Source organism: Carcharhinus amblyrhynchos, chromosome 18 (genome assembly GCF_965287045.1).
Source record: "Carcharhinus amblyrhynchos chromosome 18, sCarAmb.v2.hapA, whole genome shotgun sequence".
Classification (NCBI taxonomy): Eukaryota; Metazoa; Chordata; class Chondrichthyes; order Carcharhiniformes; family Carcharhinidae; genus Carcharhinus; species Carcharhinus amblyrhynchos.
The window spans coordinates 8,627,487-8,746,585 of NC_137341.1; the positions used below are offsets into that span (position 1 = coordinate 8,627,487).

General features: G+C 45.8%; 2 protein-coding genes across 5 annotated transcripts; one reads left to right on the forward strand and one right to left on the reverse strand.

The window, feature by feature from the left end:
• Positions 1-3,868: 3,868 nt before the first annotated feature.
• LOC145354817 (uncharacterized) lies at positions 3,869-34,759 on the forward strand. Of its 3 annotated transcripts, XM_080206318.1 has the most exons (11): positions 3,869-4,000; positions 8,134-8,251; positions 9,285-9,326; positions 11,735-11,856; positions 14,103-14,186; positions 16,662-16,780; positions 19,729-19,933; positions 24,540-24,615; positions 28,017-28,083; positions 30,660-30,820; positions 32,658-34,759. In XM_080206318.1, exons 1-11 carry the CDS (start codon positions 3,892-3,894, stop codon positions 32,770-32,772), a joined length of 1,218 nt encoding a protein of 405 aa, XP_080062444.1. In that variant the 5' UTR covers positions 3,869-3,891; the 3' UTR covers positions 32,773-34,759. The 3 variants fall into 3 exon arrangements, with proteins under 3 accessions (XP_080062444.1, XP_080062445.1, XP_080062446.1); XM_080206319.1 differs by lacking the exon at positions 30,660-30,820; XM_080206320.1 differs by lacking the exon at positions 30,660-30,820 and having other exon boundaries at positions 28,022-28,083.
• A 25,418-nt stretch (positions 34,760-60,177) lies between these two features.
• Positions 60,178-96,588, reverse strand: znf598 (zinc finger protein 598). 2 transcript variants are annotated; one of them, XM_080206321.1, is made up of 12 exons: positions 96,327-96,588; positions 93,743-93,855; positions 90,691-90,820; positions 88,569-88,780; positions 87,109-87,326; positions 84,537-84,636; positions 83,079-83,263; positions 80,551-80,629; positions 78,941-79,677; positions 74,633-74,783; positions 63,977-64,118; positions 60,178-62,730 (listed from the first exon to the last, which is right to left on the reverse strand). In XM_080206321.1, exons 1-12 carry the CDS (start codon positions 96,555-96,557, stop codon positions 62,389-62,391), a joined length of 2,640 nt encoding a protein of 879 aa, XP_080062447.1. In that variant the 5' UTR covers positions 96,558-96,588; the 3' UTR covers positions 60,178-62,388. The 2 variants fall into 2 exon arrangements, 1 of the variants encoding a protein (XP_080062447.1); XR_013888907.1 differs by lacking the exon at positions 74,633-74,783 and having other exon boundaries at positions 62,617-62,730.
• Between the last annotated feature and the right edge of the window lie 22,511 nt (positions 96,589-119,099).

Sequence of the window (119,099 nt, forward strand, 5' to 3'; positions counted from 1 at the left end):
AGCAGTGTACCATGGTGCTGGGTCCTCTGCTTTTTGTGATTTTTATCAATGACTTGGAAGAGGGGGCTGAAGGGTGGGTCAGTAAATTTGTTGATGACACCAAGATTGGTGGAGTAGTGGATGAGGTGGAGGTTTCTTGTAGGCTGCACCTCATGGGATGCAGAGCTGGACCGAAAAGCGGCAGATGGAGTTTAACCCTGATAAGTGCGAGGTGATTCATTTTGGTAGGACAAACTTGAATGCGGATTGTAGGGTTCTGAGGAATGTGGAGGAACAGAGAGATCTTGGGGTTCATATCCACAGATCTCTGTGAGCACCTTTGCAAACAAAGGAGTGGAATGGCAGTGGTGTTCTTGCACTAGCTATTATTTAAAGAGCATTCGTTGAAGGATTTAAACTCAAGAAGCCAAGTGGATAGAACCGTGAAGAAGGCTTATAGTGTGTTAGCGTTTATTCACAGGGGGTTTGAGTTTACGAGTCGTGGGGTTATGCTGCAACTATACAGGACGTTGGTGAGACCACATTTGCAACATTGTGTGCAGTTCTGGTCACCTCACTATAAGAAGGATGTGGAAGCATTGGAGAGAGCGCAGAGAATATTTATCAGGATGCTGCCTGGTTTGGAGGGTAGGTCTAATGAGGAAAGGTTAAGGGAGCTGGGGCTTTTCTCTTTAGAGTGGAGGAGGATGAGAGGCGACTTAATAGAAGTTTATAAGATGACGAGGGGGATCGATAGAGTGGACGTGCAGAAACTATTTCCTCGGGTGGATGTAGCTGTTATTAGGGGGCATAACTTTAAGGTTCATGGTGGGTGATATAGGAGGGATGTCCGAGGTAGATTCTTTACACAGAGTGGTTGGGGTGTGGAATGCACTGCCTGCTGTGACAGTGGAGTCAGACACTTTAGGAACTTTCAAGTAGTTTTTGGATAGGCACATGGAACACACCAGAATGATAGGGAGTGGAATAGCTTGATCTTGGCTTCAGACATAACTCAGCACAACATCGAGTGCCGAAGGGCTGTACTGTGCTGTACTGTTCTACATTCTATGTATTAGCATACAGTGAAAAGTATTGCTTCTTACTCGTTATACAGACAAAGCATACGTTCATAGAGAAAGAAAAGAGAGAGTGCAGAATATAGTGTTACAGTCATAGCTAGCGTGTAGAGAAAGATCAACTTAGCGTAAAATAGGTCCATTCGAAAGTCTGATGACAGCAGGGAAGAAACTGTTCTTGAGTCAGTTGGTACGGGATCTCAGACTTTCTTTTTCCCGATGGCAGAAGTCGGAAGAGTGTGTGTCTGGAGTGCGTGTGGTCCTTGATTATGCTGGCTGCTTTTCCAAAGCAGCGGGAAGTATAGACAGAATCAGTGGATGGAAGGCCGGTTTGAGTGGGCTTCATTCACGACCCTTTGTGGTTTCTTGCGGTCTTGGGCAGAGCAGGAGCCATACCAAGCTGTGATACAACCAGAAAGAATGCTTTCTATGGTGCATCTGTAAAAGCTTACAAGAAGTATTTTTGCAATTGTGCAGGGTGTTGATGAGACCACATCTGGAGTATTGTGTCCAGTTTTGGTCTCCTTGTTTGAGGAAGGACGTGGTGGCTTCGGAGGCAGTTCAGAGGAGGTTCATCAGACTGATTCCAGGGATGAAAGGGTTGACGTACGAGGAGAGATTAAACAGTTTGGGTGTTTGCTGCTCATCTCAATGGGCCCAATGGCCTATCTAATTTGAGTCCCACATTCAGTAAAATTCCCTGAGAGATTAAACAGTTTGGGCTTGTATTCACTGGAGTTTAGAGGGATGAGAGGGGATGTGGCAGAGGTGCATAAAATAATAAAAGGGATTGATTAAGTAATGTTTCCGGCAGAGGAGAGGAGGGAGAACAAGAGGTCACAGGTATAGGTTGAGAGACAGTAGATTTAAAATTGAAATGGGAAGGAACTCCTTTGCGCAGAGGTTGGTGAATATCACTGCCCCATAGCGCGGTGGAGTTTGAATTGTTGAAAGGTTACAAGAAGAAGATTGATATATTTCTGATTTTTAAAAATGGGTTAAAGGGATATGGATAACAGGGAGGAAGGTGAATTTGAGACCAGGGAGAGATCAGCCATGATCTGATTGAATGGCGGAACAGGCTCAAAGGGCTGAATTGCCGACTTCTGATCCTAATTCCCATGTTCCTATGTAAACCGGACATCTGGGACCTGAGGGTAGAGAGTAGAGAATCTTCTGAACCAGTAAAGTATCTCCAGATTTAAGGATTAGGAAATAAACACAGGAAGAATTAAGAAGGCAGGTGAATTAAAGGAGCTGAATTCAACGTGAAGGCAGGTAAAGAGATGAAAAAAATGTCTGGATCAAGAATCCGAGAAGAAAGAGAAAGTAAGAAGAAAAAGTTAATTTAAAAGTTCAACAATTTTAAAAACTGCCTGAAAATTCAAAATCTGAAGGCATGGGAATCCACACTTGTTAATTTTCAGTATCAGTGAGGGTGACTACAAGTTTTTAGCACTTGCCTTGCCCTTTAAGAGGGACCTATTCTTGTAAAGACATGACTTATCTTTCTGTGTGAGCTTAGTGGGCAGATATTGGAGAAGTGCTCAGGTTCCGAAAAAGTAAACAGGCAAGAAGATGTCTACTTCATGAAACTAATGTGAGAGCAGCATAACTAGGACTGACAAATATAGATGGATAGTTGTACTGCATTTAACCACAGAACTGTTCTTCATTGGTCCGTCATGTATGGTAAAAGCTGAAAGAAATTGGGTGAATTTTCTCTGTTCCATTTTTTGACGTTCCTTTCCTTTAATTTTTAAATCATGTGACCTACCACCCCACTACCCATTTTCTCACCATTGGTTATCCAACATGCTCATTCTAGAACATAAGAGCATAAGACCTTTTCGTGGACTCAGCTCCACTTCCTGCCTGTTCGCCATAACCCTTAATTCCTTTACTGTTCAAAAATGTATCTATCCTTGCCTTAAAAACATTCAATGAGGTAGCCTCCACTGCTTCACTGAAACGGAAATTGCACAGATTCACAACCCTTTGGGTGATGAAGTTTTTCCTGAACTCAGTCCTAAATCTACTCCCCCTTATTTTGGGCCCATGTCCCCTACTTCTATTTTCACCTGCCATTGGAAACGACCTCCCTGCTTCTATCTTATCTATTCCCTTCATAATCTTATACGTTTCTCTAAGACCACTCCTCATTCATCTGAATTCCAATGAGTATAACCCCGGACTACTCAGTGTCTCCTCGTAAACCAACCCTCTCAACTCCGGAATCAACCGAGTGAATCTCCTCTGCGCCCCCTCCAGTGCCAGTATAACCTTTCACAAGTAAGGAGACGAAAACTGTTCACAGTACCCCAGGTGTGGCCTCACCAGCACCTTATACAGCTGCAACATAACCTCCCTCAGTGTACAGTCTTATGCACCAACTGGAAAATGAATAGACTCCCAAGTGGATGATTCCGGATTGTCACCGAACCGTCTTTTCCCCCATATCTCCAATACTTTTATAACTATGAAGCAAATATCTCCAACGAAGATGGCAAAAGAAAACACAGCATTTTTGTTTGATAAAATACCGCTGTGTCTTTTCTCCTGTTTCCATACACCAGGTCTGGGAACTGACTCTTTGATTCCAGGATAATTTCTGTAAACTTGGTAACTTTATCCACTAGCAATCTGCCCCTTGCCTCACAGTTCACCTGATATTCCGGAACAAGGCCTAAAGCATCAAAATGATTTGAAGGCCTCACGTTTTCCCCAGCCTCCTTTGCTCTCCAATCGATTGAGGTGAGAAAGTACCCCATTATTTACTTTGAATTCGACCCTATTTCTTTTTGGCTATTTTCATAGACTTGAGTTTGCCAGGATGCTTGGCTACAGGAACTTTGCAGAACTCTCCATCAGTAAAGCCATGGCCAAAAGTGTGGACAGAGTGTGGAATTTTATCAATACTCTACGTGACAGGAGTTACCCAGGTGAGACAGGGAACTGGGACGTATGAATGAGTGAGTGAATGAAGTTTAGGTTTATTTATTAGTGTCACAAGTAGGCTTCCATCAACCGTATACATCAACAGGGCGGCACGGTAGCACAGTGGTTAGCACTGCTGCTTCACAGCTCCAGGGTCCTGGGTTCAATTCTGTGCTCAGGTCATTGTCTGTGTGGAGTTTGCACATTCTCCTCGTGTCTGCGTGGGTTTCCTCCAGTTTCCTCCCACAGTCCAAAGATGTGTGCATTAGGTTGATTGGCCATGCTAAGAAATTGCCCCTTAGTGTCCAGGGTTGCATAGGTTAGAGGGATTAGTGGGTATAATATGTAGGGATATGGGTGTAGGGCCTGGGTGGGATTGTGTTCGGTGCAGACTCGATGGGCCGAAGGGCCTCTTTCTGCACTGTATGATTCTATGAACACTGCAATGAAGTTACTGTGGAAAAATCCCCTTGTTGCCAGACTCTGGCACCTGTTCAGATACACTGAGGGAGAATTTAGTATGGTCAATGCACCTAACCAGTACCTGTTTCAGCGTGTGGGAGGAAATCCACACAGACCTGGGGAGAATGTGCAGACTCCACACAGACAGTGACCTAAGCTGGGAATCAAACCTGGGCCCCTGGCACTGTAAGGCAGCAGAGCTAACCACTGTTCCACCTCTTGTTTCCCCACAGCAGTGTCTGGGAGATTAATCTTTGATAATTCTGTCAGCTTGGCAAGTTTATCTGTCAACAAACTGCCCCTTCATGCCTCACAGTTCAACAGACATTCAGGAACAAGGCCTAAACATCAAAATGATTTGAAGGCCACACACTTTTCCTGAAGTGAGTGAGTGAATGTGTGTGAGAGAGAGAGAGAGTGGGAGTGATTTGGGATTAAATGTTCATTTTCAAATCTACAAAAACAAACCCTGATTGTTCCTAACTGAAACATCTCCACTGCTGAGAGTCGAACCTTCACTTGACTGAGCTCTGGAATTCCCTCCCTAAATCTCTCCACCTCCCTATAGCTCTCTCTTCTCATGAACGATGTTTGAAACATTTAGTTACCTGTCTCAGTGTCAAAGTTCATGTGATAATGCTGCATTGAGGCACCTTGAGATGTTATTGAGATGTTGGTCCACTCTAAAGACACACGGTAAATGCTACTCATTTTAAGCGGCATCCTTTTATATTTGGGATTTTTTTAGACAAAGTGGACTTGATTGACAAAATAGCCTGAAGCATTTTGTCAGGAAACTTAATTCCTCTGTGACACTGTGATGCTGGCCTTCAGCAGTGTAGCAAAAGCTTTAGGGTGATCGGAACTGTCAGGAGGTTAGGCAGTGTATGTGTTTGTTTGATTTGATTTTGATTTGATTTATTATTGTCACATGTATTGGTATTGTTTCTTGCATGCAATATAGCCATAGCATACCCTTCATAGAGTACATGGGGAGAAGAAAAGGAGAGGGTGCAAAATGTAGTGTGACAGTGACAGCTGAGGTGTAGCGAAAGATCAACTCGATGTAAGGTAAGGCCATTCAAAAGTCTGATGGCAGCAGGAAAGAAGCTGTTCTTGACCCAGTTGATACGTGACTTCAGATTTTTGTATCTTTTTTCCTGATGGAAGAAAGTGAAAGAGAGTATGTCTGGGGTATGTGGGGTCCTGAATTACGCTGGCTGCTTTTTCGAGGCAGCAAGAAGTGTAAACGGAGTCAGTGGATGCGAGGCTGGTTTGCGTGATAGATTGGGCTTCATTCATGACCTTTTGTAGTTCCTTGTGGTCTTGGTCAGAGCAGAAGCCATACCAAGCTGTGATACATCCAGAAAGGATGCTTTTTATGGTGCATCTGTACAAATTATTGAGATTTGTAGCAGAAATGCCAAATTTCCTTAGCCTCCTGAGAAAGTAGAAGCGTTTGTGGGCTTTCTTAACTATAGCATCAGAGATGAGGGACCAGGACAAGTTGTTGGTGATCTGGACATCTAGAAACTTGTACGTGTGTGTGGACTGGCTGTCCAAAACACTCGGTGGGAGGCCACGCCCGTTTGAGGCTGGTGCACTTAGTAACATATCTCCAGCGAGGTGGCATCGCACAGCAGATCACTTGCTCTGGGCCAACCCAACGTCGAATATCTTGGGGGCCAGCCCAGCAAGCAGGGAGCCAATTGTGGAAGCTCGGCAGGAGGGCAAGGGGAATCCACATGATTCTTGTGAAGTTACACTCCTAAAATAATTCACAAAAATAATTCTAGCCATTACATATTCAGGGCCTTGTTCTTCTTGTCCATTTTACTGAGCAGAGTATGTATTGGCCTCCACTAATAGACCCTCAAAATTGCATTGGAGTCCTCTCTTTGTCATAGGACGTAGATATTGACATAGGTTCAGAAGGCTCCTGCAAGATCTACTTAGACTTTTGGAATATACAGTGGGAATAATGGAAACCAAAAAGTAATCGGACAGCAATTCAACCAACTTGATTTTCGCTCTATTCCTGGATGGACAGAGCGTTCAAATTCTTTAGCCCGATTGAACTCACTCGAAAATTGGGCCCAATGAATTGAGTCTAAGTTTGAATAAACTTACATTGTACGTCATTCTTATTTTGAATTGTTACTCACGGGGGGATATTATTATCGTGGCAGCTTCCTTTAAAAAGAAAATAAAAGCAAAAGTGTCGGTGTAGGAAAACTGTCTTACATTGAAGTGAAGGTATATGCCACATGACATTAGACAACAGATGCTGCAAAGAAACAGAGATACCATAGGGAGCAGATGGCTGGTTGTAATTTATATACAATTCTCAATATTGTGTGTGGTTGGTGGCTAAAAGTGGAAAGTTTATCAGCGTGTTGGGTGTGATTCCTCATCAGAATTCTGTGATAAAAGATGTAAAATTCCCATTTATGTCGGGCTTTTCAAGTCCTCAGATCACTACAAGATAAGTAAGGAAGGCGATGGCCTAGTGGCATTATTGCTAGATTATTAATCCAGAAACTCAGCTAATGTTCCAGGGACCCGGGTTCAAATCCCACCACGGCAGGTTCAATAAAAAATGTCTGGAATTAAGGATCGACTGATGCCCTTGAAACTATTGTCAATTGTTGGAAAAACCTATCTGATTCACTAATGTCCTTTAGGGAAGGAAATCTGTTGTCCTTACCTGGTCTGGTCTACATGTGACTCCAGATCCACAGCAATGTGGTTGACTCTCAACAGCCCTTGGGTAACTAGGGATGGGCAATAAATGCTGGCCAGCCAGCGACACCCATGTCCCACAAATGGAAATAAATCACAGCTAACGGATTCATTCTGAAATGTTGTTATTGTGGTTTTGTAATCCAAAGCGACAGCCAGAACATGCTTCCTGTAACTCTCGGTTTTAACGTCATCGTGAACGTTGCTCCATTAGGTTAGCAAGCTGAGGGTGGATTTTAATGTTCTCCCCAGTGGTGAGTTTGAAGGTGTTGGGACATCTAATCTGGAATGATGTGACAGATGTGAACCCTGCCGTCTCCCAATCTCTATCCTATTTAATCTCTATCCTATTTAATCTCTATCCAGGATGGGAAAGCTTGCTGCCCTTGTTGTCATTTGAAGGTATTGGGAGGGCAATTAATGTCCATTTAAGGGCCTCATTCTAACATTCCTGGTATGTTGAGGGGTGGGGAGCAGGGAGTTTCACCATACAAAAAGCAGAAAACAGTCCATGTCCTGTTCACTTGTCAATCTCTCCTCAGCCTTGACCTATCAGTGACTTTCCATTCTGTCCCAATCCCCTCTCCAAATATATGATTCATCACATTTCTGTCCCTCTTCAGTTCTGTCGAAGGGTCAACGGATGTGAAATGTCAGCTGTGTCACTCTCTCCACAGATGCTATCAGACCTGATGAGTTTATCCGGCATTTCCTATCTCTAGCTAAGACATACTATCTGGGCGTTGTCACTCTGCTGGTTGTGGGAGTTTGCTCTGTGCAAGTTGGCTGCAGCCCTTTCTCCGAAGGTGACGACAATCTCAAAAGGTCTTTGATTAACCATTAAGCACTTGGCAGCCTTGGGGCCTTGAGGTCGTGAAAGGTGCAATACTTTGAGAATACTTTGTTTGCTGCAAAATTCTCTTTTGTCTGACAGTGGCAGAACGTGAACTGGAGACGCTACAGCAATTTGCAGAAAGTCACGGCCACCAAGGCAAGCTACAACAGTGGGACAGAGATTATTGGGATGAGTTGCAGAGTTTGGAGCTGTTCAGGTATGGGGAAGTGTGTTACAGTGTGGTGCGCCAGGTCTAATAACTAAACTCTTCCATCAGGGAAGGCAACAAAAGAGGGAGTACGGCGAAGGTTTACCAAACTGATTCCTGGGATGGCACATCTGTCATATGAGGAGAGACTAAGTCAGCTAGGATTATATTTGCTGGTGTTTAGAAGAGTGAGAGGGGATCTCATAGAAATTTTAAAAATCCTAACAGGGTCAGACAGGGTAGATTCAGAAAGAACGTTACCGATTTTGGGGGAGCCCAGAACGAGAGGGTTATAATTTGATAGGAGGTAAATCTTTCAGAAATGAGGTGAGGAGAAGTGTCTTTACCCAGAGGGCGGTGAATGTATGGAATTCACTGCCACAGAATGTAGTTGAATGTCCTCCATCCCCAGTCTATTCATGGCCAATCAGGCTGCAGTGAAGTTGTTCTCCCTCGGGGTGGTCTCTCCTTGATCTTTTACTTGGACGGACTACAATTAATTCTTTAACTTGTTACTTCACTGAGTTCACCCCTTGAACTCCCTCACCATCGGGAACATCCTTTCTGAATCTACCATGTCTAACTCTGTTAGAATTTAATAAATTTCTATGCGATCCCCTCTCACTCTTCTAAACTCCAGTGAGTATAATCCAAACCAATTTAATCTCTCCTCATATGAAAGTGCTGCCGCCCCAGGAATCAGAAACCTTTCCTACACTCACTCTTCTGACAGAAGTGTGATTTCAACAAGAAGTTAGATCTAGCTCTTGAAGCTAAAGATTCTAGTTCCTGTGTTTCTATGAAAGCCATTTCTCAATCAAGTTTATTTTTAAATTATTTTCCCCCAACTTTGTCATAAAGCTGTTGGCAGCTAATTAGCGTCAAGGCAATATATATTTAACTCATTTAAAAATAATACGCGCACGCAATTCTAACTGAAAGTTGTATTGTCCATTCTCTTTTATAGTAACACTAATGCATTGTGTTATTGTTTGAAATTAGTAATGGTGTTTTGCTGTGCTCATTTATCCTCTTGCTGTAGAATGACAGAGGAACAACTGAGACCATACTTCCCATTGCAACGGTGAGTCAGTGCCCCTTTTATTATGAGGTCTGCAAGGGATCTACTTCCATCTGTTTATTAATCTATGTCTGCACTGTCTGTATCTGAACTCTCATCAGAAGCAGAAACAAATGGATATAGCCCCGGCAACGGGCAAGTAACAAACTTTAGCCCGTCCAGCTAAAAGGTTAAGGAGGGACCACCCAGGGAAGGACAACTTCACTGTCGGCCGATTGGCCATCAATGGACTGGGAGTCGGGGACATTCAGTGACTTATGGAGGGGAAGCTCTGCCTCTTGAGACCTGCTGACCAATCCGAGGCTGGTGGCTCTCCTGTGCAGGTCGCGCCACCAGAAACAATGGCCACTGCTGGTACTGCACTCAGTTTGAGGAGGTACCCATGTGATGTTTGTGGATTGACAGAGGGGGGAATGCAGTGGGACGTGTGAGGTGGCTGGGGTTTTGGAGGCCACGACTCCTGTTGGGGGGGTGGGGCCTCTGACGAGTCCAAGGGAACTATTAAATAGCCCACCTCCCCTCCACCACCCACCCCATTCCCCCTTGCCAACTGGCCCAGGTTGGCAACTTGGTATGGGCATCTCCTGCTGCTGGCTAAATCCTGGTGGTGGGAGGAAAAGGCCCCCATATGGGCATTAGCTGCTCACTTAAGGGCCTCAATTTGGCCCCTGGTGGGGAGACCACCCAACGCCACTGCCGCTGCTGGTAAAATTGTGGTGCGAACAGGGACTCGTGGATAGGCAGCAGGGTGGTCCCGTTCAACCTCTACCCCACCTCCCCTTCCTCCTACCGTCCACCCGCCCCTATATGATGCAGCCCATTAGGATATACAACTTCAAGTTTGGTCAACAGACTAGGTCTTAAGGAATGTCTTGAGAGAGTAAGAGAGACAAAAAGATACCGGGAGAGAATTCCAGAGTTTAGGGCCTTAGCAGCTGTCAGCATGGGTATCAAAGGCGAAGAAATTAAAATTGGGAATACTCAAGAGGCTAGAATTGGAGGAGGGCAGATAGCTTGGGGAGTTGTGGAGCTGAAAAAGATTACTCGGATAAGGAGGGATAAAAATAGAATAAGAACTTTATAAAAACCAAGACATTGCTCGACACGGCCCAGTGGACATGCGTGAGCGCGAGGGTTGATGGGTCTTGATGTGAATTAAAAGTTTATTTATTAGTGTCATAAGTAGGCTTATGTTAACACTGCAATGAAGTTACTGTAAAAATCCCCTAGTCGTCACAGTCTGGCGCCTGCTTGGGTACATTGAGGGAGAATTTAGCACGGCCAGTGCACCTAATCAGCGCATCTTTCAGACTGTGGGGGGGACCTGGAGCGCCCAGAGAAAACCTGCGCAGACACGGGGAGAATGTACAAACTCCACACAGACACGGAGAGAATGTGGGATGGCACAGTGGCTGGCACTGCTGCCTCACAGCACCAGGGATCCAGGTTCAATTCCCAGCTTGGGTCACTTGCTTCACTAGCTTCTGTGGAATTTTCACATTCTCCCTGTGCCCATGGGGGTTTCCTCTGGGTGCTCCAGTTTTTTTTCCCACAGTCCGAAAGACATGCTGATTAGGTGTATTCTGCATGCTAATTTCTCCCTCAGTGTACTCAAACAGCTGCCAAGGTGTGGCGACGAAGAGATTTTCACAGTAATTTCATTACTTGTGACTAATAAATAAATTAGCTAATTAAAACTACTACCACCCAGACAGTGACCCAAGCTGGGATATGAACCCAGGTCCCTGGTGCTGTGAGTTACCAGTGCTAACAACTATGCCACCGTGTTGCCCTAGTGGGAAGCAGAGTTTTAGATGACTCGAATTTCTTGGAGGTTAGAAGGTTAGGGTGGGCTCAGGGATCAACTCTGGGAGTAACACCGGTGTGGAGGAGCATTTCAAAAGCCTGAGCTGAGGCACGGTGTGGAGTTGGGTGATCTTTTGGACATGAAAATAAGTGGTTTGTGTGACAATGTGGACGTGTAGCTACCTAAATGCTAGTCCATCTGTGATGATTTGTGGTGATTGTTCCTTTAAGGGCAACACAGCAGAAGAGGGTCACGTGGCTTGGGGAACTAATTAGGACTGAGAGTGGGTAGTCACCCCAGAGGGTGGAATCCTCTCTTTGGCAGCAGACATCTTGGAAACATGTAGGGCCCGGGGCAGTCGGGTGGGCTGTTTGGGGGCAGCATTGTGGCTCTCGGGAGCAGTCGAATGGGCTGCTGGCCTTTATACAGATTTTCCTATGAATCAATACCTTTTGTGTCTCAGTGGAAGTCTGTGGATGTCCATCCTGACACCATTCCTCCCTGAGTTTTTTAAAGATACCAAATGCAATTCCTCAATATCTGATGGATGTACTCGCTGTAACCTGTTGGTTTTAAAATCAGAAATATCTTTTATTTCTACCAGTGTTCTCTCCGGCCTCTTTCAGCTGAGCTCAATATTATTTGGGATCACGATCAAACCTGCAGATCCGAAGGTTGAAGTCTGGCACCCAGATGTCGAAGTCTTTGACATCAATGATGGAAAAGGTAGAAAGTACGTTTATAATTAAATCAAGGAATAAATAACTCAATAACTTATCTGGACAATATTTCAATAACTTTCCTCAGAGTGCATAATCAACTGACCTTCAGGATCCAATGACACATAGAATCATAAAATCCATACACTGCATAAGGAGGCCATTCAGCCCATTGAGTCTGTACTGATTCTCCAACAGAACATCTTATCAGGCCCTATCCCTAAACCCCATGTATTTACCCCACTAATCCCCCCAATCTTCACCTCCTGGGACAAAATATTGGAATTAAGAATCTATTGATGACTATGAAAACATTGTTGATTTTCAGAAAAACCCATCAGGGAAGGAAATCTGCCAACCTTACTTGGTCTGGCCTACATGTAACTCCAGAGCCACAGCAATGTGGTTGATCTCAGCTTCCCTCTGAAATGACCGAGCAAGCCATTTAGTTGTTCAAGAAGGCAGCTCACCATCACCTTCTCAAGAGCACCTACAGATGGGCAATAAATGCTGGCTAGCCAGCAACGCTCATGTTCCATGAATGAATAAAAATAAAACTCCTGCCAGGCAGTTAATGGTAAGGTGTTGGGGAGAGTTACAGAACAAAGAGATTCAGGGGTACACGTTCACAGCTCCTTAAAAGTGGAGTCACAGGTGGACAGAGTGGTGAAGAAAGCATTCAGCATACTTGGTTTCATTGGTCAGAACATTGAATACAGGAGTTGAGATATCTTGTTGGAGTTATACAAGACATTGGTAAGGCCACACTTGGAATACTGTGTACAGTTCTGGTCATCCTATTACAGAAAGGATATTATTAAACTAGAAAGAATGTAGATAAGATTTACTCGGATGCTACCAGGGCTTGATAGTTTGAGTTATAAGGAGAGGCTGGATAGACTGGGACTGTTCTGCCTGGAACATAGGAGGCTTAGGGGTGATCTTATAGAGGTCTATAAACTAATGAGGGGCATAGATGAGGTAGATATTCAATATCTTTTTCCAAAGGTAGGGGAATCTAAAACCAGAGGGCATGGATTCAAGATGAGAGGGGAGAGATACAAAAGGGTCCAGAGGGGCAGTTTTTTCACACAGAGGGTGGTGAGTGGAACAAGCTGCTGGAGGTAGTAGTAGAGCGGGTACAATTTTGTCTTTTAATAAGTATTTAGACCGTTACATGGGTAAGATGGGTATAGAGGGATATGGGCCAAATGTGGGCAATTGGGACAAGCCGAGCAGTTCAAACAAAAGGGTAGCACGGACGAGTTGGGCCAAAAGGCCTGTTTCCATGCGGTAAACCTCTTTGACTCTATGCTCAGAGTTGTCAGTTGAGATTGGGAGAGGGTTTGGTGATGATGTCCCTCAGGTAATTCAGCATACGCTGTGATTTTTCAAAACAATGATGGTTGTGATTTATCCACTCAGAAATGGATGAAGAGAAATAGCACCCGGACAAAGAATTCTATCTAAAAATAATCAAGGCTGAAACTCCAGTGCAGTACTGAAGGAGTGCTGCAGTGTCAGAGATGTTGTCTTTTAGCTGAGCCATTTAACTAAGACCCCACCTTTTCTGCACGGGTGGATGTAAAAGCTCCCACGGCACTATTTGGAATAAGTGCGGGGAAATTATCCTCTGGATTGTGGCCAATATTTATCGCTCAATTAGCATCACAAGAGCAGACTGTCTGGTCATTATCACATTGCTATGTGTGGAAGTTTGCTATGTGCATTTGAGCTGCTGGGTTTCCAACATTATACCGGCGAACAGTGGGTGGCACAATGGCACAGTGGTTAGCACTGCTGCCTCACAGCTTCAGGGATCCAAATTCAATTCCGGCCTTGGGTCACTGTCTGTGCGAATTATGCACATTCTCCCCGTGTCTGCGTGGGTTTCCTCCGGGTGCTCCAGTTTCCTCCCACAGTCCTAAAATGCTCAGATCAGGTGGATTGGCCACGCTAAATTGCTCCTTTGTATCAGGGGGATTAGCAAGGTAAATAGGTGGGGTTTACAGGGATAGGACCTGGGTGGGGTTGTTGTTGATGAGGGCTTGATGGGCCAAGTGACCTCCTTCTGCACTGTTGGGGATTCTCCCGTCCCGCTGCAGTGGCTGGAGATTTGGCTGAGCGCCAAATTCTCCATCCTCACTGGCGGCGGCAATGGGGTGTGAACAGCCAGGGAATTCTGACCAACACCAGGACTTTGCAATGACAGGTACACGAGTAAAATTCTCTAAACCAAGCTGTTTTTTGCAGGTGCCCACATTGCTTCGTTTTTTCTGGATCTTTATTCACGCCCAAGTGAGAAGGAAAGAGGATCTTGGACAACATCCTTTATTTGTGAGTTAAGGAAACCTTGGGGAAAGGAACGTGACAAAATGTTTTAAGAAACGCTGGCAAAAAAACATTGGTTTGTGGGATGCAGAAATCTCCATGCTCTTCCCAACGCTTTCCTCTATGAGAGAAAGCAGGGTGGCACGGTAGCACAGAGGTTAGCGCTGCTGCTTCACAGCTCCAGGGTCCTGGGTTTGATTCCTGACTCGGGTCACCGTCTGTGTGGAGTTTGCACATTCTCCTCATGTTTGCCTGGGTTTCCTCCGGGTACTCCAGTTTCCTCCCACAGTCCAAAGATGTGCCGGTTAGGTTGATTGGCCACGCTAAGAAATTGCCCCTTAGTGTCCAGGGATGCGTAGGTAAGAGGAATTAGTGGGTATAATATGTAGGGATATGGGGGTAGGGCCTGGGTGGGATTGTGTTTGGTGCAGACTCGATGAGCTGAAGGGTCCCTTTCTGCACTGTAGGGTTCTATGATCTATGAGTTGTTAGCATTGAGCCAGTAGTTTGCTCTAGCATTGAGTAGTTGCACCACGCACACTAATTTGTCAGGTTTTTGGACTTTTTTGATAATTACTGGTTCTGTTTTTATTCTAGATATTTGTATCTTTTTCCTGCTCTAATACACTCCCTGTAATACTTCATTAGTGATAAAGCAGTAGTCAAAACAGGAACTTGAGTTAATTTTGTCTATTCTTTAATTCTGTCGCATCTTAAACTAAAAGCTATTATCCATTCGTACTGTCAACGATTTTGTAGAAAGAACAGAGATAAATCCATAGGGATCCGGGTTCAATTCCTGGCTTGGGTTACTGTCTGTGCAGGGTCTGCATGTTCTCCCCATGTCTGCATGAGTTTCTTCTGGGGGCTTCGATTTCTTCCCACAGTCCAAAGTCCAAAGATGTGCAGGTTAGGTTGATTGGCCATGCTAAACTGACCCTACTGTTGGGGGGATTAGCAGGGTAAATATGTGGGTGATGGAGGTAGGGCCTGGGTGAGATAATGGTTGGTACTGTCTTGATGGGCTGAATGGTCTCTTTCTGCACTGTACGATTCTATGAAATACACCAGTTCTAGCAGATTAATACACAGATTAATGTACTCGCTGCATAATAATTTCATAATCGTGTTCGGGAATATGAATGATTAATAAGTTTTAAATATATTTATGAATGTCGCAAGTAACACTGCAATGAAGTTACTGTGAAAATACCCCAGTCGTCACACTCTGGCACCTGTTCAGGTACACGGCGGGAGAATTTAGCATGGCCAATGCACCTAACCAGCATGTCTTTCGGACTGTGGGAGGAAATCGGAGCATCCGGAGGAAACCCACACAGACATGGGGAAAACGTGCAGGCTCCGCACAGACAGTGACCTAAGGCCAGAATCAAACCTGTGTCCCTGTGCTGTGAGGCAGCAGTGATAACCACTGTGCCACCGTGCTGCCCTGAAAAGACATAAACCGTTAAATAATTGCAGTTTTCGTTATTGTAGTTTTCATAAGAACATAAGAAATAGGAGCAGGAGTAGGCCATCCAACCCCTCGAGCCTGCCCCGCCATTCAGTAAGATCATGGCTGGTCTGAAGTGGATCAGTTCCACTTACCCGCCTGCTCCCCATAACCCTTAATTCCCTTATCGATCAGAAATCTATCTACCCGTGACTGAAACATATTCAACGAGGTAGCCTCCACCACTTCAATGGGCAGAGAATTCCAGAGATTCGCTACCCTCTGAGAGAAGAAGTTCCTCCTGAACTCTGTTCTAAACTGACCCCACCTTATTTTGAGGCTGTGTCCTCTAGTTCTGATTTCCTTTCTAAGTGGAAAGAATCTCTCTACCTCTACCCTATCTAGCCCCTTCATTATCTTGTAAGTCTCTATAAGACCCCCCCTCAGCCTTCTAAACTTCAACGAGTACAGACCCAATCTGCTCAATCTTTCCTCGTAAGCTAACCCCCTCATCTCCGGTATCAACCTGGTGAACCTTCTCGGTACTCCCTCCGAGGCCAATATATCCTTTTGCAAACAAGGGGACCAAAATTGTACACAGTACTCCAGTTGAGGCCTCACCAGTGCCTTTTACAGTTGCAGCAAGACCTCCCTCCTTTTATATTCTATCCCCCTCGCTATAAAGGCCAACATTTCATTCACCTTCTTGATCACCTGCTGCACCTGCAGACTGAGTTTTTGCAATTCATGCACAAGGACCCCTAGGCCCCTCTGCACAGTAACATGTTGTAATTTTTCACTATTTAAATAATATTCCATTTTACTATTATTTCTTACAAAGTGGATAACCCCACATTTGCCAATGTTATACTCCATCTGCCAGATCCTGACCTCTATCGCCCTCTGTGGCAGTGAGTTCCACAGAGTCAAACTAAAAGGAAAATTAACCCATATCAAAGTTTCTACAAGCTATATATTCTTGTTACTGTATTATTTTTATTAATATTGTATCATTCCCTCTCAAACAGCCAGGAGTAAGCTGTTAGGGACGAAGCCTGTTGCATTTCTGGTGTGCAATCAACTCCCACCAGTTGGCTCTCTACCATCACTCATGTCCTTTTCAGAAGTTAAGTCTCTCTTCCATGAGGTAAGGGCAGAGGTAACTCCCGAACAGAAGGTTTAATCAAATTTGGAAGTGTTATTCATGCGATATAATTGTACAACATTTCCCACTCCACAGCTAAAAGGCTTTTACCCTCCTAAGATTGGGCACCTAAGTGAGCACAGAACAGCGTACTTGCTGCACAACCCACCTGGTTTTCTTTGCCCATGAACCAAATGGAACTGAATGTTGGGTGGATGAAAGCAAATTACTGGGATGCTGGAATCTGAAACAAAAACAGAATATGGTGGAAAATCTCGCAGGTCTGTGGAGAGAGAATAGATAGTAGTCATGATGTGGAGATGCCGGCGTTGGACTGGGGTAAACATAGTAAGAAGTCTGACAACACCAGGGAGAACACTGGGGAAACAGTTAAGTATAGCCGGGGGAGCAGTCTTGCCATACGTGAGCAAGGAGGCGGAGGAGGGCAAAAATGGGTGGGTCAGGTGCCGTGAGATAATGGAGGCTCAGTACTATTCATCCTGGTGGTGAACAGGGGAAATATGCAGGCAAGTCGTTGTTGTGTCAGAGAGGATCTTGCGAGGGAGAGCAGATATTCACGCAATGAATGGTGAGCACCCGGGTGGGCGTCACAGAGGAATGGAGGGATGAGTGTCAAAGCTGTGTGTGGTTCAAAGCTCATTGTGATATTCTGACCCTTTCAGTGCATGATTCAGGAGAATCAAGGAGCCCGCGGGGTTGGCCTTTCCACTGGTCGGGATTGGCCACCAGCAGAGACAATGCCATGCTGCTGCACGTGCCCAGGACCAGAGGCCTGTAGCTGTCCAGGGACTAGAAGCATAGAATCAAACCCGGAGACAGTGCCGGCCTAGAATCCTCTGCCAAGGTGCTCGTACCTTCAGGAGTGTGTGCCTCAGTGCCAGAAAAGGCTGCGTCTGCCCCGGGGACAGTGGACCACCTCTGCCACACACTGTGTGAGCTGGTACCCCATGGAAGTGAAGGACACTCAATGCCCTTAAAGCCATAGTCACGCTGAACCTTTCCATCAGCTGTCCCTGGTGTCAGCACACGGGACTGCGGCATCTCTTAGTCTGCCGTTCACATATGTAGTAGGGAGGTCACAGATGCCCTGTGTGCCAGGGCAGAGATGTTTATGAACTTGGATTGGGATCAGGCAAGCCATGACTCCAGAGCCACAGGCTTCACCTTATAGCAGGAGTGCCCTACGTGTCATTGGCTGTACCAATGTGACTTTTAGAACACCGTGGCAGCATGCAGAACCATTCAGGACAAGGAGGTAGAGCTTTGGACATGGCCAGAACGGGCTGCCAAGCAAGCGAGGCCTTTATAAAATCTCGTTTTTGGGACAAGCAGGAGTAACCCATGTTAAGCCCCCCCCACCCTCCAATGGGTGTCAGGTAAGACCAAAAATATGGTGCCAGCTTCAACTTTGCACGTCTTTGTGGGCGGGGAGCCAAAGCTATTGGCCTGACTCTCCAGGATAGCAATGATGATTTGCAGCAAGAACAGAGCGACGCTCCTCTCATCCTCAACAATATGTCTGACAGAAAGCTGAGTGCACCATACCAATGAACAGGTACATAGTGGCCTTCCTAAATGGTTTGAGATGAGCATCAGGTACTGCAGGCCCCTTTGGGGTCAGGGGTCAACATCTCAGTCTCAGCTTTCAATCAAGATGGGCGCACTCTCAGCATTTCAATGGCCCCTTGTCCTCTGCCGCATGGGTGCGATATTGCACACTTGACCAGGGCTGCCACTGCATCCCAGGTGGGGCAGTGACCCTGCTGGGCAGCTTTCTCCTGGAGCAGAGGGGTAGACGGTGTCCCACTCCATCCAACATCCTGGTGAAGGTCCCCTTCTGAAAAGCACAGTGCTGCCTTCACGCCTGCCATTCCCAGTTGCTGTGGAACCATTTATACGGAGCTCCCCAGTGCAGCGATTAAGTTGTTGTGGGGCGGGTGAATCAGAGGGAACATGCTGCAAGCGCCGTGTGATTCTCATATGCGTAAAAATTTTCCTAATGAGACATAAGATTCAGTCAGAAATCTCACCAGCGGTGTGACAGGAATTGCTCCCACTGGAATTGCCAAATTCTTGTACGGTTCTGCCCACTGTCATCGACTCGACACTGTCGCACAGGTCAAAATTTACCCCAGGATTCAGATCAGGAATGTGTTTTATCCCCACAAAGTCCATCTGCAATGACTTTCAAAACAAGCTCCTTATGAAATGGCCAGATAAACAAATTTATTGAATGTTGCTTGCTTTTCATTAGCTTGTTTCTAGATACCGGAGATGAAAGCTTTGCATAAGTACTGAGCGAGACAAAATAGTATTCAAATTAATGTCCATTGTTCATAATATTGTTAAGATAAAGAGCTTTGTTTCATTAAGTATGTGAAGTAAATATAAATAGAGGACATTTCCATGACTTTGATTTGATTTATTATTGTCACATGTATTGGGTAAGTTTAAGTTATTTATTAGTGTCACAAGTAGGCTTACATTAACAATGAAGTTAGTGTGAAAATCCCCTAGTTGCCACACTCCGGCACCTGTGTTCGGGTACACTGAGTGAGAATTTAGCATGGCCAATGCACCTAACCAGCGTGTCTTTTGAGGGGAGGAAGCCCACGCAGACACGGGGAGAATGTGCAAACTCCACACAGATAGTGACCCAAACTGGGAACCGAACCCGGGTCCCTGTCGCTGTGGGGTAGCAGTGATAACCGCTCTGCCATCAAATATCACTGTTTCAGGTAATTTGTAAGATCCATACAGATGGCAGGATCTGTCAAGCGTCCTGAACGTATCTGATAATCCCCGAAAACGCCTGTGATTTTTTCCACAATGTTGTGGGCAGCGGGCAAACCCCATTGTACATTCACATGTTTCACGGCTCTATCGTGACGGACTATTCAGTTTGTGTTCATTGTGAATTCTGCTTACAGTTTGGACATGCATTGCAGCACATGCTGACCACAGTGCCATACAGCATGGCGTCCGGACTCAATAACATCGAATGGGACGCTGTTGAATTCCCCTCCCAGTTTATGGAGAACTGGATGTATGATAACAACACAATACCACTGATCAGTGGCCACTACCTGACAGGAAAACCGTTACCACAGAATATCTTTGCACGAGTACTGCAAGGTACAGAACAGCATTCAAATTAGTATCCATCCTTAATAATATTATTAAGGTACACAGGTAAAGAGCTTTGTTTCATCAAGTATGTTGAGTAAATATAAATGGAGGACACTTCCATGACTTTGATTTGATTTGATTTATTATTGTCACATGTATTGGGATACAGTGAAAAGTATTGTTTCTTGCGCGCTATACAGACAAAGCACACCGTTCATAGAGTACATAGCGTACAAGGAAAAGAGAGGGTGCAGGATGTCGTGTTACGATCATGGCTACGATGTAGAAAAAGATGAACTTAATACAAGGTTGGTCTATTCAAAAGCCTGATGCAGCAGAAAGAAGCTATTCTGAAGTCACGATTCAATACAATCATGGCTAATCTAGGACAGCCTCAACTTCTTTTCTTACCCGGAGCCCTCTATTCCTCAATCTGTCAAATATTTATCCACCTCCACTTTAAATACATTTAATGATCCAGCCTCTACTACCCTTTAGGGCAGAGAATTCCAGAGATTCACCACCCTCGGCAAGAAGGAATTTCTATGCACCTCCGTTTTAAGTGACCGGCCCTCTATCTTTTAGCTACGTCCCCTTGTTTAAGGGTCTTCCACTAGTGAAAACATCTCACCCGATCAAGTCCCCCTCGGGATGTTTGAATAAGTTCACCCCTCACTCTTGTAAACATCAAGGAATACAGACATAGACTATTTAGTCTCTCTTGATAGGACAACTCTCATCCCCGGAATTAGCCTGGGATTAAAAGAGCAAGACTGTATTGGAACGTACAACTGGGATATACTTCGAACGCCAATTTTTTTCCTTTTTATTTGCCCAACATCCTGTCCTCAACCAATCCCAGTGAAAACAAATCAATTTGCCATTTTCCGTGTGGGATTTGGCTACAAATATAGAAGCATAGAACAGCTTGGAACAAAGTCTGTCCTTGGCAGACTGTGGCTCTGAGTTGCTTCCCAAGTGAAAACTTGTTCAAATGGATGGTTAAGGCAAGTGAGCTGGAGACAAGGAGAGAGCTCAAATGGCGAGTCCCCTTTGGAAACAAAATCTGTGGTCAGTGGCCACGTTTGCCCACACAATGACAACTAGAATTGTAAAGTAAGTGATTGATTCTGAAGTACGCTAGGTCATCCTGACAAGCTGGTTATTACTTCAGAACAACGCCATTTGATTTCATTTCTGGAACTTAAGCTTTTGGCCCCAGTAGAATAAGATGGTCAATCACACAGACCAAAGGTCACCCCAAAGATGTGTAGGTTGGGTAGATTGGCCATGCTTAATTGCCCCTTAGTATCCCAAGATGTGTAGGTTGTCGAGATTAGCGGGGTAAACAAATGGGGTTACAGGGATTGGGTCTGGGTAAGATGCTCTATCGACAGTTGGTTCAGACTCAGTGGACTGATTGGCCTCCTTCTGTACTGTACAAATTCTCTAATTCTGGCAGCCAGTCAACCACTGAGTTTAAAGAACAATTATTCACTCTCAGGATATGGATGCTGTAATAAGTCTTCAGAGGCAGAAGTCCCTTCACCAAAATCCCTTTATTTACAAACTCTAACAGCAGTACACAGAGTACTAGCAGTCTACCTCCAGGAGCGTCAGAGAAACTGACACTCCCAGTTAAATACAAGGCAAAGATTCCCTGATTGGCACATCAATTGGATCCTGAATCAGGGAGTTCATATTCCAATAGGCCAACCTCAATGTCCTGATTGAAGTCCTTACAGATACCGCACCAAAACTAACATTTGTTGCTCATTTTTACTACCCTGAATATAACTGACCTGCCAAGCTACGTCAGAGGGCAGTTAAGAGTCAACCACTATGGTCTGAGACTGAAGTGACAAATCAGGCTGGATGAAGACAGCAGGTTTCCTTCCCTAAAGGTCATTAATGAACAACTTGAATCCTTTGTGGCAATCCACGTTTTTACAATTTACAATCTGATCATCAGATCTTAGAAAACTGAATTTAAATTCTCAAAAGGCCTCGGTGGGATAATGAATTCATATTTTTGTAACATATTTTGTGACACCTGCTATCCATTAATCTAACTGTTATCGTGTTGTACCCGCGAAGGCTCGGTAACAGTGGACACAATACAATTTATATTATCAGTAATTTGTTTTGAGAAAATACTGTTGATAACTCCATTAGCAACCATAGCTAAAGCAGACTTACCTGCTTTGAAATGAATAGTTAAATAATCTGCCAATGTTGAAGCTTCTTTTCTCTCCTTGAAACACTGTAATGGTGTAACAAGAAGCAATACATTCTTACTTTAATAACGATATATAGGAAGGTGCTGTCGAACGAAGCTTGGTGATTTGCTACAGTGCATTTTGTAGAGGTCACCCACTGTGCATCAGTGGCAGAGGGAGTGGTATGGAGGGTGAATTCCATCATTGACGTTGGATGAAAAGCTACCTCACTGCCGTCAATATTAAAATACTTAAATTAATAAAAAATTATTTATACATTCTTGCAATATGGGCATCAGGTTTAAGTTTAAAACTTTGTTTATTGGTGTCACAAGGCTTACATCAACACTGCAACAAAGTTACTGTAAAATCTCCTGGTTGCCACACTCCGGTGCTCGTTTGGGTACACTGAGGGAAAATTTAGCATGGTCTCTGCACCTAACCAGCTTCCGGACTGTGGGAGGAAATGGGAGCACCCAGAGAAACCCATGCAGACATGGGGAAAACATGCAGCCACCCATGCCAGGAATCGAACCCAGGTCCCTGATGCTGTGAGACAGCAGTGCTAACCATTGTGCCACCTCCTGCAAGACCCCTATTGCTCATTCCTAGCTTGAGAAGGTGATAGCAAGCCTTTTTCTTAAACCTCTGCAGTCTGTGAGGGTATTCCTACGTTACAGTGAGTTCATTTTTGTCGTAACAATGATGGAGTTTATCCTCTATACCACTTTAAACATTCACTCCCTCTGCCACTGATGCACCGTGGCAACAATGTGCACCTCTACAAGATGCACTGCAACAAAATGCCAATGTTCCTTTGACAGCGTCTTCCAAATCCATCACCTTCAACCCCGTAGGAGCAAAGGCAGCAGACGCTTGGGACCATCGCCACCCAAGAGTTCCTCTCCAAGCCACGCACCATCCTAACCTGGAAATACATATCGTTCCTTCACTATTGCTGTGTTAAAATCATGAAACTTATTTTCTAGTTGTACTGTAATATCCCAATATGGCAGGTAATGGAATTTAAATTCCATTAATAAAATCTGGAATTGAACGCTACTCTCAGTAATGATAACCATGAAACTATTGTCGATTGTTGTAAAAGCCCATCTGGTTCACTCATGTCCTTCAGGGAAAAGGAAATCTGCCGTCCTTATCTGGACTGACCGACATGTGACTACAGAGCCACAGCAATGTGGCGCAGTGATTAGCACTGCTGTCTCACAGTGCCAGAGGCCCCGGTTCGTTTCTGGCCTTGGGTGACCGTGGAGTTTGCATGTTCTTCCTTGTGTCTGCGTGGATTCCCTCTGGGTGCTCTGGCTTCTTCCCACAGTCCAAAAATGTGCAAGTTAGGTGGATTAGCCGAGATAAATTACCCCTGAATGTCCATGATAAAAGTGCAGGGTTGCAGAGTGGGTGGGCCTGGGAAAGATGCTCTTCTGGAGAGTCAGTGCTGACTCGAATGGACAGTGGCCTCCTTCTGCTTTGTAGGACTTGTATTCTATGGTTCATTGTGGTTGACCCTTAACTATCTTTAAACTGGGCTCGCAAGCCACACAGTTCAAGGGTAATAAGAGATGGGCAACAAATGCTGGCCATGCCAGCGATTCCCACAGCCCATGAAACAACAAAGAAAAAAATGTACCTTTACCATATGGTAGGCAGCTGACCACCACTTTCTGAAGGGCAAATAGGGAAGGACAATGAACACTGGCCTTGCAAATATTAAAAAAAGATACAAGTAAAATTACTGCAGTTGACCCTTGAACTGTGTGGCTTGCTAGCCCAGTTCTAAGGGTAGTTAAGAGTCAACCACACTGAATCATGGAATATAATCCCTACAGAGCAGAAGGAGGCCATTCAGCCATTTGAGTCTGCACCGATTCTCCGAAAGAGTATCTTTCCCAGACCGACCCGCCCGCAGCCCTGCACCCTTACCGTGGACAGTCAGGGACAATTTACCATGGCCAATCCACCTAACCTGCACATGTGGGAGGAAACTGGAGCACCCACAAGAAACCCAGACAGACACTGCAGATGCTGGAGATGTGAAATAAAACAGTAAGTGCAGGAAAACCTCAGCAGGTCTGATCTTTCTGTGAATACAAAAATGTCCTCGAGGACATTAGTGAGTGGGTTTTTAAGACAATTGTTTAATGGTCACCTTTAGACTTAAAATTCCAGATTTTTATTGAATTCAAATTTGACCATCCACTGTGGTGAGATGGGTCACAGAACAGTGCCCTGTGTTTCTGCATTAACAGCCCAGCGATAATACCGTCATACTATACCGCCTCTCCTTCTGTGTCACTTTCTATCCCAATTTTATTTTGAATCAATAATATCATAACCCTTTCATGATTTTGTTTTAAAAATGGTCTCTTTTGCAGCACATCATTACGGGGGAGGGTCCATCATGCTGAGGCAGATGTTTCTCGCGGCACTTGACCTCACGTTATACAGCAGGTAAGGCCTCTCCGATGCAGGTGAAGAAGATATTAAGAGATGAGTGGGGGAAAGCGATGGCGGGATTCGGGTTCCACAGTTGGGTGATGGACTTGTCAAATTCGAAAGTGGAGTGTCTTGCGGTTAGAGTAGAATAACACCTCCCAACGGAAAGTATTATCTCAACGGAAAGGAATGGCCTCTTCGTCATATTCAGTTGTTTCTTCAATGAATCTGAGGCTCCTTCCTGGCTGAAACTTGTTGTTAATTGAGGGGCATAGATCAGGTGAATACATATGGTCCGTTCCCCAGGTAGGGGATGTGAGGAATGGGTTCACAGACCTTCAAATTCAGTCCCAACTTGATGTCAATCATTGTCAATTATTCCGTAGAAGTCACTGATATATAAAGGGACCACAGGTGGCACTGTTGGTTGTTGGAAAATTGTGTGTGGGGTTGGATCAAAGAAATAAAGGTATTTTATGAAGAAGCAGAACTTACGTCTCCTTTACAGCAACTGAGAGGCTCAAAACGGTGGGGGGGGGTGTAAAACTAGAGGGCGTAGGGTTAAGGTGAGAGGGGAAAGGTTTAAAAGAGACCTGAGGGGCAACTGTTTTACACAGAGGGTGGTGCATGTATGGAATGAGCTGCTGGAGGAGTGGTAAAGGCCCATACAATTAGCATATTTAAAAAACATTTGCATTGGTACGTGGATGGGAAAGGTTTCGGGGACTGGATCAGTTTAGGAAACCTGGCCTGCGTGAACGAGTTGGGCCAAAGGGCCTGTCTCCCTGCTGTATATTGCTATGACACTGTGACATCAGTCTTAAATTTGAATCTTGTTGTGTGAATCTGTGACCAGAATCCTAGAGTCATATTTCATTTTAAAATCATCTGGATTTATCTTTTGTTTCCTCTTCACTATTTTAAATGGATCAGTGACGTCCACTTGAAGCCATCTGATTTCTGGGCTGAGCCCCCCCTGCAGATTTTCCGAATATTTCTGATACTATTGAGCGTGTTCTATAAATCTACTGGTTCACACAGCCCTTCTCTACCCGTCCAACTGGCCATCCTTCTGACTGTGAGCACCAATCGGTTACTTAATGGTGGCACAGTGGTTCGTACTGTTATCCCACTGTGCCCCGGACCCGGGTTCAATTCCCAGCTTAGGTCGCTGTCTGTACGGAGTCTGCACATTCTCCCTGTGTCTGCATGGGTTTCCTCCAGGCGCTCCGTTTTTCTCCCACAATCCAAACGACGTGCTGGTTAGGTGGATTGGCCATGCTAAATTCTCCCTCGGTGTACCAAAACAGGTGCCAGAGTGTGGCGAGTAGGGGATTTTCATTGCCGTGTTAATATAAGCCTACTTGTGACACGAATAAATTAACTTTAATAGCACACTGATCTGAAACCTATGCATGAGGTCTAATATGGACTAATAAAAGACCATGAGGAAAACGGGACTAATCCAACTGGAACAGTTTATTAGTACATCTTATCTCTCGCACAGTCAGCACAAGTCTGGCTTGGCAAGTTCTACGCAGTGTGGTCACCTGATCCATCCTCTAATAAATAAATAAATAAACTTTAATAACCTTTAAACTATATAACAGCAATCACAGGGACATCTGTAGCGTTACGAGGATGTCATATGTCAGAGATAAACAGCGGGAACCTTGGCTGATCCATTCCATCCCCCACCCCTCCCCCGGCATCCCCATTCCCAAACTTATTCTAGCTCTCCCAGCCCCGAGCCTGGATGTGAAAACCTGGGTTTATCCTGGGTTAATATTTCCACTGGAATCCCGTCTGATTCCTGCAGGGGCCTGAGCAGGAGTTGGGAGAAACTAGGGGCAGAATTCTCCAGCCGCGCTGGTCTAAAAGCCGGAAATTCCACTCCATATGTCAACGGGCCTTCACATTGTCTGCAACCCACCTGCTATAATTTCAATGGCGAGCGGGGAGGGAGAATTCCGGCTTTAGTTTCCTTCAGTCTTCCATTCAAGTTACTGGAGGGACATGTGTGCAACTGCCTCTAGTGTGCACTTCCCCACTGCCATGCTCCCTCGTTCCACCTCATCCTTGCTCTGGAGAGTAACCTTCAGAAAATGATATGCGTATGAGCCATATTGTGGGGAATTTTCTACGTAGCCGCCAGTGTTGGATATCTCGCGCACTGCCAGGGCACAGCAAGAAATCATTTCGGATTAATACACAAGGAATAGGAGCAGAAGGAGGCCATTGAATTTTATTTTATTTATTTATTAGTGTCACAAGTAGGCTTACATTAACACTGCAATGAAGGTACTGTGAAAATCCCCTTGTCGCCACACTCTGGTGCCTGTTCGGGTACACTGAGGGAGAATTTATCAAGGCCAATTTATCATGGTCTTTTGGACTGTGGGAGGAAACCCACACAGACACACGGAGACTGTGACCCCAGACAGTGACCCAAGCTGGGAATCGAACTCGGGTCCCCGGCGTTGTGAGGCAGCAATGCTAATCACTGTGTTACCATGCTGCTTGCAATCGGCGCCGCCATTCGATAAAATCACAGCTCAGTGGGCTCCCCGCTACAACTTCCACACGATTCTGCAGCCAGGGTTTCTAGTGTCATTAGCTCCACCCCAGGAGGTTGGGGGAAAGGAGGGAGCGCCCCATGCGCAGTGCCAGCCTGGCCCCAATGGGCAAGGTGGCAGTACCCAAGGTGCACCTTGGCACTGCCTGGGCATCAGGCAGTACCGAGGGAGCGGGTCCAGAAGGGGTGGGGCCTACTGGGGGGGGGGGGTGGGCCTACGAGGGAGAGATTTGTAGGCTCTTGTTGCCACTCAACACAGGGATCAGTGGTAGAATGAGGGAAGGGGGCAATCGGAGCTGGCCATGAGAGTGGGGTAGAGGGGTCAGGGTTGTTGGGAGGGAGACTCGGGGCTGCCAAAAGAGGGGGAGGACTGCCATGGGAGTGAAGGGGGGGGGAGGGTCTGCCCAGGGAGGGGGTGGGGCAGGGGGGTGGCCATCGGTGCTGGCCCGGAGAGGTCCAGGAGAGCAGCAATCAGGCCACAGAGGGAGGGCGTCATGGGACATACTAGCCACCACGAGACCAGTAGTGCGGGGCTTTTGCACATACGCCAATCTCCGCTCTGACAGACCGGCACAAGCGCAATGGCCCACTCAGCGCTACGCTGCCAGCTTCTCCAGCTGGGCAGAGGCCCACCCCTCCCAGATTTTTAGAGTGAATCTCCCTGAGGCACACTGCAATATACAGCGTGTGGGAGATCCATTTTGAAATTTCTGCTTAAAAAATGATCGGCAGGATTTTTACATGAATTCGGCGTTTAGAATTTTTTGGGGAGAATCGGCCTCTTGAATTGTTTCTCGAGGATAGGTGAACATGAGATCATAACGTACTCACCTTTCTCCAGTACAGATTCCTGGACGAGTGTTGTGAGGGAAATCGCCAAGAGGTTTTCAGTGATGAAGCAGCTTCCTGTGAGTAACTGTTGTGCAGTTTTCCCTTCGGTATGAGTTCAGAATATAATAGGATTCAAGAAAAGGAGAGACACGTTTAACTAATTTACTGGCCTAATCTGAAGCGATTACTCACATAGTGGGCCAGGCTAATACTTTTCATAGAATCCCTACAGTGCAAAAGGAGGCCATTCAGCCCATTGAGTCTACACTGACCCTCCAAAAGAGCACTCTAGCTAGGCCCACTCGCTCGCCCAACCCTTCATAACCCCACACATGGCCAATCCATCTAACCTGCACATCTTTGGACTGAGGGAGGAAACGAGATGATCCAGAGGAAACCCACGGAGACATGGGGAGAACCTACAGAAGGAGACCGTTCAGCCTGTCAAGTCTGCATCGACTCTCCACCAGAGCAATTTAACCCAGGCCACGTTCCCTTAACCCCACATATTTACCCCACTAATCGTCCTACCCTACACATCTTGGGACACTAAGGGGCAATCTAGCATGGCCAAACCACCCAACCTGCACATCTTTGGATGTGGGAGGAAACTGGAGCACCCGGAGGAAACCCACGCAGACACAGGGAGAATGTGCAGACTCAGCACAGAGTGTGACCCAAGGCCAGAATCGAACCCGGGTACCTGGCGCTGTGAGGCAGCGGTGCTCACCACTGTGCTGCCACTACCTATACACACGGAATGACTTAGTTCCACTTCAGTGATTAACAAGGCATGGTTTCGTTGAGAAAAGGAAACAGTTTTGAGGGGATCTAATTGAGATTTCCAGCATTTTGAAGGGGATTGACAGATGTTCACCAGGTGTTCACTGTTGTGAATTAGTCAGAGGACACAGATTAACATGAGGTTTGAAGTAAGAAAGGAAATCAAGTGGAAATTGTACGAGCAAAACATCAGAGTGGTGTAATACATTACCTGAGTCACTCAGAGAAGTGGACAAGATAATTAATTAAATGTATTGAATGCTTTTTCACTTGAGCTTTGCTTTTCTTCCCCCGGAGATAACGACTGCTTTTTGACTTCTTGCTCCACACACCCACTGGCCACACTGTCCAGGAGTTAGACTTGGGAGCATTGGAAAAATTGTTTTCTATTTAATTTGATTTGATTTATTATTGTCACATGCATTAGTATACTGTGAAAGGTATTGTTTCTTGTGCACTATACAGACAAAGCTTACCGTACATAGAGAAGGAAAGGAGAGGGTGCAGAATGTAGTGTTACAGTCATAGCTAGGGTGTAGAGAAAGATCAACTTAGCAAGGAAGGTCCATTCAAAAGTCTGACAGCAGCAGGGAAGAAGCTGTCCTTGAGTCGTTTGGTACGTGACCTCAGACTTTTTGTATCTTTTTCCCGACGGAAGAAGGTGGAAGAGAGAATATCTGTGACGCGTGGGGTCCTTGATTCCTGCTGCTTTTCTGAGGCAGTGGGAAGTGTAGACAGAGTCAATGGATGCTTGAGTATGTGGGGCATCACTGCCATACCTAATCTTAGCTGCACCACGTCACAGAAGCACAGAAACTAGAAGCAGGAGAAGGCCATTCGGTCCCTCGAGCCTGCTCCACCATTCATTTTAATCATGGCTGATCATCAAATTCAATATCCTGTTCCTCCCCTTCCCCCAAATCCCTTGATCCCTCGAGCCCAAGAGTTATGTCTAATTTCTTCTTCAGGGCCCCTGACTAGTTTTCTAGTCTCTAAACCAGGAGTTCCGAGAACAACGCTGGCTGCCTTGTTGCTACCGTAGCCAACGTTACAGATTTTAGTACAAACCAGAAATCGGAGACCTTTCCAATCGGTGTGACTCCAGATGGAATTTGCGGACAGACTGACAAATAGGGTGAAAAAGTGGTTAAGAAACGTAGATCAAACAAGCAGAGATGGACCTCATGATCTTTTGCTCTTATTGTTGATTAAAGTCATTGTTAAAGTGCATCTATTTGCATAGTTTTATGTGATGACAGCTTTTACAGGTTTCACAAAGCACATTATAACAATGTAGAACTAAAGACATGCGGGTTAGGTGGACTGTCCATGATAAATTGCACCTTAGTGCAATTTAGGGGGATCAGCAGGGTAAATATGTGGGGTTATGGGGATAAGGCCTGGGTGGGATTGTTGTTGGTGCAGGCTCGATGGGCTGAATGGCCTCATTTTTGCACTGTAGGGATTCTATTCTATTCTATCCCATTTGACTCTGTTCTGTTCTGTTCTACAAAGGCAAAAGCAAAACACTGCAGATGCTGGACTCTGAAACAAAAACAGGAAATGCTGGAAAATCTCAGCAGGTCTGACGGCATCTGTGGGGAGAGAATAGAGCCAATGTTTCGAGTCTGGATGACCCTTCGTCAGAGCTGAAGGGTCATCCTGACTCGAAACATCAGCTCTATTCTCTCTCCACAGATGCTGTCAGACCTGCTGAGATTTTCCAGTATTTTCTGTAAATATGGATTGGTGTTGCCCCAGGGGGTAAATTGTTTGGTTGTACATTTAGATTTACAGTAGTGGAAGGGTGAAGGCTGATAAATGAATAGATTGTCATTCTTTCTCCACCACACGCGGTTCTCACTCTCAGGAAGATTGTGTCCTTTGCACCTTTCTGCATATCTTCTCCGGAGGTTACTCAGCTGGCTACTATGCTTACGAATGGGCAGAGGTGCTCGCCGTGGATGCGTTCTCAGCCTTTGAGGATGTCGGCTTGCAAAATAGAAATGCGATATCCAAAATTGGACACAGGTAAGATGGTTTGATATCTCAGCGGCTTCAGGGGGGCACGAGAGTAACAAAACAAAGTGAGGACACGGTGCCACTGTGGTTAGCACTGCTGCCTCTCAGCACCAGGGACCCAGGTTCAATTCGACCTTGGCTCACTGTCTGTGTGGTGTTTGCACATTCTCCCCATGTCTGCGTGGGTTTCCTCCCACAGTCCAAAGATGTGCAGGTTAGGTGGATTGGCCAGACTAAATTGCCCCTTAGTGTCCAAAGATGTGCAAGTTAGGTGGTTTGGCCATGGGGATATGAGGGAGGAGAGGACCTGGTTCGAGTGCTTTCAGAGAGCAGTATAGACTTGATGGACTGAATGGCCTTGTTACATACTGTAGGGATTCTATGTGTTGTATGTAGGGAGTTGCAGCTGAAGAAACATCAGTGTCAGGAATTTCAGTGAGAGATTGGTGGAATGACCAGAGTAATGGTTAAAAAAGTCCGGTTACGCTCTCCTGTGGGACCTGCACTGATCTCCAACCACAGTCGAGGGAGAGATTTGAAATCAGCAGCTCGAGGCTGGAGTGTTGTTGGACGAGGGAACGGTTTCATGGCACATTTACCCACTTCTACCAGACTCAGATGGTTAAATTCCAGCTTTCTCCCTCCCAGCTCCTTATCACAGACCAGGCCTTTGGAGCTGGTGTCAAATTGGAAGCAACAGTATAAAGAATAAAATTAATACAGTACAAAGAAAGAAGGAATAATATTTCCATTGTGTCTATTGTAACCTCAGGATATCCCAAAGCTCTTTATAGCTAAATAGGTGCTTTTGAAATGTAGTCAATGTTATGATGTACACAAGGACCTTTGACAAACAGCAATATAGTCATCTGTTTTAGTGATATTGGAAACATAGAAACTCGAAGCAGGAGTAGGCCATTTGGTTCTTTAAGCCTGCTCCACCATTCATTATGATCATGGCTGATCATCAAATTTAAGATCCCGATCCCCCCTCCCCCCAGATCCCTTTAGCTCCAGGAGCTATATCCAATTCCTTCTTGAAATCAGACAATGTTTTGGCCTCAACTACTTTGTGTGGTAGTGAATTCCACATGTTCACCATCCTCTGGATAAAGAAATTTCTCCTCCCCTCAGCCCGAGAAGGTTTTGCCCTCATCTTCAAATATGACCCCTAGTTTTGGCTAGGATAGTAAAATGCATGCAATTGTTACCAGCCTCTGTCACCTTGTCTGTGGGTGTGGGTGGGGGTGGGGGCTATGAAAACAGCTGATTTAAGGCCGGTTCTAGTTGCAACATAAAGTCTGAAGATGTACGGGTTTGTTTGATTGGCCATGTTCAATCAACCCTAGTTTCAGGGGGATCAGCAGGTTAAGTATGAGAGGTTATGGAGATAAGGTGGGATTGTTGGCGGTGCAGGCTCGATGGACTGAATGGCCTCTTACTGCACTGTAAGGTCTCTGTGATTCTATTCTATGATTCCATGTAGCATGACTGACCTACCACAGAAAATTACAGCTCAGAAACAGGCCTTTTGGCCCTTCGCCTCTGCAGTGTTTTTGCATTAGCGGTCAGCTATGGTGTGCTGGGCAGTGTCTTCAGTCGGCCTCAAGTCGGCAAGTTTGCTTGGACTTCCCACGTGAACAGAGGTTGGAAACATGGATGTCTGCATGAATTGTTGATGGTACCATTTACAATAGGGGCAACACCATAATGTAACCTAATAGAATGGGCCATCGAATCTAATGCAGGAGTATGTGCAGTGATCGTAACCGGATTGTGGTGAGGCTTATTTCTCGTTATCTTCTGAATCCACGGTTACCTTTGACCATCTTATCCTTGCCTGTAGGTTCAGAGACACTGTGCTGAGTCTTGGTGGCGGAACTGATCCAAGGCAAGTGTTTAGACTGTTCAGAGGCCGGGACCCTCACCTTGAATTTCTGCTCAAGGCTTACGGAATTTAACAAATCCTGTTCATAATGGCTTCTAAGATAGAGTCAAGCTCAACTTAGCGGCCTGCTGAGTCACGGATGATACCCGACTTAAATGAAATGCTGGAGTAAAACTGAGAGGCTTTGATTTTCCAGATCCATTAGTTTTCACCAAGTGGTCTGTGACTAATCCAAGGTTCAGATGCCCCTCAGATCAGCATTGTAGCACGTTGATGAATAATACTGTAGCCTTCAAACTCTTTCAGACTCTGTACAAAAGCATTTTCGTCCTCAGCTCGTGTCTAATACTTTGTTTTATCTAGTTAGAATTATAATTGTTTTCCTTTAATTTCAGTCACTGAGAGTATATATTGATTTTGTTAAGCTTTTTACATTTACCTGCGAACCTGGGCAGCACGGTACCACAGTGGTTAGCACTGCTGCTTCACAGCTCCAGGGACCTCGCTTCGATTCCTGGCTTTGGTCACTGTCTGTGTGGAGTTTGCACATTCTCCTCGTGTCTGTGTGGGTTTCCTCCGGGTGCTCCGGTTTCCCCTCTCAGTCCAAAGATGTGTGTGTTAGGTTGATTGGCCGTGCTAAAATTACCAATTAGTATCCTAAGATGCGTATGTTAGAGGGATTAGAGTGTGAATATTGAGGTAGGGGCTGAGTGGAATTGTGGTCGGTACAGACTTGATGGGCCAAATGGCCTCTTTCTGTACTGTAGAGTTGCTATGATATATTTCTATGATCTATTGATCCGTTCATTTCAAGTGACAATGGTCAATTTTCCCCACTTGACCCAATCAATAATTATTGAATTTGGCTCTTCTTACATTGTACGGTTGAAGTTTAACATGACTCCAGTGATATTAACTACCAGATCAGATTAAAGCAGGTTCATATGCTGCTAAACTTACTTCGATTATCAGAATAATTTGTACGTAAGTGTGCAAGAGCCATCGATTGTTTTACTAAATAAATCGAGTTGTTGATGTGAGCAAGTGTAGTCTTTTAATGTATAAAGCAACTTGCGCTTATTCAAAGCAAGTTTCTCCGAAAGGCTCACTTTTGTTTATTTTAGATCCAAGTCCAACTCCATTTCCATAGGGGTTCAGGTTCACATTCAAAGGGATGTTCAGAAGCCACCCACTTGGACAGTGTTGTGCAGCCTAATGTATCAGGCTGCTGGGTAACACAGCAGGGTGGACTTTCCTTGCTAACTCGGAGCATATAGCAAGAGGCTGTCACTCACGTAACGTGAACCAAGCTCCTTATTAACTGCAGCTTTGAACTCAGTGCCCCCAGCAAGATGGCTGACCTCATCACCCAGGCACTTAAACACCAGACTGGTCCAGCAGCCTGTCCAGAATGGGGCTTGACCTTTTAGTGAAATTGTAGGGTGGGATTTTACAGCCTCTCTTGAGCGAGACTGGAAACGCCCTCCTGAGGTCAACAGAGATTTCTGTCGTTGAACCCTCGCCCGCTCCGATTCTGTGGTAGGCACGACGGTGGAGTTTTTAAATCCAGAATTAAAAATTATTTGTACATAGCGATCATCATCCTGAAACCAGTCACTTCTTGGCCTTTTGGCTAAGACCAAGCTTCAGATCAAGCCCAAGATGGGACGCAGTGCCTCATCTCGTCAGCTTGGATCTTGTTTGTCTCTCTCGAGGGGACCGTGAATTGGATTCAGTTGGATTTTGAACTTGGTTTTTTGAGCAAGCAAGGAATGGATTCAGGTTTGCCTGATCCACTCTGAGCAGTGGCTTTGTAACTTTAAGAATAGAGTAAATTTTTTTATACAAACAATAAATTCTTATCTGTATCTAGGAGTACAGTTACTTGAGCCATTGGTTCATATATATGTGGTGGAATGGCAGTATAATGTACAATGGGGGATCACAATGGTGCTACATTCAATGGATTTTATACAGCTGGTCATAAAATGCTAGTCATTGTCCACACTGAATTGAAATGTTCACATTGGCGAAATAAAAATTGTATTTGGTCAAAGCTGTTCAGATGAAGTTGTCATTTTCTCCCACGATAGCTTTCAAAATGCTTCACGACAACCTGTCCTGGTCCCCCCCGTGCCGATACTATAGTAAAGAAAGCCCACTAATGCCTCTACTTTGTCAGTAGACTAAGGAAATTTGGCACGTCTGCTACAGCTCTCACCAGTTTTTACAGATGCACCATCGAAAGCATTCTTTCTGGTTGTATCACAGCTTGGTACGGCTCCTGCTCTGCCCAAGACTACACGGAACTACAAAGGACCATGGACGTCGCCCAATCTATTATGCAAACCAGCCTCCCATCCATTGACTGTCTACACTTCCCACTGCCCCGGCAAAGCAGCCACGCGCCCCAAACATTTTCTCTTCCACCTTCTTCCATTGGGAAGATACAAGGGTCTGAGGTCACGTACCAACCGACTCAAGAACAGCTTCTTCCCTGCTGTCCATCAGACTTTTGAATGGATCTATCTCGTTTTAAGTTAATCTTTCTCCACACCTTGGCTATGACTGCAACACCACATTCCGTACTATCCTTTCCTTCTCTATGAACAAGATGCTTTGTCTGTATAGCATGCAAGAAACAATACTTTTCACTGTACCCCAATACATGTGACAATAGTAAATCAAAATTTTTAAAAAACTGTATTTAGGGATAGGAATCGAGAGTTTGGTTACATAGAAATCCAGAAACTTTCTCGATGACCTTCTCTCCCTTCCGGAAAATACTATCAGGGGACGATTCCGCTAGGAAGCATTCTTATCTGTCCTGACATCCAGTAATGGCAGACTATTAGATCATGAAAATATTACTGCCAATCCTAGTTTTGTCTTCGCCTGATATCCATGCAGGTGTATTTCCGAATAGAGGTCATTGAAGAATGGCCAGGAGTGAGAATGTTGGGTATTTTCGAAGGGCAAAGAGTCCAGTCATAACATTACCAGCTGGAATCAGAGGCGAGGTCAAGAGTAACACCTCCGTGACTTGTTCGTAGAAACATGAGGACCAGATCTTTCAGTCAAAGGACGGGCACGAAGGTGAGTGAGTGAGTGAGCCACATGAGGAACCCTCTTTCATCTCAGTGAGCCACAAGACTGAAATCGGGCTGGTTCGCTAACTATGACTCCATGAATAAGATTAAATGTTGCTGAATAATTCACATTGAGTTATATAAAATGCTAAATCATTAATCTCTGTATCTATGCAACTGCCATTAACTTCACATTGTAAAAACAAAACAAATATTTACGCTTTGATTGGACACAGAGGGAGCGTGTGGCTCTCTCAGTTAATGTTGTGAGCAATCAGCAAGCATCTCACTTCACTCGCCCTTAGTGTACGTGCACATCATTTCAGTCACACTAGTAAAAAGACTACGCAGACGGAAACCAGCGGAATGTGGCAACCCAGCACATGGATAAATTCCAACAAAATGTCTTGTAGGCCGCACTCAGAACCTCAGTGGGCTGCACGTACCCTCTGGGCCACTATGCTAGTCTCTCGAGGTTGCCTCACTATTCATGTCAATCATGACTAACTTTTGCTTTAACTCCATGTGCCGTCCTTAGCGCCTCACCCCAGCCTAGCAAAGATCGAGGGTGAGATTCTCCGGCCTCCCAGCCGTGCGGCAGGAGGTGGCACTTTGTTTGCTTAAAATGAAAGGTTTTAATAGGAGTAAATAAGGAAAGAGTGTTCCCTCCAGCTCTGTGACCACAACACACAGAAATGAAGGAGTTGGCAGAGGAGAGATGTGGGGTATAATTCTCTGCAGCGAGTCATTATGATCGAAAAGGGGCAGAGAAAGCAAGCTCAAGAGCAACATTCACAAGAGAATTAAATATTTGAGAAGAAAATTGCAGGGCTAATGGAGATTGAGCAATGGAATGGGGCTAATTGGGTAGCTCTCTGGACGAGCTGGCACAGACAAACAACCTCCTTCTGTGCTGTGAGCTTCGACAGATCCACAAACTGGGAAAGCAGCTTTTCTAGCTCAATGCATGCACAACAATCTCTTGGTTCAGCTTAACATAGCACCGCCTGAGACACCATCTGCATCTCATTTCAATACAAGGTCACTTGGACTACATGTCATTCTATAGCAGCCATAAAATATTCTTCATGTTTCACTCACAGCTGACAACAAGATTGAGAACAGATGGGGCTGTAAGAAGAAATGATTTCGGTTCCACAGCTACCAGTCCATTCATCACGTTGAAAACTATTATTTATATCTAATTCTTGTAATTTCCCTTAATGACCGTGCAGAAGGAATAGGGGGGGACAATGAATAGCTCAGAAATGTAATTCACATGAAGGTCTAGGAAAGTAATTAATATCCCAGGGATACACAAACTGTAATTCACTTACCAGGTCAGGTCGTTGGCAGAGAATAAATCACATCCCATGACCTTTCACCATAGATCCTTGGTTATCAACCCAGTCTTTCAACTTCTCGCTTGATGGCATAGTGGTGAGTGTTGCTGCCTCATAGTACCAGAGACCTGGGTTCAATTCCTAGTTTGGATCACTGTCCGTGTGGAGTCTGTATGGTCTCCATATCTGCGTGGGTTTCTTCCGGGTGTCCGCTTTCCTCCTACAGTCCAAAAGTCATGCTGGTTAGGTGCATTGGCCATGCTGTACCTGAACAGGCACCAGAGTGTGGCGACAAAGAGATGGTTACAGTAACTTCATTGCAGTGTTAATGTAAGCTGACCCTAATAAATGAACTTTAAACTTGTAACAGTGTTGGGTCATTACTGCTGCTTGTCAGTGGCAATGATTAGACCCCAGTCAACTGCAATTATCATCAAGAGTTGCAACCACTGAAAGATAAAGTCAGGATAATTGTGGGCACCAGTCATTTTAAATACAAACTCTGCTTTGGTGACAGCAGGAATATTCTGATGTTCTTTCCACATGGGTTCTTTTGACATTTCTAGAAACCACTTCAGGATTCAGCACTGTGAGACGTGCAGGGAATGTTACAGGGTGGTCACTGACACAGAGCAAAGCTGCAGATACTGGCAAAGGCAGTGTTGAGAAAGGAATATTTCGGCTGTCAGCAGTTGTTGTGACTGAGGACCCACGGCACAATGGCACAGGCGATCAGACAGTTGGCTTCACAAGTGACCCTTCCTCTCCCCCTCCCCCTTCCTCCCCCATTCCCCTCCTCGTCCTCCCTCCTCTCCTCGTCCTCCCCTCCCTCCCCTCCTCCCCCCCGCCCTGCCCTCCCCTCCTTCCCCTCCTCCCCCCCGCCCTCCCCCCCCTTCCCTCCTCCCCCCCGCCCTCCCCCCCTCCCCCCCTCCCTTCCCTCCTCCCCACCTCCCTTCCCTCCTCCCCCCCTGCCCCCCTCCCTTCCTCCTCCCTCCCCTCCCTTCCTCCTCCCTTCCTCCTCCCCCTCCCCTTCCCTTCCTCCCCTTCCCTTCCTCCTCCTCCTCCCCCCCCTCCCTTCCTCCTCCCCCCCTCTCCCCCCTCCCTTCCTCCTCCCCCCCTCTCCCCCCTCCCCTCCTCCTCCCCCCCTCTCCCCCCTCCCTTCCTCCTCCCCCCCTCTCCCCCCTCCCTTCCTCCTCCCCCCCTCTCCCTCCTCCCCCTCTCCCCCCCCTCTCCCCCCTCTCCCCCCCCTCTCCCCTCCTCCCCCTCTCCCCCCTCCCTTCCTCCCCCTCTCCCCCCTCTCCCCCTCCTCCCCCTCGCCCCCTCTCCCCCTCCTCCCCCTCGCCCCCTCCTCCCCCTCTCCCCTCCTCCCCCTCTCCCCCTCCTCCCCCTCTCCCCCTCCTCCCCCTCTCCCCCTCCCTTCCTCCTCCCCCTCCCTTCCCTTCCTCCCACTCCCTTCCTCCTCCCCCCTCCGCTCCTCCTCCCCCCCCTCCCCTCCTCCTCCCCCTCTCCCCCTCCCTCTCTCCTCCCACTCCCTTCCTCCTCCCCCCCCCTCCCTCCTCCTCCCCCTCCCCTCCTCCTCCCCCCCTCCCCTCCTCCTCCCCCTCTCCCCTTCCCTCTCTCCTCCCCCTCCCTTCCCCCTCCCCTCCCCTCCCTTCCCCCTCCCCTCCCTTCCCCCTCCCCTCCCTTCCCTTCCCCCTCCCCTCCCTCCCTTCCCCCTCCCCTCCCTTCCCTTCCCCCTCCCCTCCCCTCCCTTCCCCCTCCCCTCCCTTCCCTTCCCCCTCCCCTCCCTTCCCCTCCCCTCCCCCTCCCTTCCCCCTCCCCTCCTCCCCCCTCCCCTCCCCCTCTCCTCCCCTCCCCCTCTCCTCACCCTCCCCCTCTCCTCACCCTCCCCCTCCCCTCCCTTCCCCCTCCCCTCCTCCTCCCCCTCCCCTCCTCCTCCCCTCCCTTCTTCCTCCCCCTCCCCCTCCCCTCCCTTCCTCCTCCACCTCCCTTCCTCCTCCCCTTCCCCTCCCCCTCCCCTCCCCCCCTCCCCTCCCCTCCCCTCCCCCTCCCTCTCCTCCTCCCCTCCCTTCCTCCTCCCCTCCCTTCCTCCTCCCCCTCCCCTCCCTCCTCCCCCTCCCCTCCCTTCCCCTCCCCTCCCTTCCCCTCCCCTCCCTTCCCTTCCTCCTCCCCCTCCCCTCCCTTCTTCCTCCTCCTCCACCTCCCTTCCTCCTCCCCCTCCCCTCCCTCCTCCCCCTCCCCTCCCTCCTTCCCTTCCTCCTTCCCCTCCCTTTCCTCCTCCCCCTCCCCTCCCTTCCTCCTCCCGCCGTCCTCCTCCCTTCCTCCTCCCTTCCTCCTCCCCCCCTCCCCCTCCCTTCCCCCTCCCCTCCCCCCTCCCTTCCCCCTCCCCTCCCTTCCCCCTCCCCCTCTCCTCCCCCTCCCCCTCCCTTCCCCCTCCCCTCCCCCCTCCCCTCCCTTCCCCCTCCCCCTCCCCCCCTCCTCCTCCCCTCCTCCTCCTCCTCCCCTCCTCCTCCTCCCCTCCTCCTCCTCCTCCTCCCCTCCTCCTCCTCCTCTCCTCCTCCTCCCTTCCTCCCCTCCTCCTCCCTTCCTCCCCTCCTCCTCCCTTCCTCCCCCTCTCCTCCTCCCCCTCTCCTCCTCCCCCTCCCCTCCTCCCCCCCCTCCCCTCCTCCTCCCCCTCCCCTCCTCCTCCCCCTCCCCTCCCTTCTTCCTCCCCCTCCCCTCCCCTCCCTTCCTCCTCCCCCTCCCTTCCTCCTCCCCTCCCCTCCCCTCCTCCCCTCCCCCCTCCCCTCCCTTCCTCCTCCCCCTCCCTCCTCCTCCCCCTCCCCTCCCTCCCCTCTCTTCCTCCTCCCCCTCCCTTCCTCCTCCCCTCCCCCCCTCCCCTCCCTCCTCCTCCCCCTCCCTTCCTCCTCCCCCTCCCTTCCTCCTCCCCTCCCCCCCTCCCCTCCCTTCCTCCCCTCCCCTCCCTTCCTCCTCCCCCTCCCCTCCCTCCTCCCCCTCCCCTCCCTTCCTCCTCCCCCTCCCCTCCCTCCTCCCCCTCCCCTCCCTTCCTCCCCCTCCCCTCCCTTCCTCCTCCCCCTCCCCTCCCTCCTCCCCCTCCCCTCCCTTCCTCCCCTCCCCTCCCTTCCTCCTCCCCTCCCCTCCCTCCTCCCCCTCCCTCCCTCCTCCCCCTCCCCTCCCTCCTCCCCTCCCCTCCCTTCCTCCTCCTCCCCTCCCCCTCCCCTCCCTTCCTCCTCCCCCTCCCCTCCCTCCTCCCCCTCCCCTCCCTTCCTCCCCCTCCCCTCCCTTCCTCCTCCCCCTCCCCTCCCTCCTCCCCCTCCCCTCCCTCCTCCCCCTCCCCTCCCTTCCTCCTCCCCCTCCTCCTCCCCCTCCTCCTCCCTTCCTCCTCCCCCTCCCCTCCTCCTCCCCCTCCTCCTCCCCCTCCCCTCCCTTCCTCCTCCCCCTCTCCCTCCCTTCCTCCTCCCCCTCCTCCTCCTCCTCCCCTTCCTCCTCCCCCTCCCCCTCCCTTCCTCCTCCCCTTCCTCCTCCCCCTCCCCCTCCCCTCCCCTCCTCCTCCCCTTCCTCCTCCCCCTCCCTCCTCCCCCTCCTCCTCCCTTCCTCCTCCCCCTCCCCCTCCCTTCCTCCTCCCCCTCCCCCTCCCTTCCTCCTCCCCCTCCCCCTCCCCCCTCCTCCCCCTCCTCCCCTCCCCTCCCCTCCTCCCCCTCCCCTCCCTTCGTCCTCCCCCTCCTCCCCCTCCCCTCCCTTCGTCCTCCCCCTCCCCCTCCCCTCCCTTCCTCCTCCCCCTCCCCTCCCTCCCTCCTCCCCCTCCCCCTCCCCTCCCTTCCTCCTCCCCCTCCCCTCCCTTCCTCCTCCCCTCCCCTCCCTTCCTCCTCCCCCTCCCCTCCCTTCCTCCTCCCCCTCCCCTCCCTTCCCTCCTCCCCCCCCTCCCCCCTTCCTCCTCCCCCCCTCCTCCCCCTTCCTCCTCCCCCTTCCTCCTCCCCCTCCTCCTCCCCCTCCCTTCCTCCTCCCCCCCTCCCTTCCTCCTCCCCCCCTCCCTTCCTCCTCCCCCCCTCCCTTCCTCCTCCCCCCTCCCTTCCTCCTCTCCCTCCCCCCCTCCTCCTCCCTCCCTCCCTTCCTCCTCCCCCTCCTCCTCCTCCCTCCCCCCCCCTCCTCCCTCCCTCCCTTCCTCCTCCCCCTCCCCCCCTCCCTTCCTCCTCCCCCCTCCCCCCTCCCTTCCTCCTCCCCCTCCCCCCCTCCCTTCCTCCTCCCCCTCCCTTCCTCCTCCCCTCCCTTCCTCCTCCCCTCCCTTCCTCCTCCCCTCCCTTCCCTCCTCCCCCTCTCCCCCTCCCCCCTCCCTTCCTACCTTCCTCCTCCCCCTCTCCCCCTCCTCCCCCTCTCCCCCTCCCTTCCTCCTCCCCCTCCCCCCCTCCCTTCCTCCTCCCCCTCCTCCTCCTCCCTCCCCCCCCTCCTCCCTCCCTCCCTTCCTCCTCCCCCTCCCTCCCTCCCTTCCTCCTCCCCCTCCCCCCCCTCCCTTCCTCCTCCCCCTCCCCCCCTCCCTTCCTCCTCCCCCTCCCCCCCTCCCTTCCTCCTCCCCCTCCCCCCCTCCCTTCCTCCTCCCCCTCCCCCCCTCCCTTCCTCCTCCCCCTCCCCCCCTCCCTTCCTCCTCCCCCTCCCTTCCTCCTCCCCTCCCTTCCTCCTCCCCTCCCTTCCTCCTCCCCCTCTCCCCCTCCTCCCCCTCTCCCCCTCCCTTCCTCTCCCCCCCTCCCCCCTCCCCCCCTCCCTTCCTCCTCCCCCTCCCTCCCTTCCTCCTCCCCCTCCCCTCCCTTCCTCCTCCCCCTCCCCTCCCTTCCTCCTCCCCCTCCCCTCCCTTCTTCCTCCCCCTCCCCCTCCCCTCCCTTCCTCCTCCACCTCCCTTCCTCCTCCCCCTCCCCTCCCTCCTCCCCCTCCCCTCCCTTCCCCTCCCCTCCCTTCCCTTCCCTCCTCCCCCTTCCTCCTCCCCCTCCCCTCCCTTCCTCCTCCCCCTCCCCTCCCTCCTCCCCCTCCCCTCCCTTCCCCTCCCCTCCCTTCCCTTCCTCCTCCCCCTTCCTCCTCCCCCCCTCCCCCTCCCTTCCTCCTCCCCTCCCCCCCTCCCCTCCCTTCCTCCTCCCCCTCCCTTCCTCCTCCCCTCCCCCCCTCCCCTCCCTCCTCCCCCTCCCCTCCCTTCCTCCTCCCCTCCCCTCCCTCCTCCCCCTCCCCTCCCTTCCTCCCCCTCCCCTCCCTTCCTCCTCCCCTCCTCCTCCCTTCCTCCTCCTCCCCCTCCTCCTCCCCCTCCCCTCCCTTCCTCCTCCCCCTCCTCCTCCCCCTCCCCTCCCTTCCTCCTCCCCTCCTCCTCCCCCTCCCCTCCCTTCCTCCTCCCCCTCTCCCTCCCTTCCTCCTCCCCCTCCTCCTCCTCCTCCCCTTCCTCCTCCCCCTCCCCTCCCTTCCTCCTCCCCTTCCTCCTCCCCCTCCCCCTCCCCCTCCCCCTCCCCTTCCTCCTCCCCCTCCCCCTCCCCCTCCCCTTCCTCCTCCCCCTCCCCCTCCCTCCTCCCCTCCTCCTCCCTTCCTCCTCCTCCTCCCTTCCCTTCCTCCCCTCCCCTCCCTCCTCCCCCTCTCCCTCCCTCCTCCCCCTCTCCCTCCCTCCTCCCCCTCCTCTCCCTCCCTCCTCCCCCTCCTCTCCCTCCCTCCTCCCCCTCCTCTCCCTCCCTCCTCCCCCTCCTCTCCCTCCCTCCCTCCTCCCCCCCTCTCTCTCCCTCCCTCCTCCCCCCTCTCTCTCTCTCCCTCCCTCTCTCTCCCTCTCTCTCCCTCTCTCCCTCTCCCTCTCTCTCCCTCTCTCCCTCTCTCTCCCCCTCCCTCTCTCTCCCTCTCTCTCCCCTCCCTCTCTCTCCCTCTCTCTCCCCCTCCCTCTCTCTCCTCTCTCTCCCTCCTCCCCCCCTCTCCCTCCCTCCTCTCCCCCCCTCCCCCTCTCCTCCTCCCCCTCCCCCCCCCTCCCCCTCTCCTCCCCCTCTCCTCCTCCTCCTCCCCCCCCCCTCCCCCTCTCCTCCCCCTCTCCTCCTCCTCCCCCTCCCTTCCCTTCCTCCTCCTCCTCCCCCTCCCTTCCCTTCCTCCTCCTCCTCCTCCCCCTCCCCTCCCTCCTCCTCCTCCCCCTCCCTTCCTTCCTCCTCCTCCTCCCCCTCCCCTCCCTCCTCTCCCCTCCCTCCTCCCCCCCTCCCCTCCCCTCCCTCCTCCCCCCCTCCCCTCCCCTCCCTCCTCCCCCCTCCCCTCCCCTCCCTCCCTCCCCTCCCCTCCCTCCTCCCCCCCTCCCCTCCCCTCCCTCCTCCCCCCCTCCCCTCCCCTCCCTCCTCCCCCCCTCCCCTCCCCTCCCTCCTCCCCCCCTCCCCTCCCCTCCCTCCTCCCCCCCTCCCCTCCCTCCTCCCCCCCCTCCCTTCCCCTCCCCTCCCTCCTCCCCCCCTCCCCTCCCTCCCCTCCCCTCCCTCCCCCTCCCCTCCCTTCCTCCTCCCCCTCCCCCTCCCCTCCCTCCTCCCCCCCTCCCTTCCTCCCCCTCCCCCTCCCCTCCTCCCCCCCTCCCTTCCTCCTCCTCCCCTCCCTTCCTCCTCCTCCCCCTCCCCCTCCCCTCCTCCCCCTTCCTCCTCCTCCCCCCCCTTCCTCCTCCTCCCCCTCCCCCTCCCCCTCCCCTCCTCCCCCTCCCCTCCCTTCCTCCTCCTCCCCCTCCCCCTCCCCTCCTCCCCCTCCCCTCCCCTCCTCCCCCTCCCCTCCCTTCCCCCCCCTCCCCCTCCCCCTCCTCCCCCTCCCCCTCCCCCTCCTCCCCCTCCCCCTCCTCCCCCTCCCCCTCCTCCCCTCTCCTCCCCCTCCCTCCTTCCTTCCTTTCCTTCCCCCCTCCCCTCCCTCCTTCCTTCCTTCCTCCCTTCCTCCCTCCCATTCCCCTTTCAGTTTGAATTGGTCCCCTGCGCCACTGCTCCATTTCCAACAGGGGAGAAATATAGACAAATGTCAATCCTTCACAGTATGAAGGTGTCCTGGACAAAAACCCATGGAACCATAATATCCTCACAGTGCATCCAGCCCACTGAATCTGTGCAGTCTCACACAGCTCCACCCCTCTGCCCTAGCCCAATCAACCAGTGTATTTACTGGCCAATGCACCTAATCTGCACATTTTTGGACACTGAGGGGAAATTCAGCATATGCACTCTATCTAACCTTGGGTGGCACAATGGTATAGTGGTTTGCGCTGCTGCCTCACAGCACCAGCAACCCGCGTTCGATCCTCAGCTTGGGTCACTGTCTGTGCGGAGTTTGCATGTTCTCCCTGTGTCTGCGTGGGTTTCCTCCGGGTGCTCCAGTTTACTCCCAGAGTCTGAAAAATGTGATTAGGTGTATTGGCCACGCTAAATTCTCCTTCAGTGTACCCAAACAGGTGCTGGAGTGTGGTGACTCAGGGATTTTCATAGTAACTTCCTTGCAGTGTTAATATAAGCCTTACTTGTGACTCTAATAAATGAACTTTAAACCTAACCTGCACACCTTTGGACACTAAGGGGCAATTTAGCATGGCCAATCCACCTCACCTGCACATCTTTGGAAGCAGGAGGCTGGCTCCCAGCACTGAATCATAAGGAAATGTTACGTGAAATATGAAATGCTTACCCTTGAAGAGAGTTGGCCTTTCGAGATACCTGTAGGATGACAGCTCCTAAAAGATCCATGTGAAGCAACCTTCCCAGAGGCACGCATTCAAACTGCAAACGGAAGGCTGTTTCCAGGAAGCCCTGTGTGCACCGAGAGATTAGTAAGTGGGGCTGGTGGAGTGAAAATCTTGAAACGTTTAAGAGACTGCTGTGATGGAAGTAATATAAATTTTATTTCAAGGGATGAACAAAGATGGGTGAAGTTACTGATCTCACCCGCATTTCCCTGTGACTGATTTTGTGTTATAATTGTCCTGACGTTCTGTGATTGCCTTGTTAAGATTTGAAGTTATTCTGAAGAGTTGAGTGACACAGTGCCCACTAACCTGCACAATCCGTGCCCACCCCACCCCACCCCCAAAAGAAGCAAATTAATAAAAATGCCAAGGCTTCGGAACAAAATTGCAGCAGGACCACAAATAGAATCATAGAATCCCTGCAGTACAGAAGGAGGCCATTCGACCCGTCCAGTCTGCACTGCCTCTCCGACTGAGCAACTTATCCACTCCATCCCCGTAACTCCGTGCATTTACCCCACTAATCGTTCTAACCTACACATCTCGGGGCAATTTCGCCTGGCTAATCCACCTTGCCTGCCCATCTTTGGACACTAAGGGAAGAACTTTCCCGTCTCGCCCGCCACAGACCACGTGGCAAAGGTCTGTTGACCTCAGGCGAGATTTTCCGGCCTTGGAGTGAGCATGGCCAGAAAATCCCAGCCTCTGGGACAAGTTTTAGCACGGTAAATCGACCTAAACTGCACATCTCTGGACTGTGGGAGCAACCGGAGGAAACCCACGCAGACATGGGGAGAATGTGCACAGTCACCGAGGCCAGGAATCGAGTCCCTGGCGCTGAGAGGCAGCAGTGCGAACCACTGCCCGCTCATCGAATAGGAGTTTATCATCACAGAAAGATATACATCTACATAGCGCCTCGGGATGTTCCACAGTGCCAAAATATAATCATTATTGTCATGTCAGAACATACAATAGTTAATTCGCACAGCTTGGTCCCAAAGACAGTAATGACCTTATAATCTTGTTTTCCTGATGTTGGTTTAAAGATAAATGTATTAACTCGATCACAGTGACTCAATGTAGCAAATGATTAACTTCATTAGTAACAAGAACTACGTACCCAACATTACAGGTTCATTCCTAACAACTCCAACTGTAACCCTCCAGCCCTGGGACTGCTCGCTCTCACTCCTGATTGGCCCAGATTTAGAAACTTGTGCTCCATTGGCTCCAGCACAGTCATGTGGCCAGTGAAGGATTGCCCCTGAAAAGGGCCACACTATCACAATAAACATCAGTCAAAGACCCAAGGGAGAAATCCCCTCATTAACTTCGAGTCGTTCCATGGAACCCTCTACAGCTGCCTCGGAATGCAGGAAATTCACATGAGCACTTTCCATTCGAAATACAGCTGGAGGAATGAATTATAAAAATATTTGTAAAAAAAACGAAGTTTATAACCTGAAAATGGGGACCGAATGATATGTGGTGCGTGGTAGCACAGCGGTTCGCAAGGCTTTCTCACAGAGCCGGGGACCCGGGTTCAGCTCTGGCCTCGGGTCACTGTCTGTGTGGAGTTTGCGCAGCCTCCCCGTGTCTGCGTGGGTTTCCTCTGGGTGCTCCGGTTTCCTCCCACACTCCAGATTAGGTCGATTGGCCATGCTAAATTGCCCCTTTGTGCTCCAAGATATGTAGTTAGGGGGATTAGCTATGGGAAATGTGTGGGGATAGGACAGGAAGAGGGCCAGGTTACAATAATCTGTCAGTCGGCGCAGACTCAGTGGGCTGAATGGTCTTTTCCACACTGCAGGATTCGATGATCACTTGGCCTCCAGCATTGCTTTGTATTGAATTCTACATTTACTCTGGCTAGTGACACTTGAGTGATTCATTGTCACATAAACTGCATAAGAGAAATCCAATGACTACATTTCTATTTACATCTCCTCAGTAATCGACTTTTCATTACGGATCTAACTGTCCTTTAAGGACATTAGCTGAAATTTTCCAGCCTCTCCCTCCTGCTGCCAGCGAGAACGGATTACTTGGCGCTCAGCCGAAAATTCATGCACCTCGGCAGGATTGGAGAATCCCAGCCGCGGATGAGGTCAGAGAATTCCGGCAATTGTTACAATATGCCAAGCGGTAGGATCTTAATGAAACTATGGGGAGGAACTTCCAATCCAAGGACTCAGCTGGAGTAAAGGTCAGGGGGGAGGGGGAGGTGGTGGTTGCTGAATGTGCGCAAACCTACTCCGCTTCCCTCATTAACACTGTAGCTGAAAGTGGCCTGCCCCCCCACCCTCACTGCATAGGTTCCAATGTCCCGGCGTCATATTTAAACAGCACTCAGAGAGACAATCGCTCTTCCTCACGGTTCCTTGACCCTCCCCCCCCCCCCCCCCCCGTCCCTGCCTCCCCCTCTACAGTCCTGGCTCAGTCTCACCATCCCACTCCCCTGTGCCCAGTCTTGGCAAAGTGCATGTGGCAGACAGCTGCTATCTCTCAGTGATGGTCAGGCAGTAACTGAGCTGAACATCCAGGAAGAAGTGGGCCTCACCTCTGGCCATGAAACAGAGCATTCCGATGGGCTATCAAACTGAGAGGCCAGGGGAGCTGGGAATGGTAGATGGCGGAGTGACGGGGGGGGAGGGGAGGGGGGGGAACGGAACAAGATTCCAGTGTGCTGAGCTTTTAATGAATTCTCATGAGATGCACATAGGATCCCCAAGAATGGGAAACTGGCATAGCACAGCTGGGGTTTCAGGAGAGACTGGGACAGTTAGGATTGTATTCATTGGAGTTTAGAAGAATGAGGGGTGGGGGGAGCTCTCAATGGAATCCTATAAAATTCTAACACAAGTAGATGGGCAGATGCATTTGCGGAGCGTGGATGTCACTGGCTGGGCCAGCATTTGTTGCCCATCCCTAGTTGCCCTTGAACTGAATGGCTTGCATTTCAAAAGCCAGTTGAGAATCAACCACGTTGCTGTGACTCTGGAGTCACATATCGGCCAGATCAGGTGAAGACGGCAGATTTCCTTCCGTAAAGGACAGAAGTGAACCAGATGAGTTTTTCCTGACACTCGACAATGGTTTCATGCTCATCAGTCGATTCTTAATTCCAGATTTTTTTTTATTGAATTCAAATTCCACCATCTGTTGTGGCGCGATTTGAACCCGGGTCCCCAGAACACTAGCTGAGTTTCTGGATTAATTGCCTCGCGCTAATACCACTCGGCCATTGCCTTTCCGATGACGGGGGAGTCCAGAACCCCGGAGTCACAATCTTAGGATGAGAGGCAAAGCATTTAGAACTGAGGTGAGGAGAAATTTCTTCACCCAGAGGGCGGTGAATGTGTGGAATTCACTACCACAGGATGTAGTTGAGGCTAAAACATTCTATGTTCTGAAGGAGGAGTTAAATATGCCTCTTGGGGCTAAAGGGATCAAAGGATATGGGAGGAAAGTGGGAACGGATTCTTGAGTTGGATGATCAGACATGATCATAATGAACAGTGGAGCAGGCTGCGAGGGCTGAATGGCCTCCTCCTGATCCTATTTTCTATGTTCAATTGCAAACTCATTGTCATTGTCAGTTCTCTGGGAAGTGAATTCATCAACTGGATAATTGTGTAGGTGGTGTGTTAGCTGGTGATCTAACCGGGGGGACCAGTCCCTCCCCGGCGACATCTAGGCACAGTGGTTAGCACTGCTGCCTCACAGCGCCAGGGTCCCAGGTTCAATTGACCCTAGTGTCAGGAGGTTAGCAGGGGTTAACATGTGGGGTTACGGGAATGGGGCCTGGGTGGGATTGTGGTCAGTGCAGACTCGATGGGCCGAGTAGCCTCCTTCTGCAATGTGGGGATTTTATGATTCTGGCCTATGATTTGCAAAACCATTGCAGGAGAAAACTGAGTTCTGTACAAAGATTAAGATAACAAGAAAGTGGATGTTAGTATCTGGGTTAGAACCTTGCTTCTATTTTCACATTAGGTGTTTTTTTTTGACTGCAGAACATTTCAAGTATTACACAAAGCGATAGAGGTGTCAGGACATTTATCTGTTGTGGGAGAGGAAACGTGCCAGCAGCTCGGTAAAGGGTTTGGCACTTTGGACAGAAGTGGCCTACTCACTAGCAAAGAAGATGAGAAAGAGACAGAGATAAATAGAATTGAAATTCCACATGGCTTCAAATCCCAGCTCTGACTGTCTCCACTTACGGTGCTGGCACGCATCAAAGAGGCCAGACTAACCATGAAAGTTGATGCCACTGGGGCTGATTTATTTATTATCATCTTCTCGCTGCTCAGACGTTGAAAATGAGAAGGCTGCAGTGTTTAACTCAAATTCTTTCAAGATTTGGTTTGAACATAGTACACAGAACACTACAGCACAAACAGGCCCTTTGGCCCACAAGTAGCACCAATCATATCCATACCTCCCAGGCCACAGAACTATCCGTAACTCCCAATCCCATTAAATCCCATATACTCATCCAGAAGTCTCCTAAAAGACCCCAGCGAGTTCGCCTGTACCACCACCGATGGCAGCCGATTCCACGCACTCACCACCCTCAGTGAAAAAACTTACCCCTGACATCTCTGTACTTGCTTCCCAGCACCTTAAACCTGTGTCCTCTCGTCGTGACCATTTCAGCCCTGGGAAATAGCCTCTGAGAATCCACCGTACCTATTCCTCTCAACGTTTTATAAACCTCTATCAGGTCGCCTGTCAACCTTCGTCTCTCCAGGGAGAAGGGACCTCGCTCCCTCAACCTATCCTCGTAAGGCTTGCATCCCAATCCAGGCATCATCCTTATAAATATCCTCTGCACCCTTTCAATCGCTTCCACATCCTTCCTGCAGTGAGGCGACCAGAACTGCGCACAGTACTTCAAGTGGGGTCTGACAAGGGTGTCATAAAGTTGCAGCATTAAATCCTAATTTGATTAAATTCTATTTACCATCCTCTTCCCCAACTTACCCATTCAGCTGTCCACGTGCCCTCCCAGGTGAGTTTATCTATTAGTGTCACAAGTAGGCTTACATTCACACTGCAATGAAGTGACTGTGACAGTCCCCTCGTTGCCACACTCCTGTTCGGGTACGCCGAGGGAGAATTGAGCATGCCCAATGCACCAAACCAGCATGTCCCTCAGACTGTGGGAGGAAACCGGAGCTCCCAGAGGAAATCCGCGCAGACATGGGGAGAATGTGCCGACTCTGCTGAGATGGTGACCCAAGCTGGGAATTGAACCGGGGTCCCTGGCGCTGTGAGGCAGTAGTGCTAACCATTATGCCACCGTGCTGTGAAATCATCAGCTGCCTCCATTGACATCCACTTTTTTAACTGTGAATCCCAGAGTGTGCAGATAGCTGGGATATCTGTTTGGAAAAGTATGATACCTTATGATAGGATCCTGGCATACCTTTGGGAAATGTAAGGCATCCTTTGGGATTGTTAGAATTAAACATGGTTATGCACTTTTTATGCATGAACTGTCAAAGAACTGTCCAGGCAGTGTCAGAGCTGACGTGGAAGTGTCAAAGGACATTAGGTGAGTTGGCATGGAAGGGGTAAGGGCAAAGAGCTGTGGACATGTTGGTATTAAGTTGGCATAAAGGATATGAGGTGCCATTGGGAGTGGGTAAAGGGGCATGAGTTGGCATGGGGATGAGAGAGGGCATGGTAGTGAGTTGGGGCATGGGTTGACATAGGTTGGCATGGATGGGGCATTGTGACTGTGTGGGGCAGTGAAGAGGTTACGGGTGAGGGCTGGAGAGACGGTTTTTGTTTTATGATTACTTTTCATTTACTTTGACACAGTGTGACAGCAAGACTGCCTCAGCACCCAGCAACCTTTGAACTTCGTCCAGGGTCACCCACCTTAACTGCGGTTCACCCCAGACCTCCTGCTGACCACATCTTTTACATCTTTACAAATTCAACTTCACAACAATACATTTAATCAGAGTTGGTGACCCTCATCAGTCCAATAACATTTTCAGTGATGTGAAAATGAACAACTCAAGGGCGCATTTCATAGAATTCTTACTGTTCAGAAGGAAGCCATTCGGCCCATCAAACCTTCACCAACAACAATCCCACCTGGACTCTACCCCTGTAACCCCACCTATCTACCCTCCTAATGTCCCCTGAGACTAACAGGCAATGTTTCGACCGAACCCACACATCTTTCAGACTGTGGGAGGAAACCAGAGCTCCCAGAGGAAACCCACGCAGACACGGGGAGAACGTGAAAACTCCACACAGTCACCCAAGCCAGGAATTGAACCCGGGTCCCTGGCACTGTGAGGCAGCAGTGTTAACCACCGTGCCGCCCATAAGTAACTTCAGAATAACCGCACAAGTGGATCTATTTAGATCAAGTAGAGAGAACATCATCGCTTGCTCCAACAGGATGAATCTGCAGCTCGTCCTTTACTGAAATGTTTAAATTATGTCATTCACGATTTGATTAATAAATATATAAATCATATAACCTAGTCTCAGGAGTGTAGTGGTGCAAAGTATATACTTATACATGAGTATATGTTTAAGCACAAGCATACTGAGGATCTGCAATAAGCATAAGTATATTTAAAATACACATCTCTTTAACCCGTGCATAATACTCTTTCCACTCACATTGTCAGCATCTTTAAGACTTGAATAGCAGGCTAATTGTAAAGACTCACATTCTAATCTGTAATCTGTAAACCGTCTGTGCTGTTATATGCTCTGTCTGAGGCCAGTACTCTCCATTCACCTGACGAAGGGATGAACCCCGAAAGCTTGTGAGTTTCCTATCAAATAAATCGGTTGGACTTCAACCTGGTGTTGTCAGACTTCTTACTGTGCCATCTGGTGGTCAGAGATGGGAGTAACGTACTAACACCGTCTCCAACCCTGAGACCTGAGCTGAGGCTAATGTTGTTGAACAAGTGATTTAAAATGGCCACTGCAAGAAGGACATGTTCAGACATTTTGGAGATTCCATTCTTACAGGCGAATGAGCTATCAAACTTTACTTGAAGAGCTAATTCACTTATCTTTTTGCATTATTTTGTTGATCTACACTGACTCCGAGTCCTCAGGGGAACAACCCTCAGAGATTTCTGCATTTCTTAAATGCCAGCCTCTTGCATACCCCAGTTTTTAATGGCTCCCTCATGAGTAGCCGCCAAGGCACCAGGCTCAGGAATTTCCTCTTATTAGCAATGTATAATTTTGAGTCAAATTTATGTATATACTTGTGTGCGCTTCACTTTTCTCCCACAGTGATTAGCACCGCTGCCTCACAGTGCCAGAGACCCGGGTTCAATTCTGGCTTGGGTCACTGTCTGTCCCTGTGTCTGCGTGGGTTTCCTCCCAGTCTGAAAGACATGCTGGTTAGGTGCATTGGCTATGCTAAATTCTCCATCACTGCACCTGAATAGATGCCAGAGTGTGGCAACTGGAGGATTTTCACAGTCACTTCATTGCAGTGTTAACGTAAGCCTACTTGTGACGAATAAATAAACTTTAAGTTCCTCCACCTCACCCTAAATAATCATCATAGGATCCTACAGTGCAGAAGGAGGCCATTTGGTCCATCAAGTCTGCACCAATCACAATCGTTCCCAGGCCCTATCATGCATTTACCCTAGCAAGCCCCTCGACGCTAAGAGGCAATTTGGCATGGCCAATCCACCTAACCTGCACGTTTTTGGACTGTGGGAGGAAACCGGAGCACCTGGAGGAAACCCACGCAGACATGGGGAGAACGTGCAAACTTTACATAGACAGTGATCCAAGCTGGGAATTGAACCTGGGTCTCTGGCGCTGGGAAGCAGCAGTGCTAACCACTGTGGAAGGAAATTGGAGCCTACACAAACATATATACGTATATATATATAAATTTGACTGATTTTCCAGAGCTGAGCGAGGATGAGTGAGGGGCCAACAGGGGTTAGCAGGAGAGGCACTGATTTTGACAGGAGTTAAGAACATAAGAGTAGGCCATCTAGCCCTTCAAGCTTGCCCCGCCATTCAATAAGATCGTGGCTGATCTGAAGTGGCTCAGTTCCACTTTCCCGCTCTCTCCCCATAACCCTTAATTCCCTTGCCAACCAAAAACCTATCTACCCGTGTCTTAAATTTATTTAGCGACGCAGCCTCCACCACTTCAACGGGCAGAGAATTCCAGAGATTCACCACCCTTTGAGTGAAGAAGTTCCTCCTCAACTCCGTTCTAAACTGAGAACTCCTAAACTGAGAGTTTCTGTCACTGAGAACTTCTAAACTCCTCAACTGTTCTAAGTTACTGGGCCAATTTATTTAATTATTTTCCTGAGGATGTGGGCATCACTGGAAGGTCAGCATTTGCTGCCCATCCCTGATTGCCCTTGAACTGAATGACTTGCCACGTTATTTCAGATAGCAGTTAAGAATCAACCACATTGTTGTGGATCTGGAGTCACTTGTGAATAGTTTCTTCCCAAAAGTGAACCAGATGAGTAATCAACAATGGTTTTATGGTTACTATTACTGAAGCTAGCTTTAAATCCCTGATTTATTAGTTGAATTGAAATTCTATCAGCTCCCATGGTGGGATTTGAACCCTTATCCTCAGGACATTAGCCTCTGGATTACAAGCCCAGTGATATTACCACTACACTCGTATTTCCTCCCTTACGTCCTGTAAACTAACCCACGACCACCTGGATGTCCGCGAGTCACAAACTGGAGTCGGAGCATGCCCATCGGTGAGTTCCTAACCAGCACCGAGGCAACTAACAGGTTTGAGTGAACCACAATTCTCATTAAAAGATCATATACATTCCTGCTTGTGGCTCTGGGTGCAAAACAAATCAACCACATTTGAGGCACATTCACTAGTATACAATCCAGTTTCTGGCTCAAAACACCTATCGTTCGAACCCAACGAGCCAATGGAAATAAACAAGGCTTTTAAATGGAGATTGGCCTCAGCATTGTGTGTGGCACAGTAGAGTTAGAGTGCAATAGAAAACTCGGGCTGGGACCTTGTGACAAACGAAGTGCTGGTTCTGGTTTTTTTTTTGGAAAACGAGGCAGAGATTTCATTGAACCAAAACTGACTGGGCAGGATTTTCCAGCTGCGCACGCCTCAAGACTGGAAAATCCCACCTGAAGTCGACAGACGTTTGCGTCGTCCTGTCCCAACCGCTGCGATTCCCTTCTGCCCTCTGCGTCTATAACTGTTATCTTCCATAATTTGGTGCCTTAATAGGGTTGCTGACTCTGGCTGGATACATTTCAGGAGTGATAATCACATGACCTACCCATCTCCCAGGCTCCTGCTGTTGGTCCTTTCCCAAGGCTTCTCTGTGTCCGGGTTACGACTGGTGAAACTTTGGTCACTCGAGGTGTGGACCACTTTGCCAACTGTGTTGGAATTTCCACCCCGGGCACCGGTCAGAACTTTCTGCACTTCCAATACAGCCGTCCTCAACAGAACCAGCAAGAGCTTCCGGTCTAAGGTTGTCAGAAGTGCAAAATGCCTAGTTGAAAGGAAGCACAGATACGGTAGTGGTATTGTCACTGGACTAATAATCCAGTGTAATGCTCTGGGGAGCCAGATTCGAATCCCACCATGGCAAGACGGTGAAATTTGAATTCAATAAAAATCTGGAATTCAAAGTTTGGCATAGAAACCCATCTGGTTCACTAATGTCCTTTAGGGAAAGGAAATCTGCCATCCTTACCTGGTCTGGTCGACAGGTGACTCCAGAGCCACAGCAATGTGGGTGACCCTTAACTGCCCTCTGAAATAGCCCAGCAAGAGACTCAATTCAAGAGCAATTAGGAACGGGCAATAAACATTGTTGTCAAACAGGCCCATGAAGGAATGAAAAAAAGACAAGAAGCTGTGCCTCAAACTTGCATTGAGCTTCATTGGAACAGTACATGAGGTCAGAGTGGGATTGAGATGGGAATTATAAAGAGGTGGGAGATGAGGACCTTTGAGGAACTGAGAGGCACTAAATATTTCCGCGTTTTTGTTCCAAATTTTTACAATCAAAAGAATTTTTGCCATTTGTATTTGAGCTAAATCACGAGCTGGACAATTGGAAGAGATAATTGAAAGAAAGGAAGTGTGCCATCGTGAAACATTTTGACTAAAATTGCGAAGGAGGAATAGCAACATTGGAAAATTCAACGTTCGTGTAAAGTTATTATGGAACACCTTCAGTGCAGATATACTGATTATAGTACCCCTCTACTGCAGAAAGAGGCCATTCAGCCCATTGAATCTGCACCAACAACAATCCCACCCAGCCTCTATTCCCACATTTATCCTGCTAATTCCCCTGATGCTGGGGGAGGATTTAGCATGGCCAAACCGAACCAGCACATCTCATACGGGGAGCACGGTAGCACTGCTGCTTCACAGCTCCGGGGACCTGGGTTCGATTCCCGGCTCGGGTCGCTGTCTGTGTGGAGTTTGCACATTCTCCTCGTGTCTGTGTGGGTTTCCTCTGGGTGCTCTGGTTTCCTCCCACAGTCCGAAGATGTGCGGGTTAGGTTGATAGGCTATGCTAAAAATCGCTGTTAGCGTCATGAGGTGCATTAGGTTAGAGGAATTAGTGGCTAAATATGTAAGGATATGCAGGTTGGCCTGGGTGGTATTGTGGTCGGTGCAGACTCGATGGGCCAAATGGCCTCTTTCTGTACTGTAGGGATTCTATGAAAAAATCTCCCAGACTGTGGGAGGAAACCGGAGCGCCTGGAGGAAACCTAGACAGACGTGGAGAAAAAAAAATGTACAAACTTCACACAAAGTGGGAATTCAACTCGAGTGCCTGGTGCTGTGAGGCAGCACCCACCGAACTGTTACTTAACAGGAACACAGGCAGAAGGAAAATCGACAGATTGAAATGTAATCGCCTTTGCCCTGCTTGCCCTATTGGCTCCACGATGGCCCTTAATTTTTCCTCACTGTCCCTCTGATTTAGGAATGGAAACATTTAGTGTCTAGTTATCACTGCTCTGGGCTTCCTGCAATTTTTTTCCCCACAGAGGCACCAGAATTGCTGGCATTTAAAAGAACAGTTTTTTTTGCAAAATTTACAATGTCACAATGACCTGATTTATGAGGTTGGGATGGTTACAGATCAACAGCCAGCTGCCCGCATTTTAAAAAGACAGCAGTGCCAAACAGCAAAGGCCGTTTTGAGTTCTGCAAAGGCAAAGTCAGCAATAAACGCATAATCCAGTAATCTGAGTTCAAATCCTACTGTGGCAGCTTGAGAATTTAAATGAAGCAAATCTGGAATTAAAAGTTAAAGAAAAACTAAAATTACTATCACTAACGGAGCGGCACGCTAGCGCACTGGTTAGCGCTGCTGCTTCACAGCACCAGGGACCTGGGTTTGATTCCTGGCTTAGGTCACTGTTTGTGTGGAGTTTGCATGTTCTCCCCATGTCTGCGTGGGTTCCTCCCCACATTCTGAGAGACATACTGGTTAGATGCATTGAGCTGAACAGGCACTGGACTGCGGCAACTGGGGGAATTTCACAGTAACTTCACTGCACTAATAAATAAATCAAACTTTAATGGGAAATCACAAAACCACTGGCTTGCCATAAAATTGGTTCACAAAGGTCCAATCAGGAAGGAATTAAAATTTTGCATGCTTTGCCAGATTGGCTGTACGTAACTCCAAATACACTGCCCATGTAGCTGGCTCTGAGATGGCCCAGCAAGCCAACAGGTACAGTAGAGAAAGACTGGGCTGACCCACCTGTGATCAGCCAAGGGATTGGATTCAGGCATGGCAAAGGCACACCCAACCTAGTTGACCCTGAAAAGCCTCCCTCACAAACATCTAGGGACTTGTGCCAAAATCAGGAGAGCTGTTCCACAGATTAGTCAAGCGACAAACAGACTTAGACCTTCTGAATCACCTTACAGCCAATGTTACTGACTGTTCCATCAAAGACTGGTGGACAGACCTACCAAGACTATCAGCATAAACGAATACAAACAGGAGGGAGTCAGCCTGGGCCTTCTTGACATTGACTCCAGACTCTCTCCTCCATCCCCACCCCCTAAAGTCACATGGCAGCAGGTCAAATACATAAAAACTCCAGCTGATCACCACCTACCGTTGATGAATCGGTATTCCTCCATATTGAAGAAACACTGAGGGTTGCAAAGTCACAGAAGGTGCTCAGGATGGGCATTGCCTCCCCATTATGAAGAATTTTCTGAAGCAAAGATAAGTAAAAGTAGTAAAGCATAGGCACACATCTCAAATAAATCATGCCATTTGACTCAAAGATTATGGCACTTACGTGTAATATGAAAGTGCAACTGAGGGAATCCATTCCAGTCTCCGACCTCAAATTACATTTTTACAGTACTTGAGTTTTGTGCCATCCGCAAAGTTTGAAATCATTCTCTGCACACCCAAGATTAAGATGATTCATATCTCAGGAAAAGCAAGGAACCCAGTACACAACCCTGGGAACACCACTACAAACTTTCCTCCAGCCTTAAATATATCCAGTGGCCATTACTTTTCCTATTATTCACCAAATTCTGTATCCATGTTACTACTGTCCCTTTTATTCTACAAGCCATAATTTCTCAGAAGGCTGTTGTGTGGCACTGTTCCAGATGTCATCCTAAATTCTATGTACGCTCCAACTGTATTACTCTCATTGACCCCGTTATTCTAATTCACGTCTGACAAAAAGTCACCAACCTGAAGCGTCAACTTATGTTTCTCTCCACAGAAATTGTCTACCCTGCTAAGCATTCCCCGCATTTTGTATTTTTATTTCTAATTTACTAACTGGTCAGTTAAAAAATGGTCCTGAACCTTTGGGTGGTGCTGGTGATTTTCTCAGGAAGCAGCAGACATTTTACGTTTAGCCAAATCTCAAACATTTGTTACTTTGATATCTAATTGAGCTAAATTTAATCTTTTGGATTTTTAGTCAATAATTACTTGTTGTTCCACAGAAGCCCTAATGCAGGAGGCCACCATTCAACCCATGAAGTCTACACCAACCACAAGCCCACCCAGGCCCTATCCCCATAACCCCATGCATTTTACCCCAGCTGACACTAAGGGGCAATTTTAGCATAGCCAATCCACCTCACTAGCACATCTTTGGACTGTGGGAGGAATTCGAAGGAAAGCTATGCAGACACGTGGATAATGTGCAAACTCCATACCGAGTGCATTGTAGCGAGACTTCCTTGTACTCCAATCCTTTTGCAATAAAGGTCAATGTACCATTTGCTTTCCAAATACTTACTCTACCTGTTTGCCAACTGCGTGTTCCTGGAATGAGGACACCCAAAGATAACATTTAATTTCAAATTTCTTTTAAAAACTGCATCTTTTGCTCTGGCCAAAATGAATGAATTCACACTTTCCCACATTAGACTTCATCAGCCTCCTTTTGCCCACTCATTCAATCTGTCTATATCTCTGCAGTCTGTATCCTCCTCTCAACTTGCATTCCCACCTGGTTTTGCATCATCAGCAAACTTGTATTAAGTTGAATTACTAGAGTCAAATAGGCTTACATTAACACCGCAACGAAGTTACCGCGAAAATCCCTCAGTCGTCACACTCCGGCGCCTGTTCGGGTACACGAAGGGAGAATTTGGCATAGCCGATGCACCTAACCAGCGTTATCTTTCAGACTGTGGGAGGAAACCGGAGACCCAGAGGAAACCCACACAGGCACAGGGCAACATGCAGATTCTGCACTGATGGTAACCCAAGCCAGGAAATCTAACCCAGGTCCTCGGTGCTGTGCTGACCATTGTGCCACCACGTATTACTTTGTCTCTTCACCTGAGTAATTAACATAGATTGCAGATAGCTGAAGCCCAGCACTGATCATTGTGACTCTCCACTCGTTACAGCCTGCTAACTTGACCGTGCTCTATTTGCCCCAATTGGTTTTCCTCCCCAACATTTTATCTGGCATAGTAACCTTTCATGTGGCACCCCACCGAATGCCTTCTGGAAATTCAAGCATTCTACATCTACTACTTCCCCTTTATCTATCTTGTTACATCATCAAATAACTAATGTTTGTCAAACAGTATTTTCACTATTACTGGATTCTGAAGCCCCATCTGCAACGAATACCGAAAACTTATCTACGATGCACACAAATCTTGGTTCGAGGGGGATAAAGCAAGAGAGTTTGTTATCTGATCGCTTGCAGTTGAGAGGGAAGAATAAACATTAGGGCAATGCTCAAGAGTAAAATCAAAATTCTTAATCTGATGGCACTTAATGCAGAAAGCAGCAATAATTTACAAAGGCACTGCAATAAGTGTAATTATTGTAAATAAATCCCATGAGCCATACTGGTTTCATCCTTTATAATGTTTGAAATGCACCTTTTAAAATGTGATCAGTGTAAAAATGCAGCATTGATCAAACACTGCTTTTATTGCATAAAGTTTTTATTGGCACCCTTCAAGAATTCCAGGATATACTGAATATGGTTCTTCTGAGGCAAACTTACTCTGTTGTTAGTGTTCAGCCAAACATTCATTGAATGCAGGAATGGCACGGGTATAAATATCGGTGATACAAATGCAGAACCAAATGTAACAAACGTACAAGTGTTGCATGTTCCAGTAACCGTAGCGTAGCATCATTACTTTAATGGATTGAAACCATGCTAAGTACAATCCTGCACCATTTCTCAGTTTGGAGGCCATGCACAGAATTTCTCTCTTTAAACGAGAGCACCACAAATTGAAATTGATTATGGAACAGAAAACAGATAACCAAATTAGGTTGCTTTCCTTTTGAAATAAAAAAATTGGAACTGTACCAAAAAGTCACGAATATACCACGTCCTCAAGATGTTATAAGCCGCAATCCAAGCTCCAAAAACTGCTTGGAACGTGTCTCAACATCAGTGCTATCGCAGCCAAAATTCAAAGCAGAAATGTGGCGATCAACACCAATTAATTTAATTTTCATCCCCTCCCATCACACGTATCCTACTTAGAATCTTATAGGTCACTTATACGCTTTTAAAGTTTTTGCATAGCCGGTGTCGTAATTTACTTAGCATTCCCGGAATATAAAAATTCAAAATTGGATCTCCAAGGTTCACGTTAAAACAGTATTTGTTCAAGAAGATATCGATCAGTTCTGATTCAAAGCCACGCTAATAGTGTTGAATATTCACACAGAAGTATATTTTGTTGTTCTTTAAGTATTTGTTCCATTTGACTTGGGACATTGATTTTTATTCAGCACCATTTTGTGCTCAACGCGAGTATACACAGGTAATGACAGGATAAGCAATAATCAATTAAGATTTATCAATTCAGTTGACTCATTGTGGCGCCATTTTATTACTGCTGGTTACATCCAGTGACTCAGACCACTACTTTAAGTGGTTACAACTCATTGTATGTATGCACGTACAGGTTACTTTACTTGAATAACCTACTCCAGTTAAGTGCTTCCTTTTTAAAAAGGCTCCCAAAGTAAAGCACAGGACACTCATGCAAAATATTTTACCCTCTGCCCCCAGTCTCATTATTGCACTTGCTATCTTGTTAACTGCTCATTTTGATTTAAGTGTTACAGAATATAGGCAAAGCTTTGTAGACAGTCCCAACTTTAAAAATCATTTTTATATTGCAGCATACTTATCCTTTTCAACTAGTTTTGAACATAAGTAAACTTAAAAAAAGTGTTGAACATATACTCGAAGTGAACAAAAAAACCAATCCAATGCATCACGGGAGTGTATTGTATCACCGTCATTATGCTAACAGTGGTAAGATCGACAGTGGAGAATATAGTCCAGTCAATAATGGCCAATGAACTACCGAATCGGCATCTATTCTCACCGAAGCCCAAGGAAATTTTAATTCTTGGAAATATTCTTCTACCCAACTAATTATTAGACTAAATGACTTGGAAGCGAATGGTAATGTGAGCAATGAAAAAGTTTCTGATGGGCAGCTGGTTTCCCTGTAATCATCATGCAGACCAAGGCAGCTCAAGTAGTCTTGGGTGAAGTAAACCAACCTCACTCAGACCAGCAGTGAGGGAATTACAGTTGTTCCAAGGACGCCACAAGAGGGGGGGAAATAGCTAGAGCTTGATCACTTGTTTAACAACCATGACCAGGCATGCAAGCACAATGGAAAAAAAGGATGGACTATGCAGTAATGCCCCATCGTTCAACTGCCTGCTGGCACTCTCAAACAGTGACCGACTCAGTAAAAGATAGTACAAAACAGGTGATGTTCATGCAACTAGAATTCAGAAAAAAGTGGGTGGGGTGAAGAAAGGGAAAATTGATAAGTAGCTCAGGGCACTAGAGGATGTTAATAGTATATAGTATCTTCAATGTAAAGTCAACCTCTGCACCAACATCTTTTTGGTGAGACTCCATTAATGCCATCACCAATCAAACCTTTTTCTGTAACAATACAGACAGTGCTACAAGAAAAATAAACCCACACCATTATCATGGATATCAGAAAAACAGGACAATTACTATATTCCAGGTCAGACTGCCTACACCACACTCTTCAGTTATAACCTTTTCCAGCCACATCAATAGGACTTCATCTCTGAGCTGTTTAAATAAAGCAAGCTCACGAGAACAACAATGGTACATTAATAATTTTGTTTTACAACACCTCTCATTAACAGTCACTGCTTTTTTTTTTTAACTCCTGGAACTCCACAACTGAGTAAAGATGTGATGAAATTTAATAAAGTCCATGGGCTTCAATATTGCCATTTAAGGTGCAACTTACAGCAATGGAGCCAAAATTTTAATTCACTGTTTGGTGGCGTGATCTGCTATTTTAGCAGTCATAAAAGTTATTCTGATTGCTAAACTCCGTAGGGCTGGCTTGTGAGCTACCAATTTTGCACACAAGAATGAAAAACTGTAAGTATAGTAATACAATATACTGCATTTAATTCTTGTTTCTAAATCTTCGTATTTTATCCTGGACTTCACATTTGAATAACTGTCAAATGGGAAATTTAATGCATTAGTAGCTACAAGAGATAGAAAAGATGCTGCAATGTGCTGCATGCAAATCAAACTATTTGAAATATGGTATTTTACACGACAGGGCCATTCGAGACATTTTAGGGACTCTGTTCTGACGTGCACGTGTACATCAATGCATATCGTTTATGCAAAGCATCTGCGCACAGGTTTGATGCTCTAACAGTCAATTTCAAATGCAACATCTTTGAATTGAGTGACATCTTTGTTAAATCCTTATTTCAGTCCCGATTTTTGCAAATGGCTAGTTTCAAAAACATCAAGTATAATGATGCACCACCTTTTACTTTCTACAGTAATATAGCAGCAGGTTTAGATACTGTATCAACACTTCTCTAACACAGATATCACTTCCTCCTACATACTATTTCTCCCAGGTTTCCCCTTAAAAGCAATCCACGACTGTAAATAGCAACTGCACACCTTCAACTTGCATCATTACTCTACAAGGTCAAATAAATCTTTCCTTGAGGCTGCAGAATGAGGTCCAATTATTAACTGATGATTCTGCTCACAGACTGTAGAGTGGGAAACTCATCATCTTCAAAATGTGACATCTTGTGGGTGACAAAGTCTTTTTGGGTCAGCACCTGTTGGCACGTGGGACAGACCTGGCAGTCGAACTCAGAGTTAACAGTGGTCTGCCAGGCATTTTTCTTGTTCTTTTTCGATTTGTTTGTCCCTTGTTTCTCTCTCAAGTCCTTATGAGCAGAGAGGAGCTCCTGTTGCTTGGCTGTATCCGGCAACAAAACCAGCAGTTCGTTGAATATTTTCAAGAAATTTTCTCCCAGGAGTTCCCTGCAGCTCTTATAATAGTCTGCTGCAGAAATCCTACCCTATGAACATAAAAACAGGGTGATATAATGATAGCAACCATAATCCGTCAGGTTCTAAATAGCTTGATTGTAGTTTATAGGTCATTGTTTCAAGGCAGAAAAGTTATTTTAGGAATCAAGTTTTTATTTAGCTGACAGAATGGAGTAATCAATACATTTCATGCAAGAACAACCCAGTAGCCAGGGGAGCCCAACACTAAAGCTATCACAATTCCACTAGACGTTTCATGTATATGACAAAGGCGGCATGGTGGCACAATGGTTAGCACCGCTGCCTTTAAACACCAGGAACCTGGGTTCAATTCCTGGCTTGGATCTCTGTCTGTGTGGAGTTTGCACGTTCTCCCAGTGTCCGAAAGACATACTGGTTAGGTGCATTGTCCATGCTGAATTCTCCCTCAGTGTACCTGAACAGGCACTGGACTGTGGTCACTAAGGGATTTTTACAGTAACTTAATTGCAGTGCAATACAAGCCAAATTGTATAAATAAAACAAAAACTTTAAACTAATTACTGTAACGCAATAGATGTTCTGAGATAGCAGAGGAAGCCCTACTCTTGACTTGCTTGCACTACACTTGGTCTGAAAGGGCTTCGAAGTGATTCAGGATACAAACCTGAAAGATTTCATTGTCCTGTTTGGATATTAATGCACAAAAACTAACAAGTTTAAAAAATAATTTAAAAAGATACCGGGTTAGCATTTGAATTTGCTGCTTGGACATAAAACAAGTACTGGGGGTTCAGCTGCCAGTTAGGTGGCAGCGGTTAGCACTACTGCCTCACGGCACCAGGGACCCGAGCTCAATTCCAGCCTCGGGTGACTGCCTTTGTGGAGTCTGCAAGTTCTCCTCGAGCCTGCGTGGGTTTCCTCCTGGTGCTCTGGTTTCATCCCACAGTCCAAAGATGTGTGGGTTAGGTGGATTGGCCATGCTAAATTGCCCCTTAGTGTCAGGGCGATAAGCAGGGTGAATGTGGGGTTACAGGGTTAGAGTCTGGGTGGGATTGTCGTTGGCGCAGGCTTGATGAGTTGAATGGCGTCCTTCTGCACTATAGTGATTTTATGATTCTCATTTATTTGATTACCAGGGTTTCGTATTTTTTGGCCGCCAGGAGCCTTTTCTTAAAAAGAAAGCAAAATCCAGTTAGATGGAAACGTCCATGCTGAACAATTCTTCCAAGGTAGGCCAAGAAGAAACATAAGCAATCCATCAATAGCATTCCACATTTTGTCAGTGCAGCTTACCTGTCTGAATTGCCCAGACTGAGTCTTAAACTTGTTGAACTTTGTTTCATCGTTGTGCAAAAGTGTATTTATTGACTGGATTAGCTCAACATTCCTCTGCTTAAAGTTTTCAGGAAGGAGGTAAATGTTTGATGGTACAGATCTACACAAAAACAAATTTGGAATTATTTTTAATGTCGGATCAAAAGGGAAGAAAGAAATTCAGCAGTCATTCCCGTCCTTCCCCACAGCCACATACTGGGCATTAGATACATCAGCCTTGCGTCGATGCCATTACCAAGTGGGAACCCAGGGATAGAGCACATGCTAGAAAGGCACAAACTTTAACGAGAACATCGATTTCTTTTACATTTACAGAAGGTACCTTTAAATTGGTACTGCAACGTAAATCAGCGTACAAGCCTTAAAAGTGCCGTGCTGGTAAAACTGCAGAAAATAGCACCTATCAGTTTCTATTACCCAATAAATGTGAATAACCTATTCAATTTAATAACCTGGAACTTAAAGCCATGACAAATAACCGTAATACAGGCAAAATAAAATCCTGACCATTCATGGAAAAATGGAAATTTTACTTCAAATCACGTCAATTAGGGCAATGAAAAATTTCATAATATACAAACTGTGGCACTCAATTCATGGTTTATAATAATACTGAAGTATTTATGAAGCACTCATGGGCACATGAATCTGTTTCGCCAACAGAAAATTACTACAAATTGAAGAATAATGGGCACCTAAAAAAAAAATCACTCAGTACTTTCATTCTGGGTTTCTGTTGCCAGAAGTTCCAGTATTTTATGCACTACTTTCCCTCGCGATGGTAATTACAGATATTTAAGACCTCAAGTATTGACGAACTACTTAGCAGTCAAGAGTACCCAACTTATTCAAATTCTAGAAAACGCTGCAGAAACTCAGCAGGTTGGACATCTGTGGGGAGAGAACAGAGCTAATGGGTCATCTAGACTCGAAATGTTGACTCTCCTCTCTCCACAAATGCTGTCAGACCCGCTGAGTTTCTCCAGCATTTTCTGTTTTATTTCAGATTCCGGCATCTGCAGTACTTTGCCTTTAATTTGGATTAATTCCGCAATAGCGGAACTCGCATCGATATTTCCTGGCGGATGTCATCAATTACAGAGCCGTGAATGTTAACGCTCCAGTAACCGTACTCGTTAGAGTTTAGAAGAATGAGGGGAGATCTCATTGAGACGTATAAGATGATGAATGGGATGGATAGGATAGAGGTGGAGAGACTCTTCCCGCTCAAAAAAGACAGTAGGACTAGGGGGGCACAGCCTCAAGATAAAGGGGGGGCGGTTTAGAACGGAGTTGAGGAGGAACTTCTTCACTCAAAGGGTGGTGAATCTCTGGAATTCTCTGCCCGTTGAAGTGGTGGAGGCTGCCTCGCTAAATATTTTTAAGAAGCGGGTTGATGGGTTCTTGATAAGAGAGGGGATTAAGGGTTATGGGGAGAGGGCGGGAAAGTGGAACTGAGCCACGACAGATCAGCCATGATCTTATTGAATGGCGGGGCAGGCTCGAAGGGCTAGATGGCCTACTCCTGCTCCTATTTCTTATGTTCTTATGTTCTTATGTTCTAACCCGATATAAATCTTCTCCTGATTAGATCAGTTAACACTTCAGCAGAGATGAGGGATTAAACCTGGGACATCCACACGGCTCAGTCGCATAGTCAGCAATAAATTTACTATATTAACCATCGACACCAAGGGCATTTCATTCAACTGAAACATTCCAGTGCTTCCGGTCAGAACAATTCCAGTTAGATGTGTCATATTCCTACTATAAACATTCCAGGCTCTGTTTTTTTTTCCCCATGGCTTTGACCTAGGGACAAACTTCTCAACACTGACCTAAGATAGCACCGGTTCACACATTTAGATGGCCAAGTGGTATTATCTCGCGACTACCAATCATGAAACTCAGCTAACGTGCTGAGAACCCAGTGTCAAATCTCGTCACGGTGGAATTTGAATTCAATAAGAATATCTGGAATTAAGAATCCACCGATGACCTGAAACCATTGCCGATTGTCTGAAAACCCATCTGGTTCACTGACGTTCTTTAGGGAAGGAAATCTACAGCCCTTACCTGGTCTGGCCTACATGTGACTCCAGAGCTGCAGCAATGTGGTTGACTCTCAACAAGGGTAACTAGGGATGGGCATTGAATGCTGGCCAGCCAGCAACACCCAGATCCCACATTAAAAAGAATGAAATGCAGCTGGGTGAATCTCTTTCAAATTACTTGGCCTCATTCAAAAACTTCATTCATCAAACAGTAGCAGAGATCAGGAATGCACCAACTGGTTTGGAAACACAAATGCAAACTTGTGCCCCAACTTGCAGTGAACTGGACCCCGAGTCATCAACAAGTTATACCAATATAGCATCTATGATGCGATGAAACATCCAAAGTTGCTTCACAGGAACATTAGAAAAGTAAATGTACCACATAAGGAAATATTAGGGTAGTCAGCCAATAAGTCAGCTTTTAAAAAAACCTCGTAAAAGGCAAAGGCAGAGGGGCTGAGGAACGAACGGAGAGAATTCTAAAGCTTAATGCAGAGCCGATTGAGGGATGGCCGCAACAGGTTGAGAAATTAAAATCAAGGATGCTCAAGTGCAGATAACTGAGGGTTGTGGGCCAGAGGAGATTACAGAGATAGGAAGAATCATGGCCTGAGGGGTGTTTAAAAACAAGGATGCAAATTTTAAAAGATGTTGCTTTCGGTCTGTGAACATGGGGATAATAGGCGAAGAGACATGGGCAGAGTTTTGAATTACCTCAAATTTATGAAGGGCTTCAGGAGCAGATAATGAGACAAGTTGAAGCTGATGTTATGGGAAAATAGGCCACGTTAATGATGACAAAAGTTCAACTTGGTCAAACATGATAGCAAGATAGTGGACACGGGCTTAATCTCAGGCTGTTGCTAGTGTGGAACCAAACAGCTCGTTAAGGAGTGACATTTGGAGGTGGGACCAAAAACAATAGCTTCAGTTGTCCTGATATTTAATTGGAAAAAATTTCTGCTCATCCACTACTGGATATCAGGTACACTGTGCTGCCTATTGCCAACCAGAAAGGCCTCAGTAACAGTTGCACGTGAAACTGATCCTCAAGCTTTCCGAGTCGGTGGCAGGAGCGGTGTTTCAGCAAATCCCAATTCCTGCGCAGCTCTGCCAGCTCATTCACAAGTTAAAGAGGGTCTTAATTCCAAAATCATCTCAAGACAAATGTTGGCCTACATTTGTTAATTTTAAATTTTTTATTTTTAAAGAACATTGAACAACTACGAATAAAGGCTTATATTGCAGCTACAAGTATTATAAAGAATGGACAAATATGACATTATCCACTTGGGCACCCAAAACAGGAAGGCAGATTATTTGAACGGATATAAATTGAGAGTGGTGGATACTCAGTGGGGCCTCGGTGCCCTCATGCATCAGTTGCTGAAACTAAGCGTGCAGGTACAGCAGGCAGTAAAGAAAGCAAATGGTATGTTGGTCTTCATAGCAAGATGATTGAATATAGGGATCAAGATACTTTACTGTAATTGTAAAATATTGTAAATTGAGAGTTGGTGGGGTCACACCTCAGGTATTAGGCGCAGTTTTGGTGTCCTTATCTGAGGAAGGTGTTCTTGCTATAGATGGAATACAGCGAATGTTTAACAGGCAGATTCATGGGATGGCAGCCCTGTTATATGAGGTAAGACTAAATTGGTTAGGATAATATTCATTGGAGTTTAGAAGAGTGAGAGGGGATCTCTTCAAAAATTCTGTTAGAATTAGACAGGGCAGATTTAAAAAGAATGTTCCTGGTAGTGGGGGAGTCCAGAACTAGGGATGATAGTTTGAGAAATCACAAAATCCTACAATGCAGAGGAAGACCATTCAGTCCAACGACTCTTACCCAGGCTTACCCTGTGTATTTACCCCAAGAATCCCCTTAATCTTGGGACTTTAAGGGGCAATTGTGCACGGCCAATCCATCTCACCTGCACATCTTTGGATTATGGAGAAAACCAGAGCACCCAGGAGGAAATCCACGCAGATATGGGGAGAACGTGCAAACGACACAAAGCCAGCCACTCAAAGCCGGAATCGAACCCAGGTCCCTGGCACTGAGGCAGCATTACTAACCACTGTGCCACCGTGCTGCCACTAAACGGGTGAGAAATTTCTTCAATCGGGGTAGTGAAATTCATCAAAGAAAGTAGCTGAGGCAAAAAAGTTGAGATTTCAAGGAGTTTGATACAACTCTTGGGGCTAAAGGTACAAGGGATATTGGGGAGGTGTGGGAGGAGAGGCAGGATCAGGGTATTGAATTTGAGGATCAGCCATGATCATGTTTGAACAGGAATATCCAGGAGAGCCCAGCTACCGAAAATACATTCGCTTGTAGAAAATAGCAAACGTTAATAAATAATGCAGGACTCTACTCAAAGTCTTTTTTGCAGCATCATCAAAAATTCTATTGAAAGAGCAAGACTCCAATGAATTTCCGATAAGAATTTTCATAGTAACGACCGACAAATTAATACAGTCTGATGGTTGTTTTAATCTACTCTCCAATATCAGTTTTCAGCTTGCATCTCAATTTAGGACACCTGGCTAAATGCAAATGATAATATTAATTACAAAACACCAGCCACAGTTAAAAGTTTCTCACACTGACTGATACTGCAGCTATGCATGGGCAGCCAGTGTTGTGAGGCAAATAAACGCTGCCCCTCAGTCTGATAATTCAGCAATTGTGGAATCGTCAAGAGAGGTGGGGCAAGATGGAGCTGGGGGTCTCGGGCAGTTGTGAAAGCAAATGCTGCGTTTAAAAAATGTCACTGAGGGTCAGTGTGTAGATAAGAAACAGGTGGTGATGGATTGATCCTTGACAGACACCAGAAATAATGGTGTGGGAGCAGGAAAATAAGCTATCGCAAGTGATTTCTATAGCTAGAAATCAAAATGGAGCCAGGTGGGAGCAGTCCCTTTCAGCTGGACGACAGTGGAGAGCTTTTGGAGGAGGATGGTGCATTTAATCATGTTAAACCAGGCTGCAGATGGGCCGATAAGGACAAGAAAGGAAATTCTGCCTTCGTAACAGTCACATAGAATGTCACTTATGGTTTTTATAAGAGCTATTTTGGCATGGTGGCAGGGGCAGAAGCCTGATGGAGGATTCAAACGTGGAGTTCCTGGAAAGATGGAAACAGATTTGGAAGGTGATAAAACGTTGAAGAACTGGACAGAAAGGGAGGTTGGAGGTGGGACGGCAGTTTGTGAAAACGGTGGGATCGAGTGTTCGTTTTAGAGAAATTATGTTGGGAGATTTAAAGGAAGAGAGAGAGAGAGACAGCATCTGAAGTGAGAGAACTTGGAATTGTTACAGGTGCAGGTTCGATGGGCTGAGCAGCCTCCTCCTGCACTGTAAGGGTTCTATAATTTTAACTTAAAAGCCAGAAGGGGGAGCTGGTGATCAGCAAAGTGTTGGGTCCAGGATCAAGGGGGCGGATCTCATGGTAATGATCTCCGACAGGGCATTGAGGAGGATGAGAAGAAAGTTTAGGAGTGAGGGTCCGTGAAACTTGGCAAGTGGAAAAGAAATTCATGGCAGAGGTAGTGGAAAGGAGAGTGGCCAGAGGCAGCTGATCAGATGCCTCGTTCGTCATGACAAAAATTCACGAGCACCTTGCTTCGAGGTGAGGATGAAGTCTGCAGTAGAGAAGAGCGGTCAGGGGTAACCACTGCATTCCAGTGTGATCCTGGAACAGTGAGCAGTTTAGCCGACAAAGGCAGGACTCAGCAGTATTTTAAATCCAGCCAAATCTGTTCACGCGTGACTACAGAATCCCTACAGTGCAGAAGGAGCCCATTTGGCTCATCAAACCCGCACCTGATAATAACCCCATCCAGGATAATCCCTGTAACCCCACATATTTACCCTGCTAATCTTCCTCTCACAGGCAATTTAGCTTGGCCAATCAACCTAACCCACATGTCTTTGGTGTGGGAGGAAACCAGAGACCCAGAGGGAACCCACACAGTCAGAGAACGTGCAAACTCCACAGTCATCCAAGGCCGGAATTGAACCCAGGTCCCTGGCGCTTTAAGGCAGCCGTGCTAACCGACGTACGACCCAATAAAGCAACTATCTGCCGTATCCTTTCAAGTTTGCATCCCATGGACTTGAGGTGACAACTTTACCAGGAGGAACGGCTGGGCTGAGAGCGTATAATGGTTTTATTGGGGATTTGGGGAAGGTCATGGTGAGGATGTGATTGAGCAAATCAGTAGCTGAGAGAACAGGGAGCCTGAATTGTGATGTTGTAAGTGAATTGGGGGGGATAGTTTTTTTTAAGGGGTGGATATAGCAGGAAGTGGGTTGGGGGAATGGAAAGGGGATGCGAGGAATAAAGCAATCGGAAATGGCCTCATCAACAATTGATATGTTCGTACTAGTAAGATCATGACATGGCAAGGTCAAGTAAATGGCAGTGAATAATTACATGGAGGGAGAGATTGGAGAAAAAGAGGGCAGTGAAGTCAGATGAGAGAGAACATACAATTGAGGCAGAGGTTGAAATCACTGAGGGGAAGAAGTCATTCAATACTGAGGGAGGAATGCAGTAAAGATGTCAGTAAGAAATGTTGAGAGGTGAGAGGAGTGGGATAAGGATCAAAGGAGGACGTAAGGAAGGACTAGGGATTAGGACAAGGTGTGACCAGTGACTGTTAAGTGTGGAAAACGCAGCCAGGTTGGAAGGGATCATGTGATAAGGTGTCATTGTTACCCCTTAACCAGGTTTCTGTTCAGTTATAATGTTGCTGCAATCACCCACAATTAGCTCACAGGTGATCAGGGCTTCGTTCACAATTGAAGACGTTCTGGAGAGAGATGGATAGAAGGATGATGGGAGCTGATCGATTGGCAGAGACCACAGGGAACAAGATCAGCCGCGTCAGGTGCAAGAAGATAAGTCGATAAGGCAATTAAAATTGTGTTCATGATGGGCCAGCACCAAAGACCTCAACAAGCCCATTGGAAGATGCCACGGGATGCACAAAAGGAAAACGTCAGTTTAATAAGGATTAAAGCCTTTACTAGCAAGACAGCAGGAAGGCTGAGGAGTACTGAAAAGTTGGGGGTAGGAAATTAAGACACAGGACAAAAGAGTAGAGAAGCGGAAGGTGACAAGATGATTCGAGAGGTCGAGGAGGGATAAAGAATAGTTTAAAAAAATGGAAATAGGTTGACGGGTTTGGGTCCAGAGCAGCAGCCAAAATGGACTCAGACTGAAAGTTACGTGGGCCTGGTTAAATAAAAACCTGACACCGCAGAGTCAGATGTTTACAGCATGGAAACAGGCCCTTTGGCCCAACTTGTTCGTGCCACCCTTTTTTAAAAACCCTGAAGCTAGTCCCAATTGCCCACGTTTGGCCCATATCCCTCTTATACACATCTTATCCATGCAACTGTCTAAATGCATTTTAAAAGCTAAAATTGTACCCGCCTCTACGACCATCTCTGGCAGCTTGTTCCAGGCACTCACCATCCTCTGAAAAAATTGCTCCTCTGGACACTTTAGTATCTCTCCCCTCTCATCTTAAACCTATGCCCTCTACTTTTAGACTCCCCCACCCTTGGGAAAAGATATTGACTATCTAGCTGATCTGCGCCCCTCTATTTTATAGACCGCGATAAGATCACCCCCTTAGCCTTCTACGCTCCAGAGAAAGAAGTCCCAGTCTATCCAGCCTCTCCTTATAACTCAAGTCATCAAGTCACGGTAGCATCCTAGTAAGTCTTTTCTGCACTCTTTCTAGTTTAATAATATCATCTCTATTATAGAGTGACCAGAACTGTACATAGTTTTCCAAGTGTGGCCATACCAATGTCTTATACAACTTGAACAAGACGTCCCAACTCCTGTGTTCAATATTCTGACCAATTAAACCAAGCGTGCCGAATGATTTCTTCACTACTCTGTCCACCTGTGACTCCACTTTCAAGGAGCTATGAACCTGTACCCCTCGACTTCTTTGCTCCGTCACTCTTCCCGACACCCTACCATTAACTGAGTAAGTCTGCCCTGGTTCAATCTACCAAAATGCGTCACCTTGCATTTCTCTAAATTAAACTCTATCTGCCATTCATTAGCCCGCCGACCCAATTGATCAAGATCCCATTGCAATCGAAGATAACCTTCTTCGCTGTCCACTTTGCCACCAATCTTGCTGTCATCTGCAAACTTGTTAACCAGGCCTCCTAAATTCTCACCCAAATCATTATAAATGACACACAAGTAGATCCAGCACTGATCCCTGAGCAGACTTCTCACAAGCCTCCAGTTTGAAAAACAACCCTCTGACTTCTGTCATCAAACCAATTTATATCCATTTTACTACCTCACTCTGGATCCTGTGAGATTTAACCTTATGCAACAACCTAGTCAAAGACCTTGCTAAAGTCCATGCAGATATCAACTGCACTGCCCTCATCTACCTTCTTGATTCCCCTTAATCTCAAATTTGAGAGACATGATTTGCCACTTAAAGACATGCTGACGGTCCCTACTCAGTCACTGCGTCTCTAAATGCCTGTAGATCCTGTCTCTCGAAATACCTTCCAACAACTTACCCACCACAGATGTGAAGCTCACTGGCCTGTAGGTCCCAGGCTTTTCCCGCAGCCCCTTCTAAACAAAGGCACAACATTTGCCACTCTTTAGGCACCTCCCCTTGTGACTATTGATGATTCAAATATCTCGGCTAGGCGACCCACGATTTCCTCCCTAGCCTCCCACGCTGTCCTGGGATACACTTCATCAGGTCCCAGGGATTTATCCATCTTGATGCGCTTTAAGACTTCCGGCATTACCTCCTCTGTAATATGTACACTCCTCAAGACATCACTATTTTCCCCACGTTCCCTAACATCAGTGCTTTTCCCAAGTTAAATATTCATTTAGGATCTCACCCATCTCTTGTGGATCCGCACATAAATGACCTTGTTGATCCTCAAGGGCCCCTACTCTCTTCCTAGTTACTCTTTTGGCCTTGTGTTTGTAGAAGCTCTTCGGATTCTCCTTTGTTTTGGCAGATAAGGCAATCTCGTGTCCTCTTTTTGCCCTCCTGATTTCTCTTTCACCTCTACTCCAACACCCTTATACTCTTCAAGGGATTCACTTGATTCCAGCTACCTGTGCATGTCATGTGCCTCCTCCTTCTTGACCAGGACCTCAATATCCTGAGTCATCCAGGTTCCCTACTTTTAGCAGCTTTGCTCTTCACTCTAAGAGGAACGTGCTTACCCTGAACCCTTAAAACACACTTTTGAAAGTCTCCCACTTAGCAGATGCCCCTTTGCCTTCCCAGACTCCCCCAATTAACTTCTGAAAGTTCCTGCCTGATACCATCAGAATTGGCCTCGCCCCCGTTTAGAATTTTAACTTTTGGGCCAGAGTTATCATTCCCCATAGCTATCTTAAAACCAGGTGGCACAGTGGTTAGTGGTATGGTAGCACAGTGGTTAGCATTGCTGCCTCACAGCGCCAGAGACCCAGGGTTCAATTCTGGCCTCAGGTCACTGTCTGTGTGGAGTTTACACGTTCTCTCCACGTCTGCGTGGATTTCCTCCGGGTGCCCCAGTTTCCTCCCACAGTCCAGATGCCCAGGTTAGGTGGATTGGCCATACTAAATTGTCCTTTAGTCTCAGGGGGATTAGCTGGGTAATTACATGGGGTTATGGGGATAGGGCCTGGGTAGGATTGTCGTTGGTCCAGACTCAATGGGCCGAATGGCCTCCTTCTGCATTGCAGGGATTCTATGATTCTAAACCGAATTGTCGATGAGCTGTCTGCTGCGTTTCCTTCAGTAATGAAGGTACTGAAGACTATTGCAGTGTCTTAGCTTGAACGAGTGGAGAAAATTCTATTGCCATGGATATTTTGAGGCACATTAAGTAGTCTCACAACACCAGGTTAAAGACAACAGGTTTATCTGGTAGCACGAGCTTTTGGAGCACTGCTGTTTCATCAGGTGAGTATTTTGAAATAGCATGATCACTGGACAACTTCACGTGCTGCTGATTTCACTAACCCGTGTAATCTCCAATAGAGTTGGGAATAAAGCACTTGGCCAGTCAAGCCATGCCAATGTCCCAATATAAAACAGCGCGTGCTAGAAACTGATTTCCGGCAACTGCAGTATTTTGCTTTTATTACACTGCAAAGTCCTGTTCCAATGATATTTCGAGAGTAGTGCTCTGAATATAAAGAGAGACGATACAGTAAAGTCTTCGCAAAAGCAAAAATTCTAGGCTGGGCTTTACGGTAGAACAGCTCAGTACATGCAACAGGAATTCACTATTCAAATATTTGCCCAAAATTATCACATGTGCCTTATGAAAATAGAGTTTGATAACCTGAAGCATTGCAAGCTGCAGTAGAGAGTCTTTAAATTTAAAAATTTCAAACAAGTTGAAGCATCCTTAAAGTACATACTAAGGAAATAGAAATTAATTGTTCTGTTTTGACAGGGAGATCCACCAGTACTGAACCCCTGGTTTTTAAAGTGGATAACAAAAGAAGAATTGCCTCACAGTGGAAAGTAATTTACATACTGTTTTGGTGCTGGAATCATAGGCTCGCTGATGTTTGAATTCAGAGGGACACCAGTAAAGCCAGGAGGGGGTTTACTAACAGGGGCAGTCAATCCTGGTGGAGGAGGAAGGTTGGATGGTGGGCTCTTCACTTGTAATAAGTTGTTAAAACCTGGATAAAAAATAAATTCAGAATTAAAGATCTGAAATTCGCTAAAACTTTAAATTACTTATTAAAAAGAGGAATATCCAGATATTTTAGCTGTCATTACAGTAGATTAGCACGGTCAAACCATTCACTACACTGAACCGCTAACATGAAGCCTCTGATCTCACATTTAAGCCCCACCTGTCTTTTCAGAAACTCTTATCTCCATGCATTTCCTTAGCCGTCAAGTATTGATACAAGCACTTACCCGTTCTCCAGTACACAATCCAAAGAACCTCTTCTCCATAAAGAGATGGCTCCAATTTTGACTAGGAGCATTTAGTTCTTACAAATAAAATTTCAGTGACCCAAGTTTTAAAATGGCTGAAGGTTACATACAGTGTCAGGGATATCCATGTCAAACCTGAAACACATTTTAAAACAACGCAGTGCATTGTTCAAATGATGGCAGTCTGGAAGCCTGGAAATCTGTGATAACATGTCTATGTAGAGCTATCAACAGCAAGGTAGACAATTTAAACAACATTTTTAATCATCGACTGCTAAAGATTTGCAAAGTTTTTACTATTACTATGCAAAGGTTTAGCCATAAATACAGGTTATTTTAAGCCTGACAGTGGCAAAGAGTTAATTTCTGACTCCCGTGACAGTTAATTTGAATTAAACATGGATTTTTGTTGTTGAATGTATAACCACCTTGTTACATTTTAACAAGCACACGTTTACCATTTTCCCCAAAAACAACCTAAAGTGCTTAATTTTTAATGAATTAGTCTGAAATGCCAGTATGTAGGCAAACGCAGCAGCCATTTTAACAACAAGTCCCACACTAATGACAAGTTGGCTTTTTTACATTTGGAGGAGTTAACATGGGGCACGTGGAGGGGAAAATTGACTAGCATACAGGAGAACTCCCAACTGAAGATTATAGGGGGGGGGTGGGGGGGGGGGTTGCGGTGCGGTGTGCTAGGTGGGGAAGACAGATTTACTTCTAAGAACATCTTTAACAGTAAAATATTTCCTTAGTACCCCTACTAAAATGGCAGGCTACATATACCAAAATCCTGATCTAGGGCTCAAATGCAGATCCATTCAACTCAAAACAAAGCTGCATCTAAATCATCAGTTCGCAGTTTAACCACTTAACAATCATCTCACTACAGTACAAAAAACAAAGTGCTGAAAAACCTCAGCATTTTCTGTTTCAGATTCCAGCATCCGCAGTATTTTACTTTTATCTTACTACAGTAACTTATTTATTTAAAAAGCTTTTCCCAGACAGTCGCAGAAGCCCCATGTTCATTTACTACTACAGGTCAGAGGAACATAGGAATTGGGATCAGTAGGAGGCAATTCAAGCCTGCTGTGCAGTCAAAAAGCACGTCCTTCCTCCGGCACGAGGCAGCAAGGTCATTTGGTTATGTGGCCACTCCAAAATATAATCACAGAAAAAGGTTTCCTCGTCATAAAATCTATCACTTCTTCCAATGTTTCCTTGAAGATCTGAAATATGTCACCACACCAGTAATCCAGAGAATGAGTTCAAATATCACTGCGGTTGTTTGAGAATGGGTATTTTGCACAGGTACAGGGTCTCAAAACTGGCAACCCTGGGAGCAAGGCCATGAAGGATTTCAGATCTTGCTGGATTTTGGTTGGCTGGGGTCAAAGGTTGGAGAGAGCACAGGAATAGACTTGTGCGCTAACAACGATGGGGATAACTCGTCAAGCGCCACACCAGATCAATGTACTGCCGAGCCAAACTGTCGAATTGATTTAAAAAAATTTACTCCATTAATATTGATGCATTCTCAAAATGTCCAGTTTTCAGGTGACCCTGGTTCTTGGACAGCCACATTGAAGACACTATTGTATTAGCAATACCTTATAATAAAGTTAAATTCAGGGAAACTGAAGCCATTAGATTGTCAGTAAAAACAACTAGTGGATCTCTAATATCTTAGGCAAGGAAACACGCTGTCCTTAATTTTGACCAACTGACTTAGTCGACTTATAACTGTCCTCTCAAGTGGCCTAGCAAGTCGTAGGTTAGTTCTATTGGGATGGGTAATCAAAACCAGTTTTGCTCAGGTCCGGAAAATATTTTTTAAAGAATCACTTAAAATTGTGATTGGGTGAAAGCCCTGAAGGTTCACTACTCAGGATCGTCAATAACAGAATATGTGGTTGTTTGTTAGTAAAGAACTTGAGTACTGCTGAATATAGAGAAATGCCGTTGAAGCTTTTCATCTTGCACCGATCAGGACAGATTCACAAGAATACTAAATCTCAAAGGACACAACAATTTGTTATTGAGGTGGTGTTGGACAAGTAGGCTGCTGAAGGCATTGCCATACAGAAATGCATGATGGAAGTCAAGCGCTAAACTTTAAAACAAAATTCAAACTTGGCAAATGGACACATAGGTCAAAGTATTGTCATGGGGAATGAATCAGGGAATGGCTGTCCCCAAAGTTTAGTCAAAAAAAGGCACAATGCGTGGGGATGTTCCTTTTGTATGCAAACGATATATGAATATATGTGGTCTCCAGCACACGAGTGAGCTACACTGCAAGCCCAATTGATAATCTTAAATTGGCTGTTAGTGCAATTCTTAGCATAATTGTCCAGTAGGTTGCTGTCCAATCTTAGAATCACATTTAACATTACAAGCCTGGCCTGACTGAATACGGTCAGTACTTTATTACTTTGAGATTTGGTATTCCTGCATCTGTCCTGATCAGTGCAAGACGGAAAACTTTGATACGTCTCATTGTTTAGCAATGCAGAAGAACAGGCCTTATGAAAAGTTAACTAAATCAAATGAACAAATTTAAATCCTTTGCTACAAATTAGCAAATTTTAAAACTACCAATTCTTTAAAAACCAAGTCCACGTATAGAAACACAAAAGTGAGACAGGGTGTAAATAAAAATAGATGCCGCGCTAAAAACTCCTCTCTCTGGGATTAGAGAGAAACAAAAACATGTCAGGTCCCTAGACCTAAACACCTGTTCTGCTTACTTCGTGGGAGAATCCATGCAGTGCCTCCATACAATATATAATACAACTTGCATTAATAATTTAGACTTAGAAATCAACAGCAATTTACAAATTTGAATAATTGGGGATAGTCAGTGCTGATCAGGACTCCAACGAATTCAACTTCTAGAATGGGCATATAATCCAAGGTACTATATTTTAGTAGAAGAATAGGAAGGTCATTTATTACTAGGTTGCATAAAGGAGCAATGAGATCTTGTAGTACACATACACCAAACACTAAGATTGTGTGACAAGATAGCAAGCTATAAAACAAAGCAAACCAAGCATTAAGCTTTAATTCTACAGAGATGGGGAAGGTGTGCTATACCTTGGTTGGACCACATTATTGCATGCAGTTTTGGTTGCCATACTATTAAAATGATAGAGGCATTGGAGAGGACGCAGAGAGATTTGCAAGGATGACACCAGAAATGCATGTGTGTACATTCAAGAAAGGATAGAGAGACTGGGTTTCTTCTATCAGAAGGTTGCAGGGTGACCATTTATGAAAGGTTTGAGCAGAGTGTATACAGAGAGAATGTTTCCTCTTGTAGGGAATATCGTAAACTTAGAGATGATAACACCAAGGAATCCATGCAGAAGAAACCTCTTCACCCAAAAAGCAGTGAGAATGTTGAACTCATTACCAGAGAGTGAAAGTGAAGCTATACGAGTATGAAGGAGAAGCAAATAAATTACAATTATAGATTTCGATGAAGGAAGATGGAAAGAGGCTCCAGTGGAGCATAAACATTGGAATGGACTGGTCGGGCCAAATAGCTTGCTTCGGTAAATACATCCTGTACAATACCATCCACAAGTTCTGTTTAACTACCAGATATCAATTGTCACGTGCCTGACCAGCATATCCCCAGAAAAGACTGCCATCTTTGACAGTGATTGTCATTTTGTAATATTGGCAAGAGTTTTGATAATTCAAGAATGCTAGCCATTCTCTCAAGCTCCTTTCTGTCCCAAATTTAAAAAATGCCTGAGAGTAAATAATTCTAGGCAGTACCAAAGATAGATCACTTCAGCTCCAATACATTTCCAACTTCATTTACATACTGGGACACATTGGCATAGCACAGCACCATCATTCCAAGAACTCTTACCCGGAGGTGGCATTTTTGGTACAACTGGATTCCCTAGTGCAGGAAAATCTTCTTCTGGTAAAGGACTTGGAGCATCTTCAGATTTCTTAAAACCTGGCGGTTCCTTTAACGTACATACACTTGCACTTTCAGTGCACAATTTGTCAGTGTGGCCATTCAACACACTAGTGACCGGTATACTTTGTTTAATTTCTGGAACGTTCTCTTTTTGGGTTTTATTTGTTATAGTATCACTCTCTGGAGCCGATGACAAACTTGGCTTTTCACCGCCTATCTTTTTCTTCTTACCAACTTTAGAAACAGTCTGTGAAGTAGTTAACAAAGAAGAGATATCCAACATTGTTGGTGTACTTCTGAACTCCTGAGCTGTCAACCCACCACTATCATCCTCTTCCTCCTCATCAGATTTCAAAGCAACTTTATTTTTTGCCTTTACTTTGGTACTGTGAGTCGGTAAAGATTTAGTAGCTTGATTAGAATTGTTGCTGCTGGAATGGACAGTCTTCAAAACACTTTTGCCAGGAACAGTAGTCCATGCAGATCCAGATGTAGACATTGAGGGTTTCTGCTGTTTAATTTTAGACACGAGGGCAGGAAAGTCTTCCTCTTGAAAAGTTGCCTTTTTCTTGGCCGCAGAATTATAAGATGGTGCGGGGCCTGTGGTACTGCCATGTGCTGAAGCAGACAGGCTGGGAAACTCCTCTTCATTTAAGCGAACAGGAATCAAATGATTAGAACTGCCAAGAGAAAGAACATTTGTCAACAAATACATATAGAAAAAGCTACATCGCCAGATTCCTTTAACACGTACTGTCAAAGCATTATTCGTATCTTAAGAGTTATTTGATTTGAAGGACTTAAAATGTGACACTGGAGTATATCAGTGGTTTTGTGCTACAACGAGGAGATCGGACCATGAAAAGTAGCACACAGTAATGAAGTCAGCACCGTTCATAGAAGCTCAAATTAAATTCTCCACCCTCATTACCTAGCTACTCGATACCGTTTCTTATCTGAAATGCCTCAGCTATGCAGAGATCAACTTCTGGCTCATAATGACTTCCAGCCAGTATTATCAAGAGATCAACTTAAAAACCTGAATTCAAGTTGACAAATCAGTTTGGACCTCTACCTAATCCAAAGGAACTTGTTATGGTACTACACTTCCTTTAATAAAAGAACTCCCATTCTGTACCATCTGACTGTCTTGAAATGCCATAAATACTCTTGTCTCATTGTTGCTAAGCTACAGCAGAAATGTTTTTCCTTATTCATTCTAGGGATATGGGCATCACTGGCTAGGCCAATGTTTGTTACCCATCACTTAATGCTTCTGAGGTGGTGGTGAACTACCTTCTTAAATCACTGTAGTCCACATGACGTAGGTACACCCACAGTACAGTTTGGGAGGAAGGTCCCAGATTTTGACCCAGCAATAGTGACGGAATGGTGACATATTTCCAAGTGAGGATGGTGTGCAGCTTGGAGGGAAACTTACAGGTTACGGTGTCAACATTAAATCAGAATGAAATCATTGTGACATCTTCACAGAAGAAATTCGAATTATATACAAATATCAAAAAAACTGCAGAACAACTTCAATTATCTACCTTGGGTTAGGTGGAGCAGTTGCATTCTGTACTTGCAAATTCTCTTGCTTTGAAGAACCTTTAACAGCCTCTTTGGTACCTTTAAATAAAAGCAAATTAAATCTAATTCATTCACACACTTTCACAGTTACATAGTAAACGCCAAATGAAATAAATCCAACAATGATTGAAACTTAAATCTATTTGGTCATAATTTATAATTTTGAAAAACCATATTTGTGCTTCCTCCCCAAGAAAAATACTCCTCACGGTTGAGCAAAGTAGATGAAATAGAGCATTTTCCTGACTGGACTCAATTCCACAAGGCAGGTAAAGCACACGTCTGAAGAAATATAAAACTTCCTCCACAACTGAACAAGTACATCCCAACTACAATGCCCATCCATTTTCTGATAACCAATGATAGACACAGTGAGATTCGTTCAGCATCAATTTGTAAGCGATTCTGTGAAATTTACACACTCACTCGAAAGCTGAGGTTATAGCAGAGGGAAGTTCTTCCACTTAAATTCAAATCCTCAAAGTGCAAACGCAATTCTCCAACAACGTTTGTTAAATTTTATTTCCATACATATGCATCAATAGATGTAAGGAATGATATCTATAGGAATGCTACTAGTATTGCACCAATCTTAAATAATGGATAGCTAAAAAAATACAAATGAACATAAACCTCATCAGCTTTCAAGCTAGAATTTTGATCTTCAACAGATTTTTCAATTTTCCTGTATATTTTGACCAATTATTATCCATCCCTTAGGTTGCTATCTACTTTGTAACGATTAGACTTTCCTTTCTGCAGCCAGCATTTGTTTTTATTTGCAAGTAGGACACGGACTGCCCAGGAATATCTCAATAACTGCAGACCAACCTCAACTGTAAAAAAAACAGACTAAAGTACCAATGAGCAGGAGGAAGGAGGTGGTTCAAGAAATTGAGACAATAAGTACTCAATTTTTCATGCCTTTCAGGAAGAAGGACCCGAGATACAAAGCATCAAAACCCAGTAAGAACATGCAATAAGTCTGTTACGGGCTTTCTTTTCAATAGATGTTAGTAATCCCACAATTCTAACAGCATGGCTCTAGCTGAGCTCCAACCTTTCCCCAGTATAGCAAAATAGGAACATGGCAGTGGCACCCATTTGTCTCATAAGACGATGGTTATGTGCCATGATGGTCAACTCTTAAGCGTCACCTGGTGTGGTTCACGAGCCCCATTCAGCACGCCAGTCCTGACCTTACTTGCTGCACAGAAAGACAGTGGGCTGAGACCTTCTGCAGAAACATCCAACTTGCAAAAAGCCACTGTGGTCCACCTGATTCTCCCACATTTCTGAACTTTCTCCTTGTCTTTCAGGTTCAAATTCAATTTAGCCTTCCTTCACCAAACGCTCTTCCATTCCAGAATGCAACCATTCAAGCAGGTAATCAGAACAGGCCAGAAACAAATATTTTACACAGGCTTATCATCAATTCCAACACACGTACACTCTCTAGTCACAAGCCATACACAATGAGCTGATTTATTTTTACTGTGTTAGCCAGACACCGACAGTATCAGTCATCTTTCAGCAAGTAACCATCTCCTTGTTTATTAGCTTGCATCCCAGCTGTCAATTTTCTTTCCCCAGGGCCTCAGGTTCAATTCTGGTCTTGAGTGACTTGTGTGGAATTTGCACGTCTTCCCCATATCTGTGTGGGTTTCCTCTCGGTGCTCCGGTTTCCTCCCACAGTCCAAAGATGTGCAGGCCAGGTGGATCGGCCATGCTAAATTGCCCCTTACTACCCAAGCGTGTATAGAGTAGATGGATTAATCATAGTTAATGTGTGAGGTTACAGGGAGAGGACGTGGGTAAGATACTCTTCAAAGAATTGGCATAGGGTCGGAGGGACAAATGGCTTCCTTCTGCACTATAGGGATTCTATGAACATCGTTACCTGTGTTATTCCACTTCAAGACCAGTACCAACTAACACCTTTATCCAGAACCTCTGTGTATTGTCCCACATTTCCATTTCATTAACCAGTGAAGGAGTAGCAATATAGTTCTAATGGTGACGACACGTCACTTGAAGGGAAACTTGTAGGTGGTGGTGCTCCAAGCACACTTCCTTGTCCTTCTCTGGGATAGAGGTTGCAGGTTTGAAAGGTGCTCATGAAGGAGCCTTGGTGAGTTACTGCCGTGCTTCTTGCATATGGTCCACATTGCTGCCACGAGTGTTTGTGGTCGCGATGGCGGATAGGGTGCAGTTGGAACGGCATTCATCCAGGCAAGTGGAGATTTTCCATCACACTCCTGACATGTGCCTTGTAAATGGCAGACAGGCACTGGGAAGTCAGGTGGTGAGTTACTTGCTGCAGAATTTTCACCCTCTGGCCTGTCATTATTGTTGTGTTCCTGTCATTATCCCTATTCAGTTGACAGGCTCACTAACAGTGATAGAATCTATATGTGGTACTGGCAAATTAAAACCAGTCATACACTGTCTTTGTCCTATAGTAAATAGAAGTAAAACTAATACAAACCTGTAGTTTCACTGGACGCTCTAACCGTATTCTTGGCATTACTTGCATCGTCCATCTCCTTTTCACTCTGGCTATTTTTGCCATCGTCAGTTTCTTTTTTTGAAGCAGCTTGCTTCTTTTCCTCTTGCCTTCGTGCTGCTATTGATGCTCGAACAGCCGCAGCAACCTCACGATCTTCCTCCTCTCTACAAAACCAAATGATCATTGTTTAGTCACAAAAGAAGAATTAACAAAATATTTGAGACACCCAACCCCTTCATCTGAGTTTTAGAACAATTTACATTTCATGGGGAACAATGCACCTAACCATTGTGTGCATCATCTTCAAGGTTATGACTCGATCCATCTCTTTTGAGGTGCTAAGAATCTCTCCAAGTTTTATTGCTGAGGTCACTGGTTCTCGTTTAAAGGAGGAATTCAACATTATACCCTGACCTGCTTTTATTTTCAATTATAAGAAATTAAGATTGCTTCAATTCTCCACAATTCAAACCAGCATACATTCAAAATTATTCACTACTGGTCTGTGCGAGCTTTAGTTAATGCCTCAGTGGGCATAACAAATGAGGGTGGCATAGAAAATATTCCATCCGTTTCCAATGACCAATCCAATTTCAATCCTGAAGGATTCAGTGCATGGCAACAGGCAAGAATATAAAGGCGATAGTTACAGATCCCATTATTTTGTAAACAAACTACTTTATTTGGTTTAAAGGGAAAGGATATGGCCAAACAGCAAGGATGCCTGAACCTGGAGAGGGTATCTCGTTCTCACTGGAGGTCCGTACAACTAAACTTTGCAGTGAAGCACTACACAGATCCAGCCATCGTCTCACGAGGACAAACATTTTGACCCACAGAGGAAGAATCAACATGTAAAATGAAGATAAATAGGCAACTGCAGAAATAATGGTCTGGAAGAGTGGAACAACTGAGCTATTTGATGATGACTCAGAACCAAAAAAGTGAAAGAGATCCCAGCTGGTACAGTGAACACCATTGAACAATAACTGGCTAAGTTAAAAGATGAGTCAACACTTCACAATTTGAATCATTTATTCAAGGAGCTTAGTGAAGCAGTCAACTATTGAGTAAACGCAGGTTTCTGCCCAAAATGTCAGTTATTAGAACGAGGTGTGAATGGTAGTATTCGGAAATTACAGTACACCAGGCATGAATTTTTGATTGATAATTAATTTGGTCTCCTAAGACTGGAACAAAAAGAAAGAACACTATTAACACCAAGAAAATTAAAACTAATGACTTCACTCCATGTGCTGGTATAACTAAACAGATGATTCAAGGGCACAGAAACAAAGGTCTTAAAGATCCAACATATTGAAGGTACTCAATGCAGCAACTGTTTGAAATTAGAGCAATATATTGTGATGTTACTGAGAATTTCATAAATGATGATTTTAATCACAAATGGTTTCTAGTCACCATATATCCCATTACCGATTATATTTCCATCTGCCTCTGCGGTTTTGTCCTCGGCTTTGGCCTCCTCTTCTATTAAACCTATCCACTTCTTCATAATCATCTCCACTCACCATGCCTGAAATAAAATGCAGAATGTAATTGTGCATAAATGTCACTGCCCACTATTCAAAATCCTACAACTACAATATTTCAAATAAAGTGTCAGCCCATAACTTGAAAATAAGTTACTTCAAGTTCAAACAGACACTAGGGTTACATCAACATTAAATGGTGAGAAGTTGCAGCATGTGACTGTGCAGAGGGATCTAGGGATCCCTGCGCACGAATCGCAAAATCTCAGTCTGCAGGTGCAGCAGGTGGTCAAGAAGACAAATGGAATGTTGGCCTTTATCGTGAGGGGAATAGAATATAAAAGCAGGGAGGTCTTGCTGCAGCCGTACAAGGCACTGGAGTACTGTGTGTAGTTTTAGTCCCCTTATTTGCAAAAGGATATATTGTCCTTGGAGGGAGTACAGAGAAAGTTCACCAGGTTGATACCGGAGACGAGGGGGTTAGCTTACGAGGAGAGATTAAATAGACTGGGCCTGTACTCATTGGAGTTTAGAAGGCTGAGGGGGGATCTTATAGAGACATAAAAGACAATGAAGGGGCTAGATAGGGTAGAGGTAGAGAGATTCTTTCCACTTAGAAAGGAAACCAGAACTAGAGGGCACAGCCTTAAAAAAAAAAGGGGTGCAGTTTAGAACAGAGTTAAGGAGGAACTTCTTCACTCAGAGGGTAGTGAATCTCGAATTCTCTGCCCATTGAAGTGATGGAGGCTACCTCATTGAATATGTTTAAGTCACGGGTAGATAACTCCCTTATCGATTAGAAATCTAACGGTTACGGGGAGCAGGCGGGTAAGTGGAACTGATCCATTTCAGATCAGCCACGATCTTATTGAATGGCGGGGCAGGCTTGAAGGGCTAGATGGCCTACTCCTGCTCCTATTTCTTGTGTTCTAACGCTACGATGAAGTTACTGTGAAAATCACCTCATCGCCACACTCTGGCACTTGTTCAGATACACTGAGGGAGAATTTAGCACGGCCAACGCGCCTAACCAGCATGTCTTTTGGACAGTGGGAGGAAACCAGGGAGCACCCTGAGGAAACCCATGCAGACATTGCGAGAACATGCAGACTCCACACGGACAGTGACCCAAACCAGGAATCGAACCCAGCTTCCTGACGCAGTGAGCCAGCAGTGCTAATGACTGTGCTCACCATTAGCAGGGTCTTTGTTACAAAACTAGCCTTAAATGGCTGCAGACAAATTCATCTGCAGTAATAGTGCAAATCCAGAAACTCCATGGCATGAAGTGGTCTTTCAACCCCAACCCCTGCCAACACCACCACAAAGTTTTGTTGAGGTTTATGGCAGAGTGATGCAAGTCACCGAGCAATTTGTGGAAAATCATAACTCATGTCTCTCTTATCTTCCAAAAATCATTGGCTTTTTGCTCACTAGTAATGGCATGTCGTGAATATACTGTTACTTTCCTAGCAACCTCCAGACCAACGGCAGCTCATATTTATTTAGACACAACTGAACACAGAAACTGTTCACAAAAGACCTTTTTATTTTACACAATCTATTGCAGTGATGACAACTACAACAAAGGCTGGAATTTAACTGGTGGGATGCAAAATTGCAAATGTGAGGAAACAAAAGAGCTATGAAAGATTTTGGATCCTATAAACGACTTCCAGATATAAATCTATGTGGTAAATAATGAATCCATGCAAGTCATTAAGTTGTAGTTGGTTAAGCTTGAGTTGTGAGCTGTGAGAAGTTTGCTCTCTTTTAGGCACTACATTACAAAACAATCATTGGTGCATGGAAAGGTTTCATGCAGATTCACTTGGGCAATAATCAGGAATGATGTTTTGAGACTCAATAAAACTAGAATTGCATTAAATGGGAAGAGAGAAAATTAAGTGGAGAACAGTTATAAATCCTGAAAGGATACTGGAGAATAAAGAAAAATTATTTCTAGTTGCCAAACGGGACATTAACTCAGTGGAGTGCTGGAAGCATAAATAGGAAGATTAGAAGGAATTTTTCCACACAAGCTCCCCCCTTGCCTATCCATACACAGTTATCAGGATATGAAGCATTGGCCACAGATTGCTATTAAAGCCAGCCAATGCCATTTAAGAGGAAATTAGATAAAACATTTTTAGAAAGGTAACGATGGGTATAAGGAAAGAGCAGCAAAGAAGGGATCAGACGGCCTCTACGGTGAATCTGCTACCTGCACAGGGATAATGGCCCAATAGCTTTCACTTGTCACAAAATTTCTGCAATTTCCCAAATTTCCAGGATGTCAGTTCCTTTTGCAGGGCTGAAAATGCAACTTCATTACACAGAAAGAGGTGAGGAAACAACTGATGTCTGAAGCAGCCAGGTAAGTTGAGACAACTGATATTTTCCAGACAACTGAAGCACATTCTAACATTTCACGTATTCAACTTCAGAATTTCATCTTATACACGACAGCATGAAAATTCAAGGTGACTTAGTTTGGAAGTTAGCATAATTATTACCTTCATTCCGCCTTTGGTGCCGAGGAACATAGTTAAACTGCAGGTCTATCTGTCTGTTCTGTCGGGCCTCTGCTCTACTTTTGCTGTGAGAGGCAGCTTTATGAGCTTTGTAGTCGATTTCTGAGCGAAAGGCATGAGTAAACTGCTCAGTATTACACCGTCCTTCCTCACACAGATAGTGCTTCTCACGGAAATGATCACGAAGATAATCATAATCGCTGCAATAAAGGAAAACAATTCACAATTTTAGTAAATGTTGCCAATAACTCAAATACTAAACATCAAAGTCATACAGATCACAAATGTCCAATCTTATTGAGCAGGGTCATAGCAAAGGATTCCACAATTAGCTTCTTGGGACTAGCAGATCAAACAGAACAGGACAAAAACTGATCTAGCCATAGTCTCTGGCTCTCTGATTAGCAATCTGTGTCAGATTGGAAAACTCCTCACACAAGCGCAGATTTGAATTTAGTTGTGATGCCCCTGCTCCCTCCACACCCGTTCATCCTTTACTTAAGTCAACTTTCAGCGAAGGGAAAAAATTAGGGAAGAAAATCATTGAAATGTACTATTTCAAGATTTGAATTTTAGTTTAATGTTTTTTGTCAACTACAACTGATGGATTGGTGATGTTATTTCTTTTATTACAACAGCCCGGTGACTCTGAATTTCAATAAGGAAACCAGCTCGATAGAAGATTTATTTCTGATTTGAAGTAATCCATGTCAGCAAACGTGAAGATCTGGGTAAAAGTTCAACAGGAATTTCAAATTATTGATATGACACTTCTATTTCCCATTCGTCACCTTTGTGGTCATAGAATCCTACAGTGCCAAAGGACACCATCCAATCCATCGAGTCTGCACCAAACACAATCCCACCCAGGCCCCATCCCCATAACCCCCTGCATTTACCCAAGCTAGCTAGTCTCCCGACACTAAGTGGCAATTTGGCATGGCCAATCCACCTAGCCTGCACATCTTTGGACCACGGGAAGAAATTGGAGCACCCGAAGGAAACCTAACGAGATACGGGGACAATGTGCAAACTCCACACACAGTGATCCAAGCTGAGAATTGAACCCGAGTCCCTGGAGCTGCAAGGCTGCAGTGCTAACCACTATGTCACCATGCCCCCCCCCGCAAATCAAAGCGGAGAATTTGGGGACCTCAAATTAGGCTGTCAAGCTACAAACAGTTCTGTGCTGGGAACATCTATCTGCTAATAACCGGATGAAAACTACTCAATTTTATTTGGGGCACTCATCCTTTTAGTCTGACATGAATTATAACCCAGATTACCAAAGGTAAAGCGTATTAAATTAATGCATCACATTACTACCTCCACAATTTATAGCAAAGTTCCTTCGTCAATAAACCGATTCACCGTTACTCTTCATTATGCGTTTATGACTTGTGGAACAGCATCCAAAATCTGCACGTTTTTCCCCTACTCACCTGTAATATTCTTGAGCACCATCTGAATCACAGAAGTGACAGAAATAGTGGTCCCTTCTTAAATGTTTTAGCAGTTCATCATTATCCAAATAACGATCATCACAGAATTTACATAAAGGATGCCCACGATGTGAAGTATCGTCCGGGTCACCGTGAATTCGATGGCGTGCAAGATCTTTCCGACTGTACCATTTGCGTTCATAAGTAAAAATCTGAAAGAGGAGAAAAACGTTTTATCCCAATGACCTAATTTTGTTTGACATATCACAGCAATAGAAAGCGGCCACTTTATCCAGTATACTCTTGTACCAGCCATGTACAATCACAGTAATAATCCAGTGACTTCAGGGGATTCCTTAAAGAACCAGTGTTCCTTTGTACACATCCAAGCAATGTATCTGACATTATAGAGAAACCAAGAGCTTATACCACCCAAGTACCTCAACAGTGAGCTGTCTGAGACTACAGCCTAATGAATTAATACAGCTTTCTGCTGAGAATGGAATGTATCTGAGGGGATCTAAGTCAAGGACATCTTCATAGATAACGAGGGCCATGGAATGTGCGAAAGTGATTCACCTATGTCTATGATATTCTGGAATATATTATCTTGGTAACTACTGGTTATGGGGAATGCGATTTGAGTTTATGGAGGGCAATATAACCATGGTGGCAGGGTAAGTAGAAAATAGAAGGGCTAAACACTTTGATGGGTCCATGTTATTTTCCCTTGTCTCTCGTATATATGTTTTACTATGATTATTGGTGGTATGAATGGAATATAGAGATTAAAGGTAAATCAGTGTTAGCGAATCACTATATAGCAGTACTCAAACTGCTCTAAGTACAATATCTCGATAATGGCCAGATTTAGTGCTGTTAGACAGGCTTACGATTACAAGACAAATTTGAAAAGGAAAGCTGTCCAATAATAGTAGTTTAATTTTAGCATTTGTGAAGAAAGTGTCAAAAAAAATTGTACATTCCACTATGACAGACTACACTCAAGAACATATAAACAACACAAGTCAAAAACACATCAGAGCACTGAACTTCAGGTCAACAAAATGCCAAAAATATCTTACAGGAAAGGTACCAAAGTCAAAGCTATGCAGATTTCCTTGTCAAAAATATCAGCAAGACAACAATTTGATAGTTTTAAAAACAAAACCTGATCGGTATATTTCAGTACTTCATAAAATTTGTAAATGGAGCGTTGGGTGATGTTAGCTATGCCAACATTTATTGCCCGTTGCTAAATGCACTCGAGAACGTGGTGGTGAGTTGCTTTCTTGGATTGTTGCAGTCGTGTGGTGCAGATACATCCACAATGGTGTTAGAGGGAATTTGAGGATTCTGACCCAGCAACAATGAAGGAATGACAATATGTTTCCAAGTCAGAATGGTGTGTGATTTGGAGGGGGATGTTAACAGGCTGTGATATTCCCATGCATCTGCTACTCTAGGTGCTGGGGATCACAGGTTTGGAGCTGCAGAAGGAGACATGGTGAGATGCTGCAGTGCACACTGTCAATGGCACACAGAGGAAGCAAATGTTTAATGTGATGGAGGGATACCATTCAAGCAGACTGCTTTATCCTGGATGGTGTCGAGCTTCTTGCCTGTTGTTTGTACTTTACTCATTCAGGCAAGTGAAGAGTATTCCATCACATCCTTGATTTACGTTTCACAGATAGTGGACATTCCTTGGGAAGTCAGGAGAGTCGCTCCCCAAAAAGAAACCCAGAGTATTTAACAACTGTACTTTTTATAACTCATTTCCATTGAAAGACAAATTTCCAAAATGTTTCTTTCGTAGTCAAGCTGAACATTGGCATCCAGAAGTTCGACAAAGCTTTAGGAAAATATTTAGTTTTGTAATTTTGGATAATGATACCAAAAAAAATTGTTATACCGCAATCTGAAAATATAACAATAAAAGCAAAGTTTGCTATATCCTGCTGGGTAAAAGTTAATTTTTCAAAATATACTGCACATTGGTTTGCAAACTGATACCTACTGAACAAAATACAATATACATGAAAGAAATATGACTGATACACAGAGCTATACAAATGATTAACATTACCAGAGAACTAATTTTGAAAGGCAGAAAACTTACCTGGAGGTGTCTCACACAAAGCTTACAGCTGAACATCTCATGTTGCTTCCTCATGTGATGCTCTAGGTCCTCAAAAGTATTAAATGGCCTTGACTCAGCACACACCGGGCAGTCATGTTGCAGAAGTTTCCTAAAAATAATCAAATTAAGACTCAAAGCGAGTTTATAATTTAATCTTATTTTTGTTTCCTGAAACGCATAGAAGTTTAGTATTAAATTACAGAAAGGAACAGCAGCAAAACCTAAGCTTTGGAAAGCCCTCCGTAAACCCCTCTGCCTTAAAACCAAGCTTTTGGTCAACTGCACAAATGTTGGCTGATATGGATTGGCGCCAAATTCTGCTTTATAGCATTTTTGTAGCCTTGGGACATTCAATTGCATTGAAGGTGCTCCATAAGTTGATGATGTAAATGCAAAGCATCTATGGCTGATTTATTCAGCTTAATGTTCTCCAAACAATAAAGCTGTAAAATATGTTCAATCATTGCGTAATGTGATATTTCATAATCAGTGACCCAAGTACAACATTCAGGTGAACTCGGGGAAATGTTTTGTGTTTTTTTTTTAAAGACCAACTTTGGAATCCCATATTGATTTCCTAATTCTGTAGAAAAATCTACAAGTTGCAATGCATTTTATTTTATGCCCAAGTCTTAACATAGAAATACAGAAAACAGGAGCAAAAAGCCGTTCGGTAAACCTTCACTGCACTCCCTGTACAGCAAGAATATTGTTGCTCAGGTAAGACCAAAATTGCACACAATAATCCATGCGTGGCCTCACCGAGGTCTTGTATAATTTTAGCAAGACATGTGCAACACAGTGGCACAGTGGTTAGCACTGCTACCTCGTAGCGCCAGGGATCCGGGTTCGATTCCAGCATCAGGTGACTGTCAGTGTGGAGTTTGCACATTCTACCCGTGTCTTCGTGGGGTTCCTCCTACAGTCTAACCCACAGTGGGTTAGATTGATCGCTCCTTAGTGCCAGGGGGATGAGTGGAGTAAATACGTTGGGTTGCAGGGATAGGGCCTGGTGGCTTGTTGTCATAGTAGGCTTGATCGGTTGAATGGCCTCCTTCTGTACCATAAAGAATTGTATATCCTGCATTCTAATCCTCTCGCCATGAAAGGCAACATGCTATTTGCCTTTGGTTACTCCTGCTGCACCAACATACTTACCTTCAGTGACTGGTGTAAAAGGACTCCCAGGTCTAGTTCCACATTCCCTCTCAACTTATGGCCAGACGGTGATCTATCTTCCCGTTTTTGCTACCCAACTGGATAATTTCACCTTTAACAAAACTGTACTGCTTCTGCCATTCATTTGCCCACTCACTCAACTTGTCCAAATCACACTGAAGGATCTCTGCATCCTCCTTGCAGCTCACCCAGCTTTATGTTGTATGCCAATTTGGAGATACTACATTTAGCTCCCTCATCTAAATCATTAACACGCATAATGAACAACTGGGGTCCCAGCACTGATCCCTGCAGTATCCCACGAGTCATTGCCTGCCATTTAGAAAAAGACTCATTTATTCCCACTTTGTCTGCCAGTTTTCTCTCCATCTCAACACACTAACCCTACCCCATACTCTAATTTTACATGCTAATCTCTTATGGGACTTTGTCAAAAGACTTCTGAATGCATTTAACATCCATTTAGTCTTTATGATCCTTTTGCAACAAATTGAAAATCTGGATGATAGCAATAAAATGCCTTAAGCATTTTAAGTTGTAGAAAATTAGGTATTGAGTTACCCAATGTCACTAATTTAGTGATCACTCAAAAAAGTTAGGAGATTAAGGTTTTTCCCTTACTAGAAACTTGTGGCACAGTGGTTAGCACTGCTACCTCAGTGCCAGGAACACAGGTTCCATTCCAGTCCTGGTGACTGTCGTATGTGGAGTTTGCTCATTCTCCCCTTGTCTGCGTGGGTTTCCTCTGGGTGCTCCAGTTTTCTCCCACAGTCCAAAGATGTGATTAGATGGATTGACAATGCTAAATGAGCAGGGTTACACGAACAGGACAGGGACTTGGTGGGGTGCTCTTACGGTGAGAGATTGCCAGATAGACTTTTTCTACATAGTAGATTCTATGGCTCTATAGCAGTCCACAATTATATTTAAGATGGAAGTAAATAAATTTTCCAAATGGAAAATAAATTTCAAAATACGTAGGGAAAGAGGGGAAGTGATAGCTTTCGGATAGCCAGGGCTGTGATCCAGAGAGACGTGTGGGTCCTTGGTCACGAATCACAGAAACTTTCAATGTAGAGTAGGCAATTAGGAAGACATATGGCACATTAGCCTTTAATGCCAGAGGGTTGGAGTACGTTCATTTTGCTGCAATTATACATGGCTTTGGCCAAATCACATCTAAAGAACTATGCTATTTTGGTCTCCTCTCCAAAGGAAAGCTGTACTTTCCTGACAAGTGGGGCAACAAAGCTTCACTGGATTGATCCCCAGTATGTGGGGGCTTTCCTACAAGAAAAGATTGAGCAGAACGGTTCCACGTTCTTTGCAACTTAGAAGAATCGAGCGGTTGAAGTAAATAACAATGGGTGGATTTCAAGGGAAGGCAATTACATGAAAAATGGAATAGATGGTTAGGATTATAAATTTAGATGAAGAAAGATAGGAGCCCCCAAGTGGAGATGAACCGTTAGGGCCAAATGGCCTATTTCTGTGCAACATTCAATACAAAATTCATAGGGAACACATTTCTATTCTTGTTCAAACGAGGGTATAGGGGACAGAACCAAGCAGTGCAGGTTGGAAATTAATTCAAGGTGTGCAATTTTCTATCCACTTTATATGGGATGGAAATATACTTCCCCGTCCTGTTAAATTTTCCTCTGCATTTGATTTAATGTCCCCAGGAAGGAGAAAATATCCAAGCTTGTGATCTGGGGATTAAAAATTCCCTCATAGTTCTTTAAAGTTAGCAAATAAAGGTTTTTATATAGACAAACAGGATTAAGATTTGAACCGCCTGTGTGTTGTCCAGTAGGTTACCGTTCCATATTTAGAAATAAGAAAATAATACCTAAACTGGGCATGAATCCTCCCATCGGCAATATAAATATCAAATTTCTTTTCATGATGGAACTGATGAGTTGCTATGGTTGAAAATGGGGCAATTTTCTTCATAAACGCAACCTGCACGGAACAAAGGTAAAACAGTATTGAGTATTCGTATTAGTAAAATTTACATTCAATGGTGTACACAGCAGCTAAGATTCTGTAATAAAGAAAACAATGAGCTCATCAGCAATCGCTGTTATCAGGTTAACTTGAACCACTTCTGGCAACCAAACATGCAGTTAAACACAAATCAGGGCTTGCTCTGAGTTGCCCTGCTTCTCCAGAAGTTTCACAATGCTCTTAGAGTCAGTATTTAAATCCAGTGTCAATGTAACAATGTTAAGACAATTTCTAATCATTGCAAGTTCCCATGAGAAACCCCATCACAAGCCTGTGAACAAATCGTGTAATGAACAGCTGATACTGTGTTTGCCACCAATGCAAAAATTGGGCCAAAATGTTTGCGGACAAATTCAGACACTGGTTATTAAGCCTTGGGGGCCAACTATGGTTTCTAAACTAATAAAAGCCAAAATAATCCAAATGCAAAAGAGAAAATTAGACCAGTGGGATTGTTTTGACTGAATTCTAACAAAGAGCCCCACCCAAACATCAATCATCCAGATCGATTGCCCTCCGATACAGTTTCAACATCCTGTGATTTCAAATCAAAATATGCAATTTTGATTCCAGTTGCAGTAATGAGAAACAAAGTGCATTTTGAAAGTCCATCCTTGTTAACATGACACTGCACTCCAGTAATGTTGAACCATTGCCAAACTTCCACACACACAGCAAAGAAAAAGGGCACAGGGTCACAGTAACAAGCCACAGGTAAAGCACATCAGGCACCCCCACTTAAGATCCTGATGGTTGGAGAGACTGGCAATCTCAGAAGCAAAAAAGCCTGGCGGCAAGAGAATGCTCACTCCTCCTTTGACTACCTCCTCCTAATGTACAGCACCGCCTTTGGAAACAGTGACAGAACAAAGAGAGAGAGTGATCTCCATTTAGAGAACTAAGTGTGGTAACAATTGCCAACATGGAGACTCCACTTGACTAGGCGCATCTCGGGCCCTGGGGCTGGAGTAAGCAGAGAAGAGAGGAAGCCAGGGCTGGGGGACCGTGGATTGGAGAGGGATCCTGGATGGCAGGGGGACGTGGACCCTGGGGTGGCACAGAGGGGCGAGGATGCGGAAGGGGACCCTGGGGTGGCACAGAGGGGCGAGGATGCGGAAGGGGACCCTGGGGTGGCACAGAGGGGCGAGGATGCGGAAGGGGACCCTGGGGTGGCACAGAGGGGCGAGGATGCGGAAGGGGACCCTGGGGTGGCACAGAGGGGCGAGGATGCGGAAGGGGACCCTGGGGTGGCACAGAGGGGCGAGGATGCAGAAGGGGACCCTGGGGTGGCACAGAGGGGCAAGGATGCGGAAGGGGACCCTGGGGTGGCACAGAGGGGCAAGGATGCGGAAGGGGACCCTGGGGTGGCACAGAGGGGCGAGGATGCGGAAGGGGACCCTGGGGTGGCACAGAGGGGCGAGGATGCGGAAGGGGACCCTGGGGTGGCACAGAGGGGCGAGGATGCGGAAGGGGACCCTGGGGTGGCACAGAGGGGCGAGGATGCGGAAGGGGACCCTGGGGTGGCACAGAGGGGCGAGGATGCGGAAGGGGACCCTGGGGTGGCACAGAGGGGCGAGGATGCGGAAGGGGACCCTGGGGTGGCACAGAGGGGCGAGGATGCGGAAGGGGACCCTGGGGTGGCACAGAGGGGCAAGGATGCGGAAGGGGACCCTGGGGTGGCACAGAGGGGCGAGGATGCAGAAGGGGACCCTGGGGTGGCACAGAGGGGTGAGGATGCGGAAGGGTACCCTGGGGGTGGCAGAGAGGGGCGAGGATGCGGAAGGGGACTCTGGGGTGGCAGAGAGGGGCGAGGATGCGGAAGGGGACTCTGGGGTGGCAGAGAGGGGCGAGGATGCGGAAGGGGACCCTGGGGTGGCACAGAGGGGCGAGGATGCGGAAGGGGACTCTGGGGTGGCACAGAGGGGCGAGGATGCGGAAGGGGACTCTGGGGTGGCAGAGAGGGGCGAGGATGCGGAAGGGGACTCTGGGGTGGCAGAGAGGGGCGAGGGTGCGGAAGGGGACCCTGGGGTGGTAGAGGGGAAGGTGTGGAGAGGGACCCTAGCGTGGCAGAGGAATGAAGGCACCCTTGGGTGGCAGGGGGAGAAGAGTGGGGTGGAGGCTGGAGTGGGGAGAGGGTGTGGAGAGGGACACTAGGGTGGCAGCGGGGACCCTGGTATGATGGGGTGGTGTGTGGAGAGGGACCCCAGGGTGGAGTGTTGTGGAGATGGACTCCGGGGTGTGAGGCGCCTCTTGATTACGGCCCGCGGACTCTGACCTCCCCCCGGCCCGCCCACACACACACACACAGTGCAATGAGGAGGCCTCAGGCTCTGCCCGAGACCGGGGCCTGCTCGCTCTCTCTCTCTCCGCTCACTCGCCCGCCCGTCCGTCTATCCATCCGGTCCTTCCCCCGGCGGCCTCTTTACCTGGTCGAGCTCCAGGCGGCACACGGCGCAGTAGCGCTGGCCGCACAGGGCCCGCATCTTGGTGGAGCAGCGGAAACACACCGGGTGGTCGCACTTGCCGACGGCGAAGATCTCCAACTCCTGGCAGCACAGGACGCAGCTCCTGTCGGCGCCGGGGCCTGGGCGGGTGCCGCTGTGGCCAGGCCCGGGACCTGGGCCTGTTCCGGGGCGGGTGCCGCTGCCTGAGGCCATGCCGCTGCCCGCTCCCTCCCTGTGTGTGTGTGTGTGTGTGTGCCTGTTTCTCCCTCCACCCTGAGGGCACGCCCCCAACTGACGTCACCACACCCGCACGCGCATCGGAAATGGCGTCACGTGAGCTGCGAGACGGCGCGCGCTCGGCGGGGAACGGTTGGGATTTGAATCAGGTGACCGTTAGAGCGGGGGAGCGAGGGTGGGGAGAGCTCTACAGAAATGTATACGCACATGTACGCAGAGACGCATTTGTGCACACAGACACGTGTACACACATATACAGAGGCACACATGTACACACACGTAACACAGCTACACATACACACCGATGCACATGTACACACACACATGTACACACACATACACATATATAGACACACACATACGCAGATCAGAATGCTTTCTGTTTGTTGAGGAAACTTGTCTGGGAGCCCAAGGCTTTGTCCAAAAGAGAGGATAACTTTTCATAGAAACAGACAACAGAAGCAGCAGCAGTAGACCTTTCAGCCCATCGAGCGTGCTCTGCCATTCATGACTGACTCTTCATTGCTGTGGACTGCAATGGAAGAGGCCACTCAGGCCATTGAGTCCACGTCGACATTTATCCCCATAACCCCAACTCTTACCCTGTTAATCCCCCGAAGCTAAGGGCTAATTTAGCATGGCCAATCCACCTAACCCATACATCGTTGGAGGGGAAGAGCCTGTCAAGACTGCCCACCCGTATACACACCTCAGAATGCTTTCTATTAATTCAGAGAACTTGTCTGGGAGTCCCAGGGCTTGTCAACAAGCAGATAATTTTTCGTAAAAACATATAAACTAGAAGCAGCAGTAGGCCATTCAGCCCTTTGAGCCAGCTCTGCCATTCAGAGCTGATTATCAAAATCAATATCCTGATTTCCCCTCCCCCCACCATCGCCCCCATATTTCTTCTATTTATCTATAGAAATTGTCTGGGAGTTGAAAAGTTTGTCAACGAACGGATAACTTTTTTAATTGAATTCTTACAGTGCAGAAAGAGGCCATTCAGATCGTCGAGCCTGCACCAACATCAGTCCCACCTATCCCCACAACCCCATGAATTTACTTTGTTAATCCCACTAAAACTAAGGGATAATCTACCATAGCTAATCCATCTAACCTGCACATGCTTGGACGCTAAAGAGCAATTCAGTACGGCCAATCCACCCAACCTGCGTATCTTTGGATTGTATTTAAAGCTTTTTATTGGGATCACAAGTGGCCTTACATTAACACTGCAATGAAGTTACTCTGAAAATCCCCTAGTCACCACACTCCGGCACCTGGTCGGGTACGCAGGGAGAATTTAGCATAGCCAATGCACATAACTAACACATTTTTCGGACTGTGGTAGAAAACCAGAGCACCGGAGGAAACACACACACACACACACACACAGGGAGAATGTGCAGACTCCACACATACAGTCACCCAAGGCTGGAATCGAACCCAGGTCCCTGGCGTTCTGCCACAGTGCCATCCTGTAAAAACACATGGAAAACATATTGTACAGCAAACAGGACAGACAGTCATTCTGTCCCTCTAGACTGTGCTGCGACTCAATAAGATCATGGCTTATCCTTGACCTCATCTACACCGTCCTGTCTGATGCTTATAGCCTCTGAAGTCTGCAATTTTATCGATTTCACTCTTGAATATGCTCACCAATTAAGTATCCTCAAGCAAAAGAATGTTGAAGTGGAAGAATGACAAGCTCCCCAGGAATCTTACACAGAGCTTACAATGTTTTGTCCAAATGGTTGGACAGTATTTATGATCCCTACACACTTCATTGCACCCTAGATCATCTCACTCACTCCATCAGTATAATCTAACTCCCTCATGAGTTTAATCTTCCCTTACATTCATCTGTTATTCCAGGCGGTAGAAAGAATAACACTATAATTACCGGATAAAGAAATTCCTACCAAATTCCCGATTGCATTTATTAATGATTATCTTCTACTCATGGCATCTAGTTTTGGTCTCCCCTGCAAAATTCTTTCATATCTGAAAGACCTCGACCACATCACCCCTCAGTTTTCTCAGGATCTGATGCAACTCTCCGAAAGAAGTTGGAAACTCAGGCAAGGCTGCCCAAAGACTAACCTTTGGACTTTATCCAAGAATTATGTTAAGGTTGAATGCAAGCTAACAAAAAAAAATTTGTTCCACTGAGAATGATAATTTACAGCATTCCTTTGTTTCTTGAATGAACATTAGTATGCATTAATATGACCTCATTAACATAGAAAGACATCCCCAGGTGCCTTACAGAGGCATAAACAAAAAGAAGGAAACTTGGCAAGAATCAGGAGAATGTCAGCAAAAGTTGGCTGAAGAGGTAATTTTAAGGGAGTCTTAAGGGAGGATCTTGAGATGGAAGGGCAATTTGGAAGAGTGGAGTTCAAGCAACAAATTACATGAGCTCCTACTTTTCAACTTGTCCTGTCACCTTCAATTATTTATGCTAGCATATCCCCTCTATTTTTACACTGGCTTAAAAATTGTACCATAGTTTCCACATTGCCTTTCTCATTCTTCTGACTAAATATCTGCCAAGAGATATGGAGGAAGCTGAGGAATAGAGTTCAGAAACAAATCAACCATAATCTTCCGAATGATACAACAGAGTCATGAGGCTCCCGTTTCCAGGCATGTTGAGTTCTCTAAGACACAAAAGTCTCTTTCAACTGCATCAGGATTTCAAAAGCACGATTCTGTAATTTCTAAACTTCATACAATATCCCTGCCTTTTCTCCTCTCCATTTTAGCCTCATCTGCACATTTACCAATTGGTGTTAGTGTTGTGAGCCTGAGCCATTAAAGTGAATTGAAAACACCTTTCCCTTCTCCCTCCCCTACACCCCTAACATGGAAATTCCTTTAATACATACCAATTGTTTTCCACCCATCAGCCAATTTTGTAGCAAAAACAAGATATCATGAATTTTCATAATTCTGAGCTAATCAAATAGCCATTGATGTGGAACATTGTCAAATGACCTCTGGAAGTCTACTGCTTGTCATAAGGCTCACCACAGTCAGTTTGGGATATTATTTTGTTGTACCTGTTAATTCTCAGATACTTTCGACCAGTTTGCTTACTCCAAGGTTCTGCCACAGTGCCCTTATTTGCAAGATGGGCAAAGGACAAATACAAGTAAACGTTCAATGTTTATTAATAATAACACTATTATCCACTTTGGCAGGAATGGTTATCCACTTTGGCAGGAATAATAGTAGGAGGGATTACTATTTAAAGGGTGAAAAGCTGCAGCATGCTACGGTGCAGAGGGACCTGGGGGTCCTTGTGCACGAGTCGCAAAAACCCAGTCTGCAGGTGCAGCAGGTGATCAAGAAGGCAAATGGGATGCTGGCCTTTATAGCGAGGGGGATAGAATATAAAAGCAGGGAGGTCTTGCTGCAACTGTACAGGGCACTGGTGAGGCCGCAGCTGGAGTACTGTGTGCAGTTTTGGTCGCCGCACTTGCGCAAGGATATTTTGGCCTCGGAGGGAGTGCAGAGGAGGTTCACGAGGCTGATACCGGAGATGAGGGGGTGAGACTATGAAGGGAGATTAAATAGACTGGGTCTGTACTCGTTGGAGTTTAGAAGGATGAGGGGGGATCTTATAGAGACGTATAAGATAATGAAAGGGATGGATAGGGTAGAGGTAGAGAGATTCTTCCTGCTCAGAAAGGACAGCAGGACTAGAGGGCACAGCCTCAAGACAAGGGGGGGGGCGCAGTTTAGAACAGAGTTGAGGAAGAACTTCTTCACTCAAAGTGTGGTGAATCTCTGGAATTCTTTGCCCGTTGAAGTGGTGGAGGCTACCTCGCTAAATATATTTAAGTCACGGGTAGATAGGTTTTTGACAGACAAGGGAATTAAGGGTTATGGGGAGAAAGTGGGAAAGTGGAACTGATCCACTTCAGATCAGCCGTGATCTTATTGAATGGCGGGGCAGGCTCGAAGGGCTAGATGGCCTACTCCTGCTCCTATTTCTTATGTTCTTATGTAACCCTTACAGTGTGCACATAAAACAAGCGATACCCCAGATTCAAGTGTACTACCTGCAAAGATGGTTTGGTTAAACTGCTGGCTCGATTCTCTGAATCCTTCTGGTCTGTCGTCATGAAGGTGAGTTTCAATGGCAGCTTTTTCCTTCTTCCAAGTGAGTGCCTTGGTCTGAGTCGATGCTGCGGACTAGGCCCCACCGAGTGAATATGTGCTCCACTAGGATGTCAGCCGTGACCTTGGCCGAGTTAGTGCGGGTTGGAAAAGCTTCCACCCATTTACTAAAAGTGTCTACAAGGACCAGGATGTATTTGTAATCTCCCATTCCGGGCAGTAGGGGACCAGTATAGGCAGTCTGGAGATTTGTCCAGGGACCTTCCGCAGGGCGAGTATGCCTCAGTTCCCCTTTGTGGGCATATTTATCAGGATTGTTCTGTGCACTGATGATACAATTATTGATGTAATGCTGCACGTCCTGTTCTAGGTTTGACCACCAGCACAATCCTTTGGTTCGCTCATTTGTGGTTCCTGCCCCTTAATGGCCCTGGACATGGTGGTTTTGGAAAACGATTTGGTTACGGTCCCTGGTTGGGATCACATGTAGGCTGTCCTTAAGGACAAACCCATCGTGTACCGATATTGCGTTTTCCTGTCCGAACCTTTCTGAAAAAACACCGCGTGGGTCTGGGCCATTCTTGGAGGAACACGGCAGCTGGTGTGCTGTCAGTGGCCGCTACTTCAAGGGCAAAGGGGAGTTCAGGGTTGGGTACCTGTAAGACAGGGGTTTGTGCAAGGGATTGTTTGAGGTCTGAGGCTGCTTGTTTGTATCGCACAGCCCAGACCCATGGGTGTTTTTTCGTAAAGGTTTGGACAGGGAAGCGGCATTAGTGGCGAAACCATCTATGTGGTTCTGGCAGTACCCCACTAAGCTTTGGAAGCTGCACAGGGACCTCACGTGTTCCAGACTGGATTTGCTTCCTTTCTATCTCATGCTTTCCATCAGTCACTACTGTACCCAAGTAAGAGACCTGTCGTCTCGTTATCTGGGCTTTCTCGGGATTTACCTTTAATCCTAATGTAGTGAGGAGGTTCAGCAGTTCATCCAATAACTTTAGAAGTTCCCCTCTTGTTTCAGCCTGTAAGAATAGATCATCTATGTATTGTACCAAACATTCTGCTTTGGAGAATGCGTCTAAGCCCTTTGCTAAGTGCTGATGAAATATGGAGGGGGAGTTATGAAAACTTTGTGATAAACATGTCCAGGTGTCCCTGGAACATGAAGGCAAATTTGTATTGACAGTGGTGATCTAAGGGAATTGACCAGAAGCCGTTAATGATGTCCAACACTGTGAAAAATTTTGCGTGTGGGGCTTGTTTCATCATATCTTCTGGGCTAGTTGCCACTGTAGGAGCTGTGATGGGGGTGGTCTGATTTAAGGCTGGATAATCAATAGTGAGCCTCCAGGAACCGCCTGGTTTCCTTACTGGCCATATGGGGGAGTTGTTAGTGGAGGCAACAGGGTTCAGGACTCTGTTTTAATAAACTGCGAATCACCTTGTCCACTTCCCCTTCGGCTTGCTTAGGGAAGCCTTACTACCTTTGGGATTTTCGGTGGTGAATGCACACATTACACCCCTTTTTATGACTAGTTGTGATTTTAAATCTTCAATCTCACGCAAGCATTTGGAACGTCTGTTGCGCAGGCTGTATTTTCTTTTCCTGCTTGGTGCAAAACTTTTACTGCAGCCTGCAGGTCGCTGCATTTACGTTTAACGTCCTCTACCTCTCAGAGCACAACCTTTCTCTCACTGACAATGTGCTGTGCCTTTTGGTAGGCTTTATCACATTGAGCCTGGAATTGGCTCATGTGTATCATATTAATCTGGTTCCTTTCCTCTTGTGTGCCTACCTCTGCTTCCAATTGTTGTATGCACATGGTAGCACTCATTAAGTCCTGCTTTAGTTATGTCACCTGGGCTTCTCTGTCCCGTTTAATTCAGATAATCTCCGCTTCTCTACCATGGAGCTGTTCTAGGCAACTGGTGATCGCAATCGCCTTCCTAAGCTTGGGAGCCCTTTTACCCACTTCCTTATGCGCACGACTCCAACAGTTCTCTCCCTGGGATCCCAGATCTGGTTTCGGCGCATCACCCCACTGTACTCATTTGGGCCACTTATCGTTCAAATATGAAAGTAGGACTTCCTCCCATTTGGCATGACTGGCCATAATTATTTCCTTTTAGGATTTGTCACGTGGATATGGGTAAGGGATCGAGGTAGGGGTCCGGTTTACACTAAATTCCCTTCCGTATATTTTACCCAAATTCCCTTGACTGTCCTAGTTCTAACTACACAGTTTGTCCACCTCGTGTTAGACACCGGGTTTTTGGCCCAATTTACTGATCAAATGTGTATAGGGCCTCCACTCACTTAAGTCTGGCCACCATGTGAGGCAACTGCCCTCTTAATTCTGGCTCAGATGGAGTGTTGGAGCAGACTGAGTTGCAGGTTCAACTTTGGAGCAAAGTATCGCTTCTCATCGAAGAACTGTCTGGGGTGCCAAACGTTGTACCTGTTAATTCTCAGATACTTTCGATCAGTTTGCCTACTACAAGGTTTTACCCCGGTGCCCTTATTTTCAAGATGGATAAAGGACAAACACAAGTAAGGTTCAATAAGTTTATTAATAATAACGCTATTAATCCTTAGATTACACACATAAAAGAAGAAGATACCCCAGATTCAAGTGTACTACCGACAAAGATCGTTTGGTTAAACTGCAGGTTCGATTCTCTGAGTCCCCCTGGTTTGTCGTCATGAAGGTGAGTCTCAGTGGCAGCTTCTTCCTTCCTTCCTTCTCTGGTTAATCTTCCCTCATCGAGTCTTCACTGCTGATGTGTCTAAATTGTGTATTTTTATCCTCCTGCCTTTCCAAAAACTTCTCTGCTTTCCAGCCATTGAGGTCCCAGGAGGAGAGATGTCCCAATATCCAGTGGGTTTTTTGGTGTCTGCCTGACAGGACACTGGGGCCCACCCCCAGGTCTCCATCTCCATGCTGTTACTTACATGTAACCTGTTGTCAGATAAGGTAACTGCTGGAACTCGAGGTGACAGAAAGTCTGGCCCGATCTGAACTTCAAACACTCGGCCAGTGCATTTCAGTGGAGTGCGATGGTCTCCTGCTGGATCTCAAAAGAGCGCAATGATCTTTGATGGGTGATTGACGAGCCGGACTCAGACACGTTCCTGTTTCTTTGTACAATTGATTTTCATCAAGTCTGGCCTGAGATTTGACTGTGTTTGATTTTAATATGCCCAATTCTTTAATTCAGGATATCCAATTTAATCAGCCTTAAAACTAGGCCCTGATTATATTACCCACAATTTAATCAAAGAAATTGAGATTACTCATGTAGATCAGATGAGCGAGGATAGGATTCTTTTCCCATTTCTCATTTAAACTCTGATGGAGGTGACTGGTGCTATAAAAAGTTCATCAGGGCAGGAGCTGGAATCTTGAACCATAAGGACTGCAGCGGTTCAAAATACTACCTTCTCAAGGGAAATTCAGGATAGGGAATAAACGCTGGATGAGCCAACAGTGCCCACACCTCACGAATGAGTACATTTGAAAAAAATAGATCTGTTGAAGTTCAGTAGAAGTTAGTCAAGATAATGTTGTTATGATGGTAATCAGGTTCATTAGGTGGTGTTCCCTTCAATTGGAATAGTATATGAGGGGAAGTTTGAACAAATATATTCCTCACCAAACTGTATAAGTAGGGTTGGCAGGACAGAAGCAAGTCTGTATGTTGATTTCGATAAACAGTAGCACCCAGTGTAGGAATGTTAAGATACAGCTAGCATGAGGAGATGGAAGAGAGCAGGGACAGATACTTCGGACATTGATTGACCACCACATGAACTGAGCTGCGAACAAACAAAGGAACTTAATTGAGCCAACAAAGCATAATTATGCAAACTAACATATTCATCTACCCCTCGAAGCTCAAAGCTTCAAAAGAGCAAGCTTCATTATCCCATTGTATGAAAAGCTTTTTGTCATCTTATTGAAATACGACTCATGCAACTACCCAAAGTTTACCTGCACTGCTACTCTTAAAGAGAAAGTTGAGAACTATGTTTGATTTGTCATAACCTCCAGAAACTTCAGAGACAGTCGAGCGTCAACAACAATTTCAAGTTGCTAGATGAGAAGTGAGGCAAAACAACATTCATTTCAATGAGGAGATCGAGTGTTAGCATGTAATTATGCCATGAGTGAGAAATGGGTAGCAGCCATAGTTTTAGCAAAAACACGTTGAATTTCTTACACAGTTCAAACTGAAGATGAACTAGTTTGGCGATATCATGCTGACCAATTATTGTCATCCCAAGATTATTTCAAAGAATCATCTCCAGAAGTGCCAATTTCTTTAGTCCCTGGTGTTGTGAATGCTATTACAGAAAACTTAGTTGAATCTGAGTTGCCTAAGGATTTTGTCTCTGCTGCTATTCATTAAAGGGAAGTCGTGTCTGACAAATTTACTGGAGTTCTATGAGGATGTGTCTAGGGCGGTGGATAGAGGAGAGCCGGTGGATTGGTCTTTCTAGATTTTCAGAAGGCGTTTGACAAAGTACCTCACAAGAGGTTATTGCAGAAGGTCGAGGGACATGGAGTTGGGGGTAGGGTGTTAGCGTGGATAGAGGATTGGTCGTCAAATAGGAGACAGAGAGTGGGGGTCAACGGGTGCTATTCGGATTGGCGGATGGTGACTAGTGGAGTGCCCCAGGGGTCGGTGCTGGGGCCTCAGCTTTTTACCATTTATATAGATGATCTGGAGGAGGGAACCGAGTGTAGGGTGTCGAAATTTGCTGATGACACCAAGATTGGAGGAACGGCAAATTGTGCGGCGGGTGGGGAGAGTCTGCAGAAGGATCTAGATAGGCTGGGCGAATGGGCCAGGAAGTGGCAAATGGAATTTAATGTTGGCAAGTGTGAGGTGGTCCACTTTGGTAGGAAGAATGGTAGGAAGGACTATTACTTACGGGGCGAAAAACTGCAGCAGGCGACGGTGCAGAGGGACCTCGGGGTCCTTGTGCATGAGTCGCAAAAACCCAGCTTGCAGGTGCAGCAGGTGGTCAGGAAGGCGAATGGGATGCTGGCCTTCATAGCGAGGGGGATTGAATATAAAAGTAGGGTGGTCTTGCTGCAGCTGTATAGGGCATTGGTGAGGCCGCAGCTGGAGTACTGTGTGCAGTTTTGGGCGCTGCACCTGCGCATAGATATTTTGGCCTTGGAGGGAGTGCAGAGGAGGTTTACTAGGCTGATACCGGAGTTGAGGGGGTTGAGCTATGAGGAGAGGCTGAATAAACTGGGCTTGTACTCGTTAGTGTTTAGAAGAATGAGGGGAGATCTCATTGAGACATATAAGATGTTGAATGGGATGGATAGGATAGAGGTGGAGAGACTCTTCCCGCTCAAAAAAGACAGTAGGACTAGGGGGCACAGCCTCAAGATAAAAGGGGGGCGGTTTAGAACGGAGTCGAGGAGGAACTTCTTCACTCAAAGGGTGGTGAATCTCTGGAATTCTCTGCCCGTTGAAGTGGTGGAGGCTGCCTCGCTAAATATTTTTAAGATGCGGGTTGATGGGTTTTTGATAAGAGAGGGGATTAAGGGTTATGGGGAGAAAGCGGGAAAGTGGAACTGAGCAGCGACAGATCAGCCATGATCTTATTGAATGGCGGGGCAGGCTCGAAGGGCTAGATGGCCTACTCCTGCTCCTATTTCTTATGTTCTTATGTTCTTATGTTCTTGAGAATGATGCAGAATTAATTCCAAGAAACGTCAACTGAAGTTTGAAATCATACTTCTAGTGTCAAGGACAGCCAAATTCCAGAATGTCGTATACAACCAAAGAGGAATATACTCCTGATTGATCTTTTTACTTACTGTGTACAATGATTAATGGTACATGGTACTGGGTCTAGAGTATTATTGATCCTTGTATAAAAGGATGGCACAATGGCACAGTGGTTAGTACTGCTGCCTCACAGCTCCAGGTACTTGAGTTCAATTCTGGCCTCGGGTGACTGTCTTTGTGGAGTTTGCACATTCTACCCTTGTCTGTGTGGGTTTCCCCCGGTTCTCCGGTTTCCTCCCACAGTTCAAAAATGTCCACGTGACAAAGGTTGATTGGCCATGCAAATTTGCCCCTTAGTATCGGGGGATTAGTAGGGTAAATACGTGGGTTTACAGGACAGGACCCAGATTGGATTCTTGGCGGCGTAGGCTTGATGGGTTAAGTGGTCTCCTTTTGCACTGTAGGGATTTAATGAATATTATAGTAATTTGTTATTATGAACGCAGAAGTAAAAGGGGCCCTGCCCCCTCCCCTTAGACTCAGCCCTCTGTGCCTGGTGGCAGTACAAGACTCCCCAGTGGGAATTGCCAGGGTACCGAGCTGGCACTGCCCACCCCTGCCCCAGACCGTCTAGGGGGTCTCAGTGGTGTCCAGTCCCACCAGTGAGGCCATCACATCAGGTCGTGTCCCTATTGGTGGGGACCAATACGTGACCCTAGCCAGTGAGGCCCTCCAACAGTGAGCAGGTAAAGACAAGTGAGCCCTGACGATTGCACCCGGGACTCACTAATTATATTGAAATTAACTATTGAATATTTAAATTATCCGGAGCCCTTCCCAAGCGCAAGGCTGATTTTGCCAGCAGAATGGGCCAGTGACATCTCGAGAGCCCAATTTTTCATCTCTTGTCCGATCTTACTGGCTCACAGTGCTGATCGACCAGCGTGGTGACCCGGTAAGATCACCCCCCGCAGAGTTTTCGGCATTTATTCGTGGAGTGTGGAACAGATTTTCAAGAAGTGGGTTGATGGGTTTTTGATAAGAGAGGGGATTAAGGGTTATGGGGAGAGGGCCGGAAAGTGGAACTGAGCCACGACAGATCAGCCATGATCTTATTGAATGGCGGGGCAGGCTCGAAGGGCCAGATGGCCTACTCCTGCTCCTATTTCTTATGTTCTTATGTTCTTATGTCTCCCTCATAATAATTGTCAATACCTCACAAATTTCCTTCCTGTAATCTCGATTAGCATTTTTATATTTTAATACATGTTTTACACATTTTTAAACAACCTGTCGATAACTTTAGTCTTCTTGATATCGCAGTCATTAACTTTTCCTGAGTTAATTCTGTTTGAGAGGAGCAGGTTACTCATGAGAGACTCAGACACAGGTATCATTTTGAAAGAGAAGTGAAGACATGTCCCCATGTTATCTTCATCAACAGTCCATTGAAAGACGTCAGATGGGATAGCTTGATTTTTGATTTTGATTTGATTTATTATTGTCACATGTATTTGTATACAGTGAAAAGCATTGTTTCTTGCACGCCATACAGACAAAGCATACCGTACATAGAGAAGGAAAGGAGAGGGTGCAAATTTCGTGTTACAGTCATAGCTAGGGTATAGAGAAAAATCGACTTAAATATAAGGTTAGTCCATTCAAAAGTCTGATGGCAGCAGGGAAGAAGCTGCTCTTGAGTCGGTTGGCGCGTGACTTCAGACTTTTCTATCTTTTTCCAGATGGAAGAAGGCGGAAGAGAGTCCAAGATGCTTGATTATGCTGGCTACTTTTCTGAGGCAGCAGGAACTGTAGACAGAGTCAGCGGATGGAAGGCTGGTTTACGTAATGACTGGACTTCATTTGTCATTTCTTGTGGTCTTGGTCAGAACAGGAGCTAGACCAAGCTCTAGAAGGGACGTTTCTATGGGGCATCCGTAAAAACTGATGAGAGTTGTAATGAACGTGCCAAGTTTCCCTAGCGTCCTGAGCAAGGTACCTATTATTTGCATTTTCAAAGATGTAAATTTGTGTATTTCCTTAACTGTGGTGTTCCAGCTTTGCATAGTTCAATAGGACCACAAGGACATCTTTTCCAACAGTTTCATATCAGTGCCTGAAAGTCTGATTAGATATCATGCTCAGCCTGAACGCAGTACACCAAGAAGCAATGACGGAGACTGCGATCTTTCTATTTCTTCAGCGGTAGCGAGGCCCTAATAGGTTAAACTTGTTGACGTATATAACATGTCCAAATAGTCCTTCATGATTTGGAATACTCGACTACAGATTAGCTTCTTCTGGCTGTGTAATCCCAACCAAACTATTGAATGCACTTCAGCTTCAGAGAGGGAAGAGGTTATTTGACAAGAGCCACTCATTGACTACCCATGAAGAAGAATTAGACTTCCTCTTTACTAAAGCCTCAAATGCAAGCAGTTAGCATGTTGAGTCACACTGGACTCATTCTGGTATGACGTAAGCAACCCTGGTAGGTTCTTCCACCACACTGAAAGCAAATTTAGTCTTAAGAACATAAGAAATAGGTGCAGGAGGTGGACATTTTGCCACTTGAGTCTACTCCATTATTCACACGAGTAAAAGCTGATCTCTTACCTCAACTCCACCTTTCCATGCTGCCCCCATATCCCTTAATTAATTCCCTTAATATCCAAAAATCTATCAACCTCTGTTTTCACTGATTGTCCACATATCATACTGAGTAGCAAATTCCAAAAAGTCACAACCCATCGAGTCAAGAAATCTTTCCCCTTCTCAGTCCTAAAAGACATAGACTCCCTATTCTGAGACTGTGACTCCATGTTGTAGACTTCCCTGCATCTACCCTGTTGAGCTCCTTAAGAATTTATTGGTCAATTGTCAGAGCCCGTGAAGATTTCTGCAATCTGACATTTTTGCTGTTTTTTCTTTTAGCCACGATTTCTCATCCTGACAACAGCAGGGATTAATCAATATAGTCCCAATAGACTGTCATGCGTAGAAAAGGATGAGCAAAGAGAGGGCACATCCCCCTTTTTACAATACTAGCCATTGTATTCGGATAAGTCTTCAAAGATCTCAAGTCTTTCAGTGGGTTAGTGAGTGGGATAGCGAATGAGTGAGACACTGAATTTAGATGCAGGTTAATTCAAATTCAGATTCAGAATGATTTCCATTTGGATGTAGATTGATTCGGATTCAAATTCAGAATAATTCAGATACAGTTTCCAAATGATTCATATTTACAATTGTTGTCAACTCTGGGTACTAATAAGACTGAAACTACAATCAACATGGGTCCAGATAACACTTCAGCCAGAGTACTGAATTTCCAAGCTTTAATAACTTGTGCACAGCTGAGAACACTATGCAGAACCCGGCGTTGCAGGGTGTTCTGCTGATTCATACAGAAAATGCAATCGTTATAGTTAATTACAACAAATGAGAAATGAGGAACTTTCTAATCCTTCATTTACATACATATCCACCAATCATAGCACAGCCTTTTGCTCTTTTTTATCCAATAGAAAACTGTCTCCTGCCAACCCTTTATGAGTGTAATATGTCCCCATATCCTGCTATTTGGTAATTATCATAGTAACTTGTTCTTTGTTTTCACCCTGCGTCCTAGCCTGGAATGCAGTGTTTATGGAACAAGGTTTTAGATTTAGTCGCTTATCCTGAGTGCGTAAGGCCTGACCTAAAGCCTTGTTTGGCTAATAATCATTTTCCATTACTTGACAGAGTTTTTGTCGTAACTTAATTTCCACAATTGTTGCAAGTTAAATTTTTCCACACCAGCTTCTGCATTTTGAAACTGCTTTTAACTATAGTTTCGCTATATTTATTTGAAGTGGGCATCCATAATGTTGCAGAACAAAGTGAATTAACTACTTGGCCATAGCTGGAATTGCAACCTAATTTCCACACATTCAGATTATTTCACAATCAGACTCAGAGTGATTCAGATTCAGAATTATTCAGATTCAACATCAGGTTGCTTCACATTAATTCAGATTTGGATTCAGAATGATTTAAATTCAGATTCATATTGATACTGATTCTGATCCAGAATAGTTTAGATTCAGAATGATTCAGATCCGGATGGAGGCTTTTTTATAAAGAAAGGAACATGTTATATTTCAATCTAATTCAAAGGGTGGCTATGGCCGAGTGGTATTTTCACTCAACTAGTAATCCAGAGGCCTCGAGTAATAGTCTGGGAATCCCACCAGGGCAGATAGTGAAATTTGAATTTAATAAAATATCTGAAGATAGAAGTCTAATGATGACCATGAAACCGTTGTCAATTGTCGTTAAAACCCATCTGATTCACTCATGTCCTTCAGGGAAGGAGATCTGTCATCCTTACCTGGAGTGGCCGACATGTGACTCCAGACCCACAGCAATGTGGTTGACTCTCAAATGCCCTCAGGGATGGGCAACAAATGCTGGTCCAACCAGCGACACCTGCAACCCATGAACAAATAAAATAAAAGTATTGGGAAGTCTATTGTTACGCACAGGTATACTTGCAGAGTGTTACACCATACTATGTTCAGTTTACCAGAACTACAGTAATTCTGCAGTACAGAGTGAGAGCTGATGAAAGTTCCAAAGTTTGTACCTAATAGAATGATTATTTTGAACACCTGGGAATGACAAATAACGATAGTATTCATGATGTGGAGATGCCGGCGTTGGACTGGGGTAAACACAGTGAGAAGTCTCACAACACCAGGTTAAAGTCCAACAGGTTTATTTGGTAGTAAACGCCACTGGCTTTCGGAACGCTGTTCCTTCGTCAGATGAGTGGCCTGTATGAGTACACTCACCTGCTCTTTGGAGTCTTGTCTGCATGCACCATTTTTCAACGGAACGTGGGGAACATACTCCGAGGGATACTTGAGATAGCGGTGTACCCGGATCTTGTCTTGGTCACAGGAATCTTGGAACCTAAATACCTAGCAAATCTAGAAGAGTTCTTACGGCAATTCTCGGTGATTGGGATACGCCTGAAAAGGGAAAAATGTGTTTTCCGAGCAAATGCCGTGTTCTATTCGGGCTTTCGGGTGGACGGGAAGGGCTTTCATCCGGTGGAGTTCAAGGTGAGGGCCATTGACGAGGTGCCAACTCCAGGAAACCTCATGGAATTGAAATCCCTCCTGGGGTTAGTGAATTATTATAGGAAGCTTATTTCGGATTTGGATTCTTTACTAACCCCCATGCATGGGCTGCAAGCTGGTCTTGCGGGTGGTGCCACAGCTGGAGGCGTTCAATAGCATTAAGCAGCAACTTTTGCCCTCTGATTTATTGGCTTGTTTTGAACCCTAAAAAGGATCTTCTCCTGACATGTGATGCCTCCCCTTTTGAGGCCAGGGCAGTACTGGTCCATCACTGGAGAGGTGGAACAGAGAAGCCAATTGCACATGGATCTAGGACCCTCTCAGATGCTGCGCAGAGGTATTCCCAGATAGAGAAAGAGAGATTGGCAGTAGCCTTTGGCATTAAAATTCATCACAGTAACTGATCATCGGGGTGGCACGGTGGCACAGGGGTTAGCACTGCTGCCTCACAGTGCCAAGGATCCGGATTCAATTCTCAGCTTGGGGCACTGTCTGTGTGGAGTTTGCACATTCTCCCCGCGTCTGTGTGGGTTTCCCCCGGGGGCTCCGGTTTTCTCCCCCACACCAAAGATGTGCGGGTTAGGTAGATTGGCCGTGCGAAATTGCCCCTTAGTGTCAGGGGGACTAGCTAGGGTAAATGTATGGGGCTATGGGGATAGGGTCTGGGCGGGATTGTGGTCGGTGCAGACTCAATGGGCTGAATGGCCTCCTTCTGCACTTTTGGCATTTATAGAATCAAACATTGCTGGGACTTTTAAAAAGAAGACTTTTTAAAGAAGACAAGGCAATATCTCCCTTTGCCTCTGCGTGGATACAGCGTTGTGCACTGTTACTGGCAGCTTATGAGAACTTCCTGGAGCACTGTCCCAGGACCCGGACAGTTAACGTTGGTGCACTGAGTCACCCGCCTTTGCCTAAAAGCCCGTCTTCACTACTAGTCGTGGAAGAGGTCGTGGTGACCCTCAATCTTTTGAATAGCTTGCTGGTTGATGTCTGCAAGGTAAATCAAGGCCGAGAAGCAAAAGGACCCAATCCTATCTAAATTAAAACATATAATACTATATGGGGGAATTCAGAGGACAGCCCTCAGATGAAATGAAACATTACTGAATGAAGAAAGACTACCTTCAGTGTTGAGGACAATATCATCGTGGAATCTCCTACTGTGCAGAAGATGGCCATTCGGCCCATCAAGCCTGCACCAACAACAATCAGATCCTACCCCATAACTCCAGTATTTACCCTGCTAATCCCCCTGACACTAAGGGAAATTTATCACAGCCAACCAACCTAACCTGCATATTTTTGGAGTGTTAGAAGAGATCAGAGCGTCTGGAGGAAACCCATGCAATGCCACACAGACAGTCACCCAAGGCCAGAATTGAACCCAGATCCCTTTGAGGCAGCAGTGATAACCACTGGGCCACCGAGGAACCCCTGGGGTTCCTTCGTAGTTGTCCCTTGTAGAGTCCAACCAATTTATTTGATAGTAATCTCACAAGCTTTCAGAAACGGTGTTCCTTCGTCAGGTGTGTGAAAGGTTCTGATCAGAGAAGGGCATATAAAGACACACACAGTTTACAGAATACTGATTAGAACGCGAGTCTTTACAGCTAACCTGATATTCAAGTCTTAAAGATGCAGACAATGTGAGTGGAGATAGCATGAGCATAGGTTAAAGAGATGTGTATTGTCTCCAGACAGGACAGTAAGTGAGATTTTACAAGCCGAAGGCATGTCGTAGGGGTTACGTATAGTGCGAAATGAGGCCACTTGAGGTCGTGCTCGTGTGTGCAGAACTTGGCTATCGGCCGCTGTCGTGTGTCGTGAAGGCTGCCTTGGAGAACGCTTACCCGAAGATCAGAGACCGAATGCCCGTGACCGTCGAAGTGTTCGCCAACAGGAAGGGAACAGTCTTGCCTGGTGATTGTCGAGCGATGTTCATTCATCTGTTGTTGTAATGTCTGCACGGTCTCCCCGATGTACCACGCGTCGGGACATCCTTTCCTGCAGCGTATTAGGTAGACAACGTTGGCCGAGTTGCAAGAGTCTGTGCCGTGTACCTGGCGGATGTTGTTCTCACGTGAAATGATGGCATTCATGTCGATGATCCAGCATATCTTGCAGAGGTTGCTCTGGCAGGGCTGTGTGGTATTGTGGTCACTGTTCTCCTGAAGGCTGGGTAGTTTGCTGCAGACTGTTTGATGTTGTGCAGTTGTTTGAAGGCAAGAAGTGGGGGTGTGGGGATGGCCTTGGCAAGATGTTTGTCTTCATCAACGACATGTTGAAAACTCTGAAGAAGATATTGTAGCTTCTCCGCTCCGGGGAAGTACTAGACGACGAAGGATACTATGTCCACCGTGTCCTGTGTTTGTCTTCTGAGGAGTTTGGTGCAGTTTTTCGCTGTGGCACATTGGAACTGTCAATCGATGAGTCGAGTGCCATATCCTGTCTTTATGAGGGCATCTTTCAACATCTGGAGGTGTCTGTTGCGATCCTCCTCATCTGAGCAGATCCTGTGTATACAGAGGGCTTGTCTGTAAGGGATGGCTTCTTTAACATGTTTAGGGTGGAAGCTGGAGAAGTGGAGCATCGTGATGTTATCTGTGCGCTTGCAGTACAGTGAGGTGCTGAGGTGACCGTCCTTAATGGAGATGTGTGTGTCTGAACGTGCAATCGATTCTAGAGAATCGTCCATGATGAGTCTGATGGTGGGATGGAACTTGTTGATGTCATCATATAGTTGTTTCAGTGATTGTTCACCATGAGTCCAAAGGAAGAAAATGTTATCGATGTATCTAGTGTATAGCGTCGGTTGAAGGTCCTGTGCGGTGAAGACGTCTTGTTCGAGCCTGTGCGTGAAGATGTTGGCATATTGAGGTGCGAATTTGGTCCCCACGGCTGTTCCGTGTGTCTGGATGAAGAACAGGTTGTTGAAGATGAAGTAAGTCATTGTGGTCCAGGATGAAGCGGATGAGTTGTGAAATTACATCTGGAAACTGGCAGTTGTCGGTGTTGAGTACTGAAGCAATGCCACAACTGCTTTACTGGGAAGGGAATTCCACAGATGTACAACGTTTTGTGTGAAGAAGTTCCTCCTCAACTCAGTCCTAAATCTGCTCTCCCTTATTTTGAGGCCATGCGCCCAGCTCTAGTTTCACCTGCCAGTGAGAAAACCTCCCTACTTCTACCAAGGCTTTTACAACTGTTATTTCTTCCAAATTCCCAGAAACGTATTCAAAGTACAGCAATGAACTTTCAGTATCCCTCCTCCCTTCGCTTTTGAGATGGCATCGGTTGTGTGTCATAGCTGAGATGGACACTAAGGTCTCGGCATCCAACTTGGCTCCCTCGTGCCTCCTTGTCAAACTTGTAAGGTCTGTTACTTGGCTCAGTTTAATGCAGCAGCTTGGAGTGGCCAGAAAATACGTGAGAGCCGGGGACAGTGAGGGGGATAGGACAATAACTTGACGCCTAAGACGTGATTATATTGGAAAAGGGAACAGAGTGACATGGCCCATTAGGTCAAGAATGGCAAAGCAAGAGTCAAAAATGATGAGGTGAAAGAGATTAAAATGGAAAAAGCTTTCCCTGCTCAAGAGTCTCTGTTCATTTGAATTTTTTTCTCAGTTAAAGCAATTGTTTTGACAATAGAATACCTGCCTCCAACTAACCATATTCATAAATACCCTGAAAACAAAACTTGGGGGTTATTAGCACCTGCAGAAAATTTGTAAGCTTTGTTTGTATATCTGTCCAAAAAGAAAATCTGCCCTGTACAGGAGTAAGTTAGTGCAAACTCAGCAAGCCTTTTGTCCATGTTCAGCCCAAGTATTTTCACCACTTACCTCTGTGCTATATTACAACTGTAATTTCTATTCTCTTCATCGTGTCATGCAGCATAGAAGGAGCCCTTCGGCCCATCAAGTCTGTACTGACAAAACTACACAAAATCTACGCACCCCACTTTCCAGCACTTGGTTCGCAGCCTTGACTGTGGGCGGGATTTTCCGGCTGCGCTTGCTCCAAGGCCAGAAATTCCTGCTTGAGGTCAGTGGACCTTTGTACGCTCTGTGAAAATTCCACTTGTGTCCACAATTCGTAAGAAACCACACAGATTGACGATTACAAAATAGATTTGGGTGAATGCTCTTCTTTCTAAGGCACCTCATTCTTCCTGGAGTCAAAACCTGACCCCATTACAGCACTTAGTTGCTCTTTAAATGAGTCTGCTGTTCTGACCTCACATTTATTTCCAAGAAACCTCTTCATTTCTTGCATGCAGAGAAACTTCCTGAATTTGTCCTTCGCAATCTTGAGCCTTCCCATTTTTACCCCACTGTACTGGTGTACTGTTGGTTTCATTATTTCTCCCCTTGCTAAGTAACTTCTTACTTCCAAGAGCTCCACAAGATTTTCTTTTCTAATTCAGGCCCCGAGCTTATCAAGTTATTTCACAATTAATTCCGCTTATTCCAAATATTGATAATGAAGGCTGCAATACCGATTATATGCCACAAAGGGGCAATGGTGTACTTTTAAACGTAATTGAAGACTCATTCACTAGTACCGTCAAGAGTCAGAAATATTGCTCCAATATTGGCAGTTAAATTGGGATAAATTATCAGAGCAGGCGAAGAGATCACAATGTTCAATTAACCTGTTCTGCTCACTACAATGCAGGTAGCACATCAAATGTATGTTGCCTGCTATTTTTAAGTGATTGCTTTGCAATAAGGAGCTCAATGTCCCCACCAGTGCCTGGCCCTACATAAATTCAGCCTGCATCTGGGGTGTGCATTGTGGCTGTTGAGGGTGGTGGGAGTAATTTAAAAAGGTGCATGTATTTGTGCCACAGGGAGTATACTTCCCGCCCCAGTGCAACTACAACGATTCAGGAGCTCCAGTGCTGCATCTCTGCACGTTCCACTCTACGGTTGATTGTGAAGAACAAAGCATGGCAGAGTTAGAGGGAAATGCCAGTAAGAAAATAGTGATGATGCCAGCAACAATAATAAGTGGTTCCCTAGGTGCTAAGTGTAGATTTCATGGAATAAATGTGTGAGCCGTTGAAGCATTTGATAATGAAATTGTGCCCATACTACCTATCAAAAAGTTTATTGTTCAGTTAATGGACTAAAATTTATTGCCATCTTAAACAAAATATAAAGTAAAAACATTTCATGTGGGGCTTGATACCACAACGCTGGGATTAAGAGACCCGTTAGCTGTCATTGAAAAGCCAGCAGCTTTATTGAACGACAGTGCCATCAGGAGGTGGTGGCTATTGCCAATATAACACCCACCTGAAGCTGAGTATTGACACTGGGGGGTGCAATCTTACCAAAAAAATTCTGGGTGGGATTTTGCTGCTGCACTCTCCCCAGGGTTGGAAAATCCAACCCAAGATCAACGGATCGTTTCATAATGAAAACAGCAATGTGAAAACAGGAGAGTTTCTGATCTGCTTTTTGGGCCAGTTCCACATTGCGGCCATTTCTTTCTGGTACTATGGGAATGGATGCAAAAATGGCCACTATTCCTAATCGTCCACTCACTATCGATTTTACAATCTCACCTCATCAAAAAGCAATGACGTTGTAAAATTGCTCCCCCTCCCCCTGCCCTCCCCAGGGTTGCTAGCCGCAGGTGAGAGAAGGTGGGGAAAGGGAGTGGTCATGGAATTGGGGATGCAGGAGTGTCAGCAGCCAGCTGAATGGGGAAGGAGGGAGGTGAATGCGAGGGGAAGGGGGAACTCTCAGCAAGCTCCCTCCATACCTTAAATGCCACGTCCCTCAATCAGCCATTGAGTGCCTTTGAATGAGGTTCCCCTCTCCTGGAGCTTATGTTTGCTTATCGTGTCCCCCACACGGTGAGCCACCTGCTTACCATTAGGTTAATACCAGTGTTGTGCAGGAAAAGGCCCTAGTGTTAAGATCACAAGATGTAGGGGAAGAAATAGACCATTCGGCCCATCAAGTTTGTTCCACCATTCAATGAGATCATGACTGATCTAATGTGATAATCCTCAACTTTACTTCCCCGCCTTATCCCTCTGACCCTCGATTCCCTTACTGATTAAAAATCTCAGCCTTGAACGTACTTAATAACCCAGCTTCTTCAGCTATCTGCAGTAAAGAATTCCGCAGATGTACTACCCTCTGAAAGAAGCAATTCTCCTTCATCTCTGTCTTAAATGGGTGATGCTTTACTCTGAGATTATGCTGTCTGGTCCTAGACTCTCCCAAGAGGAAACATTCTCTCAGCATCTACCGTGGCCAGCCCCCTGAGTATCCTATATGTCTCAATAAGATCACCTCTCATTCTTTTAAACTCCAATGAGTACAGACCCAATCTACTTAACCTCTCCTCATAAGAAAATCATTCCAAATCCAAGATCAACCTCGTGAACCTTCTCTGGATGTCTTCAATGCCAGTATATCTTTCCCTAGATAAAGGGATCAAAGCTATTCACAGTATTCGAGGTGTGGTCAAATTAGTGCCATGTATAGTTTTAGCAAGACTTCTCTATTTTTATGTTCCGTTCCCTTTGAAATAAAGGCTGACAATGTGTTTGCTGAGCTTGCAAATTAGCTCGTTGTGATTAATGCACGAGGATCCCCAAATCCCTCTGAGCCTTGAACCTTTTGTGGTCGTTCTCCCTTTAAATAATATTCATCTCCTTTATCCTTCCTGCCAAAATGGACAATTGCCCACTTAAGTGTCTCAATTGGCAGTGGGGCAGGAAGGCCATCTACGAGCCTTCCAGCCTGGACTTAATGGGCGTGGAGATAGGAAAGCGACAGGGTCCCCACTCACCGCTACCCCCCCCACATCCCGACACCAATCTTACCACGGGGAGGACATTCAATTCACTTAATGTGGGAGGGAGGATTGTCAATGAACAGACAGGTATTTAATTTCCACTCAATCCTGTGGGTGTTGGATTGCTGGTGACATCCATTATTCCAGATTCTAGTTCTCAGTTACCCACGGCAGAGCTCCTCATTTACCATGGGAGGGGTGATGGTTGTGAACCCTGAACAATGCTGGAGTAAGTGAGAGCTGGTCTATAAAAAGATTAGTGTTGTTATTATCACGCCACAGGCCATGGCCAAATATGGAAAAATGATCAGAGGCAAAAAAATTAATGGAATTGAATATTTCTTTTTTTTAGAAAGTACAACTTTCTAAGCTATCTAACAGGTTCAAATTTGCTACTGCAAAATGCCACTTTAGATACTGATCCTATTAATTCTGATTGCAGTCCAGAGACTGCACGCCTGACATGACATTTATTTTTATTTCTTCACCCAGTCACTGCAATTTCTCAGAATTTGTAGTATTTATGAAGTACGTGCGATCGGTATGTGTTTGAAATCGTATCTCAGAGTGATACATGTGTGTCAAATGCCAATGAAATTAGTTCAGCGACCAGTCATGGCATCGTAATCATAACAATTCTTTAGCTATGACAAGCAAACCAATTGTCCTGTGACCTGTGTCT

What these genes read in the sequence shown, in the direction of transcription:
- LOC145354817 (XM_080206318.1), top strand. Translation starts at nt 3,892, where the DNA reads ATGCTTGGCTACAGGAACTTTGCAGAACTCTCCATCAGTAAAGCCATG. An exon ending in CAGAGTTTGGAGCTGTTCAG is followed by an intron (nt 8,252 to 9,284) that starts GTATGGGGAAGT and finishes CTCTTGCTGTAG; the next exon opens with AATGACAGAGGAACAACTGA. An exon ending in TTAAGTCTCTCTTCCATGAG is followed by an intron (nt 16,781 to 19,728) that starts GTAAGGGCAGAG and finishes TTCTGCTTACAG; the next exon opens with TTTGGACATGCATTGCAGCA.
- znf598 (XM_080206321.1), bottom strand. Translation starts at nt 96,557, where the DNA reads ATGGCCTCAGGCAGCGGCACCCGCCCCGGAACAGGCCCAGGTCCCGGG. An exon ending in GCCGCCTGGAGCTCGACCAG is followed by an intron (nt 93,856 to 96,326) that starts GTAAAGAGGCCG and finishes TGTTCCGTGCAG; the next exon opens with GTTGCGTTTATGAAGAAAAT. An exon ending in GCACCAAAGGCGGAATGAAG is followed by an intron (nt 84,637 to 87,108) that starts GTAATAATTATG and finishes ATTTTATTTCAG; the next exon opens with GCATGGTGAGTGGAGATGAT.